This window comes from Parasteatoda tepidariorum, chromosome 7, assembly GCF_982258835.1.
Source record: "Parasteatoda tepidariorum strain Cologne lab strain chromosome 7, Ptep-v5.0, whole genome shotgun sequence".
Classification (NCBI taxonomy): Eukaryota; Metazoa; Arthropoda; class Arachnida; order Araneae; family Theridiidae; genus Parasteatoda; species Parasteatoda tepidariorum.
Window position 1 is genome coordinate 32,570,207 of NC_141761.1, and position 138,939 is coordinate 32,709,145.

Here is a 138,939-nt window from a genome sequence, read left to right on the forward strand (position 1 = left end):
GTTCACAAAATGCAAAAAAAAAAAAAATAAAAAAAAAATGGTTTTGCAGAGCTACAATTTTAATTCAAATACCTGCCAATCCCAATCTTTTTTAAAATGCACAAGAAATTACATAAGACAGAGAAAATGTTACACATTTTCAATTTTTATTCAAAGAATTAACAGTACAATTATTGAAATATAATCTTTCTCATGAAGTATTTTAACACAATTAGCTGAAATAAATCCGAAAAAGAAAAATTTGATTCCTTTGTTCTTTCAGATGCTAAATATCTTAGCACTAATTTTGGATTTACAACAATCATCAAGCTAAAGCACAGCCAAAAATCAAGCTGTCGTCTCAGCAAGGCAAGAGAGCTCATTCTCATTGTCTGAAAAAAAAAGTTTGTCCAGAGAACATTCCTGTGTTCGATTTCGTTACTTTAACCAGCAACAAAACATACTTAATACATGCCTAAGAAGGTACAAAACGGCGTAATCTTAATGACATATTTTGTTTATTTTACAGCGCCCTGATCACTATAGTTAAATTAACCAAATTATTGCCTATGATTATTTATTACTAATCATTATTATTGCTACACAATCATTGATTTTAGAAATGTTTAAATTATTTATTTTAATCTGTTTGTTAGGAATCACTTGTTAATACAAATCTTTTTTTTTAATCCAATATTAAATATTAGTTGAAAGCAATATTGCTTGGTTAATTCGAGCATAAAATGCAGATAATTAAAAATGTAATTTAATAATTTTATCAGGCGTGATTGTGAGACCAAGTCAAAATTCCGGAAAATTGAGTTTAAAAAAAAGACAGTTTGAATTGAAAAATTAGAAAAAAATTTAAACAAGGTTTCTTTTTCCCTTTTTCTCAATATTTCTTAGTTTACTTAAAATATATTTAAAATTTTACACATACCTATACTATTTACACATACCTATGATGACCTGGAGAAGTAATCAAAATTTACAAATATGTCTTTCTTGAGTTTATGATTATAACAACTGTTTACTGATAAAAAATGAATATTAATCATAAATATAAGGTTATAAAGTATATCTCTGTCTCTCCCTTACAAACAAATAAAATAAACTGTGTTTTTAAGTTCCACCTTTGAAAATTTGATTTCCGGACACTGCTAGCGGAAATACTGGAAATCCGGATTTTTTCCGGAGCACAATCAGCCCTGTTTTATGTTTTAGAATTTAATAATTTTAGTTTCTCTGAATAAAGGTTTTTTCTCCAGAATTTTTATATAAAAAAAAAAAAATAAATCATGTTCTGTTGGATAATCAGCGAATTTGTCTTTAATAGAAAATTTTGTTTATTATATCTGTTTTATGTCATACATTTATTATGAAATACCAGGTTCACGAAAAGACAATATTTATGAACTCATACTAAGGCAGTATATGGCTAAAAACAAAAACTTTTTGTTAATTTTCACTTATATGGTTGAAAACGAAATTTTAAAGATTGAGACTATTACAGCAGTAGAAATATTATATATATTAGTATAATTTTAAATAGTTAGATTTTAATGATTATAGCATAATTTATAACTTTTACTAGTTTCCTTCAAATGAAAAGCTCAATAAATCAGTAGCTGCGCTGTTAATCAAAAATAGTGATTTTTCTGCTTTATGAGAATACACATGTTATCTTTTCAATAGATTTAATTTATTTGTAGATAACTTTCACTTGAATTGACAAAAATGTAAAAAGGAAAGTTTAAAAATTTATTTAATACTAAAATATGAAGAAAAAAAATCTAAAAACGCTAATTGCATACCTAATTTAGCATTTAAATTAAATAAAAATTGGAAAAAGAAATAATTAAAATTTTCTCAACTTCAGTCTTCCAAGATATGAACTAAGTTAGAAAAAGGTTTTTTAAGTAATATGATACAAATTAACCATTATTATAACAAATAATAAAAAACCATATTGTGGTCTTATACATGTTTTATTAATGTTTAGTTTTTACAATTTAAACACTTTTCATTTTAATGAAGCTTTCAATGCAAAATATTGATAAAAAAATGGTACACATGTCCGTATCGTGGTTAATGAAGCCCAGCTTGCCACAGCAAAAAATATACACATGAAATTTTTTTCTCAATTAAGTAGTTCTATGCACTGCTTCTTATCAATCATCATCAGGGTCAACATTTCCTGCCTCTCTAGCTTTAGGTCCTCCAGCAGGTTTCGACATAATGATCTAGAATATTAAAAGGAAAAATAATCAGGGCAAAAATTAAAACAAAGTTAAAAAAAAAAATATTTTTAACTTTTCATTAAAAAGAACAGAAATTAATTTTATTTTGAATTTGATTTCTTACACCCTAATGTTAACACGGTCTTTCAAAAATGAAAATAATTCATATTTTTAAGATAGCCTTTTACTCTTTTGACACTTTTTTTTGTGCAACAAAAGCTATACTAGACCGAAGCAAAAAGTTGTAAGTATACTTAAGAGGAAACACATTAACCAAAGTCCCCTTTCATTGTATATTATAAAATATAATTTAGTCCCATTCTAATGCTTAATACATTGTAAGTACCTAAATTTGGCTAATTATATAAAAAGAAAAGCAATCATGGTTAAATTACTTCATAACACTCATGTTAAAACATAACCAAACACATTTATTTTTTACATTTTAAAGTGAGCCCGAATTTAAATTATTACAAATTTACAGTATTCCGAGCTTCGTAGTGGGCCAAGGAAAAACATCAAGGCAATATTGTTTTAAAAAATGAGAACATTTTTGGAACAGTATACACATATTAAGACTACTTACAAAAAGGGAAAACCGACAAATATATATACATATAAAAATAGCTTATTTGAGTATAAAAGCAAAATTTATTACAAAAGAATAAAATATACTTTTATTTTCTGAATTGCTTTGTTAGAACTAAAAGTTTTAACAATTTCTAAAAATATTTTAATAATGGTGTAATGAACTTTCTCATAATAGTTTTTGATCAACATCTAGAAAAATTTTACAGACTGTTGCATAGAAAAATAAACAGCATCAATTAATATTTCATTAAAATTTATAATTGATTTTAAGAGTTCCTTAAGTCGATAATTTTAAAGTAGGTTCTAACTCCTTTTAAAAAGAAAGTACAGAGAAAATGTGCTTAACATTTTGGTAAAAAGTAATTTAAGATGAGCTTTCAATTTTACATAATTAATGTAATGTCGATAGTAATCGAGCATTTTTAAAATAAAAGGGGAAAAAAAAAAATCAATAATTGACAAACAAAATTCGACTCTACAAGATTTGTCACATCACTAGCTAAACAATAAATAAGCATATGACACCTGCATTCATCACCATTAAAATTTGATGCTGAAAGTTTTTTCTTATTTAATTGTTTATTAAATTCAGTAAGTTTGATACAATGAATCCTGTTGGAACAAAACTAGCAAACAGCCCACAAAATTTGAGCTGTTTAGTTTTCTGACTTTCACAAGCATTATCAATAAATATAAGGAAAAAAATGTCAAATTGAAAATCAAAATCTTTCGATTCTTTAAGTCAATTACTATTTACTTTTGAATTTGCAGAAAATTGGACATTCTCAATCCTTAAAAAATTATGATCATTAAGACCAAAAGGTCAAAACTTCAAAACAGACAAAGTTAAAAATTGCAATGGTAACTTACAAGATCAACTTTCAAAATTGTTGTTGCAACGTTTGCAGCATTTTTTATAGCCCAATGTTTGGTAATGTAAAGATCTAAAATTCCAGCCTCCTCAACATTGACCACATGTTGTTCACCCTACAACAAAAAACACAATTTAATATAGAGTGACAAAATATCATACATACAACAGTTCAAATATATGCAAAATTTCTAGGTTGCATGCATCAAGGGTGATAGCGGCACAAAGTGAAAAACCCAGAAAATCTTACGTGCAATAGTTCAATATGAAGCTGTCAATCTATGAGCCTTACAAGTACAACTTTTTGAACAAAGATTTATGATTAAATCACCCACCAAAGTAGAATATTACAACTTAATAGCAAGCAATTTAAGAAATAACTAAATTAGCTTTTACATCGATCATGATATTGGATTTTAAAATCATGTGAATATGAGTAGTGATATTGGCTTTTAAAAACACGTATATGCAAATTGGACAGATTGGTTTTTAAAATACAAATTATTATGTACGAATTACAATGTGTAACTACTGTTATACGAAATATTACATTTAAATTAAAAAAATAGAAGTTTCATCTAAAATCATGTGAATATGAATTGCATTATTAAAGGATACTGTCACATTCAAAATAGCAAAAATCAGCCAAATCAAAACTGTGGAACAATTGGCGAATTTTTTTCATTTGGTGGAAGAATTGTGGGTATGTAAAAGTCTCGTTCATGAGATTCAGTAAAAGTTTCCAAACTTAAATCTCCGATTGAAGAGCTCCATGAAAATTACAGGTTTCTACTCCTCAAAAGTGTCCTGAAATATGCAGATTTCTACGAAATTTGCGGAAAAAATCACAAGCCTCGCTTCTAGTTTTTAGACCGAAAAGGAAAACCCAGAATACAATCTCCTCTGATGTTATGCAAAGTAACAAATAAGATTTTTATACTTTGAACTAAAATTTTAGATGCTAGCTACAATTAGGGCGCTGAGTGGAACATCGGAGGTTTGTAGGCATAATATTTATAAATAAAAAACACAAGGGAAACAAACCAATATATACACACTCTTAACTTTTTAAGAATATAAACAAAACTTGCAAATCAGTTCAGGCAAATTTAAAAGAAAATTTGATTTGAATTTTGAGAAGAAAAAACTTATAATGAAACATAATAGCTCGGTAACTAATTTTTCTTACAAAAACGAAGCAAAATTTGAAAAATACATACTTCAACATCAACACCAATACTTCTGTTTCCTTCCTGGTGAGCTGCATAAAGCTTGGAAATGACTTCGTTTGACTGTAAAAGAATAATAAAGTTAAACTTTTATGTATCAAATTACAAATATATATGAAGAAAGAAAGGATTCATACTTTTAATCCAGCATTATCAGCTAATGCTTTAGGCAAGGATTCCAGAGCTTCAGCAAATTTTTTGACAGAGTATTGTTCTAAACCAGGGAGAGTCTTAAGAAAAAAGATATAAATTTATTATAAAAAGAATATTAATATTTAATTTATAATTTTCTTTTATAAAAATGAAAAATGCTTTTTTACCTCGCCGTACTTGGTTATTTGTTTCGCCAGTTCAATTTCCGTAGCCCCAGCACCAGGAACTAATTTACCATCCTATAGAAAGAATGATACGAACTCAAAAACATTTTTGATGCAACAAGTTTAAAAGCAAAGTTTTAAAATTCAGTACCAAAAAATACAAATTTTTTTACACGATGTTTAAATAGTAGTAATAACAAAAGCTGTTTCAATTAAAAAATTATATAAAAATCTGTGTTTTTAATATATTATTTTTATCTCTAAATATAATTTAAAAATCTAACAAATTAGTGATAAACCTTCAAATTTTTCCCAAACATTTTTTTTAATAGGTAAATATTATTTTAAAAATGCTATCACTTTTTAAACTTTAGTTATTTTTTTATTTCTGTATTTGGCAGATTGAGTTTTAAGAAAACGAACAGAACTTGCTTTGTACTACATAATATAAACAAAAAATACCTATGTATTTGTGTACAGGCATGTAACTAACGTTCGGTCAAATATTCGGCAAAGCATTGTTTTAAAATTTTTTTCTTTCGACCAAGTTTCTTAGGGGGAAATTTTAATAGATTTAATACAAAAATAATCTAAAATCATATTTCTTACTGTGCATTATTAGAAATAGTTTTTACACATATTTGTTAAGTTCCAAAACTCGCTAATTTCTATTCTGAAAGTCACAGAAAAGCGAAATTTGAAGAATTGAAACTAAATTACCTAATACTGAACCATGAGTTTTGTAATGCAGATTTTTCTTTCCTTTAATTATAATCAGGCATGTCAGTTTCGTTTTTTCAACACTTTATGATTTAAAAATTGAGATTCAATCTAGTTTGTTTTTCTGTTTTAACTAAAGCGGAGCATGTTAAGGGAGCATTTCTAATTTACTTTAATCTCTTATCATAACCTTTTTTTTGTACAAAAAGACAGAAAACTTATTACATAGAATACTGCGACTCTCAACGTTAAAGTTATAATTCAGAACTAACATTTTTTTTCCTGTTTCTCTTTTGATTTCTAATGAATGCTATTCTTATATGGTCACTTTTTAAAAATACGGCAATGTAACAAAAAATTTTGTTTTGGTTCAAATCTAGCATTTTCTTTTTCAAAACATTTATGTTTTTATAATGACATGGCAATTAAGAGGGTTTCCTTTAGACTTTAATCCTCACTTTTTCTCTCTTGAAAATACAGGAATTGGAAAACTAAAATGCTTTGCTATTGTTTATAATTTTTTTTAATAGGCATTTTTAAGATAGTATTGCATTTTCAAAAGCATTTCTAATAGACATTATCTCTTTTAATGTTTAATGAAAATATTTTTTTTCTGGAAAATAATTTTAACATTCAAATTTTGTTTTAAGAATTAAAGTGGATATTTTTCTCCCTACTTCTTTCTTCTTTTTTTTTATTTTTACAACTGTAAATCAGTTGTTTGTATCTTAAATATCTCAAACAATTCTATTAAAGTTTTCTTCTCTTGAAAACACATAAATTTTTCGCTTCTTTTAAGAGCATGTTTTTTCTCCCCCAATTTCAGATGTAATTAAAAAAAAAATTGTATGCAAGTTGTGCAAAAGAATGAACAGCAATAATAATGTATATGTAATCAACATACAATGCAAACCAGATGCAGGACAATAAAATTAACAGACTTTAACAACTAACCTGTGATAGAGCTTTAAAATTATTGACACCATCGTCAATGGCACGACTCACTTCATCCATTAGACTTTCAGTAGATCCTCTAATGACAATTGTTGATATTCGGGATTGTTTATTATCTGCAATAAAAATTTTTTGTTTTGTTTAATATTTAAATTTTATTCCAATAATTGTTACAACATACAAATATAATACAACACTAGAGAAAAAAAATGAAGATTTGTTCAAGATTTATTAAGATAAATAAAAAATAAAGAAACATTGAAGTTACATAAAATTCTTTAGTACTTATGTTCTTTATTTTTTTCTTAAAAGGAGAGAGACAATTACAAGCAAATAGTAAACAAGATACAGTATTAAAAATCTTGAAGAACAATACCTTGCTTAAATATGACAACACTGGTGTCACCAATTTCAGCCACATACACTTGATTACAAAAACCTGTTTCTTCTTTTGTGGGAGTTACCTTTATAAAATAAAATATTCAGAAATGGAATATTCGTCAAAAAAAAAATAATATTTAAAATGCGATAAAAAATATTGAAATATAATAAACTTAATAATCAATAAAGAAATTATGTAAAATAATTATTGTTACCTACTGGTTTCAATTTCCACAAGTCAAAATAAATTGCAGACATAAATAATATAACTCAAGTAACAAAACTTAAGTTTGAGTGCCATCATAACTGTTCTAAAAACATATCTAAAAGCCTACCCAAAATAAAAATACATAAAGGGTATCTGTTACATTTTAGATTTTCAAATTCATAAGTTTTCATGATTTTCCATGACTAATTCCAAGAATTTTTCACAATTTAAAGAAGTTACTATTTTCTCCGACAAAAACGTAACAATAGATTTAAAAAAGTATTATAATAACATTCATTGATTGGTATCTGCTACATTTAAAATTTTCAAATTCATAAGTTTTCATGATTTTCCATGACTAATTCCAAGAATTTTTCACAATTTAAAGAAGTTACTATTTTCTCCGACAAAAATTTAACAATGGATTTAAAAAAGTATTATAATAACATTCATTGAAATGATAATTATAACCAAAACTGTTATACTCTGCATCTTCATATTTATAGATTTTAAATTTAAAAAACAGAGTAAAAAAAGAGTTGAAGCAATAAAATAGCTGAAATAAAAATACAAAAGCAAATATTTTTTTCTCTGCAGAATTACATTTTAAAGATACTTTTCTTGTTCATCAGAAAGGAAAGAAATACTCCCTATTTGGCTGTTCTCATTTCGAAATAAAAAAAAAATAAATAAAAATTCTTAAATCACAGAAGTTTAAATAATAATTCACTCTAGAAATGTTTCTTTCATTTTTTGAAAGAACACCATAATTTTTAAAGAACATAATAAAAATTTTTTATATTCTAATAAAATATGACTGCCAGTAGTGATTTTTTAAGGAATTCAGATATTTAGAACACTATGAAATTGAGGGGGGGGATTCAATTTTAAAAATTAGATTTTTTGGCGACCTAAATCCATGACTTTCCATGATTTCGTTTAAAAAAATAGTAAAAGTCATGACATTTCATGACAAATTTTGTTCAATACTGAAATTCATGACTTTCCAGGTGAACGGATACCAAGTACATACCATTTTAGGTAAGGCAATAGCTCCAACAGTTTTACACAAACGCCTAACATCGAATTTGGAAGGGAGACGAACTGCCATCACTTTGTATTTATTGAGATAGTGAAGAGCCATATCACCAAACTTTCCACCAGACACTACTACATTAATACCAGCATCAACAATTTCCTTTACTTGCTATAAAGATAAATGAAAAAGTAATTAATTATTATCGTGTTATTTACATTTGGGCGTACAAATACAGTAACTGTAATATGAATTACACAATTCGCATACTAAAATGAATTAATACAGATTATGAATTACGATAAAAAGTTTTTCTGTTAATAAATATAAAGAAATGATTTAGTTGAATAGTACAAGTGTTTGATAAAAGAATGGCAAAAAACAGACATATTTTTAATCTTATAGAACTGAGTAGTGTACCCTAAATATGATTTTTAAATACTTGAATAGAGACATGTTATAAGTTTTTTTTTGGCATGAAATAATTTTTTTTTTATCAAGCTACTAATTTGAATAAAAATCATTTTTTTTCTCTTAAAAAAAAAAATTGTCACATTACATGTATAATATTGTAGTAATGAATTTGGTAAAATTATGAGAAAATCATTGATGTGTCTAAATTTTGGTTAAAATTAATATATTTAATTTAGATTTAGTCTCAACATTTATTCGACAAAAATTTTAAATATTTTAACATTTAAGTTTTGCAGCAAAACAAAACGAATTAAGTTCTTATTTACGAATATAATAACACTCAATTTAAAATTGTTCAAAGATCTAAACATATTAGCAATATGAAGACAACAGTAAGTTCGATATTTGTTGTAACAAAATTTTTCTCAGATCTTCAGTAATAAAAATATATTAAGCACAAACCTGTTCTAATAATTGTTCTTCTCCTCTACTATAGTTCAATAGCTCGTTAGCTGATTTAATCAATACTGTGCCCTAATAAAAAAAATAATGAATAAATTATTTTGTAATATGAAGTTTTGCTTTTTTTTTTTTTATCTCGATATGAAAAATCATTGAACATTTTACAAAAAAAAAAAATCAATATATATTTGAGAAGAATACATACATACTAGATTATAAGCAGGAAAAATGAAGATAAAGAAATAGTATAATCCGGCGGATTTGAAAATATCGTTTTGTGCAAATTAAAAATAAGCATCTTTTAAAAATACTATGTACCATGCTTTAGCATCCTTTTCTAATTAGCGATCAGTCATATCGAGAAAACTTTTTTTTTACAGCAAAAATGCTAAGATTCTTTTTTATGAGATAACCGAAAGGCTGAAAAAAGACTAAGTCTGAATCGAGAGTAATTAGTGGACTGTCTCAAAATGAAGTCTTAATTGTTAATGATTACCAAGGGTTTTAACAAATTAAACAATCGTTAGAAGGATTGACTGCAGAAGTATCTCATATTTTACCACTTCATATTCACAGATATTGAAAACTTTTAGTGAAAACGAGGAATTAAACAAAAACTATGCGAAATTAAAAGCACTAAGGATAAACAAATGTTGTCTTTCCAACAGATGAAAGTGTGCATCCCAGCTTTTCCTCTGAAAAAATATACACAAGATCGTCCCAAAAATTACAACAGCATAAGAAAATGCCTGTAAAAGAATTCAAAATAACACACCTTGTTGAATCCTTTAAAAAATTTTAATAATCAAAAATGAATTCAGGCAAAAAAATAAGGTTACTTAGAACAGACAATAAACTTAAATATATTTTCTAGAACAGGGGCCGAAATAAAATACTCACAGCAGTAATTGACTTTTATATCAGATATATTTAGGAGTTCAGCTAGTGCAGGGTCAGATACTTTCATAGACAAAAAAAAAAAAGTCTTTTTTAGTAGCCTACGTGTGAGACACTGTAGTAGTTTACACAAACTTAGGGTGAAGTGCCGGTTACTAACTTATGATTAAAAAGGGCGTGAAAAAAAGGAGAAAACGATTCTAAAAAAAGATTGCCTCAATTAAAAAATTTTCAGCAATAATTCATTCTACTGTGGAAAATAAAGACATGTCTCTGTTTTTAACGCTAGCTCTTTATCTTCTGGAAAATGTTTTAGATTTATCTTTTGAAACTGCAAGTTTTGACATTGAGAAGACTAGTTTTCCTTAACTCATTTCTAGTGAAAGTAATTAACAAAAAAATCAGATACAGAAAATTCTGTGTTTACCAGGACAATTACAAAGCTTAAATTTTAATAACAACATTTGAGTTAAATTACTAGCAATTCCTACTTCTTGCTAGCAATTCGACAACAAAATTTTGGATGTATTCAGTTTAATAAACTTAGGATTTCTCCATTCAGAAAATTTTTATATTTCTCTGTTGCATTTCATTAGATTATCATGAAAAACTTAACGCTTTGAAGTTTCAATTAAATTAGAACTGTATACATTAGTATACAGTTTTAATTTCATTATAATAAGTTTTTTTTTTAAATTTATTTATTTTTACTTAGATTAATAGCCATACAGAAATTTAAAGTTTTTAATACATAATAACACAATAGATTTAAGATGATAAGTAAGCAATTTCTTAAGATTTTCAAAGCTATAATGTAGAAGATGGTTACCTTTGTTTCAGTCTGTGCGAAATCAAAAGGACAAGTGTAAACAGCTACTTTTGCATCAGTAATTTTCTGAATGTCACCTTCAACCAATCTTTTAAAAACCATGCCTTCAACAATGGTCGAAGAATCGATTCCACATCCCTTAAATAAGTAACTAAATGTAAGAAATTTATAACAAGCTATTTGGTTAGAGTCAATAATGTATTACACCATCACTCCAAAACATTAATATTATTAAGTTATTAAGGGGGGGTGGGAACTCGAAACAGTGTTTTCATCTCAGAAAAAAAATGGGTGAGAATTTCTCACCCTTTCTCAAAAACAGGGTGAGATTTCAAAAATTAAAAAAAAAAACACCAAGAGACTTGAAAAAAAATCATTTCTTTAATTATAATGCATTTTTAACATCTTCTAATTTTTAAAGCATTGAATATTTTTGCTGCATCAGCATATGGAAAATGTTCTACATCTACTTTTTCATCAGCTATTCTCATTAGGTTGCTCAAATGCGTATTTGTTTCGTTTTGATCGTTTCTACCCACATTTGTTTCATTTTCATTTGTCCGTTTCGGAGTAGAAGATATTTGCTTTACAAGGTATTTGTCCATCTTACATTAACGAGCAAAAAGTTTGAACATCTTACATGAAGAAACCTTACCTACGGTAAACATAAGGTTGCAGAGAAATGCGTTCTGAAAGAGGTTCCGTGGTTCCGAAGGATGGTGTTCTGTTGTTCTTAAAGGTTCTGAACAATACTGGTAAATAGGTAAGCTAGATAATGGGGCAGATGTTGAAAATAATAAAAGATCCAGGACAGGGTTCCCACTCTATGATGAGATTGAAATTCAAGGACTTTCCAGGACTTTTCAAGGACCTCAACAAAATTTTCAAGGACCTTAATCTAAGACCAATTTTAAAAATTATTCTCTTCTATTTTACTAGAAGCAACAATGCCTGTTGTGGCAATAATTAATTTCAAATATAATACCTAAATGCTTTGCCTATATAGAGAGAAGAGAGTATTTGTATTATGGACTAAAATTTATATTTTTTTAAAAACAATCCTACTGGTTTTACAGATTAATTCACAAAATCATTTTCAGCACAATCTATCACTAATGGTAATGAGGTGTTAATGGTGAAATCCTTTAATCCTGTGTATTTCCATGTGAAGGCTGCATGAAAGACAGAGCTAAATCTTAGGTATTCCATAACCCCCTCCTCTCCTCGATTAAACATCGTTTCTGAAATTATTCAACCATAATTTACACAACCTTCTCTAAATGTTATGCAGCAACAATTCTTTCTGAAAATAAAAATTAGAAGGAACATATCCCATTTTCACCATGTTTAAAAGCATTATTCGTTATGTGTAATCCACAACTGCCAATGAATATGACCAGGTGGGAATATTTCTCTTTTAATTCACACTGAAGCTTCTAATAGAATTTCCAATTGACATAGGGTCCATCCATGGATAATTGAAGTATTTTAGAGAGCTTTTAACCATCATCCATGCATTTGTAAAAAGAGGACAAAATATTTTCTGCAGTTCCATGATCCATAAATTGGGAGGTAAGATACTTAGTGCAAACTTTATTATCAATTCCTTACCATAATGTCCATCTGCTTAGATTACAGAGACTGATTTAACGTCTCATCAAAGAGTACAGTGTAGCAATCAACATTCTTCAGCTCATTTATAAGAATCCCTTTGAAGTATAGTGCCGATCCAAAGGAGCCCAAATAGGCTCACCTTGTGGCACTACAAAAAAATTGTCTCGCTATACAGCTATCAGCAAACATTTTGGAGAACAATTTACTAATCCCTCCACAGGAGTTACATGAATAATTACTAGTGATGCACTTCAGATTCCAGAGAATTTCAGCATCAAGCACATTCCTTTTGACTAGATAAGAAGACAACGTTACCTCGGGCACTAAAGTTTCTGTTTCACACGGGGCACACGATGTTGAAGGAGTATTTACACCAGATGAATTAGATGTTGATGTCTTTGTAAAAAGAGAACTCAGGGCATGAGACTGCTTTTTTGTTTTACCTTTCTTTCACGTGTGATTTCAGAGCAGATTCTTCCATTTTTGCGATATCGATCTCCTTCATGCATAATCGGCACTTGGCTCTGAACTTCTTTTCGGGCATCGATAAAATCCATTCTTTATAAGCTTGATTATCCATCCATTGGGGATTAAAATAGCACTTCCCAGGCATAACTAGTCTAAACTACATAACACAAATACGTAGCCGTGCCTTTGCGAATACGCTTTACAATAAAGTTTTGAAATGACGCAAACGTAAGGACAAGTGCGGATGGTAAAACGGCAAATTTATTGAAAACTACAAGGTACATATTGTTACAAAATTCGAGAGTATTCCAGTTTCGATAAGAAAAAAGAAGATCTAAGCATATGCGACAGAAGATGAAGTGGAGTCTCGCCCCGAACGCATTGATTGTCTGCTGTGGTCCGCGCGCTTGGCAGACACCAAGACGCTAGGCCCGGTTAGAAACGGTGGCGTTAAAAACCACGTGAGAGAGCTCGGGAACAAAACAGAAAGATCCGCGGGTGTTTTATAAAAAGGGCCGCTGGCAGTATTGGACAAATTCAAGGACCTATCAAGTTTTTCAAGGACCTAAGACGTTTTTCAAGCACTTTCAAGGACCTAAATTTAGCAAAAAAATTTCAAGGACTTTCAAGGACCGTGGGAACCCTGCAGGAAGAAAAGTGAAACGGACTTTGGTCTAAATGGCGCAAATGAGAATTTTTTTCCTTCAAAATGCGAGAAATTCGCGAATTTTGAAATTGGTTTATAGAATGCGCGAATTTCTCGCGGTAATCATTTTTTAATGCGAGAATATAAAAAAATATGCGAGATTCTCGCGCTGTAGTGAAAACACTGCTTGAAACCAGCTAGCCCTGAACTAATGATTTTATTTTTCGACCACTTTAGGTAACAACTGACATTTTTTATGAAATAATTTTAGATACTAAATTTCAACTAATTTGTTAACAATTAACACGTCTTCATTAACATGAGAGTGCATTATTTTTCTTTTAATCAGTGCAACTAGTCTGAAAAAAAAAAAATACTTATTATGATTTTAATTGAAAGTAAGCATGGATTTTATAGAACACTGAATTGAAAGTGGTTTCACAGTAGACAGAATTTATACTTCAAATGTGACATAGAATATTAAGATACTATGACTATAAGTCATAGCTTTATACTGAATTTTTATTCTAACAGAGCTGTTTGTGCTTTGAACTGGAAGATTTTAGATTTTGCTTCTTCTTGGAAGAAATAAAGAGCCTTGGCAACCAAGACTTAAGTTTAAACGTATAGTAGACTGTTTCTTTTATTTAAACTTAATCCTCATCAAGTCTTGGTAATCACAGCAATAACTGTCGATAAAAGGATATAAAAAATGCAGATTTATAATGGTATTAGCATATATTAAGTGTGTCAAAAAGTTTTTTTAATTCGAGGTTTGTGTGTCGAAAGTAATAACAAAATTTTCATTATTTTTTTCTACATGTAATAAAATTAAACAGTTTGTTCTATTATATGTAGGTCAAGTAAAAAAACTATGATTTACAGAATTTGTGTTTTAAATTGTATAGGTGCAACAAATACTTGTAGCAAAGTTCAACCTGGCGTCTCTTAAATACAATAATAAAATATTTATACAAGGAAAGTTGAAACAATTAATCAGTTTAATCTTACTTGTCCAGGGTTGGCAGGTTTTTGACATGTGACAGTTTAAACCATGGTTTAAACCGTCACGTCAAAAACCTCACTGTTAAAAATGTCGAAAATGTCAAAAACCTATATTCATATGTAAAATTTAATTAATACATAAAATTTATATATATTTTTATAAAGGATAGTGTTTCTAAATATGTTCTAGAAAAAATAAATTTAAAAATTTTGAAGAAACACTTATATTTTGAATAGTAACCAGAATCTTGTACTTTTGAAAGCTCACATCTTTTGTAATATTATGTTTTCATTTTCATGCGTTATTGAAAATCTGCAGTGATATTATTAAGAAATTTATTTAAAACCAAATTTAGTGTATAATATAGATTATACTAAAAATTAGACATTTTTAAAGATAAACATTAGCAGTTTTGTACATTAGACATTTTCTTTTAAAGAAAAATCTTTTTAATATTCTTTTAAATCTTCTTAATAATCTTTTTAACATAAGACAATACAAATTTAAGTGCTTTCTGTTAAATACACAGAGTAGTTAGTGTCGATTTACAGTATATTCAGCCTATTCATTTACTATGCTGAAAATCAAGTTTATCCAAATACTTGTGAATTTCATTTTGCTAAATACGATATAGTTTTGTTGAATATCTAAATATTCAACTGTTGAATAATTACTTCTTGCTTTCAAGATATGCATTATTTGTATTCTTAATACAAGTGGAGAAAAAAAAATTAAGAGATAAAAATTGTTTTAAAACGATAAGTGTAATAATTATAAATAAATATAATAAACAATATGAATTATATTTATCATTATTCATAAATATAACTACTTTTAAATTCAAATTAACATACTGGATAATAAAGATATTCGGTATAATATTAAAAAAAAAATTTTATGTACTTGTATCTTACATCAAGTTTGTATTTATACAACATAACTCGTAAGTTCCTTATAAATATTAGTTATATGTTCCTTATATGTCAAAAATGCATAGTAATAAACTTTTAATTTTCTTAAGTATCAAAAAGAAGAAGAAAATTTTTTTAAATATTAGTATTTAAACAATTTTTTTGCAAAATTTTTCTGCACATGCATTTGAATATAAATTTCTGAGATTTTAAATCTGTTATTTTACCTTAATTTTAATTAAAAAATATTTTAAAACCTGCTGATTACCTATAGTATAATTAAATTTCAATATAATGCATGGCAACTGTTGGTAGTTTTGAAGTTTATATATTTTCTTGGCAAACTTCAGTTTTTGACATTTTTGACGGGTTTTTGACGGTTTAAACCAGTATTATACCCTTGTCATGTCAAAAACCACTTTTTGACGTCAAAAACCCAACCCTGTACTTGTCATATTTTAAATTAAAAATAGATTATGATCTGTTATAAATAAAAGTACTTATCACTTACCAGAATCTTAGTAACTCTAACATTATCAACATTGAAATCAGATTTTGGCGGTTTGACCAAGACTAAAAATTATAAACAAGATAACAATTAAGTACATATCATCCTTGTATTTATCTAATATAATTAAATTACTATGAAATATTTTTAAATGATAAATAACTTACTGCAAGCTTTAGCGATGAGTCTAGCTAAGAAATCCTCATTGCCATAAGCTTTGCTCATTAATGATGCTCTTATACCTTTCACTGCATCATCTTCATTAGAACAATCTTTTACTTCTGTGCACATAAGATCTAAACAAAATGTCATAAGCAATTTTAAATAGGCAAGAAACAGCAAAACAAAGAATGCATTTAAAAAATGATTAAGAAAAGGTGCAACCTATCAAGGGTGGTTTTTGTTTAATTTCAGTATCATGGAATATGAAAAGAATCAAATTTAACATATTTTTTTTTCAGGTCTTAACAAGAGAATGGATGCATCTCTAAATAGATCATACAGAAGTATAAAAATTGAAAATTAGTTTTTATTTCCATTTCCTTAATTTTAGAATTCTTTACACTTTTGACGCTGAACGTTTATTATTAATTGTGCATATATTATAGAAGCATAACTGTCACACACTTTCATTGAATTATGGAAATCTTACCTCTTTTTAAAAAATTACAATAACAATCAATGTTAAGTTTATTTAAAAGAGAGAAAGCACAAAAATAAATTTGCATGAAATTAACATTAAAACATTAAAGTAAAAACATAAGATGGTGATAGATCGGAATTAAAATCACTGATACTTACTGGGCAATATCTCAAGAGTTTTATCTGCTGCTAGTTCATACCCTTTAATGATTTCAGAAGGAGCTAATCCCTATATATGGAAATAATCAAAATAATAATATTAGCAAAGGTGACCTAACGGTGCAGAAGATGGTATATAAAAGTATTTAAACCAGAGTAGAGGGAAAATTTCCCCAGAAATGTGGGTGTTGCGAAAAAAAAAAAACCCTACCTACTTCTCTTCAAAAGAAATTCACTTCGACATCTAATAAGAATTTAAATACACTTTATTATCAACAGGGTGCGTAGTCAAATCTTTGAATCAAAAATAAGCACTTTTTAAAAACTTTTCAAGCACTTTACAAAAAGTTTTAAGCACTCAAAAAATTCATATTCAATCAATGATATTATTGAAAAACAAAAACTTTTTATAAACAGTTTTAGCGTTAAAAAAAAAAAAAAAAAACGGGCGTAAATCGAAACAATCAGTACTTTCCCACATCACCGAGTGAATTCAACTTGACCCTGAACTCAGAACAAAAGTACCCTTACCCCCTACGTCAAAAAAAGTGTTAGAAGTAAAATAAAATAAACAAGAACAAAATTAAAATAAATTAATATAAGAGCATTTCATAAGGATCTGATATTCTTTATTCGAATTGGAGCACTCGGGTTTCGGTTTAAAGTGTGCGCGCATGCACAAGACATAATGTGGGTATGATATGAAGTCCGCATGAATGATTACGTAGCAAACTCCCCATTTTTCGTGAAATGCATGGGATCCACCAGACATCACTGAAGGGAGAAGAAAAAAAATTTCGGAAAAAAAAAGCACTTTTTAAAAACGCCAGCTGAAAAAAGCACCTTTAAAAGCTTTTAAAAACGAAATCCCCAAAAAAGCACCTTTAAGTACTTTTTACAAACGCTACGCACCCTGTAAAGTTTTTAAACTTTTTTTCTTCTTCATAAAATTGATATTGAAAACATTGTGTTTCTGATTAAAAGATAATTAAACATTTGTTTTCATTCCCTCTCAACAATTCAAGAACATAATATTTTCCTTAGACCAGTTCAGTCAGTTAAATTATAAATGCAATTAGCTGAAATAATGTTTTTTTTTTTCTAGATGCTTCCTCTCAGAAAAGGGCACTCACTTAATTTTTTTTTTTTTTTTTTTTTTTTTTTTTTTTTTTATCAAAATGAGTAAATTCATGTAATAACTGAATTTGATCCTCAAGAATTTTTAAGTTGTCTTATACTATTTAATGTGTATATTTCAAAAAAGTAATTTTCCCTCACCTAAATAGGAGAAAAATTTGTACAGTACAGAACCCGTTATCCGGAAATCAGAAAACCGGAAAACTAGAACGAAATTCAATAAATTTTCCCGCCATTTTTTTAAAAAATTTTTTTTTTTCCTCATAAGATTTTAGGATTTTTCTTTCTTTTTTGAAAAATGTTGACCTTACCATCATTTTGGAAATAATCGTTAGTGTATTACTTCAGTGATTTTTCTTCTTTTTAAGATTATTTCCAATTTTTTTAATTTTTTTTTTAGTTGGGTTTAACAATAAAAAAACGGCTTTTTGTAGCGATTCCGAAAACCGGAAAAACCAGTTATCCGGAATAGCGATGGTCCCGATCGTTCCGGATAATCGGTTCCCTACTGTAGTTCAAAAAAATTATTAAAGGCATTTATTTAAAAAATAATTTTAAAATTTAAAGTCACTTAGAAATGTATTGATATACCCATTGAAAAAAAGAGAAACTTAAACCTATTAACACAGATAATTTTTGCGTGTAATTATTATTTTAGGAGTTAATTTTTCTTAAAATTGGAATATAAATAAAAAGGCAGTGTTTTAAGGGCTGGAGGCTCTTTTTCTCAAAAAGGGTGCATTCATGGGGATCAAAGGAGAGGTAGAGCGGTGCGCCCTTCCAAAAACACTTAGGGAAGAAACAGGTATATATTTTAATAAATAGTTTTTTTTTAAAAGAGAAAACCAGTAATTTTTTTGGCCAAATTGCTACATAAAATTATAGATATTTGGTAAAGAGATATACATATTTGATATTCTCATTTATACAATCATTCAAACTTTTGATTTAACTGAGGATAAAACTTAAGGTCTCACAGGCGCAGAGCCTGACCAAGGCAGGGGCATAGAGGGCAGCTGCCCCGTGCCCCGTAACCGAATAGAGAGTTTTTATTACATTTCCTTCCTTAACAGGGTTGCAAAAAACCCACCTACCCAGAAAAACCCGGGCGGGTTTTACTGGGCAAAACCCACTCTGAAAAACCCAGTAAAACCCACCCCAGAGTGGGTTTTACTGGGTTTTTCTAAAGTTGATTACTTTTTTTATCCTCTGTTATATTAAAAAGATATTCTATTGAAATATATACGTAGTCTAGCCTAAAAAACTGAATCTATGGTGAAAATACTAATAACAATCTGGAAAAAAAAAATTTTTTTTGAAAAATTATTGGAGAAAAATGTATAGGTTTCACATAAAAAACAGAATAATTTGAGTATAAATCATACTACAATAAAAGCTTTTTCATAAGGTTATTAATTCAAAATAAACACAGACAGAGGAAATACATTATAAATCAATCAGTGTTAGAATTCTTCAATCTTAAATGTCTATGTATTTTAACTAATTTTAATGCCTTTTGTACACCCAGTCTATTTCTCAATTTTGACCAAACCAGTCCACAAGTAGAAAACACTCGTTCCAATGACGCAGAGCTAGCTGGACAATTGCTTAGAGCAACCATAAAGTTGCAAAAATCTGTCATATCTCTATCATTAGTACGCATTTCAACTAATTTCCACCACTGTGATGCACTGAATTTTTTTATTACATCAGCGTTAAACATGCTAGGAGGAAATATTTCCGGGTCTTTTAATTTGTAGCTCATGAGGGGAATCAACCATTTTGGGTGTTCTGTTTCTAACCACTCCTCAGCTTTCTGTAACATATCAGAGGTTAATCTTTTTCCTGTATATTTAGGATCCATAATGTTTGCTAAATAATGAATTGGGAGAAGAGCTTGGTTCAGCCTTTTATCAATTTGTTTTTTATAAGCGCAAAGATTTTCACTATTAAATACATCAAGCCAAAGCTCAACAGCAGTAGATATATTGGTTTTTTCTGCCTGCATCAGATTTAATACTTCGCTCAGTTCTGATAATTGTTTTTGCATGTGCAATGCTTCTTTATATATTGCAACATTGTCCAAAATCCGTATAATGTTTGTTGGAATTTCCACTACGGCTTCAGTAGATATTTCTACAAACTTATGGTAATTCTTAATATATGTATCAATACAATGAATTTGAGAATTCCAACGCGTAGCATTAGGCAACTGTGGCATTAGACCACCCTTCTCTTTTAACAAACCATGGGGCTGATGAGTATTTCGAAAGAATTTTTGAACCTCTGCCACATGTTTGATAACATCCTTGTTTGTGATCTCATCAGCGAGGAGATTAATGTAGTGTGCAGAGCACCCATATGTAACAATACCCTTGTGTTTTTCTTTTATAAGCTGCCTTAGTTTTACCATCTTATTTTCATTGTCTGTGCATATTGCAAAAACCTTTACATCCAAATTTTTTTCACAATGTTCTATATCTTTTTCTGCTAATTCTGCACAATATTCTGATGTTTTTTTGTTACTTTCACAATCAACTGCATTTAAAAGAAATGAAGAATTGCCTGTATGGACACATGTTGCAAGTACTGCATCCCTGTTTATATTTGACCATCCATCTAATAATAAAGTAACAGTAGCAACACTTTGCATTTCTTTCTTAATTTCAGCTTCAATATTCTCATGCACTTCATCCAACAGTTTTCCTCCTAAATCGGTACGAGTAGGGCCAGAGTAACCTGGTCTCATTGCTGTCACCATTTCTTTAAATTCAATAGTTGTGGCAGCATTGAAAGCAATGTTATTTGCATAAAAGAATTTTGCAATTTTCAGATCCAAATTATTCTTTTGACTATCTGTTGTACTTACAGTATAATCATTCATTATACGTTGTCTCTTAGCTCTACTAAATTCACGCCCTTCAGTTTCAGGAGGAGTCTGTATTGGTATTCCACTTGCAGACGACTCATCAGCTAACAAATTGTTTACAGTTTCCACATGTACATTCTTATGATTGTTCAAAGATCTTTTCAAACACTTACTTAAATGAGCTCTTATTCTTTCAATTTTTGCACTTATTTCTGTGTTGCAGTAATTACATGTGCATTTTCCTTTACTCTCAAAGTTTTTAGTAACCTCCAACCACTCTGGAGCAGTTTTTCTACCACCTCCATTAGACATTTTATGACAATCAACTAAAGCACAATCACACTACACTAAATTCAACACATGGACCAAATAAAATTTAACAAGTTTAGTAGAAAACTATCAAGTACAACTGACAGAATTTCATGTGAAATGGGCAATAACTGGTAACCCCCACTCCTACAGCTAGAAGATGATTCACAAAACTGGTTCCTTTTCAATGGTCAACAGATAAATTTTTACCACCCCTCTATTCTATTCTAAGTTTTCAGAAAGGAGGTTGTACCCCCCTTTCCCCCATTATGAAAGACAGATGTGTGTGAAGAATGACCTTGTGGGACTTGATTTTGTATGATTAGTCATTGCCTTTGACCAGCCTCCCTTTTATTGTGGAAAACATGTGTTTGGAGACTGGAGAGTCACCTTGCTGGCTATATTTGACTGTATGACCATTGATTAGTCAGTGCCTTTGATTTGCTTCCTATGCAAACAAAAAAAATTTCCTCTAATATTTTTTAAGATTAAAATATAAATAAAAAGTAATCCTGTGTTAAAATAAGTTTAAAATGTGTGATGTATGTCAATGAGTACATATAACATTTTGTATCACGATGTCAGAAGGAACTTTTTTCAGACTTTTGCATCAATTTGTTTGTATTAATTACACTTTAATTGCCTATATGTTAAATCAATTCATCAAAATAAACTTGATTATTAATATAAGCTTTTTTAAAATAAGGTACTTACCCCTGCCCTCTCTTTTGAAAGAAAAAAAACAATAAAACATGAAAAACCCCATAAAACCCAGAAAAACCCAATAAAACCCAGAAAAACCCAATAAAACCCAGAAAAACCCATCCGGGCTGGGTTTTTCTGGAAAAACCCGGGTTTTTTGCAACCCTGTTCCTTAATGAACTTTTTTTTAAAAAAAAAAAAAAAAAAATCAGTACAGTGTAAAATCCGTCAGTTTTATGTTAGCGTCTTCATTAATCTATCGTATGAAAATTATCTATACTTCATAAATCTATGGCTCTCTAGGGTGGAATTCAGCTTCAATTTCACAACTATGATGTACAAATTTGGCTAATCAAAAGCCTAAATTTTTACATTTCGCAAAATGCGATATGCTTACAAAAATACATGCTTCTGATAAGCTTAATTGAGGCATCGTAATTGCGACATTTTTGCTGAATTTCGCTCTAATGTCAGTAAGGATATGAATTTTTTACAGCCAGATGAGAAAGTTAACAATCAGAAAACTGCATTTGGCATGATGGACATAGAATTGCAAGAAAATCAATAAAAAGGTCAGAATGATATTTCGTCTGACAATTGGAGGGGGTGGACTTTAAAGCTATTTTAGGTTCTTGTCATTTTTAATGAGGTGAAAAATTTAAATATCTCAATAAAGTTACGTTCTTCTTTACTGAAATAGTGAAGAAGAGGGGGCCCCAATCAGGCTAAGTCGGTCCCTGCACAGGCTATAAGTACACTATCAATAGAGCTCCGACTACTATTTACATTGTGAGATTAAATTTGGATTAGCCAAGTCAAAACCCAGATTTTAGCATAAAATTATGCTGTAAATATGGTCGAAACTCACCATACGCAGAAGCTCTTCAGCATTTTTAAGTAGAGCCCCAGTCAAAATAATTACTAAACTTGTTCCGTCTCCAACTTCTCTTTCTTGCATGTCTGATGCATGGACTACCAACTTTGCAGCAGGATGCTGAATCTAGAATTTGATAAGAAACATTAAAACTAAGTAATAAAACTAATAATAATAAAAAATACAATGCTTAAAATAACTTTAGACTGCAAATATGTGTCCAAGAGTACTATGTAATGCTAAAAATTTTAGCACAATAGAGAAAAAAACAAATAATGGCCCAAGTTTAAAATTGCAGCTGCTAATTCCACAGCATTCATATTTAATACAACTGTTTATCCTATAGTTTTTTGCTGTTTTCTGCATTAAACCCACATTAATAGATGAAACTTCAATATTTTAGAAAAGAAAATTAAAATAAATACAGCAATATACTCTAAATGAGATTAATATTCATAGCAGCTAACATATGAAATTTTGGTACAATGTCTTTTGTTTTAAATGGTAGTAAAATAACAAATATGGTACAGAAGTAACAATTAAAACAATAGTACCAAGTTCCATATGCATGTTTTCATTTTCCAAAAGATGAAAATAAATGAAGAAATTAAGTCTGATATGTTAAAAAAAAGTATTAATAGAAAAATATTTCTTCTTGCCTCTTTTCCCATAGCTAAACATTTAGTTGCAGGGATGGAACACCCTATTTCAAAATTTCATTTACTATCATCAATGTAACTAGATCATTATTAATATAAACACAGCATCATCAATATTACGTATATAACCTCAACAATCACAACTTGTTCTATATGGGGTTTGTGGGACCTGTTTGCTCTTTGGATGAAAAATTTCCATCTGACATGTCTTTTGATCTTGATTACATGACCTAATATATTAATTACAAAACAATTTTAGCTGATTTTCTTTTAAAAACACAACACTATTTTCTGATCTGCAGTTTTATTTCCACATGGTTTTCCAAATTGTGATAGTCTCAAATTATTTATCATAGACAGCATATTACATGCTTACGTAGAAAGCATTACACATAGAAAACTATTAATAGCATCTATTAGTTATTAATAATGAAAACATTCTAAAAACTGTTCCAGGCTTGCTAACGCTTTTAAACATAAAAATATATGATATATTTTTACTGATGATTGATAATATTTTTTACTTTATATTGAGTTAGAGCTCCTACTTAATTTCAGAAGAATAATTGCCTGATTTCAGGAACATTTCAATGTAAATCCAGACCAAATTTTATCTTGACTCCGCAATTTTTCTTTGGAAAACTCGGATTTTTTAAAAAAATTTTTTTTAAAATCTGCAACATCAAATATTAGATTTTGTTAGGAAAAAAAAAATCATTGAATGAGGATGGAAATGGAATTTTTACAATTAATTGTTATAGATGAAAGAATTATTTGAATTTAATTAATTTAAATCTGATTACTGTTACTGACAATTCTAGGACTATAGGGGAATGATTAAGAATTTTCCAGCTTCTTGAAAATAAAAAATCCAACTTTCCTTGCTTTTTAGAGTCAAAATAAAATTCCCTGACCAATGGGAGTATATGTTTTTGCACTAGATTAGTAAATCTAGTGTGTTTTTGTATTCTCTATAATGAGTCATAAGAATTAAAAATTTTTTTTTTTTGTATTTATATTAATTTGCAACCTCTAATATTTTATAGCTTTTTTTAATGGTTTGAAAAATTATGTTATAATCTTTGGAAAAATTCTACTTTGCACAAAAAGGACTGGATATTCCCAGTCTAATTTATGATATATTTAAAAAAACTTAACACTGAACATGTATAATTTTTTTTTAAAAACCTACTAAAATTTTTATTTTACTTATGTTCACATTTTTAATTATTTAATTGTGTTTAACATTTTTAATTATTTTATCTGTTTCAATTTACATGAATAGCTGCAACAACATTTCTGTCTCTCAACTAATTTTAATTAACAAACTAATTAATATCAACTAATTTAATTAATTACAAATAAATGAAACGATAAATTTGACAAAAAGCAAGTTAAAAGTTGAATTATTAAGATTAATGGGGAAGGCCATAATTGTAAACATCTTTTGAAACCACACAGTGAAACAAAACTTAGAATCTATCTCTAATTTTTTTACATTTTACCTAGCTTTAAACTAAAAATCGATAATGGTATATCAATTCGACTATTTTCTATTTAAACTAGGCTTTTTATATATTTATTAAACAAAAGACATATGCCCATTCAGTTTCAATGGAAAACATGTTAAGAGTTTGATTTTATCCTACTGTTGGGGGAGGTTTTGTTGATAACATATGAGTAACCTTATTTATAACATTGTTTTTGTTAGTCTCACTTTACCATCAATAGTATGTACATATTAACTGAACTTATTATTCATTTAAAATATTAATTTTTTATTATCAAATTATCAAGTAAGATGAAAGGCATAAGGAAAAAAAAACATTCAATAAATATTTAAATAAAGATTTTTTGAATTTTAGGAAAAATGTTTTAAAATAGGCAAAAACTAGAATAATACTTGATTGAATCAAGGAATATAGCTAAAATCCAATAGAATTGACAGCTATGAATAGATAATAACAGAAAATATAGACTTAGAATTTAGATATTAGTGCTATTGTTAAATCTGAATATCATGCAAATAAAATGTAATTAAATTTACCCAAGAAATTTTTTTTTCAACAATAAAGAATACTAAATTTAAAGTGTATAAAATTTTGCAACCTACTTCTAATTCATTCATTATTACAGCAGCATCACTAGTAACAAACATTTTTTCAAGGTGATTTATGATGAGTTTATTCATACCTAAAATATTAAAAAAAAAGTTTTATACAATACTTTTGAACTGAGTAAAACTAATTTTATTTTGTAGTTCTGGCTAAATAAAATTTAAAAAAAAAATCAAAATTAATAACTAATTACTGTTCAATGTATTGAAAATAAATTCCTGGATTATGATGCCGTGAAAATTAATTTTCAAAAGTAAAATATATTTTTACTTTCTTATTATATTTAATATACAAATATTCAGTGTACACAAAAAAAAAGTTTGAAAAGATCCAACCTTTAGTACTGAATTTGTATTTCTAAAATCAGATTTCTTTTAAAAATAAATATAATGAAAAAATTGAGAAAATTTTAAATTTTATAAAAACCAACTAACAACTAAATATACAAAAAAAAAGAAAAAAAAATTAGTAATAAATAAATTCATGAACAGATTATGAATTAGATTATAGATAATTTACCATAGGGACCATAAGTTGTTTTTAAAGTATCTGCCAGCTGGACACAAGCTTCTATGTTACGACAAATTGCTTCTTCTACTCCTTGAAAATACTGGAAAAAAAAAAAAGAACAGGACAGGTAAGTTTCAACAAAATTAAATCTGGCACTATCAAATTAAAACTGACACTTGTAGTTCAAACCAACATTGTTCTAAAATGTAACTTTAAGGATCAAAATCCCACTATTCTAGATTACCTGTTTTACCTTACAGGAAAAAAGTGACAGTAAAAAAAATAAAGTCTATAAGAAACGCTATGTAATAATGCGGTGCTATAATTAGAACAGAAAAACAAAACAAAGTAAAAAATTCTCAATTCTAGAAAAAAAGAAATAATGATGAAATAAATTTGCTTGAATATAATTAAAGAAAATAAAATCTGCAGTACAAAACTAACGATTCAGTATAGGGTTATCCTGTTCCAATCTTTCCAAATTTAGTTTTCCCACAAGTCTATCACTACATACATTAACAAGTTTTAGAACTTAACAAATATGAGTACAAACTATTTCTAATGTGTTGTAAAAAATAAGATTTCAAATTATTCTTTGTTAAATCTATTCAAACCCCCCTCCAAAAAAACTGTCTAAAAATATCTTTCAAAAATTACTTTGCCGAATATTCGGCAAAAAGGTCGAATACTGAATAGTGGCTAGACATTTATTACATCTGTAATATGCAATATTGCTGTATTAGTTGATTGGTTAGCTCTATGAGCAACACACCTTTTCTAACAACACTGCTGTCAGACTGACTATCTTAGTTTGCTTCGCACTTAAGATTTTGCACTGCACACTTACCTTGTTAACACTTTTACCATGCCATGTGATGTAAAATATTTCTAAATGAATTTCCTTTTTTATATTTGATGGATAAAATAATTCAATTATATATTTAATTTTAAATTCTGGACTTGGCCCATCATTATACAAGATTTCTGCTAGTTCATCTTCTGAAGTAGAAAAGATCCTCAAACAGTCTTAAATAAGCGCAGACGCGATTTTTACCTTTTCTTTCGTATCAGAGCATATTATAAATGAGGAACAAGTATCGACTAAGGCAGTGGTCCCCAACCTTTTTGTATCTAAGAGCAAATACCAGAATATCGGTCGAATGGCGGGCACCATTTATTTTTTCAAGATAAATTTATTATTGGTAGACATAGGTAATAATACACACTACTAGGACTGGGCTATAAATCGATATATCGCGACATATCGATTTAACGCCTATATCGGCAAACCGATACAGCAACTTTCATTCCAAGCGATGCATCAGAAATCTGATTTAAGCCGTGGAGTGAAGAAGACGATATAACGATACACGCAAGGACTTTCTCTTACGTTCCGATGCCAACTTGCGCTGTGGAAGACGATATTGTTTCGTTATGTTGAGACGGCCTTGACTGATGAGCGGTAGAATCAGAATCACTTTTGAGACCTTATATCGTTATATCACATGTTCGTTTTCGCAACTTCGCGATTTGAAATCGTTTCTTGTAGATTATTTTCAATGGGATTAACTTCGTGATCGCCGTCGTAACCTTGTTCTGAACGCAATCTATTAGTGAAAAGAATTTATAAAGAAAAGTTTCTTCATTAATTAGGTAAGTTTTTTATTTATTTTCTGACAAAACTTTTTTTATATTTTTAAATGTCAAAATTATCGGAAATCTAATTTAAGGCACCCATAAGGAATTAAATTACAAAGTAAATAAATTTGTTAGGTCATTTTTTTACTTTCTTTTAATTTATTAAAAACCTTTCGGATAAAACTTCTAATAATTTAATGGGCTTCTATTACTGATTTTAAATTTATAAATCTTGAGTTGTTTTTATTTTTAGAAATAAAGTTAAAACAAAACTTATTTTTTGGGCATAAGTCAATAAACTTTATTTGCTCAAAAGAATTTGAAAAGTTTGCGAATTTTATTCATTTCTTTTTTTTTTTTTATCAATTACTACTTCGTTTTATTAGAGAGTAAAATCATTATTTTTTTTTAATTTTCGTTTTATATTATTAGTTAATTAGCTAAATATATTACCGAATATCACAATTCTTTTGTTTTTATTTTTAAGAATTTAATTAAGAAACTTTGCCTTACTTTGTTTTTCGTTCATAATTCGGTCATTATTTAATTTAATTTAATTATTTATATGAAATAATAATAAAAATAGTGTTTAAGAAGCATTTTTTTTAAAATTTATTTAGCTCTTTGTTTTAAGCATACAAATAATTTTTTAACGAACTTATTTTTTAAATTTTGTTCCTATGCTGTTAGGTAAATATATTGATAAATTTCACTTTTATTTATTTTTTTATTTTTAAACTAAGAAATCTTTTGTTATTTGCGTGATCATTTTTAGAAAATATAACAAAACTTGTGTTTACTTCTTCATTAAGAATTTGAACATTATGATCGAACTTAATAATTCTGTAATTATTTACGCATAATAGTACAAGCAAATATTGATTTGTTAAAAAAAGTTTCTTTTTTTTAAAAAAAAAAAATATTTTTAACACTTTGTTTTAAGTGTATAATGAATTTCTTAACAAACTTTTTTTTTAATTTTTTAAATTTTCTTTCTATAATTTCAGCTAGATATCTTTATAAAGTTCCCTTTTTATTTTTAAACTGAAATCTTTCAGAGAACGAAAATTTTAAGAAATTATTACAAATCTTATGTTTAGTTTTTAGTTTAAAATTCGAACATTTTTAATTTTAAACTTCGGCTTTTAGTCAATCTAACTTTTATTTTAATTAAAATATATTTTGAAATTTTAAAATCAGCTTTTGTTTAATAACAATATTTTTTTTCATTAAGGGTGTTTTAGGGGTTAACTTAAATTAAAACTGCTTATACCTTATAAACGATAAAGAAGTGCAAATATTTCATTCTGTATCTACACACATTTTTTCAATAAATATTTTAAGTAAGATTTGTACATCTTAGTCAATTTATTTAATATCTTTCTTTAGCAAAACATATACATTTTCAAATTTATAAATTGATTTAAATCAATATGCGTATGAAGTCTTGATAGAAATCTGACTTTCTGTGCCTTAAAGTAAATAAAATTCAAAAATACTATATCGCGATACATCGCTATATCGCGATGCAAAACTGACGATATATCATTTCTAATATCGCCCAGTCCTACACACTACACAGGGGTCTGTTCAGGCCGAATTTACTACCGTTTAGCGGTACCTTCACAAATTCAATTTTAGGTAAAACGGTAGTTTCACAAATTCAACTTTAAGAAAAACGGTATTTTCACAAAATACTTTTTCTTAAAATTTTATTTTTGTCTCAATTAAGAAACAATAAATCTATATTTTTACCATGTTTTAGTGTTGACTTTTTAATAAAATTTTTAATTTTTCACAAATTATGCCAAAATTTTCACAAAATAGGTACTTTTAAGAAAAACCCAGACAGACCCCTGCTACATATAGTGCACAAAAATTAATTTTCAAAAATTAATTTAGCATATGAATGCAATTAATATTTTTGTGTAAAATAAATGATTACTAAATTGCATTCAAAACATACGAAGTATAAAAATTATTTATAAAATACAGAGGCATGTGGTGTTTGGCACGGCATTTCGCTGACCAGTGCTACATAATTGGGAGAATATAATGCTCTTTTTAAGAATGGAATTTAGTCCTTCAAATATATTCCAGAATTTCTCATGTGATATAATAGTTTTCAGGATAATGTCATCCAAAATTTCTATATCCAATTCTTCTCGCTTTACTTGAAGAAATTCTGAAATGTATGCTGCTATTAGGGTTACGTTTATTTGGTTGATAAAAGGATTAACAAAAAAGTTATCAAAGGCTCGATGATATTAAATTGTTGAAAGCGCTTTTTAAATTGATCTCTAAGCAATTGGAGGTTGATGACAAATGTCAATTTCATTGTCACCTATCAATTTTTTCATGTTTGGAAAATGCACAAGAGACTTACTTCATTTTCAAATGTGATATCCACAAAACTACCTTAGCTCTGAACGAGTTAACAGCCTCTATCATTTTTGCTTTATGTTTGTCCTTTCCCTGCAGCTACAAGTTTAAATAATCTAGTTTTTCCCTTATGTCCGTTATGAAAGACAAATCTGCTAGCCAAAGAGGATCTCTTAGTTCTAAAAATGTTTGATTTTTGGTTGCAAGATAATTTTCTATTTCTCCAATTATATGTAGAAATCTATTCAAGTACTTTACCTTTACTGAGCCAGCATACTTCAGTATGTATTTGCATAGCATTTATTGGGAAAATGGAAAACTGAAATATTTTATCGTTGAGCAGCGGGCGCACCTAGATCGATCGACGGGTGCCATGGTGCCCGCGGGCATAGGGACCCCTGGTCTAAGGAAACAGCTGCTGTGAATAAAACAGAGGCTCAATACCATAATGGCGATTGAACTTAGTTTTGATACTCCCAAGAATATGCCATCGCAAAGTCAACTTGAATAACTCGGGTTTCACTATTAGATATGTTCTTTTGGAAACAATCAGCTTGGACTTAGGGGATACTTCCGTATCGTGATCTGTCGGGCCAGCTACAATCGCCAAGGTGCCAAATAGATTTTAAACTTGCAAATTAAAAAAAAAAAACAAAAAAAAACATGCAGATGTTTGCCCGGGGGTGGATACGAGTTATACATTTCAAGTTGGTCCCTTTCTGTGATGTTTTTTTTTTAAGTTTCTAACCCGCTTTGCTGACACAGATATTGGAGAAATTTCCTTTCTTGGTGAAATAGAGACTTTTAACCAATTTACGAAATGCTTTTCCTAATCATTGAGGTCTTGATTAAGTTTTACTTTGAAGTGTTTAAAATTCAATATGCTGTTATGCCTCTCTTTTGTTCTTTAATTTTGTGTTCACATTTTCGTACCCATATTAGTTACTTTTTTCTTTCTGCAAAAATTTAATTCTTTTACTTTCTTGCCTTTGAAATGCCAGACATGATGCTTTTTTCTCTCTATCTTTTTATTGTTTCAGCTCCAGGCAACAACATTTTTTTAATCTTATCCAGATTGGAATAATTTAGCAAAAGCATTTTAAATATTCCACTTAAACATAAATACATAACAAATAGAAGTTGGGGAAAACAACCAATTTCAAGAAGCTCTAAAATTATAGTCTTATTATGCCGCTAATTGCATTTTATGATGCTTATACTGGCCTGATTTTACAAAAAGCCTGAATCTTACAATTTGTTATTTGTGACTTTAGTATTGAAGTTGTGTGGCAGTTATGAAAAAATTACGGACATGATTTAAATTTTTCATTTAGGAAAAAGAAGTTAAGTGTGAAAGTACTTCTAACACATGTAACTTTCTGTTATGTGGTGTTACCTTCAATAAAATTAATTTTTAACAAACAATTATTGACAATTTTGATTCGAGAATTTATCCTCAAAATATCTTGCCTTTATAATTTATAAAACAAGAAAATTTAAAATTTTCTATCTCACTAAAGTTTCTACAAATAAAAAAGTAAAATTACATTACATATGTTACTGGAAAATTAGATTATCTTTATTAATCAACTTTAAATCACTCAAAAAATACATGTTAAATTTAAAAACAGATAAAAACAAAGAAAATAGTTATATATAATACTAAAAACTAATCTATTGCCCTTCAAATTTTTGAAACTCCCTGAGAATATTAATAACAATGAAGAGAAATAGTGTCAAAGTTTAGCGTGCTCCACCTTTTGTTAGATTTTAACCAAACATTTCTTATAACTTTAAAAACAATCTTAACTATTAGAAAATGTACATTTTCTAGATTTCAAAATTTTATATTAAATTTGAAGTTAATTTTGAATATTTAGTCACTCAGAACCACTTTCCGTGGAGTCGCCCTGTATAAAAACAAAGCATTAAACTAATCCCTAACATTTCATAGTTTAAGTATTCCTTTTTTTTTTCCACAGGCAGATTCGATATAAGTTTTTAGGGCATTGTCATTCAAACAATTAATTGTTAAGATGTATTTTTTGCTGATATATCCGTATCGTGATCTGTCAGGTCAACTACAATTGCCAAATGGTAGAGGTTTTCCAGGGAGCGGCTACGAGTATTACTTCTCGAGTTGGTCTTCCTTACCGGCCGCTACCCGTAACTTGTCAATTGATCTGCAGCGGATCACAATATGGAAATCTATGGATTTTAAATGTGGTACATCTGAAAAATCACTGCACTAAGATGCCTTAACTTTGATTACAATAATACAAAATATTGGGATGTGTTACATTAGTATAGTGAAATTTGCGCCGATTATGTTAACTTTGAATTTAAGAAAACATAAAATTTACAAGTTTTTGACATATAAAAGAGAAAAACGTAAATCAGGTCTACGTTATTTTAAATTAAGATCAATAAAATAAGGTATTAATTATCAGAAGGTATGAACCTTAGTTCCTTCTTGAAACATCTGAGAAATACCAGGAGCTCTAGGGACGTGTAAAGCCATCTTGAACAATATTTAGAAGTAAATACTACTATGTATATGATAAAGATTCAATTACAAATGAATTCTTGCTATTTATTTAAAATTTAGAGTAACTTAATCTTAATATTTAATGCCGCAATTGACATAACAAAACATGCGGAGAAAGTAGAAATTCAGTTGCAGTTAGAGTCACAGTGAGGAAATGTTGCCGAAACTAATGAAACTTGTAATCACAACTTCTGTAGAAAGTAGGAAATAAAAGAGAAAGTACAAATTTTCTAATCACAAAAAATTTGTGTTTGATTTAAAATATTTTCAACTGTTTTAATTTAAAAAATTGACTAGTGTTTTATTTATAAAAAGAAAATTGGCATCTCAGCCCTGAAGCAGAAATAGTGCTTGTTTGTTTCGATTTTAATTTTAAATTTCGAAAAGTTGAGGCGGGATACAATTCCGAAACTTTTGTAACATTATTATATTCTTTTCGTGTTTGATAATTTATGAAGTTGGAACGTAATGAAATACAGTGATTACAACCTCAGAGAGTTATTGGAATTAGCACTTCGTGTACCTGAAATAGGGGCTGTGAATTTCAATATTTTATATGTAATTTTGAAAACTATTATTCATGTCCAAAATATTTGCGAAATAAAACCAGATACCATTTTCACCGATTTGTTTTATGATGTTGACGATATTGATGAAAAAACTACGTCTGAAAGTGAAAAGGATTTCAAAAATGAGGAAAGTTAGTTTTAGCTTAACTTGTTAAGCTTTGCTAAGGAAAGATGTTGACTATATTTTTAATTTCTATAATATTAATTGTTATATGATAAAATATTTGACTTTATCAAAATGTATATCAACAGGTTCGGTTCAGAAGCTAGATGATCATCAAAGTCTTATTGACAAGATACAGGTTCTTGAAGAAGACTATAAAAAAGTGATTTTTATTATATTCAAATTAGGGATATTTCCGTATTCAGAACTGTGGCAGAATAATCTCCAAGTCTTGGCAAGCTAAAAAAACATCACAGAAAGGGACGAACTCGAAATGTATAACTCATTGCTACCCCCGGGCAAATATCTACATGTTTTTTTTTAAAAAAAATTGCAAGTTTAAATCTATTTGGCACCTTGGCGATTGTAGTTGGCGCAATAGATCACAATACGGAAATAAAATCGCCAAGGTGCCAAATAGATTTTATAAATAAAAATTAAAAAAAAACAAAAAAAAAACATTGAGATTTGCTATAGTTGGTTACAAAATATACTCTACGAGTTTGTCCTATCTCTGATTTTTTTTTCAGTTCCTTGTGCCCAGAAAGACTTGGTGACTAGTCTGTCACAGATCGCAATACGGAAATCTTTTCTTATTATTCATTTACCAGCTACTCGAGGGATATTTCCGTATCGTGATCTGTCGCGCCAACAACAATCACCAAGGTGCCGAATAGATTTTAAACTTGCAAGTTTTTAAAAAAAAATATATGTAGATATTTGCTTGGGGGTGCTTTCGAGTTGGTCCTTCTCTCTAGTGTTTTTTTTTAAGTTTCTTGTGAGCTGCTGCCTGGAAGTTACCTAGACTTGGTGATTATTCTGCCACAGATCACTATATGGAACTCTCCTTGTTACTCTAATCTTGAACCAGTATTCAGTTGTATTGTTATGCATCACTACATTATGTGAAGAGCTTAGTAGATGTTGGTTCCTAATGGCATCTTGGAAAAAGTTTAAAATCTCACAAAGGACCTGTGATGTTTTTTGCAGATTTTAAGTAATAAAAATATCAGATTTATTTGTTTACTGTTATAAGAACTGCAATAAAGTTCATAATAATGAGAAATAAAGGAGAGTAATCTTTCAGGGAATATTCCTCATAGGGATAAAGTTTCATAATATTCTGAGCAGATAAAATATTGTTGTTTTTAAGGAAAGACTATAGCAACAACCCAAGAGGGATAAGAGGGAGTAGCAATTGCAGATGTAAATCGTAAAATTATAAACAAATATCTGAACACATGCTGCAGATAATCTAATTTTTAAAAAAAATGTGCATTTCTTTTCTTTCATTGTAGTTTTTTTTTCTTACCATGCAATTAATTTAATTAATATTAATAGTAGTGTCTAAAATCTCTGAACTTGTTATTATAGAAAAAACTTCATAATTTGGAGAAAGAAGATAGAAAAGAGAATGAAACAATGTTCAAATCAGGTAAATTTCTAAGAAAATTATTATTTCTGTGTATTTATTTAAATACTTTTGTGTTTGACTATTTTATTCAGCTCTTGAGCATAAAATGTCTATATACTGAACTGATAAAGAGACTACCTACTATAATAGGGAAATAAATATTAAAATCCAAGAGAAAAATAGTATGATCTATTATTTGTAAACAATTAATAAATGTTATGGTTTTATTAACTTTTTATTGTTATATTTGTCAATCTTTTCGAAACTAGAGTTTTCTCTGTCAAACAACTTTGATTTTTCAAGAAAAATCAGAAGGTGAGGATATTTCAGAATTAGTACTTCTTTAGATCTACTAAAATGTTAAGGGTCACTACATAATTGTTGTAATAATAATGAATTTAAAAAAAAAAAATTATTTTTCAATTTTTAACTTTCAAGTTCTTTTTGGAAAATAAGGTGATTTTTTTAATAGTCATTGGTGCTTAAGCAGGGGTCTGTCTAGGTTTTTCTTAAAAGGTTCCTACTCTGAGAAAATTTAGAAATAATTTGTGAAAATTAAAAAGTCAACACAACATGTACACAATATCATTTTAATTACCAAGTACTCAGCAGATTAAGCATATTGAGATGACAGTTTACTGAGATAAAATAACAGATTTTTAATATTAACATGCTCAGGCAAGTTTTGAAGTTGTACTCTGTTAATACTGATTAGTTGTAAAAATGAAATATTTTTAAGTATAAATGAGGATGAAGATTTTTAGTAATCAAAAGAAGAAAAAGAAATGTATATTCAAACATAAATTTACAGCATGCAATCATTTACTACTGCTAACTCATAAAAAAAGACAATCGTACAACAAAGTTTTAAAAGGAGGAAAATTTTAAAATTTGCTTTAAAAAAAATTCTTTTGTGAAAGTACCATTTTTCTTAAAGTTGAACTTGTGAAAGTACCATTTGATCGAACGGTGAATTTGTGAAGGTGCCACTAAACAGTAGTAAATTTGCCCTGGACAGACTCCTGTTAAGTAACTATTTTAATGCAGTACTGATACAGAAATCCTTAAAAAAATCTGAAATCAAGCAATACTTTTTCCTCAAAATTCTGTTATGTGAATAAAAATTCATAAGCATTTTTCTGCTATGTTGTTGTGCATCACAGTAAAAATTTCGGAGGTTTATTATTAAATCTTAGATTGCTAGTGCTATTGGTCATTTTAAAATTTTGATCAATCAATGCAATAATAATTTCTCTTGCAAAACATGTTGTAAGATAACAAGCTTTTTAAATTACCATTTTTAATTAAATAAATATTTTTTTAAAGTCATAATCATAATGATTATAGGAAAAGTTCAACTTTAATTATTTTAAATTTCTTTGTGATTTTGTTGTTTTTTAAGACAACATATCTGACATTGCTTACCTAACATTGATATTTTTATTCAAATAGTGACAGACTTAAATGTTCAGTCTCTGATTTCTGATGTTCAATCTTTGAAGGTAATAATTGTTTCTAAGATAATAATGTTCTTACAAACATAAAAATAAGCTTTTATTGAGTAAGATGATACTTTAATATAAGACAGCAGAAGATAAATGTCTTTGTAGCATTTTGAATGTATAACATTCTTAAATTAGATGATTTTAAAGTTGAATTGGGCTATCTAATAATGAAATATACTTATGTTATTGAGAGGTTTTTAAATTCGTGAATAAATTATAAATTGAAAAAGTAGCTTACACACTTAAGGTATAGTTTATTGTTCAAAATAGAAAGTGCTTAAAATTGCAGTAAACCTTGTAAGGACAATTATAGACCCTACAGAACAACTTAAATTTTTAACACATCAAAAATAGATGCCCATTTTCCAGACTGGCCAGGCATAAATGAGAAGAAACAAAAAGAATTGATTGAGAAATCATTAAAAAATTAAATATACTATTTATTTTTTTAAAAATTTGATTTCTCCAGAACTATTCAACTGATTTCACTCAAATTTTGTATTTTCCCTTTTAAAATTGCATTTTTTAAAATAATGTAAAAATAGTATATCTTACAATTAAAATTTTTTTAGTCCAATAGTTAATAGAAAAAGAAAAATTTATAAATATTTACCGAAAGTTATATTTTGCATGGCATTATCTTTGGATAAACAAATTTTATATTTGCTTACAAAGATTTTTCAATTTGCTTAAAAAGTTCTTGAGGCATCGTAAAGTACGCAAAAAACAAAATTTTAACTGTGGGGACTAAACTTTGGATCACTCTCCTGACCAAACTATATCGACCATATTTCCCAAATTGCTGGTTACCCCTACATCTTAGGGGTGAGGGGACATTTTAGGGATCCATTGGAAAGGGGTATGTTTATTCATAGGAGGTACATTTTTGTGTCTGATTTCATAACTTAAAATATCGTCTGCGCCTATTAATTTGCATATTTGAGGTCAACCCCTTAAACCATTAAGATTGAGTACTACAATGTGAAAATTTGATCAAAAGTTATTTAGTGTGGTCACTGTAAATCTGAATTTAATTTGTATTACTCTACTCTTATGATAAGTTTTAAAACTTCATCACAACTGAGCGATCTCAAAGTTTTGAAGTATCAGGAATCATTCATTAATCTTTTTCTTTTAAAGAAATGTTAAAGGTAGTGAACCTACAGCATTTTTTTCCATTTTAAAAATTCCTGAATAAAATTTTAATTATTATATTCATTTTTTCAAAATTGTTTTTAGTGTTTCATTATGCAATTAAAAAAGAACTTAATTACAATTAAAAATTCATGGAATTAAAAAAATTGCTATTACAAGTTGTGTAATTTCCATTTGTGCTATTTTTTTTTTGCACATTTTGTGCACATTTTTTTTTGTTCATTTCTTTTTCTCTTTTTTTCAAATTATTTTTTGTGACTTTTTTTTCAAAAAGAATTTTTTTTTTTTTTCAGATCTCAAAAGAAAAATTGGGTAAGATTAAAATTCTGTAATAATCTGTGTATTCTGTTATTCCTTTTTTGCTTTTTATCACTTTTTGTCTTTTTATTTCTTTTTTTTTTATTTTTTTATTCATTTTTCATTAAAAAAAAGAAAATTAATATTTTTTTTCAGTTTTTTTTATTTTTATGAAATTTTTACATCATGCTTTGATTTATATTTTATTTATTTATTTATTTTTTTTAAATTTTACGTTTTATGTCTAAAAGAATGTTTAAATTTTTTTAAAATTAATTTTGAGAAATAATTCATTTAATTTTTATTAATATAAAGTTTATTATTTAAAAATGTAATTAAGTTTATTGAATGTGAACTCATTATCAATGTTATCTTTAATTACTTGAATTTCTTTGCAGCATCAAAATATACCGCATTAGAAAAAGATTTTGAAACTGTTTTGGTATTACTTTTGTTTGTTTATTGTTAAAAACTAAAAACTGACTATTATGAAAAACTAAATTTTGCTATTGAGAATAATGGCTTTAGTATTAAGGTAAAATTATATGTAAATTAAAAGTTACAATACTTAATTACTTATATTTCAGCATGATTATATTTCAATATAATCATGTTGATATGATTTATATTGAAATAACTGTAATTGAATAAAGTTCTTTCCATTGATAATAATTAAGGAGCAGCATAATCTGAATAGGAAATTATTATTTAAATTTTAATTAATGACTTTTTTTAGAAGAATTTTTGTTTACCTAAGACACTATTTTAAAATCTGCTTTTTTATCAAATGCTGAATACATTTAATTCAGTGAAGTATAATTAGTACCAAAAATAAGAAATTCATTGTTACTAAAACTCATTTCAGTTAAAATTTTCTTTCTTAACTCTTTCGCTACCGGAACGCCCGAGACGCCTCGTAAGCTAGACTACCGAAAACGCCCGAAGTGCCCGTAAAACGAGTTAGAGATTCTTCCCCCTTTTCCAGAAATAACACACAATGGGGGAGGTGTGGCAGTAATCGTCCTTGAAGGTAATTTACAAAAAGGGAAGAAAGCAGAGGGATTTTTCAAAAAAAGTTTGTTTTATATCATTCTACTTTTGTAAATTTGTTTTCTCTTGTTTTATATATACAGTGGAGCATCGTTTATACGACGATCACTTATACGACGTTTACATTTATACGACGTTTTAGTGTGGTCCCAAATCATTCCTATTCATTTTAATGTAAAAATATATCGTTTATACGACGCACAGAATCGGTTATACGTCGGTTTTTAGATTTTGTTCACGTTTATTTAATTTTTTATTTTTTCTTGTGTATTTTAAAAAAGGGCGCAATTTGCCAACATGAATGATACAGAAAAGGGTGCCAACAAGAATGCTCGGATAACGACCGTAATTTTTACTAGATGACTGAAAAAACTAGACAATGTTATGAAGAGGCAAAAACGAAAAATTTTGCTATTCTTCGACCATGTCCAGCGCACCCATCGATACTAATTATTTTAGAAAATGTAAAAGCTCTCTTTTTTCCTGCAAATTGTACAAGTGCGCTTCAGCCATTAGATTTGGCCGTGATTAGAAATCTAAAATTGCATCATAGAAGGCAGTAAGTTCAACTCGCTATTCAAAGCATTGTAGAGACTAATAGCAAGAAAATATAATTCGAGGTAACATACATTCAAATTGCTCACTGCAATCTTTCTTCCTTGGTTATTTGTTTGTTTTGCTTTGTCTAATTTGGAAATTTATGTAAATCAACACGTTAAACATTAAAATTAACTGAAAACAGAGTCAGTTTCAGTTTTAGAAGTAAAAATCGATTATACGACGTTATCGTTTATACGACGTTTTTGGGTGGTCCCTTCGGCGTCGTATAAACGATGCTCCACTGTATATGTATATATATATATATAAACCAAAATGTCTTTTCGCTGTAAAGGTCCTTCGACCGAAATAATTTTCAATTAAATTAATTTTCAATGATGAGACAGGATGAGTCTGATTTTAATGAATCAGGGGATGAAGATGAATTCGAAGATGTGACACCAACTGAAACTACTATTGCCCCTAACGACTGAACTTTTTCTGATAATACTTCTTGAGAAAAAGTTAAATGAAACGTTTTATTGATAAAAAAAAAAATTCATATTCTCATAAGCTTAAAATTTATAGTTAAGAAATATAGTATTTTTTAACTTTTTTGAAAGACAGAGAGAGAGAGAGGTAGAAACAAATATAAACTCAAAATTAATTAACCTAAATTATTAAGCTGGCTACTTCTTTTTATCTGAACTTTTTTGATTACTTACGTTGAAAAGAATAAACTGGAGTAATGGTGATAAAGTTTCTTTTTTAAACATTAAATTATTTAGTTATTGTGTCTTTAAAAATATATCAATTGTTCAAGATAATAAACAGCTCGAAATTTGCAGTGTTTTCAGAAAAAAGAAATGACAGTAATTTAAAAATATATTATTCTACAAGACTGAAAGATTACTAAATACAATGAATTATAAATCTATTTTTAAATATAAAATAAATAATTAAACATTATTTTATTAGAATTAGATCGTAGGCTTTGATGCCTTACAAAATAGTTTTTATATTTATAACAGTAGGATCCATGAGAAAAAACTGCTTTGATGGGTACCAAAACTATTATTTGAAATTTGAACTTTATTCTGCATTTGTAGTTCGACAGCTGTAAATCATTCACGTTGTCTTGCTGTTTTATGAATGCCTCGCTATTTTCACCTTTTCAATGCTTGTTATTGCGTAGGTATTGCACTTGAAGCTGCAACGACCCATTTTTTTTATTAATTGTTAACACCTGGTCTAAAAACACGAATTTTACTAGTGGAGAATGTGTTGGTGTCAAAACTCTTAAAATAGTTAAATCTTTATGAATTTATTTATTTTCAATTTTACGCCTTATCTTCATACAAAAGGGTTTCTTCACAGGAGGATTATCTGTAGTTAACTCTAATTTCTCATGAACGCATTTTTTCCTTCATAATGAATGTTCTATATTCAGCTGTCAGACCACCCAGATGTGTTACAATTTACTCATTCATTTCTGTAGAAGATAAGCGTTATCAGTATAGCTTCTAAAGGCTATTGTTAAATGAAAATTAACATGTCATATAGTAGATTTTCTCCATTTCTAACTGAAGTTGGGACTGATATCTTTGTCACCAAAATTATGGTGTGGTAGTGTAAGAAATTTCTTTGATATTCCCCTTTTCTTTCAAAGAAATTTCTTGTCACCACACCCATATATACTGCACCATATGTCTGTAAACAGATGCCGATTTCCAACTGTTCAGTAAAATGCAGAACAATTTAGTCCCATACTCAAAAAGAAATAATTACAAATGAAACGTGACAGAAAGATAAATCTTAGCCTAGAAGGCAGTGTTGAAATAGGAAGTAATTGTGTTCCCTAGCATACGTAAAGAACAGCTGTCTGGCTGATTAACGATGGGGTCGGAGGTTAAAAAATTATGCAATAAATATAGTAGTTAAATATAGATTATTAAATATAGTCATTAAAATTTTTAAAAATGAAATTAAGAAAAATTAATAGTTAGTAAATAAAAATTTAGACATGTCAGTAAACAAAAATTTAGGCTAAGCTTTGAAGATATTGTTATATAGTTGAACATTTATTTTGTTTGCTTTCAATCCACTTTTTCAATTTATGATAATTTTTCAATTATTAGATTCTTATTAAATTGCACATAAACTTATTTTTACTATCGAAATTATTTATAGAAATTCAAAGGCAGTTTTATTGTTTTTATTATGAATATAATTTTTTTAGATCAATTTACTTAATTACACATATTTATGCATTTTTATTTTTAACGACAATATTTTTTAAATTCTTGAGAAAAATTATCAAATACTCGTATGAAGAGGACACGCGGAAAAATTACAGCAATAATGGATGTTTCAAAAACGAAGAAATAGATGCTTCAGAATATTTTTATATAAATTATGGAAAGACATATACAAAATTTGGCATCTGTCTCGAGTCGTTTACTTTCAAATAATTAAAAATTAGTTAAACAATTTAGATTATTTACAAGAACCTTATAACAAATAATTTTATTAATTATTATACTTTTTAATTTTCAAACTTAAAAATTTTTTTCCGATGCACCGAACTGAAATTCACATAAAAATATAGTTTCTAAATAAGATAATTTATTTGAAAAAAATTTAACTTTTTGATTTTTTCAAATGATATAGAAATATTGAACTTAAAATATTATTGTTAAAATAGTTCTTCAGCATTTTTTTACTTTTTATGCCTTATATAATTTATATTTTTTATGCTTTATATTACTTTTATTACTTTATATAAGTTTACAAACTCTTTTATGGTGCAGCGCTTGAAGGAATATTATTTACAAATGAAAACTTCATTGAAATGAATTTAATGCTGGCTAAAGGCAAAAATATTTTTGATACCTTGAGGAGGAATTAATAGTTTCTGGGGATAATATTTTTAATGGTTTCAGAGCCTTGTTAAATAATAAGAAAAGTTTCTCTTATTTCATATTGTAAATTTAAATAAATAAGGACACACATTTAGGATGAATAATATTTTAGTACTATCACCAAATTGATTTCTCCTTAATGACAAATGTTAATTTTAAATGTTGGTATCTAAGAAATTGAAAATTTATTTTTCAATCATTTAAGTTATTGAATTATATTAGTTTTTGTTTTACAACGAAAAAAAAAGGATTTTATTTGTGCGAGAATATTATTACCAATTTAAATGCTTTATTTAGATTTTGTATAACTGGATTACATGGAATTACATACTTATGTTTCAATATAAAGAATAAAATAATAAAAAAACAAAACAAATGCAAGCATTTATTAACATTTTATAAATCTTGTTACGTTAGCGATATTCTTGCTTCAAATTATGTCTTTCTTCCCTTTGAACTCCTATTTTGGGGATATTTCCACAGGTGTAATAAAGAGATGATCAGTCACTCTGTCATTCCTGAATGAAACTGGGGGTAGGAAATTTTTGCTACTTGTTTTCCTACTTCGGGCGTTTGCGGTATTCTGGGCATGTTGTGGTTTGGAGGGCTCGGTATTTAAAGAGTTAATCAATAGTTACATGAAGATGCCCCATGTTGATTAATGCATTCAAAAATATAACATTAACTTATCATCTTTTAATAGACTGCTTAATTTATTCTGATAATAGATTTGTTGATACTCAAAAGATGTTTTTTTTTTTTTTTTTTTTTTTTTTTTTTGAAAAAAGTCCCTGAGGATTTAAAGGGGGAAGAAAACAAGGATTTTTCTTAGTAAAGTTTAAATAATAGAAATAGATTGAAGAACTAAACTAGTGTGAAGCACAAAGAATATTTCATGAAATGCCATACATAGAAGAATATTGCTATACCGTTTGGAGAAAAGGGGCCTCTTCTCATAAATGCAAAAAATTTCTCATTGTATTGGAAATGCAATGGGAAAAAAAGGAAAGTAAAAGATTAAAAGAAAAAGATAAAGTAAGAAAATGGCAACAATAAATCTAAAATAATTATAAACTAAAAAAATGAGAGCACAAAACACAAATAAAATCACTTAGCCGATTACTGCGGAGTGTCATATTTATAAGTCAGTTTTTTAAAAGTATATATTATCGTAAGATTCTCACCCACCATAATATATTAATGATTTAGTTATCATCATCAGTAACACTACAGCCCAGAGTGGAGTAAGGCTTTCCTTTGAAAAGATTTCCAACCAAACCTCTGGGTAACAATGATCATACAGTACTTAACTTTAAGGATTCCAAAATCTCTCTATTCTGAGCCTTTTTACAGGGTTTAAATCATTCGTGTTGAAAACATGAGCAGCCCTATTTGATTTTATTGATCTTGATTAATTTTATAATATCTGAATATAATGATCAAAGTAATGTCAGCAGATCTAGAATTATAGGTAGATGGAACTTTTTAAAGTTATCTGGTCGCTAAAAGTGAATAATCAATGCTTAGTTTAATGCCATATATTATACAACTTTTCCTGTAAAACCACTTTTCTTTTCAATGTAAAAGACCTGGGTAAAACTAGTTAAAATGGGTTTTTCCAAGTAGTTGTTAAAAATTAAGGATCTGTTTCTTTTAAACAACTTTTTCTTTGACGTTATCAATTACTTTAAAGGATTTAAATGTAACTATACGTTGTGCAAATAAATAATATTTTCTTTCATTGGTTAATTAATTTCCACATATTAATTTAAATCAAAATTTAATTTCATTCTTTAAAAATACTGCCTTTAATAATTATACTGCCTTTAAAAATGAAATATAATTTCATTTTTAAAGGCAGTATAAGTATTGGTTTTCTCTTATTTAAAAAAATATAAAATAACCTAATGTTTTTTTTCTGTATCTAATGATTAAAATATTTTTCAGGACGGCTATAGTCAATATGGTAAGCTGAATTGAAAATACTTAATATTATAATTTACTGTTTTGTAATGTTTATAGATATGAACAGTAAATATTATTTACTAACTTATAACTGATTTTCCCTCAGACACTCACAAAGTAAATATCCCTGAAATACAGTTAACATTCTTTTTACCTAATTAATGATTATTTTTATTTCCTTATTGAAAAAATTATTTTAAGTTTAATTACTGTTATTTAACTAGTAATTTATTTTTTATATTAGTCTTCTAAGTATTCCTTTTTTTTTGTGAACTTTCATATGAATATCATTTCCTACATTATCAAACTGGATTAAGGAAAAAATAATGAAGTCTCCTATAGCATATTCTTACAAATATTCTTTTAACATATTACTTATTCTAAATATGTGTCTGTGGAAAAATGTAAATTAATATGCCTTAGAGGAAAAACAGGAATATATCGTCTGAACTGAAATAATATAAGCTACAATTCTGACATTGTGTATCAAATTACAAAAAAAAAAAAATTTCTTTTGGTTAAATTTCAGAGAGGAGAAATGGCTTTTAAAATCTGACAGTTTTTAATTTTTAGTATTATTTATTAGAAGTTGTTAAATAGGTATATAATATGTTTTTCTTGAAATGCTACATAATAATGTAGTTTCACAGTATTACTACAGAGTAATGAAACACAGCTTTCAGCTTCAATAATAATGAAATTTAAAATGTAATCCAAAAGGATGATAAGTATTACATATTACAAAAAGCACCTTTAAATAAGGAATAGAGAAATATTTTACTAGTAATTTATACCTAGAAAAACAAAGATACCCCACCAGAAGTCTTGCAGTCCTCCTTTGATGTCATAGCAGAACACAACTATTTTTTATTTTGATGTTCAAAACAAAAAATGGAAAACAAAAATATCTTTACTCCACAAGAAGCGATTACTTTCTAAACACTTTTATCATTACACTAAGTAATAACAACATGCTTGTTCTTCCAGTTGACAAACAAGTTTCACAAACAAGTAAATTAATCAGACATAACTATGAAAAAAGATGTTAATACTACTGGTAACTCAGCCTACATTAAAATAAGGCAAACAATATTGAAATGGGAAAGTTTTGTAACCTTCTATGCATTACTCTGTTATTGGAGTTCCACTTAAAACTGAGTTTGAAACTTATCCTATTTAATCATTTTTAAAAATTCCAGTAAAATTTTAAAAATTTGTAAAAGAAAATTAATATAAATATGAAACTTTAAAATAGTGAATGAACAGCATTGGCAATTACTTTGATACCAAACAAAATGTTTCGAAATCATAAGATCTGTTTCTTACAATTTGTTGTTCTCAAATATAATCACACAAAGGGAGATTATATTTAAAATATTGAGCAATATTTAATTGTACTTACCTAATATGCATTATCATTTATGAAACATCTAAAGAATTTTTGCATTAGTTTATGAAAAATTTGCATTATTCACTCAACTTTTTCACATGTAATTATATAATTGATATATTTTTAAATAATCATTGCTATTGATATATTTTTAAATGTATAATATACTTTATACAAAGTGTTTGCAGCATATTGCACTGTAGTTTGACTTAATTTAGAAAGTTAGAAATACAATTCTAGCAGAAAATGAAGAATATTTTAAGATATGTGTGATAACACACATATCTTAAAATATTCTCCGTTTTCTACTAGAATTGTATTTCTAACTTTCTAAATTAAAATAAGACAAATTTCGTTTTAGCTGCTTTTTTATTTTGATTTATTATTTTAAATGTTATTTATTTATTTTGCCTTTTTCTAAATTTGTGTAAATCAGTTTCATTCTGATTATTAAATATTCCGAAAATTAAATATTACATGCTGCCAATTTAGCTGGATAATTGTTGCAAGGTTAAAATAATGTTTTTAGACTAAGTGCTAATTCAGAGGGCAAATTTTTAACAGAGCTAAAGAAATTACTGAAATTTTTAATGATATTTACCCCTTCTAAACTATGCTTGTATAAATTTAATAATCTAAAGACAGAGAGCAAAAAGGGAAACTAATAGGAAGAAAAATTTGAAGTTTTGCACTACACTAAGTGCAAAAATCATAAAATTTAAATGAATTATTCTTTATTTGTCTTGAGCCTTGCAATGCTTGTTTTAACTTCAAAATATCAATTATATAGCATAATGTGTTGGTGCATTTTTCTAATTCCTATGATATTGGATATGTTTAAAAACTTTATAAACAAGTGTCTACAATGTTCTGTTTGCTTATTTTCTTTTCTTTCCTTTTAAATCCTAGGTTTGAAACTGGAAGATTTAGATAAAAATGTGGACAAATTGGTGAGCATATTTTTATTTTTCATATAATCTTAATTAGGGTCTATGTCATGTATTTTTATTTTTTATGTCTTTTCTCTTCTATAAAAAAGTAAAACTGCTTGAATTTATATGCTTTTTTAATTTTTTAGCTGAATTTTGAAGAAGATTTTGGAAAACTGAAAACATGCATTCAGAGATTGGAGGTAAATTTGAGGTGTATATTTTAAATATTCAGCATTGCCTGCAATTTTGTTACAAAACTGAATTATAATAAGCCCAGGATATGCTGGGTTTTTCTTTAAGATTGGAAAAAAATTCTTTTTATGTTTTTTGAATGATAAATTTTATTATTTTTATGTTTCCTTGTTAATTATATATTACTCTTATATCCTTTTAGGATTATGTGTTCACTGGAAGTTCAGATAAATCCTATAGTGAGTGTATTTTCCGTAGGTTTTTTCAAAAATATTTATGAAAAAAAGCTATATTTTTTGAGTTTTTTATTATCTATTTTCAGTTTTTTTATTCATCTTTATATTTTAAGTGCAGCTCGTTTTTTTATTGTGAAAATTTCGGGCCCATTGTAATATTTCAAATTTGCAATATCTATCTGAAATAAATTTCATACTTTTGGATGAGATGTTAATTTCATTTCAATTCCTGTTTTTTTTATGAGTTTTTAACTACATTTTTCTATATTTACCTACATTTTTTACCTATTATGTAAAGTCCTTTTTTTCAATTAATTGAAAAATATTAGAATCAGTTTTAATATTTAGTTGTTAGTGTTTTATAATTTTTGCATTTCGATTTTCTGTCATTCATTTAAAAAAAATCTCTTTAAGATTCTGTATATGGGGATTATTTTGCGTATTAGGCTATAGTTTGCATTATATTTTTACTTTCTAATTAGTCTCCGTAACCACAAACATGAGCTAGTTTTGTAGTTAATTGAGCAATAACCATAAATATGATCGATATATCAGCAAGCAAGTTCTGATCATGAATAAAAAGCAGTAATCACCACCTTGAAATCAGAGGTCGGCCCCTGAATTCTCTGTCAAATCTGCTGCAATTTTTGGCTAGCTGATTTCCGTGGTTAGTTCGAGTTGTCAGCTTTGTTTGATTTTTATTTCTAATAAATGAAACATAACTGATCATTGTGATGCATTATATTTGGACATAGTTGGATTTATAAATATATCTCAGTTAAAATAAATAAGGCTAAATACTTCTTATTTATATTCAAAATTTATATGATTGGTGTATTCTTTATTTATCATCTTATTAGAAAATTCACCTATCATTCATCAAGAAAAAATAAAATGAAAAATATATTTTCATGTGATAAAATAAAAGGAGGTATTTTTCTCTCCCCCTCTCTTTCTCTTGTTTTTTTATGAGAAAAAAAATTATTTCATGATATAAATTTTTTTTCTACCAAATGCTGTATGCACAGAAAATATGCATAAAGAAATGAATTTCTTTTTTGATAAAATTGAAGGAAGAAAAGTTTCCGTTAGGGATAAATAAGAACATATATATATATATCTTTCATTAAATTGAAATTAAGCTAAGCTTTATTTTTATTATTAATTCAGCATTATTTATTTACTTTCCCAAATACAATTTTATGAAGAAAAAAAATATTTAAAAATTTTTAATGTATTTTAAAAAGCTGTAGGGAATGTTTTTGTAAATGGTGTTGACGCATGACAAAGCTACTTTAAAGCAAGTTGTTTGGTGGATGAAGTGCTCAGAAAGTGATTATTTCAGTAGCCCTTTGTTTGTTTTATGCGTGCACATTTATTACTTGCAGCAAAAAATCAGTTATAGATAAAACTAGCTCAATTCAGAGTTACACTTAAAAGGGCTATTAATTTATATTATGATTATTTTATTAACATTTACAACTAGTGATTTAATGTTAAAAATCAATGTGCATATGAGGTGGTGTTTTATACTTTCCTAATCTTTTTGACAATGAACTGATACTTATATAACTTAATAAGAAAAATTTTTTAATTTAAATTTTTTGTAGTCTATTTGTAAAGATGTTTAAATATTTTTTTTTCTCCTTAGAAAATCTAATATATTCTGACAAAGTTCATTAAAACGCAATTAATTAATTATCTCTCTTCATATTAGCGGATACTCCTCCGAAAAGGTTTTCCATACCTTCCACTGTTCCATTTCCAACTAAGATACCATCTGAGTACTATTTTGGTGCAAGAAAAAAGAAAGATGAGGTAGTAGAAGAAGTTTCTTTGCAACAAGTTCCTTCAGCTGAGGTAAGTTTGAAAAAGGTGGAGATTGAAGAAATGCCTTCAAGTCAGAAACCTAAAATGGCTGCACTTGTTCAAAAAGAGTCTGAAGAAATAAAACAACTGAGGAGCCCTAAAGAAAAATTCAGAGAATTGGCAAAAATGGGTTGGTTTTCCTTTTTTTCTTATTAAAATGAGTATTATAAAAAGTGATCAAGTAAGAGCTATGTATTTTTAATTTGAAATTAAAACAAAACAGCATATGATATCAATGGGACTTTTTTTTAAAAGTTTTATATGTTGACTTATGGCATTTTTGTTCAAAAATCATTTCTTGCAAGTGTTCACCTCTAAAGGTTTTTAAAAATTTTATTCTTAACTTTCAATTTTTGGTCACTCAGAGGTGATTGTGCTCCGGAATAAATACGGATTTACGGATTTTTCCCTAACTGGGTCCGGAAGTTTTAAGAAATCATCGGTCACATTTATGTATAAAAATTCTTGAATATTTTATTTAAAAATATTAGAACTAGGCCATGGCACAGAATAGATCAAGATGGCAAAAACTTATTGGGACGGTCTTGGCCTGTTATAAGCTGTAGTGCCCAAGAAGAAGAATTAGAATTTATACTTGGCATCTTTCATTTATAAATATTTTTTCTGGTAGAATAATAAATGTGATGAGAGATAAAAATAAACTTATACATAATCATTCATTTAAATTATGCTGTATATAATTTATTTAGAATTCAATGTTTTGAAAATTTCAATGATTTAAATTTATAAAGACATTATGCGTCTTTAATGATTTTACTCAAGAAATTTTCCGGATTTTTGAGTTGGACTCACAATCACCCCTGGTCACTTTTCCACATAAATCCATACTTATTTCACAAATTTCAAGATTCTGATGTTAATGAATATTTGTGGTTTATTTCACATAACTCCAGTGAAAAATGTTCAATTAAGTTATACTTTATGATTATGGTGGTCAGTTCCCATTAGAATTTCTAGAAATTACAAAAGTCGTTTCTCTCAATAAATTAATTGTGTCATAAGACGTTGCTGAAACTAGATATCATTCATATCTAGATCATGACAAAAAGTGCCATTTGACTGAAATTTTTCAATTAAATCATGAGTATTAATTCTGTATGTTGACTATAAATTTCATATAGAACATGAAATGTGTCATCAAAGAATTCATTACCTTTTTGTGGTGATTTGCCAAACAAAACCAGAATTTTTTTTTTTTTTATTTCTTTAGATTTAAACTTCTCCCCTATTTTATCATAAAATTATTATTTTTTATTTATCAAAAACATTTTTGTTTATTATTTAAATAAAAAATGCGCAATAATTATTAAATATTTTATTTATTTAAGTATTCAGTCCTTAAATATGCTGTCATTTTACTTCTGTAATTTGTAATTATTAAGAACTATTGAAAAATTCAATTATTCAAGTTATTAAATTTTCAAAAGTTTAAATTTCCACATGCACTTGTAGTTTAATAATTGTTTTACATTTTGTGCAAATTATAGATGACTGTAATTGTTAATTTTTTTATGAAATTAAATTGGTTTATCAATTTTTCTTCTTTAATCTCAGTTAAATTCGCCAGTGGTAAAGGATACCCTTCTGTCCATGACAAACATGGTGAGTACTGTGTTCATTTCATTTTTTTTAATAAATATTTTAATTTTTGCTAAGCAAATAGACGGGGCTGTTTCTACAATAAATCTTATTGCATTCAAAGAGATACTTTCAGTACTTGATAAATGTTAAAGATGTAAGAGTTTTTTTTTAAAAATCTGTGATCCAAACTGAGTGTCAATTATGATATGATTTCTGCTTCAATTACTCCAAATCACTTCCCTCCAACCTGCTCTAAATCACTGAATATCCAATCACATCAATCCTTATAACTAATAAATATGAATAAGATAAAAAGATATTAATTAAAACATAGGAAGGTATTAATTTTACCTAACAATTGAGCTCGAATTGTCAAAATGGAATGCTACTAACAGCAAAAAAAAACAAAAAAAAATTCTGTATATTTTCATTTCAATTCATTTCATTTCATTTATATTCTAAACAATGTGTAAAAATTGTATAAGTTGGATTTTCTCAATTTCAGAAATATCTTGAGAATCCTCTAGTATCATGTCTAATTTTCTCTTTCACCCATAAATATAAAACAACTGATAGGGGCCGTTCAAATATTACATAAACTTTTTTTTGCAATTTCTGACTCCACCTGTCTCTTCAACAAAAATAAGCAGCAAATCACTAATCACAATGCTTACACGAGAGAGGTGGTCTACCCCTTCCGATTTTTTGGTTGAACTTTAACTAATTTTAGGATTAAATTCAAACAAAAGATGTCACTTAACATGAAACAAAATTTATGTTTTTATTCATTTTGTAATATTTTGAGTATAATATTTGTCAGGAAACTTTTGTGCTCGTAACTCTAGACCTCTAAAACCCTGTAAAGAAATATTTTTTCCCATTTTTTTCTCCAAGTTCTACTTTAATTCCACATTTGAAATTGTTTATACCCCTCTTTCTTCATTTTCAGCAGAAATAAGTAAATTGCAAGGGGTCTGTCCAGGCCAAATATACTACCGTTTAGCGGTACCTTCACAAATTCAACTTTAGGTTCACAAAATACTTTTTCTCAAAATTTTATGTTTGCATCCCGTAGGAAACGATAAATCCCTATTTTTACCATATTTTTGTGTTGATTTTTTAATATAATTTTTAATTTTCACAAATTATGTCTAAATATTTTCTCTCAGAAAAAACTAGACAGACCCCTGATCACAAACCCCTCCCCTGTTAGGTGCTTACATGATACTTGAACAGAGCCTCTAACATTCTTTAATTTTTAATTAATGTTATGCTAAATAAACCTCATAACATTTCTGATAAGTATAGGATAAAAAAAGTTTTTCTTTTTACTTCTAAACACAAAATTGATACTTATGCATAGCTGATTAGGATAGCTATTTATCACTAAACAATTTTAGAATAATATGGAAAGTTTACCTGATGGAAAAATTAGTTTTCTGAATTTTTTTCACTCTTCATTAGAAAAAGCGAAGGAATTTAAAGTACAAGACTTTGAATTGGAAGGTACAGCTGAAATCATCCCAGTGGAGGAAATTTTACCTTCAACTGGAGTAAAGAAGCTATCTTTAAGGCAAATAAAACAATTTCCCAAAGCTGCTCATGCAATGACCAACTTAAAAAAAATACAATCTGCAAAGTATTTAGATACTGATTTTTTTATTGAAGATAGCAAGGATGCTGAAGCTGAAAATGAACCAGAACTGGAGGTATAACTGTGAATTTTTGGTTTCAATTCATTAAAATAAATCTAAATTATTATATTTTAGTACAGTCAATGCTCTATATCATGACTCCTGTGTTTGAAAGAAAAACACATTATAATGAAAGGTCTCTTTAGCATGAAAGCATAGAACTTAAGCAAATATATATACATGAAGAGCTTAATGGAAAAACCGACTAAAGGCCTGATTTCTTAAGATAAGTCTGGGCCTCAGCGGAAAGTTGTCGTACCGCCGACGCCAATAAAATACTGTTTTGTTAGCTCAGCGTGAGCAGTCGGTCCAATGCGGAAATTATCTCACACTATGCGTGCGTTAATAACAAGCAAATATTTATTTTGAATTTGTATTGATTTTGTTATTGTCAACCAGTACTATAGGGAACAAGTAATGACTTTGTCTAAGAAAAATTATAGCTTAGCTAAATGAAGAAGAAAAGGAAGACGAAGCTATGTTTAATGTTAAAATCAAAATCTTAGCTGATTTCAATTCTCAGTTGGATGTTGTCCGCAATTGCCTCTGTCGTTAACGTTACATTGTAATCCAACTGCAGTTGATTTGGACGTCAGTCGCCGTTCAAGCCGAGCGCTCCATGACGTATGCTGTCTAACTCACAAATTGACCAATCAGGGGTTAGCGCTAGCTTCAAGCTGACGTCTTGTAACGCGAACCTGTCCTAAGAAACCAGCCCTTAAGTGACACTTTAGTGAATTTGAGTAAATGAGCGTTTAAGTTTATACTTTATTTTTTATTTGTTTTTTCGCTCATTCTTTGTTTTTTGTATATTTGTGAAAACAGAACTAAAACAATTTTTGGGGATCTATTAATTTGATTCTAACTGTTTTATAAATATATATATATATATATATATATATATATATATATATATATATATATATATATATATATATATATATATATATATATATATATATATATATATATATAGTTTTAAAAAAATTAATTTTAATTCTGAAACCTGTTTTTAGCCTTCAAAAACTGCAGAAATTGAAGCATCCATTGAATTGCCTAAAGTAAAAGAAAAAAAGTACAAGAAAGAAATACCAACAAAAGTAAAAGAAATTCAGGAATATGAAACGATTCTGTTATTTGAAATTTTAGAAGAAAACTCCAAAAAGCTTAAAGAGGAGTTAGTTTTGTACATAAAAAAACAAGTGAATCCTCTTCTTAATGAATTTTACATAGTAAGATTATAAATGTTTTTAAAAATTCTATTTATATATTTCTGACAGTATATAAAAACATTATTTTCAATGTAGAAATTTTATAGATTATTGATTCTTATAAATTTAAATTGCCTCATTTATTGTTTATTTTAAAATGTTTCACTTTTAATGAGCAAAAATTTTGATACATTTTATTCATTTCTTTTTTCTGTGCAATTCTTCTTCTTTACTACTTCCCCTATTCTATGAAATGTGTAGAATGTAATGACAACATATTGTGTTTTTCGAACACTACTTGAACTTCAATTAATTATTTTTTTAAAAAGCCTACAGTTAGGAAAATTTAGTTAAATATTTATAAAACAAATTGAAAAATTTTTAATAAGAGGAATGTATAAAATTTCTTTGAATTCAGATACTGTTAATCCTCTGAGCATTTGTACTGGCTTTTTTAGGGACAGGCTTTCCGGTTTTAAGAACCCCATTTGGCCATTCTATTCAATGGAGCATAATGCATAGCGTTTTTAAAGGGTGCTTATTTTTGATTTTCATAATTTAAAAGCCCTTAAAGGTGCTTTTTTTTATTGGTCGAATTTGCTTAATTTTCCCTTTTCAAAATTTAGATTCTTTTCTTTACCATTTCAATTTTCACCACGTATTATACATTGTGTGCTTTTCACATTGTTCTATTTAACCTTTTTGCAATTCATTCAACCGCAATCTATTTTGCATACCTTCAGACCATAGCGCATGAGAGCACAGATCATTTTACATATTTTATGAAATACTTGCGAGTGCGCTTGTGCGTCCACTGAGGCAGGTTCGGTGAGATTTTTGCACTCTTATGTGCGACTCTACTGCTCTTTGCAAGATATTTTCAATTTCAGGTTTTATTTTCCACTCTGTTATATCGAACCGAAAAATCTCTCGTTCATTTTATAATGGCTAATATATTTACGAAAAGAGTTCTTTGTCAGAAACTAGTTATTTTATCATGATCATGTAAATTCTTTGAAGATTATTTTGCAATTTGTTAATGTATATAGTGCTTAAAAATATTTTTTAAATGCCTAAAAAATACTTAAGAGGTGCTTATTTTTTGTTGTAAGATTTGGCTATGCACCCTGGGAAACCTGGTACGTAGTTAAAATATCAATACAATTTTACTCAGTTGTTTAATATTTACAGGGGTCATTTTCCCTTTTGCTAACAAATGTTTTACAAAACTGAGAAAAGCTTTGTATATCTTATATTACAAAATTTTTTAAAAGGGCCATTAAATTAAAAATAGCTTTTTTTCGATGTAATTGCATGAAATTTTTGCATAAACTTATTACCTGTATAGATACACTTCAGAGAAATGATAGGGAATACAATATGTACACACTTCAGAGAAATGATAGGGAATACAATATGTACACACTTACAAATATGTATATTCACACACAAATACATATTCACACAAAATTGCATATTCTTTGCTCAGAATAGCTGTCTGATCAGTTAAGTATTAATCCTAGATATATTTATGATGTTTTATAATAATCGTCGTTAATCTACATTTATGAAATCCACGTCGAAAAAGAAGTAAAAATGAATAAAAATTTTGGATTGCAAATAGATGTTTAAGAGAGGAACAAAAATGAAAATGTCATATGAACTGGAGAATCATTAAAAAGGAAAACAATCTTAAAAATATCATAACTTAGAAAAGGTTTTAATTTGACGAATTAAAGCGAAAACTTACTGCTGGAGAATAGTGATCCCTGGAAACACATTCAAATTTTTCTGCTACTTACCCTGTTTTTAATGTTTTCAGTTCTGCCTTCCTCAATTGTGGTTTATTAGATTTTAATCATGCTTTTATTTTTCACAGACTTATTTGAGGTCTATATTGTGTATACTTTTTTGATATGAATTCTAAAAATGTATATTTAGAGCAGTGATTACAAAAATTTTTTGTTTCTTTTTATTATTTTAATTGTGAAATTAACTTGTTTGAAATGCTTTTACTTCAGTTTCAATACCTCTGCAATTTTTTTTTTTTTGCATCAAAAACTGTTTGTTGGTTGGAAAAATTTGCATACCACAGCATGCATTGATATATATAGGGCTTTTTTTCCAGGTTGAAAGTGAAGTGAAAAGTTTAAAATTAAAAATTGGAAATCTAAAGCTTCAAATTGACGAAATTTCAAGTCAGCTTATAATGAAGGACTCTGATCTTCAAGACAAAAATAAAAAGCTTAATGTGAGTTTTTGACACATATTTATTTTTTGAATATTGAGCTAAAGAAAAAAAAACATTTTTGTTAAAATTTCCTTTGTTTATAATACAGTTGATCTTTTATGGTATGACCATAACTATAGTATTTTCATAACTATAAGTTCATAACTGTAACTTCTTAATTATAGTATTTTTATAATAATGGCTTATTTATAACATAGTCCTATAGACGATTACATTGATGCAAAGTTATATTATTGTTCTAATTGTTTTTTAGGTTCTTGAAAACATTGTTGAAGATCATGATCGTTTCATAAAAGATGCTCTAGAAAAACTAGAGAGGGTAAAAATTAATGAGTATTTTTATTTTATTCTATGTTCAGCCGTAGATGAATAATTTAACAATAACTTGTTGGAAGAAATCTTTTCTTAATTGTTATTTGTTGCTTTGTAACACATGCGCTCTGAAGCTGTTGCTAACGGGAATATTTTGTCTGCTTGTGAGTTGGATGAGCGATTTCGTATAGCGTGTTTACCTTAGAATTCAATCTTTGAATTCTTCAGGGTTTTATTTTATTTTTATGACTTTAGCTTTTATGCAAGCTTTAGGGCGCATAGTTTCTTTTCCCAGCTATTTTGGGAGTTCCAGTATGTGCTAGGTCTGTTTTTATTTTAAAGTTTTTAATAAATAGTTTATTTTGGCAATTTAGTTTTATTTAATTATTCCACGACTCATGTTAGTTTAATTCATGTTAGTTTCCCCCACATACTGTTTTGTAAAATACTATAGGCTATAACATTTTCCTGTTTTGATTTCATAACTTATGGCGAGAATACTGGCTTAAAAGAAAATGGACTTAAACATAATCTTTAAAGATTATTTTAGCTGTTTCTTTATTCAAGTCTGCAGAAATAGATGACTCCTATAAAAAGAAATTTTAGTTTTGAAATATTTTGCTCATTTATTTAAAATAATTGGTATTTTTTGCTGCTTTTAAATCTGTTATAAAGAAAAGAAAGGGAAAAGAAAAAGAAATGCAGAATGAACATTAAATATTATTAGATGTTTAAACCCTTATAATTAAAATTTGATGGGCAACCTAATTTGATTGGTAAATTTATCTGACCATATGCAGGGCTGATTGTGCTCCGGAAAAATCTGGATTTCCGGATTTTTCGCCAACAGTGATCCGGAAGTTCCGGAGATCAAAGATCCAGACGTTTAAAAAAATCATTGATCACAGAAGTTTCCTTTCCGGAAATCAAATTTTCAAAGGTGGAACTTAAAAACACAGTTTATTTTATTTGTTTGTAAGGCAGAGCCAGAGAGATACTTTATAAGCTTATATTCATGATTAATATTCATTTTTTATCAGTAAATAGTTGTTATAATCATAAACTCAAGAAAGAAAGACATATTTGTAAATTTTGATTACTTCTCCAGGTCATCATAGGTATGTGTAAAATTTTAAATATATTTTTAGTAAACTAAGAAATATTGAGAAAAAGAAGAAGAAAAAAACATTGTTTAAATTTTTTCTAATTTTTCAATTTAAACTGTTTTTTATTTTTTAACTTAAGAAATTTTCCGGAATTTTGATGGGCTCACAATCACCCCTGCATATATGTTCTTTTCTTTAATATCCCTTCTATCAATTAATACAATTGTTTACTCTGTCTGATTAACATTAACACTTTGGCTGGAATATATCCACAATTAAGAAGGGTTTTTATTTATTTATATTTGGAAAAGAAGTGATCAGGATTTGCCTGAATTTTATTAAAATTACCAACTAAATACATCCTTTGCACCAATACATGCTATAACAGTACCCACTTTAAAATTAGAGTGCAAATTTCAAATAGATTACAGTGAAGTAGCTTTATTAAGTACTCTTATTATATCATAATTAACTTATGCATGTGAAACTCGGACCATGTCTTCTGTGTAGATAAATTTGAAATAAGAGAAGAAAAATTTATGGAAGTAATAAAAAAAAATTTATGGCTTAAATGTTAAAAAAATAATGAAGACCCTGGTGACAAAATTTGCAGAGTCACTCTGAAGCATAATCTTCATCAATTTAAAATTATTTGCATCCATAACTCAGTCAGATAAAGACTATTATTGTTTAAATTGGGTAAGTATTATTCTTACGCGTATATAACGAAATTTGCATGTTAGATTAAATTTATTCAGCAAAAATTATTGTTAAAAATGAAATTATTCAAATTATTTACAAGACTACTTTTAAAAAAGGAGTAAATCCTTATACATACTATAAACCCAGTGAGAGTTTTCGGAAGCTATTAAAAATACTTTTTTTTAATGAAATGAAATATACAGTGTTCACAAAAAAAGAAATGTCGACGAAATTTGCTATTTAAAATAATAAACTACATAACACATTGTACTGAATTGAAGGCTTATAGAAAGTTTTATTTTTATATTCTTGTGCAGCCCATTCCATATTTTTACAATTTCATGGTGTTTGTAATTTTTGTTGCTGATTTTTTAACAGATATAATTGAAATGAAAAAAAAAATTGACGAATATTCTTTTTATTTTTTTCTGTTTTTTGTTTTCTTTTCTTAATTTTATTATTTAAATTCTTTGAGAAAATTTCTGTAATGAAAAAAATTTTTTTATTTATTAAATTTAAACGAAGTTAAAATATTGAAATGGTTTTAAATGTATGCTATCATTCTTTAACCATTTGCTGGTAAATTTTTCTCATACTGCTGTTTGTTTGCTAAAGTTTCATGGTTTATTAGGTAAAACATTGTTCTGAGTATTTTGAAGTTTTCCTTGAGTTTTTAAGTATGAATTGTTTACTTTTTATCCATTTCAAAAATAAAAAAAATTCTTTATAATATAGCTAGTCAATATTTTTTAGAAAGCTGAATCAGATGATGTGAAAGGAAAAGCTGAGAAGAAGGATGTTGTTGCTGTTGAAAGAACATTGTCAAGTTTATGTGATGTTTCCACTTCAAACATAACAGCTTTGGTAATAATGTTAAAATGATCCATGTTCTGCAGTTGTGAACTATAAAATTAATTAACTTTTATGACACTTCAGAAAATTGTTTACAACTGCCATGACATATTATTAGATGTTATATAAGTGTTCAATTCTCAACCTAACTCAATGAGATTATGCCAATTTTCTCCCTGATGGATTATAATATGACTGACCATTTCTCTATTTAATGTCTCAATTATTTTATCAGATACAATTAAGTTACAAAGAGACCTAAGTGTGTCAACTTTGCGTAATTTACAATAATACTCGAAATGTGAAATTAACCACGTAGCAAATTAAATAGTTGTTTAACATTCTCAGTTGTTTAAACATTCTTGGGGAGTTGGATGGAAATCTCCCAATATTAAAGCTTTTAATTTTGATAGTTATTTAGATCATCTTCTTCAGTATTTAACAAGACACCATTTACTTTTTCACCTAAAATTTCGCCTTTTAGTTCCTCATTTATGTTTTTCATAACAAAGGCTTGCTCAAAAAACCAAAAAAATGAAGAAAAAAAAAGGGATTGAAAATTTTTGGTTTAGATAGAACTAGAAGTTTCATACTATGTTTTGGAAGGGAAATGGAGGAAGTTTTAATACTATTTTTATATTTTATACTGTTTCATGGAAGATTTAATACCATAGATTACATTTTTGATGTTTGTTTCTAATGCGTCATTTATTTTTTTGGGAGAGATAAGTTCAATCACTTTGTTTTTCTCTTCCAGTAAAAGCTTTTTTAAGTCTTTCTACTTTTAGTTTTTTTACTGGAATAAAATATCGTTTTTTTTTTAAAGTAAATATTATAGTTTATCTATTATTAGTTTACTTAGTTTTTGATACACCATTGGTTTAAATATTTCCATATATTAATATAATTTTAAAATGTATTTGTTAATGTTGCTTCAGAAGAGAGTTAAAAATTCTTTTCTTCATAAATATTGAGCGTTATGGATTTATAGGAAAACATGATCAAAGAGTGTGTCACCATGCTACGTCGAGAGTTACAGGATAGACTACTAATAGCTGATATTGATGTATATAGTGAACCTCTGGAAAATAAAATTAAGAAATTAGAAAGGAAGTTTCTGGACAAACCTTCCATCCAACATTTCCATAACATCAAGTGAGAAAATTCTTGTAACTAAAAAAATTATATATATTTATTAATATTACTTATGGTTAATTATGTTTAACAATATTTAAAATGTTCTAACTATTGTGCTTGATTTCATAACTAAAAATATCATTTGCACTAATTAATTAGCATATTTGAGGTTACCGCCTGGAACCTTTAAGATTGAGTCCCATAACATGCTGATCCATTCAGTAGATTAAAAGTTATTCAGAGGGTCATCCGTTTTTTTTTTTTTTTTTTGAACTGCACACTGTACACCCAATGTCAACAGCATTGCAGGAATGCATCATAACTGCTATGATAATCATTTATAGAAATATGTTATTGAAGAGAAAGGGAAGAATTTTGTGTACCATAGGGATGTTTGTAGTTGACCAAAGGTGCTCAAATGTATCTGACACTTGGTAAAAGTATGTGTCTTTCCATGTATGATCTTTCTTTTTTTCACCCCATATTTGTAAATAAACACCCCTCTGAATCGAGATAAATCATTTTGAGCTTGTATTTTAAAACTTATCACAGTAAATTTTTAAAGTCAAAGATTGTTATAAAAGTTTATATTTTCCAGACCTATTGAAATCAAACAGTATGTGCATAGTGGGGAGCAGAAGAACTTAGCTCAAATAAAGTAAGCTATTTTAATAGTTTTATTATTATTATTCATTTATTATTATTATTTCTTTATTATTATTCATTAAGTTTTTGATATGACATAAAGATTTAGCTCTCATTGTTGTAATTTGTTTAAAGTTCAAATTGCTCACAGATATTAAAATTAGAAATGAATTATTTAAATTATTATTGAAAAAGATTTTAGATTTAATATGTTACTTTTTATTTGTAATATTGCCTACAATCTTTACAAAAAATCACACTTAATATTCACGCAAAAAATTTAAATTTTGAAATCAAAGACTTGTAAAATAATAAAACATAATAGTATTATTGCACATTACTATTGCTTTTCTGATCTTAATCAGATGTGCTTATAAAAAAAATCTAAAGGGACACCTAATTAACTTAATTTTTTTTCTTCTTTTTTTTCCTGGAAAGACAATTGCATACTTCTTCAGAGGGTTTCAAATCTTTTACATCTGCCTATGATGAAATGAAAGTTCCTATATCTATTCAAACTGGAGTAAAGAAAAAGTAAGATTCAATTTTGTCTTTGATAATAATTTAGAAGTTGTAATTTGAAGTAGTTTGATTAATTTTATAACTGATTTTTTACTTGAGCAAATTAGTACAAAGGATTATTCTTTGTCAAGCTCCATTGAATAAAATATGGGAAATCAAGTTTTTATGCGGAAAGGAAAACAGCAATCTATACCTCAATCTGACAATTAAAGTGTTCAATTAGTTGTTTATTTAGTTATGTACTTTTTTTATTTCAACAGATTCTAATTTTTATTATAAAATGATGGAAATTTTTTAAAAACTTTTGTCGTATAGAATTCTTTCAACTTCCTTTTAAAGATTCCTGTCTTTTAGTCCATTTTTTTTTTCATTTATAAATAACCTCCAAATTTTTTTTCAACAATTTAAAAACAATGTTCACTTTTTGAAGATGGGCAATATTTCTTTATTTACAACAAGCACAAAAATTGCAATATTTCTCTAAAAATATACAAAATATCTAACTCTTTTCCATCTGAAAGAACCAACTCATTTCTTTTTGAAATATTTTTTTATTTAGTTACAATTTATTTTTGGAGTGTTATTCAGCTCATATTATAAATAGTATTCTTGTATTACATAAATTTTGTTTGAAAATTTCAGTTTGTCACGGACAATACGCAATGATGCTGAATAACAAAAAGTTTTCGGTTAAATTTGGTTCTCAGATCAAAAAGTATACAGAAAGTTTTAGTTTGATTCACTCCTGTTGAGAAAAATTTTACTTACAAAATATTTAAATTTCTCATTTTGCATTCCATTAAGATTCTAGAAAGTTCTTAAGAAAATATATATTTGTTACATGGGAAAAATAGATCCATAAATATGAAAATGCAGCTGCACAGAATTTTTTCATAATTATCATCCTTTATATTTTTAGAATCATTGATATTATTATATACAAAAAAGTATAAAAATTAAGAGTCACAATTTAATAGAGAGATTTCGCAAAGTGTTGCGATTACCTTTATCTCTACTGTTAATACTATTTGTACTGCAAAGCTTATATGCGAATTTTTTTCTACAAAGCAAAATACTGCTAAGCCAGTAGAAAATAAATTTAGAGTTACACTTAACATAACACTCATCATCGTCAAGATTTTTCTTATGCCTGTCTGGCACTTAAGACTTTAAGTCTCGTCCTCTATCGCTTGCGGTTCAAAGCAGCCTCTCTAGCCAAGTTCCAGCTAGACCATCCAAGTGCATCTCTTTCATCCACTATCATTCTTTTGCCTTGTTAGTTTCTGTCAACCTGCTTCCTTCGTAGCTACTGCGTCCAGACTAGGAGGAAATTCAGTGGCAAGCTTTCGAAGAATATGTCCCATCCACGTCCATTTTCAATATGTGATTTCCTCAGTAATAAATCTCGTTTTGACCTCTCGTTATATTTGCTAATTTGATAAGGGCCAAAAAATTTTGTAAATCCTGTGTAGAGCTTTAGTTAGAAAGGAGTTCAAGGAGTTTTCTTGAGATTTTGTAAATTTCCAAGTTTCATGCCCATAAAGTAGGACGACTTTGACTGTTGAATTGAAGATGAGTAGTTTCAATTTGATTGTTGATTCTGAAGTGTCTTTTAGCACACTTTGCAGTTGTTCATAAAATTCTTTTAGAGCATTGTCAGCATCAGTAGTTGGAGCATACGTCTGGGTGATAGTTATGTGTTGAGAAAAGGAGCTTGCTTTTATGATGAGGGTTGTTGATTGTCTTCCAGACAATGTGACTTTTTCCAGCATTCTCGTTAAAAATGAATGCAGCTCTTTTTTTATGTCTCGCATCATTACCCGAATACAGGATGGAGGTTTCACCGATGTTGTAAAGTGTCTGAACCCGTCCAGCGGGACTCTGTAATGCTGAGTATGTCGATGTTGTAGTTAATCATTTAATTAGCTTTGTTTTTCCTTCTTGATACATCGTTTGGACATTCCATGTACCAGTGAGCATAACACTAACTGTATGCTAAATCTCTCTAATATTTAAGCGAGCAATAAAAAAACGTTATCAAAGTATGTTGAATCACTAGTGATGAAGGAAAGTTTAAAAATATCAAAACCAGCTTGATTGTCAAATAAAACTTAGAGGTGTTTCTAACAATCGCTTATCATCTCCTTTCCTTATTCTGGCAATCTGTTTTTTTCTGTACCATATTTCTTGAAGATGATTCATTTGATAGCGTTTTTGCTTACCCCTCGCTTATATCTCAACTTGAACCCACAAGCTGTGTACTTTTTTCTTTCAGTTTTGAAAAATATTTTTAAAATGTGTATTATGAGAAGCCAATACAGATCACCCCGCATGGTATTAATCTGTTGTTTTGCAGAATGGAAAATGCTGAAATACGAGGGTTTCCTCACATAGTCGATGGAAGTTACACCAAAATTGATTTTCGTCAGAGAAAGTTCAAATAATATGCATGCAACTAAAAAAGGTTATTTTTGCGTTTGGAAAAATCTGAAAAATTATGTATTTAAATATTTATTTTATGTCTTATTTGAAAATAAAATATTCATATCTTGGCTTTCGTATCCGTTATTGCAGTGTTTGTAGTTGTCCTTATTTTTCTGATGAAAAATATCTTGTCCTTATATGTCCTGACTTTTAGCTTTTTGTTCTGATATTTATGAATTTTGTATTTGTTCAGAATATCCCATTTTCGATCAAACTTCTTTTTTGTTTTATTTGTTAGTTCAAAGTTAGGGACCATTCACTAATTTCATCTTACAAGTATAAACGTAATTCAAACGTATAGTCTTACTTACAGAATTCATTGTTTCAAATTTATTGGGAGTTTAATTTGAACAGACATTTAATTTAAAAAAAAAACTCAGTTAACAAATTTACATTATTAATTTTTTATGTAATTTTTTTAGAGATTTCTAAATAAATTACATAATTTAGTTAGAATGTTACAACAATTATACAGTTATTGAACAGAAAATTGAATTACAGTTATTGAATTACAGTTTTGAATGAATTTTAATATTTAAAAGAATTTAATTTTATACAAATATAATGCTAAATTAGCTATTGAAAAAAAAAAGAACTAATGAAGAGAATTATAATTACTTAAAATAACTTAATTTCAGGCAAATATGTTACTAAGTTTACTGATAAAAAGAATTTGTTTGAAACTTTTATGTTTAGATTAAAATTATCATAATTGCCGTCAACATGTGTAAGTACTTGGGCATGCTGCCCTTCATTCAAGAAAGGGTTGTGCACCCCTATATAAATTACAATGAAAATATTTTTATAATATATTTTTAATTCACTTTACAAATAATAATCTTTCATTAAACATAGAATATAATTATTATTAAGATGAATTTCATTTCAATATCGTAAGTTGATAAGTGTAGCCAATGTTTGTTTCAATTGAATACTTTACTAAATTCCCCCTTTGCACCGCAATTACTAATTCCTTATTAATTAAAATAATTTAAATATATAAATTAATATACATTAAAATAAAATGAATGATTATAAATACCCAAATGTATCTTCATAGAGTTTTTATACCAGATTATAATTTTAAAAAATTTGAATTTTGACTGAGATTCTGACTTTTTCTTGGCAATGTTACACCCAACCGCGATACATAGGAAAGTTTTGTTATTTTCCCTTTTTTCAATGACTGTGTGTATAATCTTCAAAGAGTGTCAGAACGTTAAGTGTGCAATGTCAACTAGGAAGAAGATACTGACATTTCTTCTTGTGACTTTATCAGTTTTGATGGGAAAAAAGTAAGATGGGAATGAAATAAAAATTTATGAAAGATCCCTTCAAGCTGGAGATTTTGGGCTCGAAAAAAAAAAACTTTCTATCTTAGAACCAAAGAATTGGTGTTCAGTTTTCCTGAAAAAATGGATTAAACCATCATTTCTTTGACCGACATTGTTCTTAATACTGTATTTCCAAAGAAACGGCGCATTATTTTTTAGAAGCAGATGTATCAAGACTTCGTTTTCCAACTACATAATCGTGTATTACCTGCCTTCGAAAAGTTCTCGTTTCATTATTTTTACTAATAATTGGGTACTTGCAACTCAAGAAGTGAAGTGAAGTGATTATGCCTATAATGATGTGATTTAAATCAAATTTTATTGGATACTTGTAAGCGACATCGACGCCCGGTGGCTGAGCGGTAGCGCTTCGCGCTGTCGTGCCACTGGTCCCTGGTTCGATCCTCGAGCCGGGCAAAGTTGACTCAGCCTTTCATCCCTTCAGTGGGTCGATAAATGAGTACCAAGCATGCTTGGGGACTAAACACTGGGGGTTTGGCTGACCACCTGACCGGAACAACTGCATCCCAGAGCCCAAGGTTAAGAAAACTGAGATGGGCCCAGTAGGCCTTGGCCCTCTATGGGCTGTCGCGCCGCTGAGTTTAGTTTAGTTTAGTAAGCGACATCAGGCGTGTGCAGAGCCGGATTGGCTTTTAAATCGACAAATATCGCGATTTACCCAAGATTACGTCACTTGAAATTATCCAATGGGATACCTGCAATTGACGCAGTGTGGGTACCTCGATTCTGATAGTTTATGTTAGCAACTGTTCTTTCAATTCTATTTCGAGTGTGCCAAGTATCAATTCTCTTCAGTGATACATTCTATATTCACAAATATTTCAATTCTCTCTATGTATATTTCTTACTTAATATGCAGACAGGCGCGAAGTCTTGTGGAACTAAACATGCATCGAAGTTGCCAGGTACACAAAACAAATATATATCACAATTACAATAAAATACATAAACAAATAATTAAGTAAAAGACGTAGACGTATATTTTAAAGTATAGAGTATTTGTATTAAAGTATATTTTAATAAACTCTGTGTACGATGCTGCTTTGTATATAATTAATTTCGCGTTAATTAACATTCTAATTTATGTGGGAAAACTTAGAGCTCTTCTTATTTTACCAGAGTCGCCTTATAAAGAGGCCCTGCTTCAACACGCGATCAGCTGACGCTGTAGTCGTAGGTCACATGTCTGTGTAACTGTGATCATCTTTTTCTCGAGTTGCTAATACCCTACAATTAACGATCAAGTATAATTATAATTGATACAAATAATAAATAGTAATAATTAATTTTTTCAACTGCTCTCAACCTTATTTTTGTTAATTCTAATATTTCTAATATAATGTAATATTTTGTTACAAAGTGACTTTAGAGGTTTTCAATTATAAAAAAAAAATCTGGTAGACAATATAACCGTGGTTGTATGGGGTGATTTTGCAATTCAGTTTTTTGAATATTTAACTAAAAGAAAGCGATAGAAATTTATTTAAACACCATAAATGAACCATGCAAGCCCTCCCCCAAGTCTAGATATTATTTTCTTTTCTTGTCTAGAAGTTTAAAACTTGCAAAAAAATCTTAACTGACGGTTAGTGACTAACCTGCTCTAATTAATTAAAATATTTCAGATTGCATGCTTGTGTGCAAAAAATCGAATCTTAAAATCAATAAATTTTGTTTCCTTTATTTTTGTCAATAATCTGGATTAAGCGAGTTAAATGCATTTTCGATTCTTGGTGGCTGGTTTCAGATCTGCTAGCTGCTTCTGAAACAGTTTAAGAGCCTTAATATTTATTCAGCAAATTGAAATTTTGTTGTAGATCTTTAAAAAAAAAAAGCAATTGGCTTCCGTATTGAATTAATAAGCTATGTTTGTGCTACTTTAACTTAGTAGATATCAGTTACTAGTTCAGTCTACCTTCTTTCTGTACAATTTAATACCAACGAAGGTAAGTATTTTAAAATTCTATATGCTGCAGCTAAAATATATATATTTGTCGTTTAGAGTAGCTCATTTCATCATTACTTTCATAAAATTTTGGTGAATTCCAATTTTTTCTTTCTTTTAAAGCAAAAAATCAACTTAAAATTACATTAAATAATTGTGGACATAGATGTTATACTCAAAACTCAGCTTTATAAGTGGATCTTGTTTTGCTTGATAAATCTTTTTAGCAAAAACGGTTGTATAAGTAAATAAACACATTTCTATAATTTATAGAGCCGTTATAATTATTTGAAAGGCCAAATGGCATCTTTCTGCATTAGATAATTCCTTTTAAACAGATGAGTACTAACGTGCCAGATCGCAAATTTTTGTCAAATAATGTAGTTGGCGAAGGCAAACGATCGTTTCTGTAATATCAGTGCTAATCATCTTCGATAATATCAGTGGTAGTAGTCGTAGAATCGTGTAATTTTTGTTAATCTGTTTCTTTTAACTACATTATTTGTGAACTTGCGCGATGTTCTAATGATTTAGTAGAATGTCCGTTGAATTCACCAAACGAAAAGGGTTAAAAAAGTAGTGCTAATATTTCGCACATACGCATTGTACTAAAAATTAAATATATAAAAAGCCTTATGTATTCCAATAGCAATGCATAAAATTTTACTAGCTAGTATCAAAATCTGACAATCATGTTGATGTCATTCAGATATATTAAACTGTTTTTAATAGTTTTTATTTTAGCTTATTTTGATAAATATTTACTTTTTCATTTAAAAGAAATATTAATTTGTTCAGTATCATGTTCTCCTATTTAGTACGAAGTTTTTTTTATTTATTTATTTTTAAATTTAAGCCTTAAGTTAAAACAAATTATTATTAAAAAAAATATTAATTTGTTCAGCATCATGTTCTCCTATTTATTTTCAAATTTAAGTCTTAAGTTAATATTTCTTTTAAATAAAAAAGTAAATATTTATCAAAATAAGCTAAAATAAAAACTCTTACAGACAGTTTAATATAACTGAATGACATCAAGAAAGAAACATGATTGTCAGATTTTGATACTCGTTGGTAAAATTTTGTATAAATGTAAAACTATTAAGAAAAAGTTAGAAATTTCTTACAAATATGATTTAAATGTGCATATAAGCGTTTTTAATTTAACTCTTTTTTTTTCTCATGTTCTTTCTGATATTTAAAATTCGTAATAAATAGACATAATGTTAATTAGCCTCTCAAATTGAAATATTAGAGATTATAATGGTGTTGCAATGGAATAATTAATATAGTATCGATGAGGATAGTGTCGGTAGTTGTTCGACATTTAAACAGAAAAACTCTTACAGAACTTCTCCTCTTTTTATAGAATTTACTTAACTCCTGTGTCCTGAGTAAGTGTAAAGTATATAGCAAGGGTTTAATGTAAGAACAATCAATCTATTTTGCTAATAAAGTTTATAAAATTACTTTTATGATTATGAAGTGGTATTAGCTATATGTAATTTGTAAAATACCCTTTGTTTAATTATTTAAAGTTAAACTATTCTTAACCGATTCGCAACTTTTTTCTACATGTGCATTAACAATCTAATATATATAATTCTCTTACGTGGCTCCCAAATTTTGGCTGTATTTCTTTACCACCGGGGCAACGTTTGCTTTGTTTTCTTTACGTTACTATTTCTCTTACACGGCGAATCGACCAATGATTGCCGCTAAAAATGTCACATGCCAAATTTAGCTGAGGTGGCTCAACATATAGCGCTTTTAAAAACGGAAACTGAAATAACCAGAGAGCATCAGCTGCGGCAATCTCATATTATTAAGCTAGGCAGAAGTGAGTAGTCTTTGTCGATAGATCTCTATTTTAGTATTTTGTCGAAAGCGCTTTTTTTCACGAATTTATTTGACGATTTTTGATTTATATCACGAATTATACTATAGCACATTTCTAATAGGTTTAACGAATTACCTCTCATTTATTTGAATTCAAATTTATTTTAATGACTTAGTATTTACTAAAAAGATGTAATTTTTTTTTTAAAAAAAAGTTTTTATATGGATTTGAATGATTGTTTTGAATTCTTAGAATTTTGTGCATTTGCAATGTACCCAAGTTAGTAGCGAGCTTGGTTTGCGAAGCAAACCATATAAGATTGCGTAGCAATTTTCGGGGGTTGGCGAGCGTTACCGAGCAGGGAGCGCAGCCAACTAGTTCATGTATAAAATATAATTTGTTTTCCTCGAAATTGCTTTCGTTAAAAATGGTTTATACGTACATTACAAACAATTCAAGATCAAATAACTTTGTTTAAATTTCAATCTATATAAAATATTCTGTATCATATATTTCGATCGTTAAATTAGAACGTTTTTATTTAAAGGTTTTAATTATCAAACTATGGAAGAACGCAGCTCTAGATTTCGCTTTGATTACATTCCTAATTTGTATCAAGAAGGGTAAGAAAACTTAAAAGTTACAATTGCAGCTCATTTAATTTGAAATAATATTGGAACGCAATATGTCTTTTTGTGCTAAGCAGCACCATCAAGCTCATTTCCTGAAAATCTCTAAAAATATATTTTATTTCTAGAGGTTTGAGGAACCGGCTATAATTTACGAACGGAAAAGAGTGCACTATCATACCAAAAAAATATAGCGACAAGTTTGTATGAATAACTTTGGTTATCATTAGCAATAACTGCACAACATTTATTAAACCTAGCTTAAATATTAATAGATTACATACATATAGTACATTTTAATGAAAAGTTAATTTTTTTCCTTTAAGTTTTCTTACTGTAACTGCAAAAATATTCTATGAAATTAAACGAAATTTTTAGAGCTATTTTAAATTAATAGCAGAAATATTTTAAAATTTGAAGAAAAAATAATTATTAAAAACCGTGCAAGATATTCGGTATCTTAAAAAAAAATCTGATTTGAATATTGTGAAAACTTAAAAAGCTTCTAGCAATTTTCTAAGTAATTTTTGTAAATTTCGAAGGAAAACTATGAATGGTAGCGGATTTTTCGCGAGAAGCAGTGAGAGCTGTATTAAGATCACCGGATTCTGAATGCTGATCGTGAGAGCTGTAAGAAGATCACGGCTGTGTGCGTGGTCGCTCCTGTGTTACTATTTGTAGTCGAGTGTGGACTGGCTTCGTTGTGTGTGATCGAGACTGTGAAGCAACAGTACGAGGAGGACTGTGTCTTAGTCGCAAATAGCAAATCAACTTTTCAATGTGGAACATTCATTGAGGTAGGCGTGTTCTAGTCGAAAGTGAGCGTTACTGTTGAGGTCATATCACATTCGAAGGTCATCAATGTGGGGAAAGTGATATCGACTATGTCAACCTCCATTTATCGAAGGGTATCACAAGGATTCGAGTTAACATGTCATATATGCTAGTGAATTTGAATTTAATAATTATAATTAATCGCTACTTTTCTAAACGAAAAATATAAAGTTTTTTTTTCATTATAAACTAATTTGTAGAATTTTTTATGTTATGATTTTGTTTTTAAAAGTTAGCAATTTTTGCGCGCCATATAAATAAAGTAAGATGTTAACAAAATCAAACCGGGTCTATGAAATACAGGGTTATTCATAATTCCCTCCAAGGTTTCGAAGCGTTATAGTAAAAAAGCGAAGACGAATATGGCAAAAAAGAACAAATGAAATTATTCCGAAAATATTCAAGTTTTAATTTAAGCAGTTGCCGGTAGATGGCAGTAACATGTACCACTGAAGCCAGTTGTAGTAAAGAAAAATGGCGTTTACAGGCGGAGGGAATTATGAATAACCCTGTACATACTTAAAAGCAAACAAATATGGAAAGCCTACGTATGATCAGAGCTATTTCATTCTATTGCTACTGCAACTAAACCACATTGAACGGGTTTGCACTATATTTATGGACTAAGTAAAAATATTAGAGGATGCGATCTATTTCGTAGAGTTTAATCTTGCATTTCAATATTATATATTAAAGTAAAACTATAGTTTGATTTACAGTTCCTTTTTAGTTTTTGTATAGCAATTAGAGTTAAGTGATATGCCGTCCTTTTCTGTTTTTGCATATTGATATTTATCTTTATTGCCAATAGTCCCCTGAAGATGTCCGCAAGCAATGGTTATAATTCTGGAAACTTGAATGGTCGTTTGACTACGCACAATCTGATATTGCCCAGACCCAATGAAATCCGAACTATTGGAGTGAAGGCAGACAAAGAGATGGGAGAACATATGCCATGGATGGCTCGACAGTGCCACTTGCAGGGAAGGGTGGACCATATTTTATGGCAGACAATGAAAGATAGAGGATCATCCTGCAATCACGGACATTTAGTTATACCGGATTACATCGTTCCCGGATACACAGGTAGATACATTGCTTGAATTGAAAGAGGAAAAAAGAAATAATTTCAGAGGATTTTCTAAACCTTAAACTGGAGCAATCTCTCTAAAAGATTTCCTATTTTGATTTAGAAATACAAACGAAGGGGAAAGAAACGTTTATTTTCTGTAATATTCTATCATTTTAAGAATTGCGCATTAATTTATTTTTTGCCACTTCTATAGATACATTTTCATCACCATGTAATTGTTTTTATGTGCCCATATTATTCTAGCCTCTACCTCGTTCTTGCATTGTACCTCATCTTTAACCTACTCGACATAGGATCGATCGGTCTCCACTCGAATATTCAATTTAGAATGGTAGACATTGTGTGTCACTTATGAAGTGGGAGTGTGCTGATGTTTCTTTGAAACTAGTACAAGAGGGCGACGTTTTAACGGTTGTCTCGAGGACATAGAAGAGAACTGGTATGATATTGGATTGGCATACAAAACCTGACATAGTGTTAATGTAATAAAAAATGTTCAATCTTAAATGAATATAATACCATAGAAAATAAACTAATGTTTATTAAAATAAATTAGGGTTAACTTTTTTAGTTTGCCTTCAGGTTAATCATTGTCGAAATTAGTTGAATTGTACTGTACTGTACTTTTTATTTACGTCACGCTAGAGCTGCATAATGGGCTATTGGCGACGGTCCGGGAAACATCCCTGAGGATGATCCGGAGACAACATACATGCGTTACATTCCGTTTTACGAGGAGGACACACCCACACACGTTCCATCCATCCGCAGATCGTAATTTTGACCTGAACCAGAGCACGATCATTTTCCGTTCCAGTACCCCTTGAGGTATTGATGTGTCATGGGAACTTGGAGGGCATTGTGACCCCAACAGATATAGAATGCACTAGTACCATTTTGTACATGGGAAGTGTTCGTTCGTCGGGGATGGAACTCACGACCTCTTGCACTTAGCCTAATGCCCAACCAACCAGGCTACCCGGCCTCAAGATTAGTTGAACTACTACAATGGCTACATATTTTCTAGGGGACTCCACCCCTGCCTGTTGTGCTCACCAACCCGCAACCATGCAACTGTTTACAAGTTTTATGCAAATGTATTTGGTAGAAGTTGAGGAAATCTCTAAAAATAGATTGATTTCTTCTACCATGTCGGGGCTGTTGAATAGAAAGAAATTAATGATATTTGTTTATTGAGAAAAGGATCAAATAAAATAATAACTTCGTTTTTAAATTAAAAGAGATATGGTAGATAATTTTTGCATGGCAGCATCGTATATGCGGTCATATCGATGTTCAATTTCGTATTCTTGTAATTTTAAATCCGATCCTTAAGACAAAAACTGCTGGATAATATTGAGAGAAACTTTACTAAAAAACTCGATTTCGTAGAGGGTTTTGTAAAAAAATTTTTCGGTGAATTTAATTTACAGGGAGATTGAAATCGTGTAAATTTTCAACGGTTAGCACGATGGTAAAAAAAACTCTAACCCTTGGTCTGCCTACAACAGGGTATTGAATTTGAACCAGATTTGAAGGGTACGAGATTTGAACGTGGGGCACCTTATTGGTTGGTGAGCGCTATATTCCCATAGCTCTCCTAGGATTTGTTTCACAGTGCGATACTAGTCCTGAACTTTATCATTTTAGTAGAAACTATAAGTTGATGGTGAACTTATCCCCCTTTGTAACTAACCCGCTGTCCCATAAATATTTATTTAGAAATAATAATTTTTCGCTGCATTGTTATCTCTCTCATTGAAATTTACAGCTATCATAAACATTTTAATGATCTATGAATGCTTTTTGCACTCAACACGATTGCTGTTCACAAAAAAACCACTTAACTTTTTTTGTTTTAGGATGCTTGCATCGAAATCCCATGTATACCGGCTCAATTTTCAAGCGTTGTTGTCCCAATGCCAGTTATGATTACGATATTATCCAGAACACAAAGCCATATGAATCTCAGAACGTTTCCTGCAAACAAATTACACCTATCGTGCCTAGCCTTCGTTTGTGCATGGGACGGAAGGAATGGACCTGATGTAGTGACAAAAAATGGAAGAGAGATGATAATTTGCTTCAATGAACACTTCTTTGAACTATTTGTTTTGCTTAATCGATTTCACTTTTTTTTCTTTTTTGAATTAAAAATTAAAAAAAAGGGTTTGGTTATTCGTTGTTGTTGTTGACGTATGCCTGTTTAGGCAGAGAGGGTGCGATTGTTCTTGTTTTCCAGTGGCGCCATCTATGGCCAAGAATTCGACTTCTACCACACCATACGTCACACCCATTTATAGGGCGGACCCATTCATACATCCATTCATTCATCCACAGATCGTAATTTTGACCTGAATCAGAGAACGATCGATCTCCAATCCAGTAACCCCCGAGGTATTGATTTGTTATGGGAAAATGGAGGACTTTTGCGACTCGACAGATTATAACGTGCATCAGTCACTTTACTACACGGGGAGTCTTCGGCATGCGGGATTCGAACCCACGAACTCTCTGACATCGACCAAGCGCCCTACCGACCAGGCTATCCAGGCCCTTGGTTATTGGTTCTTACCCAATATAAACAGTTTAAAATTCAAATTATTTATATCATTGTTTCTCCGGTCCAGGGATGAATATTATGGAAAGTAATAAAAGTTTTATTTATGTAGAATTAAGCTTAGGATCAAAATATTTTTCACTGTAGATGCGAATAATCAGAAACAAACTGATCAAAAAATTATTTAAGTGTCGCAATTTTGCAATTGTTAAAATTATCCTTGAATCCAAATCCCTAACCTTACCAGTCCGTTATAAAATATTGAAGGTCATTCGAGTAAATAGGATTGAGAAGCACTGGTTTATATCACAGCATATCTTCAGAAGGGAATGTTTTATTCTAGCCGGAATAAAGCAACTTAAAAAAAGGAAAAAAATTCATGTAAAAAAGTTGAATGACGAACTGCTGTTTCAGTGCTATTAACTAGAAACATCAGTGCGGATAATGAAGAACTGTACCTCTTCGTATACTTCGTCACTTTTTATCATACAGAATTAATAGTGTTATATCCTCTTCATTGTGTCTTGACTTTGATCAATCGATGTGACTTTAGGCCGAACGCTACCAGCGACTCCAAGCTTGCAGTTACACCCGGCTTCTGACCAAGCATTTTTGATATAATAACATAACAAATATTTTATCAAAGTATAACAAATATCATTTACGTCGCACTAGAGCTGTACAATGGGCTATTCGTGACGGTCTGGGAAACATCCCTAAGGATGATCCAAAGACATGCCATCACAATTTTGATCCTTTGCAGAGGGGATGGCACCTTCGCTTCGGTAGCCCGACGACCTGCGCGCGAAGTCTGGCCTTTTGCGGTAGAACAGTTTAACGAGGACCAACATTGCATGGTTCCTACGCAGACTAATCTGAGTGGTCACCCACCCGCACACTGACAGCAGCCAGTGATACTTGACTTCGGTGATCTGCTGGGAACCGTGTCTTAGCGATCAGTCCACGGCGGCGGACAATTGTGAAGCAACAGTTTATTGGTAATATTTATTTATTCTGTATAATTAATATCTGATATATCTTTTGCCGATTTCAATACCAGTTACACTCGTTTTAGTAGAGGGTTTACCAGACATTTACGGTTTTCAGTAAGATTTTCTTCCAGCCTATAACATACTTGAACCTACAAATCTTTTTTTTCGTTCTGCAATCTATTTCTATGAATCTTTGGTAGCAGATAGTTCAGGCTGTCTATGGGGTTTTATTCGTTGTAGTAACCAAAAAGTTTAAAGCGCCTTTGTTTTCAGAGTTCATAGATTCGGCCTGGTTAAATTCGAAATAGCACACTTAACTCTTATTCTTATTCTTATTAAAACTTAAAAAAAAAAAAAATGCCACACGTAAAGGGCAAGTAAAAACTATATGGACCAAATTGCATTTGATTTTATAATTTAGACTTCTAGTGTGTGTAGGATTACTAGTTGTATGTATATTTAACTATTACATTATTTAATATATTATTATAATTTATCAAAAACTTATGATATCCATCAAAAAACTTTTGAAAAGTAGAAAAAACGCCAACTTCTAAGACTATTGTACAAAAAAGAAATACAAGTTGCTCAGCAATAAAGAAAAATCAGGTAAATTTCTTTCATAATAATAAACAAAAATCAAGACGAAGGACTAAAAAAGAAAGGATATTTAGGAATGCCGATTTCGGATATGAATTTTAGGTCATCATATCCCTCAAATAATTAATTTTTCGTATCAGTTGCTTAATATATTCTACCTTCATTTTATTTTTAAATTGAAGTTCTACTTCTATAATGATTCCGCATTTTGAGGTTACTAGTCTCAATTCCTCATAACAAAGCTTTCAAATCTCTCACAAAAGAAATCTTAAATAAATATTATCCAAATAAAAACCTTGCCAATAAAAACAAACCTGAAAATTGAAAGAACTTTAACAAAGATGGAATAACAAACATCCAAGTGTTGGCGGTGCTAATAATGTTTGAGGTCTTTCATTAATCTGAATTTACAACTTAATTAAAACGTTAAAAATTCTATTTGAAAGTGCTTTTATGCTGGTTAAAGCAAAAAGCAGCAGATAGTTAATTTTTATGAAGAAAGCATGTACTACTAAAGGACTTTAAATTGAATAAACTTCTTGACTAAACTCTAATCAAGCAAATTTAAGCTCAATTATAAATCGTAAAAACAGAAATAAATTAATTTAAACTACTATCACCAAACACTAACGCCCATTTATAAGAGTTGAACTTAAATTTAAAACAAAAATCAAGGTAGCACATACTTTTAAGCAGCTGATCGCAAAATTAATTATTTGAAGGATTTGTTGGCCTGAAATTTAATTGCGAGGTTCACATTTCTAGTTATCATTGCTTTTTTAGTCTTTCATCTTGACTTATGTTAAATAGAAATTCTCCCGAATTCTTTTTCATTACAAAGCAACTTGTATTTCTTTTTTTACGTAATAGCCTTAGAGGTTAGGTGCTTTTACTATTTACTTTTCAAAAGTTTTATGAGAGATTTATTATTCCTTGATATCATTTTTTATCTCAGTTCATGATACAAATATATGTATATATTTTAATGGCGGGCACTTGGAACTTTTGTCCATTGGCCTCAGAAAGTGCCAGAACTGCTTACTCTCTTCTCGTTACCCAGTGGGCACCTGTGGCGAAGCACGGCGGTGGAGCAGCGTCGCCCACCTCACACAACCACAAACCCGTTTATAGGGCGGTTCACATTCACACACAAAGGAGAAAGGACATCTATGCTCTGAGCGGGATTCGAACCCGCAACCAACGGCTCCGCAGTCAGACGCGCTAACCACTAAGCACTCGGTCTTAAACGTTTTAGTCGAAACTCATGTGAAAATTAAAAAGTTGAATTGCTTTTGGTATCAATGCGCAAATGGATGACATCAGCTTTCAGAAATTCTACAAACATTACAGTGTTTAATCGTGACCTACGGTTTAATACACTCACTAACACGATAACTTCTTCAATTTCTCATCCGATGCACTTCAAAATTTCACTACATGAATACAGCTATTATGTAGTTTCCATTGATTGTTGTTAAATGCTTTTAATAAATTAACTGAGAAAAATACTAATTTTTTTAAGCACCGTTTATGAGTGTTTTTTTCTTAAATTATTATGGGGGTGTTCTAAAAAGTGAAATAAAAAAGAAGAATTGCAAGAAGAATTGTTATGAAAACATTGGATTTACTTTCATAATTTTTTTAAATAAAAAAAAAGCAAAAAGATTTCAAACCTAAAATTTAAACAAAACGCAGAAATATGTGTCGATTATTCCCCCCCCCTCTATGCCTAATTCCCCCCCCCTAATATTTTAATTTTATGTATAACATACGAAACATAGTTTCCAATCCCATCTATTGTTTTTTATGAATCTCACTAAATAGTGTTAGACTCTATAATAGGGAATTTTTATCAGATAGCGAACATTTTCTTTTCCTCATTCCATTTAAATGCGGAGGAGGAACAACTTAGTGACACTTTGTAGACATAATTGTCATCGTGTGACAATAGCCGTATTAGGGCCAAGGCGGATGATTGCTCGCACGTGCTCAAGCTCAAGTAAGGATGTCCAAAAGAGACTTTCATTTCCGTCTTACAATAAATTCTATTATTTGAATTTCTAATCTTTCAAGCAATGATGAATTTGCTGTTATTAGTGGTTTCAGCGAAGCAATTTCATTTCGTAATTATTTCCGTTGAGTAGTTTTCATAACAAAATTACTGGTTTTTTGTGACATAAATTAAACAAGGCTTGATTATCCAGTTCGTTTAGAATTCGAATTCATATTTATTTCATTTAAGCTGTTTCTAAAATATATTTTTTTCACTGTGAAACTTTTTATTGGAGGGTATAAGAAAGTAAAATTGATGTGATTAGCTACTTGGAAATGGCGTACTGTTCGCAAAATAGAAAAACGAGATTGCCTAAACTTTTAAATTAATGATTCGATTTTCATGTTCGAGAGGGACTTAGCTAAGCGTTTAGTTCCCTTTTATTCCAACGCTATTTGAGCTTCCCAGCGTATGTACGAAAATTTCGCGACAAATCGCTATCGTTACAGTTCAGATAAGTTAAATCTAATGGTTTTCGTGGTTTTCTTCTCCTTGCAACGCAAATGCGGGTTAGTTCCATCAAAAAGTCCTCTACGAAGGCAAATTTCTCCCAATACTTGATCCAGGAGTTCCCTTGTCTTCTGGATTGGGTTCAAAATTACAAGGCTACGGAATTGAGCATTAGTAGTTGTTAAACGCAAAAATTGGGTCTGCCATTCAACGACGCTTATAAATATATATATATATATATATATATATATATATATATATATATATATATATATTATATATATATATATATATATATATATATATATATATATATATATATATATATATATATATATATATATATATATATATATATATATATATATATATATATATACATATATATATATATATATATATACATATTATTTCATAACTAAAAAATATAACTGAATTAAACATTCAGCTTGATTTACTAGTAACACTTCGGGTAGTTTCTTTGTAAAAAGGTACCAGCAGCTACCCACTCTTCCCTCCTTCACCAAAAAGTATTTTTAAAAGGTGATTTTCAACATTGGAGTGAATAACGCTCAGAAAAATGCTGTGAAAGGCAGCTGAAGCCTCACCGACAAATAAATAAAAATTTAAAACTATAAGTGGTCGATTAAACCTTAAAATAAAAGGGAGGGGTTGTGAGAGCCGCAACCTGGAAAATATGGTCCCAATAGCTTAGGGCAGAGAGTGATCGATAGGTTCCCTAATGTTAATTTCACTTTTTGTATTTTCCCTATGTCCTTAGAACTATATTTTAGGTAATTAAATAATTTTTGCACATATTTATAAGACTCGTTTATTCAAAGAAAAATAATACTACATTAAAATTATATTTTTACAATTGTTCATTTTTTTTCAATTTTAAAATTCGTAAAAAATATTTTAGTTGTTAAGCATAAAAATTTTAACACAATTTTTAAATCAAGTAATTTTGAATGACAAATTTAAAATTCGAGCGGAATTGATTAAATTTTTCCAGATTGCGGCTATTCTTACCCCGGATTTTGAGGGCTAAAAAATCAAAATACGCCAAAGGAAAAAAAGATGCATGTTTACTAAGAGAAAGTAAATTTTTACGTCTGATTTCGTAACTTAAAATATCGTCTGCACTAATTATTTAGCTTCTTTAAGGTTAATCTATTGCATCACTAAGATGACGTATTAGTTTCTGAAAATCCAATTATTAGTTTGAAAGTTATTAAGGTATTTTCGATTTTATTTTATGCACTGTACTGTAAGTTATATCCGGGGGTTTATTTATACATCTCAATCAGATATTATTTGTCGTTAGTTTCCAAACAGTAACAAATTGGAAAAAAAAAAGAAAGAAGGAAAGAAAGGAAATAATATTTATCGTTTGACTTTTTTTTTTACAAGAACACATTCTACCTAATGGTTGATGTAATTACTCTCATTATTATAGCATATAGCAAAATATAATTATGGCGATAATTACGTATATAGGGAACATAATGTAATTACACTTCATATATAAATATTGTAATTACACTCTTGTATGAATTGAACTTGAAAAGATAATTAGCATGACGTTTATTATTTTTCACTTCATTTGTTGAGAATGGAAATAGGATTTTACTTAAGTTCTTATAATTATTATAATTAAATATTCGACTTCTGCCTCGTGCAAATCATTGTAAATTTCGATTTCTTTTTTTTTTTTAAATTTTGGGAAGAGGCATTATAAATTACTTAATTTCGGCTTTATTATGTAAATACTGCATCATTATTTAAACTCAATGAATACCCTCGGTCAAAAATTTTGCCGTTTTAAGTTTCGAAATTCTCCAGATTTTAAATCGCGAAAGTCGAATTTCTTTATTTGACTGCTTTATTTTTATTAATTTTTTTAAAAAGATCTTTGCTTTTGTACCTTAAACTTTCGCACCGTTTGTTAACTTACAGAGGAGGAGACTTTTTTTTCCATTACTTCTTCTTTCTTTCTTTTTTTTTTCAATTAGTTAGTTACACTCATTTTGGAATGTTTAAATTAAAGCTAATTTAACCGTAAAAAATAATAATAAATTGGGACTATAAATGTTGTTTATACTTTAACATTTAGGACATAATAATGTGCTATGGAACGTCAGCACGCTAAAAACAGATTAAGAGTAAAAAAATTTAATATCGTATTTAACAACAGCGTTTTCATTAGAGTTTAGATGCTTTATAAATTATACATTAAACTAAATAACGTTGTTTTATAAATGCTAAAGAACGACGCATTTCATTTATAGAACAATAAAAAAAAGAAAACAATACTTCGCCAATGCAGAATGATTCATTGTAAAATTATAAAAATGGTGGCCTTTTAACAAGGAAAATAAAGCATTTTATCGACATATGTAAGCTATAGTTTAAAGGTCGATTGTTTTTCCTCCTACGCTTTATTACCGCGCTCTATAGGTGATAGGGGATGAAAGTTATCAAAGAAAACAATGGAAGGCGGAAAGTGTCGCGTGTTCTTTTATTTTTCCGCGAAGGAATGACGAAGGCGGGGTGCAATGCCTCACATTTTTAACACCATTTACTTTGTTTTGATGTCCAGACAGCTATGTGAAGGGTGGTCGAGTATTTTTTGCATCCAGACGTCTTAAAATAGATTGAACAGCGGGATCAAACACTGTATGGCAATTTTGGTTACTAGGAATGTTCGCTTTTTGGAAAATATCAAGCTTGGTGTTAATGGATTTTTTCGTTCATTGGTGTAGATTTTATTTAAAAGTACCGCTTTAATGGAAATATGCTTTTGAAAGGAGAGGGAGAAATTGTAATTTGTTTTCCCCGCCTATACTCAAAATACACAGAAAAAGTAATATCAAAGATTCAAATTTTTTTGGTTCATATGCTTTTTATCATCACATTTTTTGTTTCGTGTAAGTTTGGCGTTTAAATACTAAAATTTTGTGCCTTTGTGCACATTGAAACAGTAAGAGTAATATTTTATAATATTTATAAATTTTTAGGGGTTAATGTTTCTTTCCTTCTTTTTCTATTCATAATATCTGATTAAATTGTTTCCGAAAACTTTAAATAATTTAAAAGATACTAACAAGAAGTGACAAAAAAAAAACAATAGAATATAGCTTAGCCGATTAAAAAAAAATAAATGTTTTAACTTTTATAAAAAAACAACACTAAATCTTTAACGATATAGAGGAAAGGGAGAAAATACAGGGTAGCTAAGATTCGAAGGCCGTTGGAGCAAAACTGTCCAACTAAGAAACTGTCAGATTTAACCAAGATTTGTTGTTGTTGTTGACGTATGACTGTTTAGGCAGAGGTGTGCGATTGTTCTTGTTTTCCAGTGGCGCCATCTATGGCCAAGAATTCGACTTCTGCCACACCATACGGCGCACCCGTTCATAGGGCGGAACCATTCATTTATCCACAGATCGTAATTTTGACCTGAATCAGAGAACGATCGATCTCGAATCCAGTACCCCCAGAGGTTTTGATTTGTTATGGGAACATGGAGGACTTTTGCGACTCGACAGATTTAAAGTGCATCAGTCACTTTACTACTCTTCGACCGACGGGAACCCACGAACTCTCGGACATGGGCTGAGCGCCCTTACCGACCAGGATATCCCAGCCATCAACCAAGATTTAGCTTCGTACAATATATCATTTCGGAAAAGTCATTGATGTACTACTTTTTAATCAATGATTTTTTTTTTCTACAAATAGTCTTATCACCCGGTTTTACCTCACTAGTAGGGTTAAAACCTGGTACACATAACTCGACAGGAAATTCATAAATACTGAAATTTCGGTGAAAGCGTAGTATGCATTTCGATTTTATATGACAGTTTAAGAAAATTAGGTATTTAATTTACATGTTATGTAGTCAAGGCCGTACTCGAGGGAAGGAGGGGGACAATTGTCCTGGAGCCCGGCACTGCTGAGGGCTCGTCCGAAATTCCTTACAAAACATACAGTGCTTTTTAATTAGTTTTTTTTTTAAAGAAAATTGTAGGGAAAATCTTTTAGTTAAACCATATTAATCTGTTAAGTTAAATCATATTATAGCTCATTTGAACTTGATTATGATTATACGGCACTACGGTTTAGGTTAAACGGACACATAGCTTAATTTTACACCTTCTTAATGCTGGAACAATTTTGACCGCATTATGGTTCAAGGTACCGATATGATGGTTCAATGTTGGACCAATTTTTCCGAAACTGTTTCAAAATGTTTTTATTGGTAGATACGCCAAAGAGTCGCAAATTCAAAGTGAAAAAAAAAATCGAATTTAAAAAAAAAAATCGAATCTTGTTTTCCTTTACATTCGTGATGAAAATATATTTTTAGTAGTCATAATTATATTTAAAGAGTTCATGTAATTAATTAAAAATATTTGTAATTTTATGATTGAACCCGCACCGCAAGGATCATAATATCGACAGTTGACTTATAAACCTTATCATTTTTGCTCACTTAACACTGCAATTTCATCTACAATTTTGTTATTTTTAATTTCCCATTTAAATTTCGGTTAATATTATTTACTCATTAATTTTTTTCCTTTTTTTTGCAAAAGAAGTTATTTTGAAATGAGGCGAAAAATTAACTGAGCTGCTGTAGCCAGTAATGTTTTACAGTTTTATATTCATTATTTTAACTCGATGCCCTGACTGAACAAAAATTTACACAAATCGTATAGTTAAAGGAAATAAAACTCTTATTCATTGTTCAATGATTCTTAAGGCGGGGATAGCCTGGTCGGTAGGGCGCTGGGCTCATTTCCGAGAGTTCGTGGGTTCGAACCCCGCCGGCCGAAGACTCCCCGTGTAGTAAAGTGACTGATGCACGTTAAATCTGTCGAGTCGCAAAAGTCCTCCATGTTCCCATAACAAATCAAAACCTCTGGGGGTACTGGATTGGAGATCGATCGTTCTCTGATTCAGGTCAAAATTACATTCTGTGGATGTATGAATGGGTCCGCCCTATAAACGTGTGTGACGTATGGTGTGGCAGAAGTCGAATTCTTGGCCATAGATGGCGCCACTGGAAAACAAGAACAATCGCACCCCCTCTGCCTAAACAGGCATGCGCCAACAACAACAACAATGATTCTTAAGCGGGTTCTATGTTTAAACACCGAGATTTAAATATGTTATTCATAAAATGTTCCTTCATATGTCAATATCTTAGGATTATTTTGAAATAAAAAGAAAAAAACCGCTTTCAGTTTTAGCATTTAATTTGCTCCCACAAAATCAGTTCAAAGCAGTTTCGAATCAAAGCGCCGATCCACAGAATCGATTTTCGAAATGTGAGTTGAGAAGTATTTCAAAATTTGGGAACCCTACTTTTCATAATAGAATCAACGTTGAAATTCGTAAAATAAATAAAATAGTTTCACTTTCTCCTATTCTTGGATGTTGCATAATGATCAAATAATATCGTACTTTATGTTTGTGAAAGACATTTATTTTCAACAACATAAAGTAATAATTTTCATCACAATAATTTGGATCATGTCTTTCGTGCTGATCATTTTACATAAGAAGTGCATCTTTAACAAAATTTGGATCCATGTTTCTTGCCATCATTTGTGCTTTCTTAGAGCAGTATTTGCGAGCATTTCTTTGAATACAGTGATTCATGTCTGCGAAGAGTGCATTCAACCTGCAGCATTTCAAATTTAGATATTATAAAACTTGCATTTTCTTATAATCGTGATATCAATATAACATTCTTAACATTTTCATTTGGTTGAATATCATATAATCTAAAATAATAAATTATTTTGAAACTGAAAAAAAAATATATTGAAAATTGTCTAAATTTCGATTGGCGATAAATTTGCCCGTACTAATTTTAAAAAAAATTGTTGCACTTTGTATTGGCTCCAGATGAAATACAGGCAAACTAAAGAAAGTCGCAGAAATTTTGACTGTCGATAAATATTAATTTCGAATTATGGTAAATTCTATTTGACGATGATCTGACCATAAGTAGGGGAGAGTAGGTCAATTGTAACATTTTTTACTAACTATTTTTAACTAACAAAAAATCCAATATATTATTAGTATTAATTGACAGACGAGTAAAGTAGACTATCCTCTACTGGAAAAAAAACCTTATTTTAAATGCTATTATATTAGTTATTGTTATTAACAATTTTTGACAGTCGTGCACTTGTTACAATTGTCCTCACTTACGGGGTCAATTGTAACAGTTCGTAAATTCAACTAAAACATAGTTAATTATACATATTATCATAGTTGTGATATATTTTTTATTGATCAAAATAGTAGTGATATTTTAGGAGTGAAAATAATAATGAGCAGAGACCTAAAGGGTTAAACTTTTCACTTTAAGGGGTTACAAATTTTAATTTATGCTGTGAAAGGTGACAAATAAAATAATGCACATTCAACATAATATAAATGATATTGGAAACTATTGGTGGTTCTTAAAGAGTTAAGTAATGGTTTGTAAACATAAGATTATTTATTTTCAGCTGCTACAATCGTCCCTTTACTTATTGTTACAATCGTCCAAGACGCCATTTCAGCTTCATTTGTTAAAAACAATGCTAGTTAATTAACAAAACTAATTTTTTTTATTGAAATGTAAATTAAGGTGTCCACTTACATATTTGGCTAATAATTTTTATTTGTTTAAACAAAATTACTTTGTTACAATATAATATTCAAATGCCAAAAAAGTACTTACGTAGCGTGAAAATATCTTTTGTGATGTAACTCTTTCAAAAGTACTTAAAAATGGTTGCCAGCAGGGGTGTACGTGTAGATTTATTAAATACACCTAGTGCGCCACCTAGGAACCAAATCTAGTACCCGACACTCGAAATTTTTGCTCTGTTACGATCGTACCCTGTTACAATTGACTCCACTCTCCCCTATTGTCTGTAGCAGACAGAAAACCATCAAAATTTATTGTGTCATCAGACACAGAACTTCAGTTCAAAATTGATAACTTAAACTGGTAGGAAAAAAGGTTCAGACGACTATTCCCGATTTGCAATGTGACGATAAATTTTTCTTGCCACTATTTAGATGATAAATTTAGTTTGCTACTTATGGTGGTGAAAATTTGGGTTGGGATTACGCACAGAATTACAGTTTGAGCTATTTAACTAGTCGGAAAGTGGGCAGATTTGATAGACGATAAATTCTATTTTGCGATTATATTGATATAAATTCTTTTCTATGACGTCGGAAAACCGTTTACACACGAAATGTAGTGCAAGAGACGATAATACGACGTTAAATTTTGTTTTTAGTGATCAGAAAACAATTGAAACATATGATGTCACTCAGCCCAGACAAATAAAAGTTAAGTGCACTAAGCTTAAGTGCTCTTGCTAAGCTTAAAATGGCGACGGTTGGGATTTCGATTTACTATAAATTCACTTTGCCTATTGCTTCGTAATGAATTAAGCCGCGATGGCGCAGTGAGTGAAACACTATAGGCTTTCCAATGAGGCAACCTACGTTTGAATCGCGAATACGGGTCAGTTTCATTAAAAAGTTCTCTCCTAAGGCTATTTTGTTCTAATGCTTGATCCCTTGGCTTTTAGGTAGTGTTCAAAGATACAAAACTACAGACCACTGATAGTCCCAAACCCAAAAAGGGTCAGCTACTCATCACCGGTTAAAATAAAAAATAAAAGGAACGCTGCTTGTAGCTGTCAGGAAATGATGAGAATTACCTTACTATGTTCTCAAGAAATGGCGAATTTTGAAAAAATAAAATTAGCATTAAGAGGTCCAAACTTTATATTGCTCTCCTGATCAAACAATGAGGACCCATATTTCCACGATTGCTGCTAATCCCTATATTTTTGGAATCAAAAATCCTAAACCATGATTAAAAAAAAAGGTATGTTTATTCCGAGGTATTATGATTTTGTGTCTAACTATGCAACTTATCTTATGCACTAATTGATTAGCATATTTAAAGTTATCCTGATTTTAAACCCCAAAGCTTGCATATTAGTTCGCGATAATTCGATTATTAGATCACAAGTTATTTTGATATTCTGTTTTTCTTATTTTTTATTATGGCGCTCTGTTCATTTTGATCATTTACGAATAACCGGAGGTTAGAATATTTAGGATCAAAGTACTTACACATTATTTACGTGTAATAAATCCATGGATCCGCCAAGCATATTCGATAAATCCATTGCTGGATCGTCCATAACGAACTCATTACAACCTTGTATAACTCTAGGATCAGAGAAGCATTTTTTTAAAGCGTCATCCATCTGAGACGAAACTGAAAACATCAATATTTTTATTTACTTCAATATCGTTCTTGTTATAAATACAGTCAAACCCCGCTATAGTGAATACGGTTTATAGTGAACTCTCAGATATAGTAAACGAAATTTTCGGTCCCGTGCTTTGCTATACACGTATAATGTTATTTTCAGTGGAAATAGCGAACCAAAAAAGTGAGGAAGTTGGATATAATGAACTTTTTTCTGCCTTCGACTGATTACTCCCCCATTTTTTTGGTAATAATTTTGAAATTTCTCCTTCAAAATAAATACATATACCGATTTTTAAAACCATCTGTAAAGGGGCATGTAGCGATAAGCATTTTTCTTGTTTGCTTCTTTTATCTCACTCTCCCATCGCTAAACAAACCAAGCAGATGTTCCCAACCCAGGCAGATGATGCACCTGTAAGGGGTCAGTGGGATCAATATGGATTTTCTATCAGAGGGAATGAGCAATTATTCATTATTGGTCAAAGGGTTGGACACTAATATGTGTTGATAAGGCCCTCATTTCAATTCCTTTTTGCTCTCAGTTCTGTTAAAAAAATCCTGCAAACAAGTGTCTCAAATTTAACTATGGCGAACAGTAAACGTAAAACGTTCTCCATTGATGATAAAATGGGCATAATCAGAAAAATTGAAAATGGATGCAATCAAGCTAATATTTGCAGGGAATATAAACTATCCAAATCTGCAATTTGTAACGCATGGAAATATAGGCAATTAATAATTTCTGCTCATGAAAAAAATTTAGATGGCAGATAAAAGTTGAGAAAAAGCAGATCACAAGGATGCTGAAGAAGCATTACTGAAGTAGTTCACCAATCGAAGACGCCGCAATCTTCCAGTTTCTGGACAAATGTCGATGAATTTGTTAAGCGATTTTATGAGACTACTTTCTGTGCTCGAATGGCAAGTAAGAAAGGTTTAAAAAGCGAAATAGCGCAAATTCAGAAAAAATTATCTGAGAGTCGGGAAGTGTTTCCATATCTGATGTTAAAGATTGCTCATCAGCTAAAGATTACTAACTTTTATTTGTACGCAGGACGAAGAATAATGAAAAATAACAAATTTTTTGCTACTATATAATATTTTTCAGTCATTTATATGAATATAATGTAATAAAAGGAAGGAGTTTGGGAACCATTTGTTAAATTGCCTGCGTAACGGATATAGTGAACTCCAGGTTATAGTGAACCGAAATTTCGGTCCCTTGAAGGTTCACTATAGCGGGGTTTGACTACGTAAACTCTAAAATGTGAAAACTGTTAATATGCACATTTAGCAAACTTTAACAAGTGCTTATTAAAGTGCAAATTATCTAGGCAATTTGAGAAATAAACAATTTTTATGGCTCTTTCTCGGATCAACCTATTTAATCTGAACATCAGCTAGATAACCTGTAGAGTAACCGATTTCTACATTTTAGCGATAACATATAAAAAATGATCTTGAACAACATAAGCGCAACAAAACCGTTAAATTTAATATACAAAATTAAATCAAAATAATATCTGGTTAAAATTTTCTTTAACTGTTTTTACGGTGCTCAACACATGATGTATAATTAATTATGTAATGATAATGAACGGAATCTTTGTTAGACTTTCTTTTCTACTTATTGTAAGTAAATAGTCTCTTGTAACGAAAAATTTGGATAGACTAAAGACAGTGTATTTTTAATCCTCCAACCGAGATAATTCGTTCTAATGGAATTAGTCAGGTTTCTCCTTTAAAACAACTTGTAACTTGTCTTGCATTAGCTGAAATGCCAGAGCATGGGGATCTGTAGCCGATACTCGCTCTTAACTTCTTATTTTTATTTTCGTGGAGGCATATGAAACTATATCGTGTTTAAAATTATCTTTGGATAAACTACCCTAGCTACGAAATAACTTGAGATTCATTGGACCAACATTCATCAATCTTTTCGATATTGACCTTATTAGAATTCGATATTGGCCTTATTGGAATTCGATATTGGCCTCATGTAGATTCACCCGATATTTTGCAGCCAATTCGGCCCTATATAGAATTGTCAGATTAACCAGATATTTTACATCCATTATTCAGCCAATATAAGCCACCCTATATAGGCAGATATTGACCCTATATAGAACCAATATTAAAAAATCTAGAGATCCCAAAATTGGTTCCTTGGTGCATGATCTAATAGGACTCCATATTGAGCCAATTTTGAGTCCAACTGGGGCCAACGTAACATTGTTGCTAGGTTAGTTTCACTTTTTTTTATGTAATTTAGTTTAATAGAAATGCGTGAAAAGTAAAATTAACATAAGGGAACCAAACTTCCGACATGGCAGGCTGCTTTTCACTGTTTTTTTCTTTTTCTTTCTTCATTCTTTTCTGTGTTACACAAAAGAGTAAGCTTAGTATTTTCTGTATTTTTAGCGATACATATTCTGTGTTAGGACTAATGGGGACATTTAGTCCATATCGCCTCGTTTCTCCTGTCTTTGGTCAAGCACTCTCTTGCACTTTTCTTTTTTCACCACCCCCTTTTTTTTAAAAAAAAATAATAAATAAAAGGAAGTATTTTACGTTCCCATTTCTTCAAAATATTTTAATTGATAAAACTATATTTGGTGTAGAAATTTATTTGCATTTTGTCCACATTGCTTTTTTTTCTGTCTTTAATGTTGTTTCATTGTTTTATGCAAAAAAAAGCGTAATATAAATCTTTTTTTCTTCATTTTAGTTGATAAAATTACGTACAGTGAGGAGGGCAGATATGAGAATATTTTTTTCTATAATACTTAAAAAAAAAAAAAACTACTGCCGTTTAGTTTATCTTTCGGATTAAAAATCTAATTAAAACCAATGAGGGGAGAATTATATTGTTTTTAACAATTTCAATTGTTGCATTTTTCAAAAATCATTTTTCTTTTTATGTTATTTTTGCCGCCTACTCCCCATTGCTTCCAGCGTTTAGATTACGCAATATTTTGGTTGAGAAGACTGTTTCTTTGAAGGCCTTGCCGTCGCACGGAAAAACACATTTTAGCGAACATAAGCTTGATATATTTATAACTGTTGTGAATTTGTAACAGTTTATTATGACTGTTAGGTTAAAAGTTTGTCTTTACTGACTGTTACTTTTAGCTAGAGCCTTCTATACTTATTACGAAAACAGCACAGTTTTCCTGATCTAATTTTTTAATATTTGAAAAGATACTTCAGTAATCAATGCTTCAACGGAGCAATGTCTAGATTCCTATAAATTTACAAAAAAAGAAAATTTGTAAATGATTTCAATGATTTCTATTTAGGTGGCAAAAATCTCGACAATTTAGCGATATTTAAAAAGTTAGATACTTTTTTTGAAAAATTTTTAAGCTTTTCTTTCTATTTTAAAACGTAGATTATTTTTCATGGCAAGATGAGTGATACGGTTTAAAATTATATCGTTGTTCCCAGTTTAATGCATTTTAACTGTGGCTTTTTTTTCCATTTTCCTTGGCGAAATAGACCTTTGAAAAATGCCTTTAAACGAAGCTGTAATCGTTCAAACTTGAAGGAATTTTCCCGAGACCGTTTTCTAATGTCAAGTAAAGAAAGAATTCCATTTATGGCTACATTTAAACTGTCTCGAATAGCTTACATTTAAACAGAGTTTTTAGAATTTATCAAGCAGCATACTTACCAAGTCCTATTATTCCTAAAACACATAACGAAACAGATAAGATTCTAGATCCCATAGCTGATATCGGCTGTCAATGAGAAAGTGAACAACAAGCATTTCGATACAAGTACGCATAGAACAGCAAACACATTTCTATTATCGCTATATTTACACGCTGGAGTTTACGATATGTTGTACTGTTATTTCATAGATACAAATGAAATAAAATTGTAATTTACTACAAGATGCAATCGACGAATCGAAAGGTAAAGAAACAACGTTGTATAAGCATTTTATTGAGAAATATACTTAAAGTAGAATGGAAAAAAAATATTTTTCGCGAAAAAGACAATTAAAAAAAGTATGAACCAGTTACGATCTATTTTTTTTCCAAGCGATATATATATATATATATATATATATATATATATATATATATATATATATATATATATATTTGAAGAAAATATAAATCAAAATAAATTAATTACCTGACAATAATTCGATAAATAATACTAAAGCAGGGATAATCCGTACAGCAGCATAACAGGCAATCTCAAATAATCCAAACACTACATAAAAGAAAGAGCAAAATAAAAGAATAAAAAATGGAAATGGATGCACTGGCCAATATGTCATCGTCATACCATGCCGTCAGTGTGAAAGCAGTTTCTGCGGTTAAAGGTAACGCTCCTTTGATGACTGTTATGTTGATGTGCTTTTATTTCCATTTTTGTCCTTCTTTCTCTTTCATTTGTGCATTGATTAGTTGCTGCATTGATTATTCACGATTTCCTGTTATGCTGCTTTTTGGAATATTCCTACCTTAATGTTATTTATCGGATTCATGTCAGGTAATTAATTTATTTTGAAGTCATCATTACTTTAAATATAGAAAATCATGTAAACGTCTACATCTGTAGACATGATCTACATGCGCGACACCGTGTCCGTTTTCTGATTAGATAGAGCACTCAAGCTAAAACTGGAATTCCGTGGTGATAAATGAAAATTTTTAGGGTAAAAGTCGATACGATATTTATTAATTTTATGTGGGTTACAACTAAAGATATCCATATTTGCTATATTTATTAACAGACATATTATGTGGTTGTTCTGTCTTCAACGATATTCATTGGATGCTGCTATACTTTCAACAGTTTTCATCAAAATATTGATATGATTAGCTGTGACTCAAGGGATGAGCGTACGCCTCCCAATTGGACAAAACGGGTTATCCCAGCGTTGTCTGTCTGATACGAATTCTGCTTCGGGGTCGCATCGATCACAATGCTTACGTTAAATATTCTCAGTGGTTTAAGGGCTCGAATCCCCTTGTTGTCGGGCTAATCATGGGAGATTTACATATTTTTCCTCACCATGTAACGCAAATACGGGTTAGTTTTGTCAAAAAGTCCACCACGTAGACTAGTTTATCCCGATGCTTGATCCAGAGTTCCCTCGTCTTCTGTGTTGGGTTTAAAATTACAAAGCGACGGAGTTTAACATCTGTAGTCGTAAACTCAGAATTGGGTCGACTGTTCAACACCGTTTATAAATACTGTTATCCGTAGTTAAACTCAAAATAGTATCAAGTGTATTTGTACAAAAATTAATCTTTTCTGGAATTAACAGAAACCTTACTCATTATGAACAAATGTTGAAAGAGAGAATTATCGAATAAAGCAAAATGAGTGTCAAGGTTTCATGCTGCGAGACAACGGCACAGAGGTCGAACGTTTTGTAAGAATATTAACTTATGAATTTAACGCTTTGTAAACAGAAAACTGCAGGTGATATATGTAATGAAGAATTACAGGAAATGCTTATCAAATCGTTAACATAACATTTATTTAGCTGTATCAAACATTTTAAAAAGATAACTGTTAGAATGATTGTTCTATTATTGTTTATCTATTTTGTTTTTATTAAAAAAAAGTCATTTAAAATTAAATTAACTTGCAGCGTTTACATTGCCATGATACGTTATTTATATGGTTAGTGCTTCATGTAAGGAAAAAATGTACAAACTTTTGATACTTACACTTTATTGTTTCTTTTACGATAATATTTGAAAGAGCGATAATTTTATGATACGATAATTTTTGAAAGAGATTTAGAATTTTTTTTTCATGCATGTCAATACAGAGTTGGAAAAAAAAACGTTAAATAACAAGTTAAATCCCAAATGAAAAGTTATTAAACCATTAAAAAGTATTTCACGGAAATATTTTTAACTATTGATTAATATTTTGATAAAGAATGCTAAAAAGAAATTCACTTTTTTTCTAAATATGTGAATATGACAAAAAAAGAACATGCTTATTTATTACTTAATTACTCTGCTTAAAAAAATATAATTGCATTTAATATCTAAATGTTTTTTTAATAGTGCATGAATGTAAAAGTTAGTTTACCTCTTTGATTGTTAGTATAGACATAAAAATGTCGCCGCAATTCAACATTTTTTACATTAATGTCATTGTTTAGAAATATATAATTAACAGTATTAATATAAATTAATTGTTATAAATAAACATTTCTTGTTTTTTGTATTTAATAAATTAATAATGTATTATATTCAAATTTTAATATACATGAGCGTGAGATATTCTAAGTAAAATATTTTTTCAATTAAAAAATATTTAAAATTCATAGAATAATGAAAAGAATTGAAAAAGACAAATGGACTGTATAAATATAAATACATAAAATTGTAAAGGTATGTTTTCGTACTAACGGTTTGAAAAAAAAAAGAATAAATAATGTTTTGTCATTTGTTTTAACATGATGGAGCTTTAAACTTAACAATATTCTTATTGATGTATCGCAGCATTAAATTAATAAGAAAAAAATAATTTAAAAACATTTTAAACAATTTAGTATTCTTCTTGGACTTTTCTTATTGTAATTTAAAAATCACAATAGTTAATATTACAGCACATATGCAGTACAAATTTATTTTCACTGGTAACATTGAATTCTAAAAAAGCACCTTATTCACATTTATAATTTTGATAGTAGCAAACATTGTATTAATAAAAATAAGCTTTGAAGAACTTGAGTCTTTAAATAATTACAATATTTAATTTAAAAAAATTACAGATCATGGGTAGCGTCTATTTTATTTTAAACATTTTTAAAATTTATAATTATAATATAAAATTATAATATTTATAAAAGTTATAATTATAATAATTAAAATTATAATATAAAATTTTAAAATTTCCTTATTTTATTTTAAACGTGGAAAAAAAACTTGCCCGAAAGAAAAAAGCTTCTTTTAACCCAAATGAGAGAAGCTATTTTTCAAAAAAAAAATATCAAGCATCTAAACAGTATTTTTTACAGTTTATAACTGCAATTTAGTTTAAATAATCGTATATATATATTTTAATTATTTAACGTCTCGTTTTTAAAAGAATAAAACTAAAATACAGAAAAATTCTGAATTTTTTTATGAATTTCTTAAAAAATTAAAATAACTAGTTTTTCAATATTTTTTGTTAAAGAGTATAATAAAACATAATTTTATAATTATATAAAGTATTAAAATAACATAATCAAATTTTATTAATTCCCCTAAATAAAAAAATCACGTACTAAACATAGACTATTAAAAATACGCATTTAATTCTCAATTATAAATAGTATACTGATTTTTATAATCAAATAATGTTAAGTATGAATACTCAAACCGACTCTTAAATAATATGATATATAGATTTCAAAATTCTCCATAAAATTAGAAATAAATAATTTGCAAAAAAAAAAAAAAAAGTGAATGGGAAAAATTTTAAGCTTTCTTTTACTATATTAATTTTAACTCGTTTAAAATTGAGTTATTCGTATAATACTTATAATTACACAATTGGTCATTTTTAGTTTCTTCCATAAGTTTAATTTTTTCTAATTTTTTTCTATTTCTTTCACTGTCCCGGAAGAAATAAGTTTCTTCCGGGATCGCGGATTCCGGACGAAATGTCAACCTTGTTTAATATAGACATTTTTTAAACCATTTCTACGACAAATTTATTTCACGTCCATTTCTACGTCATTTCTACGATTATTTTCCAAACCATTTCTGATTAAACAATTTCCACTTAAACAATTAAAAATTGCAAATTTATGTTTATTTGAAATAATACAGATTCCCATTGGCAATTAAACTCAAAATTATAAATCTTTCTCTGTTTTTGAAGTTATACTTCTTATGCGACTTCCAACAAGGTTGCGTTAAACGTTTAACGCTACATTTTTATTGGCCGGGAAATCACGTGGTAGGATCCAGTTTTCCCTCATTCATTTCCATATTGTTTTGGTTCTCACTAGCATAAAAATAATAAAAGTCATAAAAGTATCGTTTTTCTATAAATATTTTTTTATTTTGTTTTGATACACATATAATTTAATAGGGTAGTATTTTTTATTTTCAAATTTAGTGGATAACAATTGTAAAAAATGAGTGAAAACAATCCCACGGACAATGCGACGGATTTAAGGTTAAGTCAAGGTACGTCTCTTGTGAATATCAATTGATTGTTTCTCTTCTGAAATTACATTATGACGCATTCACATACATTATTAATACAAATACATTTTCCAGGGCGAGACGATGAGGCAACCACAAGCACTTGTTCAAAAGGTCCTAGAGGGAAAAATGCACAATATTACCGTGATTACAGAGCACGGAAGCGAGCGGAGCAGGAAAAAGAGTCGCTGAATAGAACTAGTGATCCTTCTACGACTGCTGATTCTTCTACAATTAACGTCGTAGGTTGCGAAGTTTAACTTCTTCCGCGCGGAGGGACTCCACGCACTATTTTTTATTTTGTTACAGTCAAACGGAAAGAATTTATACATAAATAATAGAAAATTTAATTAGATAAAATATTTAAGAAAGAAAACCAGGGGTAAAATTTTTTTCCCTTCTAAATTACATTACACAATTCCTTCTAAATTACATTTACAAACTAAATTACACAGAGTTTAAACAAGCCAACTCTGTGTCAACACGTATAAAAAAAAAAAAAACATTTGTACAAGTTTAACTTTATTAAAAAATCAATATTTAAATTTCCGAGGCTTCGTAACTTTACAGGGGATTGTGAACCCTTTGGCAACGCCTGTGCTGTCGAGAGCTGTTTGTTATGTTACCAAAATTTCATATTGACTTCTTGTTAACTTTCAAGTTAACTTGTTAACTTTCAAGTTAACTTGTTAACTTTTCTTGTTAACTTTTCTTGTTAACTTGTTTCTTGTTAACTTTTTTCCATCATTTCGATTTTGACATTGTAATCTTATAGTGAACTGTAATTTTTAAAAAAATTATTTTACACTACAACACACTGAAAAATAAAACAAGACAATCATCCTTTACTATCAGATTAAATCATTAAAAAAAACGAGTCACATTTTCTTGCTGAAATTAATTTCCAAAAAACTTGAAATTACATACAAGCGTGTTAAATAGAATATCATCACGTATTTCGCACATCATTCACAACTACAATATGTGAATGAAACATCTATTAAATAAATAGTAAGAAAAAACTTAAAGATGTGTACTACTTCCATAAAGAAAAAGTGGTGACGCCCAAACGGAGAGTTTGGCATCCCTTTCTTCTCGCCAAGGTCGGTCTTGAGGATCGGTCCGCGGCTGACCCCGCGACTCCGTGACCACTCCTGCGTGTCCGATGGCTATCCACGCCACTTGATAATATCGACACTGCCACAAAAATTGTGAAATCTCCGGTGTTTTTGAGACGGACTCAAGGGCTCGTTTTCTCTTCATGCAGTTTTTCCTCATTTGTGTTTCTTAAGGTGAGGGGAGCGAATGGAATGGACAACATGAAGGTGAGTTTTAAATTATGAACATAAATTCAGGAATGTTACGAAAAATTATTAATTTTTTCAAAAAATATTTTTAAGGTATTCTTTTTTCTTCAAATTTAAACATTAGAAAAATTAAAGTAAAATTAGTTGATTTTGTAAATTTTTTTTCTTCTTCGTAGAATGGAAGTTAGAAAAGGGAAATCAAATCATAATTTTTAACGCTATTTTTAAATGTTTTTCTCCCTTTAAATTCAAACGTAAGAAAAAAAATAAAATAATTTATTTCAAATAGCTTTTTAAGTTTAATTTTAATTTTTTTTTTATTTTCCCCTTCAAATTTAAACGGAAGACGATGTTAATTAAATAATAAAAATTTTTAAAAATATTTGTAAGGTTTGTTTTTTACTTTTAAAATTAAACTTAAAGAAATAGAAATTGAAGTATTTACGTTTTCAACAGATATTGTCAATTTTCTTAACCTCTTTCAAACTTAAACATACGAATATAGAATATAAAACGTAAGAATATCAAATCACTAAAATTTGTCCCAGTTAAGAAAAATTAAATTATAAATGCTTTGAGCACTCTCCATAAAAAAAATATATTTTATATAAAATTTTATTAAATAAAGCCTCTAAATATTTATTTTTCGAAGCATTTTTATTTAATGATTTTATTGTAAGAAAAGAAAAGTAAAGAATATGTTTAAAAAAAAATTTTATTCGCACATAATTTTCAAATTACAGATTAAAGAAATCTAGATATATTGTTTCAGATGATTAATTTTTGACTAAAAAATCTAATCTAATTGTTTAAAACGCAGATTTACGAAATTTAATCTTAAATATTTATTAGTAATTGTTTTCACATTTATTTTCTTTTTACGTACTACAATTACGTATTACAATTTTACATATTACATATTAATTGAGATAGTATGATTTAATAATTCTCAATAGTAGTTTTTAATTGATAGTATGATTTAATGATTCTCACTTGTATTTTTTAATTTTTCACTTATAAATGTAGAAGTCTAGTTTTAATATGATAGCTTTAGCAATTAAAAGATGTATTTTATTAAAAATTATATCAATGATATTTAAAAAATATCAATAAATTATCTTTACAGTTTTATTGCCTTTTTTTAAAAATTTAAGCAAACAAAAACGAAGATTATTTTTTATTTATTTCGGGAAATAATTTCACTCAATTGTTTTACATGCATTTATAATTTTCAATTTGCATTTTAAAACTTCTCTAGTAGTATTATAACAAAAAAAAGTACTTTTTAACGAAGTTAGGTAATAATATTTGTTGAAAGATTAATTTTGATATTTATTTGAAGTATTTCAAAATATTTTATAATCTACATATTTATCATTTCTCTAACATGATGACAAAGAAAGTCCTCAGTTCTTCGCATTGACATCAAAGAATTGAAATATCAAGAGTTCGAGCTGTCATAAGCATAAAAACTTAAATGTGTTTGCAAATGTCAGAATGAAAATTCTTTTCTCGCAAGGGCAACGAAGAACTGAAACAAACTGAGCTATTATAATTGGGTAGATTTGATAGGTTTAAAAGCGAATAGTTCACATCAACAAAGTGTTTTATATTATGTTTTAACTATACTTAAACAGTTTAAATAATAATAATTTAATTCATTGTTATTATTCCTTAATAAATGAATATTAGTAGCGCTGTTACGTTTCTTATGTTAAGTAAACAAAAAAAAAAAGTTCTCGAAGGGCAGAAAAAAACGTTGATGACAGGACGCAAAAGATGTAACATTGAAAGAATGCTTAAGAGACGCGTCGTCATACATGTTGTTTTTTAAAAGCATGATTATTGTTTTGTTTCTGCAAATTTTCTATTAGATGTCCTTTATTTTAATTGAAAATTTCTTATTTTAAAAACTTATTATTGACTAAAAATTTTGATTTTTTAAAGAGGAACTATTTTTAAAAACTTTAATAGTTGATTTAAAATTTTAAGATATTAAGTTGCAATACATTTCAAATGGGTTTAATTTACCACAGAGAGCGAAGCAAGCATAGTTTGCAAATCAGACAATATAAAATTGCATATCAATCTTTGGAGGTTGGGGAGCATTGCAAAGAAGGGGGCCCACTAGATTAAAATATTTTTTCACGGAAAACAAAATACACGCTTAAAATTTTAGCACAAATGCCTCATGAAGTTATGAATGAATTCCATTATTTTTTCTTGAGCATAAAGCTAACTAAATATTTCGGAATGTGGATTTTTTAAAATAATTTTTTTTTCAAAGATAAACCGCAGAATATTTAAAAAAAGAATTACTAGAAAAGAATTGAATTACGCGATCAAATTAATAGAAAGCAGTCCACGAGACCTTGATTAAATCTTTCAAATTATACGAAGCAAAATCCTAATCACAATTATGTGGGCATTTTCCAAAACGTTATGCAACATTAACATACTTTGTGAATCATGTTCTAACTTCAGATTGATGAGTAACAGCTTCTACAATACGAAAAGGCGGAAGATACGGAATACTGACCACATTGCCATCATCATGCTGCTGGTCACGAAATTGTGAAACCTTGGCCATCATGATACTTTTAGCTAATAAATAACTGATGAGCAGTGGGGGCTCAGGGAATAGAACGCTCTCCTTCCAATGAGGTGATACGAGGTTCGAATCCCAGCGATGGCTGGTCTATACGAATTCCGAACCCGGCTAGTACCGACCACAGTGTTGACGTAAAATATGCTCAGGGATAGATGGATCATGGGTTAGAGTCCCCTTGCCGTAAGTCTAACCGTGGGAGGTTTTTGTGGTTTTCTTAACGCAAATGCGAGTTAGTTCCATTAAAAGTCCTCCATGAAGGCAAATTCCGTGCAATACTTGATCCAGGAGTTACCTTGTCTTCTGCATTGGGTTCCAAATTACAAGACGACGGAGTCGAAAACTCAAAATTAGGTTGGTTGTTTAACGACGTTTAATAAATAAACTAATTAACTGATGGTACTAGGTAAAAGAAGTGTTCATATTTACAGGATATATATGTTAAAATTATTTAAAAAGCTTTCTAAATCTTAATAATAACGGCTCAGTAAAGTTTTAGAACACACACACAATATCGACCCAAAACACTTAAAATGTATAGTTATTTTAAAATTAAAAATATTATAAGTGTCTTATTTTGTTAAAAAAAATTATGGATTATATTTTTACTTTCGAAGGAAACGAACCGAAACATTTATTTTTTGCTGCAATTTATTGTTCACGAACAGTAAGCTACGTAAAATGGGAAAACTAATTTTGGAATATTCAATGGAAATATAGAACAATTAATAGAACAATCCCATGCTTTCTTTTCGCTATCCACATAAAATTAATATTCCTTTTAAGTACATTAGTTCGCACTTGAAGAAACAAATATATTTAAAATAATTTAATAGGATTGTACTATTTTTTGCCGGATTTTTAATACATTCATACCTGCCAACTTTTAATAACTTCCGTTATGATTTTCCCCAGTGGTATTAAAATGGAATAAAAATTTCTATTTTAAGCAAAAAAATACGTTGTATTTGAAAAAGCTTAAGCTGCCTACCATGATGGTAACACATATTAATATATATGCTTAATTTTCTTAAGAATAGTGGTGATGAAAATCATTTAAAAATTTAGTTTATAAAAGAAAAAATAGTATATATTTACTACCACTTTAAATATATAAATAAAATTTTACGCCAAATGCGTAAAAGTTGGCAGGTATGTACATTACCTAAGTAGGGTAAACTAATAATCTGAACATTTGAAAATAGCCGAAGTCATTTTGCAATGTTCCAGGATAGTTGGAAGATTTTCCTGTAATTTACAATCAGCTTGACACTTTTTAGGCTTATTGCAGTGATCCTAAAAACGTTTATGCTTAGTTGGGAAATATATTATTCATTGCTCAATTAACTTGATTTATTTCAGGCAATTGGCAATTACCCCGGAGTAGTTGTAGGCTTATTGTATATTGAAGGTTTATTAAAATAATCTGAATTCTATCCAAGTAATTCAGTGCATTTTTCTTAAAAAGCCTATAGGCTGATTGTAAAAAGTCTAAAAATTTGAAAATACCGAAGATTTTCCCCTGTCGCATTGCAAACATTCTGTGACATTCACAACGGATCGTTTTTTTTTAACTAGCTTATAACATCTATAACTTTTACTGGAACAATCAGTTTCGACCTGCACTTCCGAAACTCGTAATTTATCAAAATGAAAGTTTTTATTAGAAATTAAAGAGCTTTATCCATTTGCGAATAAACTTCATTAGACGGCAAAATTTTTCACTGCTATTCAAAAATTGATATTAGTTGTTTCTTAAAATGTTATTCTTTAAGGTTTCGACTTCTATTTAGTCTCGATGTAATAATATACACATCCCTTCTAATTTTTTTTTTTTTTTTAATATTTTTTTCTTTCCAATCATTAATTTGCAACACTTAAAGTAAAAACATTACAAATTATGTAAAATGAAATTGATATATAAAACGATTAATTACTTTAAACTTCAATGCATTTTACAAAATAAATTTTATTTTATGTTTTAAAATGAAACTATATATATTTCATTAAGTAGTTTCTATTAGATACTAGATAAAGATATAACTCATGATGCTAAATATATTTCATCAAATACATAGATATAATTAAATAATAATAAAATAAATATTAGATATAACTGATAATGCTAGATAAATTTCATCAAATACATAAATATAAATCGTCAATGACAAAACGAAGATAAAACTCGCAATGCTAGATATATTTCATCAAATACGTAGGTATATATCATCAATAATAAAACAAGTATTAGATATAGCTCACAATGCTATATATGTTTTATTAAACACTAGGTGTCAATACCCATGACTGTGACGCAATAATTTTTGATTTTTGACGATAAGCAGATATATAAATATATATAAATCAAAAATAAAAGTTATCCAAGTAAAAAAATCTAAAAATTTAAACCTAATTATTACTTTTGTTACCATTACATAATGAGTAATATCGTAATATTACCCTGTACTATTATAAAGGAGCACCACTTTAGTTATTAAGCTTCTAACTTTGAATAATATTATTGCTATTGTTGCTTTATATTTTAATTAGACTTGTAGCGTATCTACCACTACAGAAATGTAATTCCAATTCACTAGTATATAAGACATGTTAACTCGATTCTATGGTGGGGTACCTTTTCATAGATGAAGGTTGACATGGTCGATAACAACTTTCCTCTCCACATTGGTGACCCGGACGTGATACGAACATGCCTACCTTGGCAGAAACTCCCACTTAGATATGAACACTCCTAACTTGACAGTAATACCCACTTCAATCTGAATACGCCTACTTCGAAGGATGGTCCACATTAAAACAGTTGACATGCTACTTGTGACTGCGACAATATCCACCTCCTCGCTCTGTTGCTACTCAGTCTCGTCTCGATCACGCACAACGTCGGCTTGCATACACTCGACTGATAACGGCAACAAAGGAGCGACAACAACCGTGATCTTAACACAGCTCTCACGATCAGCAAAACTACGGTGATCTTAATACAACTCTCCCGGCTACTCACAAAACAGCAATGAATCAACTAGTGGTATCCGTGCATCGAATTCTGTCACAGATATAATTCTGGTGGAGGAGTACTGAAGGGTATCTACCACTACAAAAATATAATTCCAATTCACTAGTATATAAGACATGTTAACTCGATTCTATGGTGGCGTGCCTTTTCATAGATCAGGTTGACATTGTCGATAACAACTCACTCCCCACAGACTAAAAAAAGTAGCTGAAATCACAACATAATTCAGATGTGATAGTTTAAAAATTATAGAAGATAACTTCTACTCATTTTTATTAAATATCTCTCGACTCAAATTAGAACTCAATAAAAAGTACCGTTAATTAAGAGGTAGATAAGTAATTTAGTGTTAAATACAGTTTTATTTTATTACTCATGACAGCCAAAGTTTTCCGGGTTTTCTTCGTTGCTTAAAGGTGTCATCCTATGGTTTTTCTGACCAATTAGAATGCACCAAAAACAACAACACCGCAACAAGGCACTGTTTCAAACGAGTATCATTTTATGTTACATAAAAAATTAAAAATTCTCTTTTTTGTACTTCTCCGATTATCAATAAAAACTATAATTAATTAAATAAAATAATAGCGATAAAATATAACAATAAATACTGAGGAAATGCTCTAGAATTATTCACGAAAAGATCTTAACTTTGTTTCATATTCTAAGGCTGTAAAAGTAATCATACGCAGATAGTCGTCTCTAATCTTAAGTCTTAATAATCGTGATTGAATTGTCTTAGAAATAATGTCGTCAGATTTCGATATAGTGTCACATGAATTCCAAATTATTATTAACATTGTGTGTATTATGAAATGGGTTAGAATATTCAAATTTGAATCATAAATTAGATCAAATTAATCATTTTCGCAATCATTTAATGCTAGTCGTGTCTTTTTTCTTGCAAGCGTTTGAATTTATGAAAAGATGTAGACATTGTTCGTAAAGAAATAAATTACGGATTGGTAATATGTTGAGTAAATGTGGTAGTAGTTTGGATTAATTCGTTCATATTTTTGATAAGAATTTAATAAATTTCTCCTGAATATTACGCAGTTTATTGATGTTAGTTATAAAATCTTTACCTCAAATTGATAAATCATAAAAAATATAAGGATGTAGCCGTGCATAACATAAAGTTAAAGAAAAGTTCACTATTTACTTTAAATTTAAAAAAATAGAATCTGCTCGAGATAAATCTTAATTTTCCTATTTTGTAATTTATATGCGTTTTGCATTTTAAGATTGAATCAATATGTACTACACCCAAATATTTTATTGCGTCTAATTTCTTACATTTACAGCTTAATTCCTTTACGCAAGTCTGCTATTGTATATTTACTACAGTTGCTATAGACATCTTTTTTGAAAGTCAATATTCCAGGAATTACTCGAACAGTTTCATTCAATCTTTTATTTATTTTACCACATAAAATTACATTCTTTAAAATGTCGTAAAAATTTGCATACTTTACAATTTTAGATATTTCGAACTATTATTAAATAAATTTAATGATAAATAATTATTAAACATAATATTTTGAAAGGAATTATTGCTGAACAAACGAATTTTATAATTGTGTGCAAATTTTTTTAATTCGCTTAAAAAGTTTTCGAAACAAGCAAGAAATAAAATTAATATTAAGGGGGTCCAAATTAACGCTATGCTCACCAAACTATCGGTACTATATTTTCGAGATTGTTGTCTCCCCCATATTTTGAGGGTCACGAATCCATTTTCTTTTGTTTCTTTTTTTTTTTTTTCCGCGCTGTACTTCTGAACAGGAATCGCTAATGAAATTTCTATAAAATATTATACTCTCCAATGAAAGTGCGTGTAAGACTTTTGTGTCACAATCTTTAATCGTTCAAGTTTACGATATTTTTGTAGGAAATTTTTCCTTCTTTAAACGTTTACACACGCACATTTTAAACATAGTATTTGAGAAACTTCACTTGCTCGTTATTTTACTGCGCGTGTTTATTTACCACTTATTTCTACTACAACTGTAGAAATACAATTTACGCGTTCTTAATCATAAATCACTAATCACTGATTCAGCCGTATTTCTTTTAATGTAATTTTTGGTCGTCCGCAACAGCAGTTCTGCTACATATTTTTCGAAAACTGTTTACATATTTACTATTTTTATGTTCGAAATTTTTTTAAATCCTTTTTAGATGATTGAATGAACTATTAAGAAAAATTCAAACGCAAATTCGGTTTAAAACAACGCAGATCAGCTGCTTCTTAAATATTTAAGGCAAAAGAAACCACAGAGATTTTTTTTCGCTACAAATGCATATTAATGTGCAACATTTTCTTCCCAACACAAATTTACTTAATTTTAGAATAGTACATATTTTTATATTTTGCTCCTAATGTCAGATATGTTGACATAAAGTTGCTCATCATGGAACTCATATTTTACAAAACAATTATAAAATAGTTTTGAAGCTCAATTTTCTCATATAACATTTTTTATATAACACAAAATCATAATGGTCTAACATAATTTTCCATTGTTGTCGGCGCGATTTTATTGGCCGGAAAATCACGTGGCAGGATCCAGTTTCCCCTCATTCATTCCCATATTGTTTAGATTATCATCAGCATTAAATTAAAGTTATAAAGGTATTGTCTTTCTATAAGTATTTGTGCATCTCTAATTTAAAGCTATTTTCCTTTACTGCTATTATTACGCTTTGAATTCCAAAGTTTAAAACTAAGAGAATAAATAATTTTAATTTATTATTATTATTATAATGTAATTATGCCCCACATTTTAAGATAAAATTGTTTAGAAAGGTGGTCTTATATTATTAACCATTTTACAATAATTATTTTTGTGCAAATAACATTAATATACTGTTATAAATTACAGTTAAAGAGATCTGTTAAATGATTTAGAACTTAATGATCAGCTCCATGCACAATGAGATGCAAGCAAAAATTGTATTTAATATATCCGCCCCTTTGGTATGTGTTACTGTATTTCATATAATAGAATGTCTTAATGTAAGCCAATGTTTATCAAAATGAGCTAATTTAATTTGTGACAAAGCATTTTGAAATGAATTTTAATTCCAAACTCAACATTTGTTATATTGTTTTATTTATCTACCCACATAAATCTATTATCATCGTCGGTTCTTTTTTATCGGGCACAAAAAATGCTGTGATAGTATCCTTAATTAACAATGAACATCCAGATTTCTTCAATTATCATTAAAAAAATAAATTTCGAAGGTATTTTTTGCTTGTAAAATATTTCTGTATCCTATATTTAACGGTTTTTATCTGGTGTTTTCTTCTTATAAAGTAATCCTATAAAATATCGTCATGGCGCAATATATTTTGATTAACATAATTTGCATTGCATATAACTTAATAACCGCTTTACAATTTCAACACAGTAACTAAGTAACATTTACTTTATAAGCTTTTTGCAAAATTTAGTCTTGTAAACGTACGCAACATAAATAATTAATAGTATTGTAATAGAAGTTAACTTTTATCACTACTATTGCTAACTAATCTAATCTCTTTTTATAGTAACCAAAAATCTATGGAAATTTGCAAAACAAAATGGGTGATTAAGTTGTAATCTAAACGGAGGAAAATAATTAGGTTGAAATTTTATCCCAATGGCATCAGAAACATAATTTGCGCCATCAAAGTATGTGCTAATACAGTAAACAATTTTGTGACTTTTTTATTTTACTAATTTCAAATTTTAATGTTAATACCCATAAATTGTTGAAAAAATAAAAACTGCATAGTAGTCATTAGCAAGCGGAGGCGAAATTCCCCATGTCATTTAAAATTTTACTAATTAAATATCATTTAATTAAAGAGTGAATAAACAGCTATTTTTAAATTATGTAATGAATGAATTACTTAATAAATTTATGACATACTTTTGATCTAACAGTTGAAGGATTAGTTTTGTGTTTGAAATGTTGTCATATGAAGAATATAGTTGAACATGATAGATTCATTAAAGGTCAGCAAACAATATAGCTTTATACGTATATCAGGTTTTTCAACTGACAAACGTAAATATTAATTTTGGATTCATAAAAATCACTATCATAATTAACTAATCCTGCATTTGAAGCAAATTTTACAGACTGAATAATTTTTTTTTGTTTTGAAAAAGTTTTTCTTCTCTGTTAGTATTCCCTTTGTCTAACGGCAATTTATCATCCAAACGACGTCATAAGAAAGATGCGTGGAGGTTAAGGTTGAAACGAATAAACTTTATGAACTTCAATAACGTGTTTAACTTTTATAGTGTAACAATTTTAAACCCTAACATAACAAATGTACCATAGATTGCACGGTTTTTTCTTGATTATTCTTTTTCCTTTTTCACTCAAATTTTGTTTTGCTTAAAAAAATTCCTTTAAAGTCTATGCGTAGGATTCATACAGACTCGTCAAAGAAAATTAAATGAGTTTGTAAATTTTTAGATTGTAAATGTTCTTAAATTAATAAAATATACAGCTGTGCACCCCAATTGCAACGCGTTCTGAAGATAATTATAATTATTGCAAAGATGATTAGAAAGTTAAAGGGTTATTACAATAAAATTGATAATAATACAATAAAATTGATTTAATGTTTGAGTAATTTAATGTCTAAAATTAGCACTTTTACACATGATATGTTTGCGAAACTTATTTTCACATTTAAGAAAGGTGAAAACTAAGTTTTATCTTAAAGTATATTTATTAAAGTATATAAATCATTAATCATGACAAACCTAAATCTTGCTCATTTTCAGAAATCACATATATAAAAAAAAATTAATTAAATCCATTGAAAGGTATACTAAAATCACGCTTTTAACTCTTAAAAATTACAAAAATTAAAAAAAAAATATTACGAAATTACTGTTGAAGCATCGAAATTTTTTTTATTTTATTATATGCTTGAAAGGCTTGGAATTTTAAAAGGATAATCGCAATTTCAACTTTTCAAGGAGAGTGTTATTAATGAAAAACACTCCCGACTTCCTTTTTGCAATTAGAAGTTTTTGTGAATTGAACTGTTATCTACTGGAAATTTCATCAATTTAAACAGAACCTGAAGTTGTCAGAATACACTACTAATAAAAAAATTATACAAATCAAACGCAAGCGCTTCAGAAATATTTTTCCTTTCAAACTCACTTAAAAATTATCAACTTTAATGCTGTTTTTATTTACTTATTTTTTTTTCAGGAACTATTAAAATTATTTTACATTTTCTTCTGAAATTACAACTTCCTTAGAATATCTAAATGCAGTTTTTTTAAAATCTTGCTAAAAGGGTATGGCTGAATATCACTTAAATATTTCTTCAAACAAAAATGAATTTTTAGAGAATAAAAAATCAAATAAGATTATCTTTTTTAACCTTCAAAAGATTGCATATAAAATTGCCAAATACATTTAATTTTCAGACAAAGAAATGTAATATATTCCATGTAATGCTGAAGAAGAAGGCACATATGAAGGTAAAATCTGCAAGAGCTTTATAATGCAGGACAATAATGTTAATTAGCCATTTCCTATTTAATTGAAAATCATTTCAGAATAAAACTAACAACAATGATGTTCTGTAGTTACATCATAACCTCGATCATTTCAAGTTCAGCATATGTTCGTGACAAATTGTTATGATGCTTCCTAATGAAAACTCCATTAACTTCTACAAACGCAACTAATTAAGAGATGAATAGGCTTTTAAAAAGCTTATTTTCCTTAACTACCCATCCGAATGTGCTTGTAAAGAGGGTGTGGAATTATTACGCCAGAGGTTTCTTTTTTATATTCTTCCTTTTCATAAACAAAACTTTCACTTTCGACAAGTCTCAAGCTACTCCTTTTTACTCAAAACCACCAAATCAAGGTTGGAATACAAAGAATCTACAAACAATCGGCTCCTTTGTAAAAACCCTGGCCTTGGTTGGTACTGTAAATAAAAAATTTCCGAAATAGGTGTGGAAAATCGAGAAAGTGAAGTTCTAACCTTGGCGATGAGCGGGGTGTTCTTAAGACAAATAAATGTTCTCAACTTAATCGAATTCTGGAAGTTATAGAAATACATAATATCCGAAGGACTAACTTATGTGGAATCCATCTTGCGCAATGTTTTGTTCCGTAATTTATAAGCTGAAGACATTCTGTCATTTGAACTCTGCCCTCGAACATGTGTCTGTTACAATTAGATGGTTAGTTTACGAGTAGACACTGAGTAGGAACCTTGAATTTATAAACGCATGAATTTTAATTTATGAATAATAAAGCATCAAAACTGTAATATTGCAACCTAAGATAAGTGATCTTTTCATCGTATAGGAAAAGGTGTAGTGTTGACCCAGCAAGAATAATAAATGTTGCATTCGTAATTTACGCAAAACAAGTGAGGAAATTTAACACTATGAATGGTATTCATAAATCAATTCATTTTTTTTTTAAATCTTTATAGTTTAATTGAATTCTGAAAATTACAACATTTTAAACAACTTTTCTCTTATTTATTGGAAATAGAAAATTTCCGCACTATGTATGAAATTTAACACTATAAATGGTATTCATAAATCAATTCATTTTTTTTTAAAATCTTTATAGTTCAATTGAATTTTGAAAATTATAGCATTTTAAACAACTTTTCTGTTATTTAATGAAAATAGAAAATTTCTGCACTGTGTATAAAATTTAACACTGTGAATGGTATTCATAAATCATTTCATTTGGTTTTTTTTTTTAAATCTTTAAAGTTTAATTGAATTTTGAAAATTATAACATTTTAAACAACTTTTCTCTGATTTAATGAAAATAGAAAATTTCAGCACTATGTATGAAATTTAACACTGTGAATGGTATTCATAAATCAATTCATTTGGGTTTTTTTTAAAAAATCTTTATAGTTTAATTGAAGCTTGAAAATTATAACATTTTAAACAACTTTCCTTTGATTTAATGAAAATAGAAAATTTCCGCACTATGTATGAAATTTAACACTGTGAATGGTATTCATAAATCATTTAATTTGGGTTTTTTTTTTAAAAATCTTTATAGTTTAATTGAATTTTGAAAATTATAACATTTTAAACAACTTTTCTCTGATTTAATGAAAATAGAAAATTTCCGCACTATGTGAAGAGAAAAAAAAATCTTCTGTTATAATTCTGGTTCCACTGTATCAAATTAAAGAACTGTCTCCTTTTCTTTGCAAAGTAGTAGGGGAGAGTGGGGTCAATTGTAACATTTTTTACTTAACTATTTTTAACTAACAAAAAATCCAATATATTATTAATATTAATTGACAGACGAGTAAAGTAGACTATCCTCTACTAGAAAAAAAATAAATACCTGATTTTAAATATTATTATATTAGTTATTAACAATTTTTAACAGTCGTGCCGTTGTTACAATTGTCCCCACTTACGGGGTCAATTGTAACAGTTCATAAATTCAACTAAAACATAGTTAATTATACATATTATCATAGTTGTGATAAATTTTTTTATTGATCAAAATAGTAGTGATATTTTAGGAGTAAAAATAATAATGAACAGAAACCTAAAGGGTTAAACTTTTAACTTTAAGGGGTTAAAAATTTTAATTTATGCTGTGAAAGGTAACAAATAAAATAATGCACATGCAACATAATATAAATGATATAGGAAACTATTGGTGGTTCTTAAAGAGTTAAGTAATGGTTTGTAAACATAAGATTATTTATTTTCAGCTGTTACAATCGTCCCTTTACTTATTGTTACAATTGTCCCCAAGACGCCATTTCAGCTTCATTTGTTAAAAACAATGCTAGTTAATTAGCAAAACTAATCTTTTTTTTTATTGAAATGTTAATTAAAGTGTCCACTTACATATTCGGTTTCTAATTTTTATTTGTTTAAACAAAATTACTTTGTTACAATATAATATTCTAATACCAAAAAAAGTACTTGCGTGGCGTGAAAATATCTTTTGTGATGTAACTCTTTCAAAAGTTCATAAAAATGGTTGCCAGCAGGGGTGCACATGTAGATTTATAAAATACACCTTGTGCGCCACCTAGGAACCAAATCTAGAACCCGACACTCGAAATTTTTGCTCTGTTACAATCGTACCCTGTTACAATTGACCCCACTCTCCCCTACTCAAAATGGGAGGAGAGGGGCAATTGTCTCGGGGCGCAAAATGTCTTACAATAAATAGTGTTTATTAATTAGTTACTTTATTATTGCAGAGAAAAAACTAAAATTTTGTATAAAAGATTTTTAAAAGTCTTATAAAATATGAAAACTTGAATTTTTGTGTTTTGTGGAAGGAGCCCGTAACAAATTTTTTCCGTGGACCCGTTTTGCAAAAAATAAAAGATTTGTGCTATGTTTGCACTGAAGTGCTACTCAAACACATTTCAGTTTAAAATCAATACTGCATGATGAAAAAAAAAAAAGTACTAATTTTTATCAAGGCTAAAACAATAGTTTTAAAAAAATATTTTTAATAACAATTTTAGGCCTCAGCTTTATATAATTAAACATTAATAATAAATTTCAGATTTTTGCGGAATGTTATTCGAAATGTAAGTTATTCCTCAACTTCTTCTCTCATTGGAAGAGGGGGAGTTCATAAATTTGGGTGTCCCACTAACAATGCGTCCGGGGCCCGTTATCCCCTTTTGCCACCCACAAGCTAAGCTACTGGTTGAGTATGATTTTACCATTCAGTTATTCCATGGATATGATTGGGCTTATTATAGGTATAGAGTTGAGTAACCCTCCCTTCATAACGCATTGTATAGTTAAAATTAGTCTACGACTTCTCACAATTGTTTTGCAATCATTTTCTGTTTTCTCACGATAGACAGATCTAAATGAAAATTCGTTCAATTGAAAGATCCCAAATGTTTTATTATGTCAACAATACACAGATATATAGTTACCAATTCTATTGAGTCAAAATTTAAATCTGGTTGCTTTTTAAAGTTAAAATGGCAGCTTCACCCAATTTCTCTTAATATTTGTTTAAATTCTCATTTAATCTTTTAGTTATTGTAAAAACTTGCTAATTTATCTTTGCTAACAACGATCATTTAGCAATAATATGAAAAGTAAATCTGTTGCATTTATTTACAATTTTATTTTATAATGATTAATAATAAACATATTTATTTTGTAATGATGATTCATTTTCATAGTTAAGGGGCAAAGTTTTGAGGGAAATTTATAACAATTAAGTACAATTTATTAAAAAGTAAAGATTAATCATTTATTATTTAATAATTACGTAAAATTTATTACATTTTGCCTAATAAACTAGAATTATACCATTTCGTTTTAACGCCAAAAAGTGCAACTTTTAGTTTTAAGTCACCAATTGTGAACAATCATAAGAAATGAAAAACGTAATAATAGCCGAGAATAATATTAAGAAGGGATGATAAATAAGTATCACTAGAACATTCCATATATAAGAGATAAATAATAATCACTAGGCAAAACTCGTATATATATACTATCTTTTTTTGCTGATAAAAGCTTAAGACACCAGGTTAAGTTCTTTTTCGTTTATTAACAATAATGTCATTTTTTCCCCCTTGTTCATTGATTATGTATCAACAACAACCAAAAATTACAAGACAAGGTATTGACAACTACTTTTTATGACAAGTATAAGTATTATATTTATTAACAATTTATTTCACAAATCTGTCAAAAATCTTTCGAAATAAGAGTTTTCAGTTTCGAGAAAAGAAGTTTTTTGCAGAAATTGTTTGCATGAAAGTTATAAAATATAAATTCTATAAAAAGAATAATACTTTAATTTGGGGAGCTGATATATAACGAGATGTGGTGAAAAAAAAATTTCTGTGCATGCATTTCGTTTTGTCACAAAGTTAGAACAAAAACAATAAAAATTTTTAAATGTGCCACTCATTATTTACTTTTAAGAAATGTCCTTGAGATTAAGTAGGTAAGCTTTCAGATTTTAAAAAGGAAAAGTGACAGATGCGTGCAAAGAATACCCAAAATAAACTGCAAATTTGAGTAAACATAAGGCTTAAATAGGCCTTAATGGAGAAAAACACTGTGACAAGTTCATAAGGTTGATTTTTTTTTGAAGAAAAAAGATAATTCGACAGTAAATTGTGTAATATTCTGGAGAATTTTTTCTAAAAGGATTTGGTTGTATTTATGCGAGGGACTGTAAACAGTGCATCTATGGATTTAGATCATAGCTTTGCAAACTTCAATTATGAACTAACTAACTTCAATATTTAATAATTTCATTTAAAATATCAGTATAAACTCAATAGCTTAAATAGCCCTATTTTTCATCTTGGATTTTGAGTTTCTATATAGCCTATATTCTGTATAGCCGATATAAGACGAGAAACATTTTCTTTCGCGCTTCTCTTCCAAGCTTCAAAGATTTACTATTTTTCCACATAGCGAATATAAAACATGGAACATTCTTTTCCATTTTAACAAAATGTTAATTTCAACCCGGGGAGCCATGAAAACGGGAACTTTAACCCTTTAACGATCTGTTAATTTTCAAGAAAACGGTCATAAAAGTGCCTATTTTGCCAAATACACGTATTTGATTAGTGCTGACATCTAGTTTTAAATAAACTAACTATCTACAATAACCTTAAAAATAACTGCCATCTGGTGTGTAAAATGGTAAATAAAATGTTTTCCGGGCAAAAGAAATAAACTAGTTTTATTCTTATTGGCGCATTACTATTGAACACTCCAGCCCGGAAATTTCACGGGAGCGAGAAATAGAGGGCGAAACCTTACTCCGTCATTTTCACGGGAGCGAGAAAGAAGGGGTTAAAGTGAGATACGGGAGCAAAGTATCTTGAACAAAAGTACCTGCATTTATACTGTATTTACCAAACATTTCCGAGTGTTTCTAAGACAAAATAGAACAGTAATTCATGATTACATTTTGTAACTCTATGACGCAGATAGGACACCGTTGTCCATTTTATATATTTTGTTTTCTGATGCTCTATTACAATCAAAAATATATCTTGTTCTTTTTTAATTACAAAAAACAATTAAATAATTACTAAAAAAATCTGTTACATTATCGGAATTATGTATGTAATGAAACATAAAATCCAAAAAAGACATAATCCACATTTTTTTCATTCTTATTCAAAAATGAAAAACTGTTCCTCTTAGATTTAAATAACTGCAACTTCGAAGAATAATTGTTTGGAAGAGAGCCGTGTTTGGAACATTTTACCCTTAACAGAGAAAAAGACAGCGATGTTTCATGTTGTATTTCATAACCATAAATTATTAAAATGTTAAATATAAAATTTTTCTCATATTTACGTAAATTAATACAAAATAATGAAAAAAATTTGAACAAAATGTTTGATAAAAATTCTGCGTCAAAGGAATATAATCAACTAATCATTATCTACGATTACGCGAATCCTTTGAAGGGATTTATTTATAGACTATGTCAATCTTCATCAATCAAAAGGAATCTCCAGATAGAACATGTCTTATATACTAGTGAATTGGTATTTGTAGTGGTAGTTACGCCACACCTTCAATACTTGTAATTCAATTACATTTTGTCTAACTCTGACATCGATCAATCTATTTGTTTCCTATAGGTTTTATGCAGCTGTCTATGGGTGATGTGTTGTATTCTTCCCTGTTTATGCGGTGATCATCCGGATGGTGAAAGTGAAGTGCATCGTTCTCAAGATGTAAGAAGTCTTATTGAAATTATTTTATTATTGAATGAACACAGTGGCGTGCAGAGATGTGTGGAGAACAATCCACATTTCAATTTTATTATTTTATATAAATGCAAGCAGAGATTCTTGACTTTTCTCTTCAGTATTTGAATGCCGTAAAACATAAAATTTAATTTATTTGAATGTATCGTAATACATTTTCTTTAAACCAAATATATTTACCAGTAAAATTTAATTTCAGATGAAAAAATAACAGCAATAGATTTAGTTTAGTTTTAGTGTATAACTAAACTAGAAATATTTCATAAAAACGCAATAAATAAATAAATAAATAAAAAATATTTTGGATATGCATCCAAACACAATGTTGCTTTTTCTTAAAACTTTCACACAGTAATACAATTTATCTATTGTTAAGGTTAAGGATATTATCAAGTAAACATCTTATTTAAATTTATACTCTTATATTTGCTTGTAAACCTCTAGAAAGTATTTTTTAATAAATTATTTTTGTTGTTAGCATCATGGATGTCCAAAATTGGTCCTCATGATTTTGAAAAAAATATTTAACATAATTTATATTTAATAGAGCAATAATTTGTGTTAATTCCTGTTATTAGATAGAATTATAAATTCGCTTTAAATAGTAATCGAATTTACACTTAATTGTTGTCAGAGTTTAGATGTGTCTTTTGAAAACTGAAAATTAATAATCATTGCCAAAGTTTTTAGACCGCAGGTTTCAGCAATTTAAATTTTTTTTTTTTTTTTAAATGTAAAGTGGTATATACAGCAGGTAAAGTGGCTATAGTTCCAACCATGATGATTCGGTGCAAACATTGCCTTTCTATTTCTATTTGGGTGCAAAGCATTTTTATCTCTCCTACCTGTGCATACATTTTTATGACCGGCATTGTCGGTTAACAAATATATCATTTTTGTTCACAAAAATTTGCCTGTAACGGGCATGAACTATTTTGGAGATTAAGAATAATCGTTTAGTTTAAAATAAAAAAAGAATTTTATAGTTAAATTTATAGAATTTTTTTTGCTTTAATATAAAAAACAAAATTTTTTTTAACAATAAATTTATTATTGGTTGCTCTTTGAGACTCTCAAATACATTTCCATAGTCTTCATGAACAGAAAGATTGTTGTTTGTCTGACAAATTTTTTATTTTAAGACAGTCTATTTTTTCCTGTCGGTTTCTCAAGTAAAGGCGTCCTATTTCTGTCTAAAAAGAGCGCATTGAAGCAATTCTTTTTCTCAATTCTAATTTTTCTCTTTATCTTTCGTAGGCTCTTGGCAACTATCGTTTCAGTTACAGCGTAGCCAACAATGAAGGAGAGCACTTCCGTGAGGAAGGTACAGATGCCCTGGGCAGAGTCGTCGGCTCGTACGGGCTGAAGCATGTAGACGGAACTCATCGAGTAGTTGACTACATCGCAGATAAAGGAGGTTTCAGAGCAGCCATTCGAACCAACGAGCCAGGCGTTATTAGCTCTGAATCAGCAGATGCTACCATTTTAAAAGCGGATCCCAACGCTCCTTTAACCGTAGCTGCCACTTCTGACGATCAGTCTAGGCAAGTATTTGGCAGGAGGATAGATGCCGGAGTTTCAAAAGTGTCATATGTAGATGAAGATAATGAAGCGAAACGTGAGAATGATGAATCTGTAAGAGAGTCTAGGCAAAGGAATTTCGATGACTATAGACCTCTTAGTCCTGTTGCCTATTACCCAACCGATAGAATAAGAAGTCCTGCAAGTCCCTCTGATAATAAGCCAGTTGATCCTGTAAGGTCTCCTAGAGTTTTGACACAAAACTCTGAAGCCGATTCCAAGCCTGTGGATGTATACTTTCCTCCAATAGATCCACACACGGCCATTCGAAGACCTCCTTATTATTTACCAAGAGACAGATCAACAGAAGGCAACTTCTATCCTACTTCAACATCTCGCAAACCATATATACCACCTTACGGTGGATTCGATGATGATGATCTACCACCTCCACCAACAGACAGACGGCCGGGAGTGGCAATACATAGAGATTTAGGCCCAATTCTTCCCATATCAACACCTTCTCCCATATCTTCTCAGGGTGCCAGAAGATTTCCTCCTTCTCTACATCCAGAAAATAGAAATTTTGATTTGCCTCGCTTCCCTCCTAGTTCTAATTATCCTAGCCCTCCTAATAGTGCTCTGCCAAACTTTCCAACTGATCATCGCAATATTCCCCCAGAAACTCTGTACAATCCACCATCTTATGATGGCAGAATCGGAAATCCAAACTTTGTCTTGCGAGCCGTTCCTATTCCAAATGGTATCCAAGCAGTTAAAGTTGACCCAAGCACTGGCAGAGTCTACGAGAGGCTGGTATACCCCCTGTTCATAAGGCACGATGGTCAACCCGATTATGACAGAAATATTCTTCTTCACAATGATGATGTTAGCGATGAGGGGTCAATTAGATACGGTGATCCAGGATATTTGGACATGCCTTACCGCAGACCACCGTATAGAGGTGCACGAAATCAGCCGACAGATAACGAAGATGGGAATCGATATGGGAATAGACAGTACAATAGAAGTTATAATATTGATGAGCACAGTCTTAGCGAGCCATCAGCTGCTGATGTCGATTGGGTTAAAAAGCAATTAGCTTTGGTCGAAGGATTTAACGGTGATCAGTTTTTCAATAAACTATTGTCACAAAGATTTTCTGATCACGATTCCAACTTTCCAGGAAATGATCATTTTGATGATGAAGATAGACAGCAGTATGACAGGAGAATTCCAGGATCACGAATCAGGGCCACGTCCGACCTAATAAGGGGTTCTAGTGAAGAAGAATTAGCTCGTGAGACAAGGAGTAAAGATGATTTAGCTTCAGAAAGTTCCAAAACAATTTTTTCGAAAGTATTGCCAGAAGATGGTTCGCAAATACTAGAAGATGTCAAAAAAAGTATTAATTAAAAAAATTTGACTAAAGCTGGTTAATCACTGCCTGTTTAGCTTAGAACGTTTGTGTGATTGGACTGGTTAATTTTATTTGCTGAAGACACTGTAGTTGAAATACTGTAATCAATTCAAGCATTAGTGTTTTGAACATATTAGATGTTCAAAAGAAGACGGACTTTTTTAATACTGATTAAATGAATATAATAACATGACACTAATAAGGATTAAATGAAGTACTCAGTCAACAAAAACTTTATACTTTTCCTTCTTTTTGATATAAGTCTGATGAGATTATGTATTTAAAATGTAAAAATGAAGACTATTTAGCTTATGTATATTTTGTTAAAAGTTGTAAAGCGTTTTAAATCTGGTCTAATGTGTGATGGATTTGTTTCAATGTATTTATCTAAGTCGTAATAAAAATAATTGCGTGTCTAACAGCTAAAGAAGCATTAAAATTTTACAGAACGTATTTTAATTTGTTATGGAAACAGTGAAGCTTTATTTTTATTCAAATCATTTTAGCCTGTATGCCTGACTAATAAAAAGACTCCAGATTTTTTTAAATATGATAAAAAATCCAATTTATTTCATTTAAATCAGTTTTCAAAAAGAAACTTTAAACTAGATTTGAACTCATATGACTCATTTTCGTGGGACTATATTATAGACAATATGTACAGAAATACCACCAAAATCATTGTTGAGATGAAATCTGCTATTCAGGAAGTCATCGATGTTCGGATACTTCAGCGGGTCATGCAGAATTTTGCTATTAGTTTGTGCAACATCATAGCAGGCATATCATAACCTAAATATCTGTGGTGACGTTTAACATGTTGAATAAAGTTCGTGCACTCAGTAGTTTTTAAATAATTTACGTTTCATTACATATCGTTCAATAATTGTCACCCTATTCATTTTTTTTTAAATGCAGTGAAGTTAAGATGATTACCTTCAGTTTTAACGAGATATCTACAAAACCTAGGGCGATAGATACCTATTATTTAAATGAAATATTGGATGGCATCCAATATTTCATTAAAATGCATTGGTCAACACGCATTTTTGTGGAGACCTGATTTTAACCATATACTAAGTGTAAAATTTCTTTCTTTCATTTTTTTTTAACGTGATATCGGGAAAGTTTCTAATAAATTTTTACAGTATTATATAATGTACAGTGCGCAAAAATAAAATGAACCGACCACCCTCAATAACTATTGATCTACTGATAGGATCTTCACGTTCTAGGACTCAATTTTAATGGTTCCAAGGAGTAACCACAAATATGCTAATTAGCATGTCAGAAAACGGTCACAAAAACGTTCTTTCTCTAAATAAACATCCTTTTTTTTTAATATTAATGACGGATTAGGATTTTTGATTCCAAAAACATATGGGGTAGCAGCAATCTCGAAAATATCATCCCTATAATTTTGGTTAGGAAAGCGATATTAAGTTTGGACCCCTTATTGTTAATTTCACTTTTTTGCGAATTTCGCCATATCCTGACAACATATAAAGGGAATTGAAAAAAAAAAATTGCTCAGTTATTCCAGGCTAAAATTTTGAATTGCAAGGTATAGAATTTTTTACATTATTAAAAAAGGTAATTTAAAACGACAAAATACAAAATCGGTCAAATAGTTCCTGAGAAATCGAATTTTAAATGTATGACCATTCAAAATTCGATTTCTCAGGAACTATTTGACCGATATTGCTCAATTTTTGTATTTTGACATGCATGGCATTCTTTAAAATGATGTAAAAAATTGTAGACCTTACAATTCAAAATTGTTTCGATTATTAATAAATAAAATAATAAAGAATAACAAATATTTGTTAAAAGTTATTTTCTGCACGCAATTTTCTCTGAATATACAAATTTTGCAAGAAATTTTTTTTATTCGCTTAAAATTTCCCAGAGATATGGCGAAATACGCAAAAAATAAAATTAACATAAGGGGTCCAAATTTTATATCCCTTTCCTGAGCAAACTGTGGAGACCATATTTCCTATACAGCAGCTACTCCCTATATTTTGGCGGTCAGAAACCCGAATCCCTTGAAAAAAAGATATGGGTATTTAGAGAAAGTACGTTTTTGTGTCTGATTTCGTAACTTAAAATACCGTCTGTACTAAGTAACTAGCATACTTGTGGTCACCCTCATTAAGATTGAGTCCTAAAACGTTTGTATTTTTTTGTAAAATTTTATAATTTGAACAGCTATTGCAAGAAATGAAAATATTGATGTAAAATTCTGAAAAAAAATTCACAAGTAATATTTTATTCAATACACAATTTCTGAGTGGTAATTTTTTTTCTTCTATATGACAAGCTTTGAAAAGTTGACTAAAATTTGCTGCTTTTTGAAAAATTTCAAAATTTAGAGTTTTTTACGGTGAATGAAAAGATGGTACAAAAAAAGTTTGTGAAAATTAACGAGTCCATAAACAATTTTTGTTGTTGTTCATTTACGTCGCACTAGAGCTGCACAATGGGTTATTGGCGACGGTCTGGGAAACATCCCTGAAGATGATCCGAAGACATACCATCACAATTTAGATCCTCTGCAGAGGGGATGGCATCCCCGCTTCGAAAAAGTTTTGGGAGGTAGTGCTTTTCAATTATGAAAGTTAAGCCAAATTTGCGATGAACTTTTCTTAACCGTCTTAAACAAAAGTAAACATTTAAAAAAACAACTTATATACATAGAGTAGAACCTCGGCCGATCGTTTCTCAAAGGACCATTGAATAAGGATGCAAGACATGGAAAAACGATGGGCCAGCTTCAAATATCAAATAATGACTAGCCCTTTGGCAGAATTCTTTCAAGCTATCTACAACAAAACTCTCTAGCACTAATATCTTTCTGCAAGATACTTTTAATAATAACAAACAAATATGTTATTAATTTAAAATAACAAAAGCGCTGTGTTAAAAAAAACTGTATATATATATATATATATATATATATTATTTGAATATGCAATAATTTTTTATTCTAACATTATGGGTAACATTCTCACATTTTGTAGGGGGACGCATAATTATTACTAACCCATAATTATTACTTAAACTTGTTAATTATTTCCTTCTTCGCATGTTGTAAATAATCATCACAATAAAAAAAATAATTAGAAATCATGAAATCCATAGTAGTAACTACCCCCCAAAAAATGATCGACAACGAAATGATGCGAAAAGGGGTTACTCAAATGCGTGTCTCGTTTTGAGATTAGGTTGTTGTAATAAATAATATCATGTAAAAAATATAGAATTTAAAAACTATGTAGAAATCAATAGCAATAACAGCCAAAAAATCGATAAAATCATTGCCTTAAAAAGTAAATACTGAAATACACGACTCAATTTTTCCATATAGTTTGAAATATATCGGGATCTTTAAAAACCATGTAAAAATCAATATCAATAACTGCCAAAAATACAATCGAAGCATTATATCGATTTACGATACTATCGGCGTAAATTGAGTGCGCCAAAAAGTAATTATCTAACTGCATGATTCAAATATTACATGTAAATTTCTGTAGAAAAGAGAAGTAAAAAATTTAAACATGAAAAAGAGAAATCTCTCTGCAAGAACTCTAAAACGTTCTGCGACAATGTCGCCATGATTCTGCCACGGGGATGACTAGAAAATGTACAAAAATTTATACATTTGCGATGAGTATAAAAAATTTTAATTAAAAAGATTAAGCACTCCCTGGAAAAATATTTACTCTATAAAAGGATAAATAAATATATTTATTTAAAGCAGGGTTGGCAAGATTTTGCCGCAGGTGGAAAAAACCATGGCAAATACCGGTAAAAACCGTTCTTGCAAAAACAGGTTTTTGCCAAGCAAATTGGCAAAAACCTATATTTTCCAAGATGAGAGGAAAAAACACATTTTTGGTACAAAATTATTCCTAAAATTGAAATATATACTATAATTATAAATAATTACAAAAAAATTAACAAAATTATTATTCCATAATTAAATCATAATGTAATAATATATCATTTTTAGTAGTTTAAAACATTATTGATTGGAAAATTTGCAATTATTCTCTTTTTTCCAGTGAAATGAACTTATTTTAAATTAATATAACTATAATTTAAAGCATAAAATATCTATCAAGATTTGTAGTTAATAATTGTACAAATAATAATTTTTTTATAATATAATAATAATAATATTATACAAATAATAATATTTATTTATTAATAAAAAAACATTTATTTAAGGATTCTAAAATGAAAAGAGGTCAAAAACTTTCAATGTTTTTTAAAAATTATTGGCTTTATATTAATTATTAATATGTTAAAAATAATTTTTTCATGCAATGTATCAAAATTATTATTTTTTATGATTGATTTAAATTTGTTTCAAGTATTTTGTAATAATATTTAATCAGCAATTTAGATAATTTGGTTTTTGCCGGTTTTTACCAGTTTTTGCTGGTTTTTACCAGGTTTTTGTTTGCCGGCAAAAACTCCAACCCTGATTTAAAATATTTGGAAATTATGGTTCTCCTTCTGCTCAGTGCAAACAATAAATATTAGATATTTGCTATAGATAACTATTTTTCTGAAAGTTTGTTTGAATAATATAAAAAGTTCCTCTAATTGATTGCGTAAACCTTGGTCCTCATCGTTCAGCTTCTACAACCATTTATTGAACCACCACCACCACAAGTTACAACACTTTTTAAAATGATGTAAGAACATCAAACTTCTTATTCGAGGAATTTTTTCTAAACTCTAACAAATCCACATTAATCGAATCAAGAGTTATTTTTCTTTGCAAAATAAATAAACTTCAATGTTTTTTTCAAATATCAGTAAAGTTTTTGAACAATGGATGTGGGAATCTGCTAGCTTCAAAAACAATCTGAACATTATAAAAATAACATTAGTGACAGGATCTTTAAAACAATACAATACATATGGGAAAATGAAAGATGCGGAAACGATGAATCTAGGTTCGACTGTATATACAGGGGGGTCCCAAATTCATGGTACAAACTTTAAGGGTAGGTACAGGACATTGTAACAATCCTTTATTGTATAGGCGCAAGTGATGCGCAAACACAAAAAATAAGAGATGGAAGGAAAGACAATGTGTTAATTGAAAGCGTCATTGACAAGTGTAATGTTTACAATAACTATTCAAAATTGCATCTACCAGTAGCGATACATGCTTAACAGCGTAGGTGGAGTGATTGGAGTATACATTCTAAGATGCTAGGCATTTCATGCATACGGGCAGCACCTTAGGATATTTAAACAACAAGATCCACAGAGTGGCATAAACAACATTCTTCAGATGTCCCCTTTAGAAGACATCGAGGCTCGATAAATCGGGAGATCAGGGTAGACAAGGGACAGGTCCATGTCATATCCATTATGCCCCAAACTGCTGAAGTGGGCTAGCGCCCCATTATGCTTATGTATCTTGTGCAGGAAACTAAACAAGATACATTTGTGGCACAGCTCTGTGGTTACCATTTGCACAGGCATCTAATTGCATCTCTGCTTTTTCGGCATACGTAAAGTCTGCCATCGTAGACGCAGCACAATTGGGAATGGCATTTTCCTTTACTGAGATGCATCAATTTGAATGGCGGCTAAACATCTACTCAGCAGACACTCAGCATACTCTTGGTGTTTTTGAAAGGAAAATCCTTAGAAATATTTTTGGCCCAGTACAGGAAAGAGGCTGTTGACGAATCAGATACAACTTTGAATTATATAGACTCTATGGACAGCCACAGATAGTGCAGGTCATCCGAAGCAAAAGATTAAGATGGCTTGGTCATATCTGGAGAGGTCCAGAAAACAATGCAGTACGAATCGCCACCTTTAAAAATCCTTCTGGATCTAGGGCCAGGGGAAGACCTCCAACTAGGTGGCTGGATGACACTACTAAAGATCTCAAAGTAATAAAGATTAACAACTGGAAAAAAGTCGCCATGGATAGGAGACGTTGGTGGCTACACGTGGTTGAGGCAGCCAAGGCCTATAAGGGGCTGAAGAAGAAACATCTACTGCCCTCCGCTGGCAATGCAACCAATAGATAACTCCATTTCTCTTATTATTTCCTCTGTTAGCGCCTCTCCGTGCCACGTGAGCCCTTACATCCCACTACAATAAATGGTTGCTACAATGTCCCGTATTTACCCTTAAAGTTTAGTTCGTACCATGAATTCAGGAACACCCTGTATATTTATTAACATAATTAGCAACATAAATATTAATAGTTATCCATAAAAGTAAGAACTTTTTTTTTAATTCTTCTGTCTACAGATTTCAAAGCTTCTCTTCATGGGCAATAAATATTTCACTGAACATTATTATAAAATAGCTTGATAAATTAAAATATAAATAAATTCCGGAGTGATTATGGCTTAATAAAAAATTACCAGAATTTTAGCAGGAAAAAAGTATTCGTAGAGAGTTATTCTGAGTTTATAAAATTATAATCATCATTTTCATAAATTAAAACAGATTGGTTTTTTTCTTTTCAAACTTATTTCATAAAATTTTAATTCTTATTATATGCTTGATTTTGAAATTACGTGAATGCAAATTGGCATGTTTGAAGTCTAAATGCGAATTCAAATCTATTTTTTCTATAAAATCCACGAATTACGATATTGAATTTTAAAGAGGCTTGAGTACTAATCATAATATAGGATTTTTGAACTGTGTATTATTATTGTGTGTATTTATACCGTGTAATTATGAATTACACTGTTTCGTTTTTTCATCGAGTGAATATGAATTGTGATACATAATTTTTAATTAGGTGATAATGCGAATTGCAATTTTTAAATTACAGTATTACGAAAATTGATATTAAAATTGAGTGGATTAGAATCACAATATTGCATTTCAGGAACTGTGATATTAAATTTTGAAATTGTGATGTGTAATTAGTCAGCCGTGAGAATATGAATTGCAACATTTGATTTTTAAATCACTTGAAAAGGGAAGTTCAATTTTCAAATCAAGATAGATACTCCTGTTAATTTTAAAAAAGTATCTGCAAAATTTAAGTTGTTGGATCAGCGTACTATGTGCATCAATATTATCTAACTCTTATCTTATGCAATGGTTGTTATAATGGAAGAATCACTATAATGGAGTAGTCATACTAAAGAGAGTATAGTCTGTATTTTCTATTATATTAAATAATAGAACCTTAAAATTAACATATTTCAGTCATTTTATTTATAAATTGTTCAAATATTTTTTAAACTAGATATGTGTCATTTCTTGTGCATAATTGTCTTTTAAATAAGTCATATAATTTTATGAAATTCTAAATAAACAGACAGGTTTTATAATTTTAAGTGATACAATAATATATATATTGCAACTAAAAGTTCAAAAACTTATGTAAATTTTAATAAAAAGATGTTTAGTTGTTCTTATAAAGAACTCTACTCAGCATAATAGTAAGGTTAATGCCTTTAATGTATTTTTGAACAGCAGAGAAGAAGTCTAATACAAATATAGTTACATCTTTTAAACAGATAGAAATATCAATGCTTCTGTAGCATTGTAAAAATAAGACAAAAGTATCTTATTAGGTAAAAAATTAATAACTTTCTGAACATGTAAAAATATAATTCATTTATTACAACAGGCTAAAAAATTCCTTTTTCAAAAACAGGAATAACTTACTACAGAATTGGTAAAAACTTTTTCAATTGACACTGATGGCAGAAATTGTTTTGAAACATTTTAATTGAGATGGATTATTATCAGCAGGACGAGGAATAGCTGTCCAAACAAGATTTCCAGAAAACAATCTCATAACTTTTGCATAATTTGTAGCATTAGTAATGAATCTATGACAGATTTAGTAAAAAAAAAAACTTTTCAATTAACTCATGGCAGAAATTGTTTTTAAATACTTCAATCGAGATGGATTATCATCAGCAGGACGGTCAATAGCCGTCCAAACAGGATTTCCACAAAACAATCTCATTACTTTGGCATAATTTGTAGCATCAGTAGTAAATCTGTGATAGATACCTGCAGGCAAAACTAAGAGATCACCTTTTTCGGCCTTGATACGGATCCATTTATCATTTTTATCTCTCACATCAAAATAGCCACTGCCAGCCAAAAACAATCTAATTTCTTCGTCTTCATGCAAATGCTCGGTGTAAAACTTTTTAATTGTAGCATCATAATTTGGCAGGGTACCACGAGAAACTTCGACTTGGTCGTCCCAATCGTAACCCCGATCTTTACGAACCTTTTTGAATTCCTCATCGCATTGAAGACTATCAACATCAACTTTCCAGTGTTCAACACCGCATAAAGAATAAAGTCTCTCAATCTCAATAAACTGAGGAGGATTTAAGTGGTGTTCACTTTGAGGGTCTGTTTTTGCATCGTCTATGTACCAAGCTTGTGGCATTTTTGAACGACAGATGTAAGTTTTGGTTTTGTTAAGATTCAAAATCAAGAGAAATTTTAACCGTTTCGACAGAAACCTACAAACGTAGAGGATGAGGCACAATTTTATCTGTTATCATAATTTATTGATAAAAATCAGGCTGCAAGAACGTGATATACATTTCAAAAATTACGTAATCATAACAAAATTGTTTACTTGGTAAGATTCTGTTTGCTTGTTTCTGTGTATCTCGAAGCGAAATGTACAATGCTAACCCACAAAAATATGTCATACAGTTTTATTTATCGAGAAAAAGTTTAGAATTATTCAAAACTTTTGATGAATTTCTTTAAATAAATTCATTTCCTTCTTATTTATACCTTCCATTTTAATAGATTTTATTTTAAAAATTAATTTAATTACTTAAAAATTAACTGTACTTGTACTCTTTCTTTCAAAATGTAAACAAACAAGACTGGTTTGTGCGTGCAAATTTTTTTCGCTATATGGACAAATTTGTAAAACAATTGCTCTAAAAATATTGTTTGATTTTTATTAAATTTGGTGAACGATGGAATGTCAAAATAATTCAAATCTTGACTGTAATGTTAATGGAAATTTCCCTAACGAAAAGAATTTATCGAAACGTCAGCTTAAAAAACTTGAAAAACGTAAAAAGTGGTTAGAAAATAAACCTTTGCGTAAAGCCAAAGAAAAACTTAAACGTAAGCTAAAAATACAGAAAGCTAGAGAACATGGAAAAAACTTTGGCCCAAGTCGGAAAGTTTTAAAATCCAATAAAATGTCTGATTCTACCTGCGAACTAAAAGTATGTTTTGATTTATCTTTAGCTGATGCTATGACCGAAGAAGAATTCTCTAAAACGTTTAAACAGCTACATAGATGTTACTCTATCAATAGAAGAGCATCAGCTCCCTTACAAATTTACATTACTGGTTACACAAACTCAACAAAAGAATGGATTGAAAAAAAATTTAACTGTTTCAATTGGGATGTGAACTTTGACCCAAAACAGCATCATGAGGTATTCGAAAAAGAAAGCATAGTTTATTTAACTAGTGACTCTCCTAATGTTATTGATAAACTAGATCATGATAAATGTTACATTATAGGAGCTCTCGTAGATCATAATCGTTTAAAAAATATATGCTATGAAAAAGCTGTGAAAGATGGTGTTGGCCACGCTCAACTACCTTTGGATTTGTATTTTAAATTTAAAACTAGAAAAGTGCTTACTATTGATCAAGTGTATAGCTTATTATTAAGACTCACGGAAGGTAAGACTTGGACAGAAGCAGGACTTGAAATATTTCCTAAACGTAAAGGAGTAGAAGCTATAAATGCTTCCGAAGAAAGTTCATCTCAAACAACGCTGAAAGAAAGTGATGATCCTGATGGTATAGAAGTGAAAAAGGTTGTTGCAAATTTAGTTGAAACTACAAATGAATTGAAAGAAATTTCTTCTATGACAATTATAGAAAATGAAGATCCTGATAATGCAAAAGTAAAAAAAGTTACTGAGAATTCAGTTTGAATAAATTTTTGGTTTGATTATAATTTCTATTATTATTTCTTGTTCCATAATTTTCATGCTTATATTTGGACGAGTTTCGTGATAAGAAGCCAACAGATGGGGACCAATTTGAAATGCAAATAATTGCTTGATTACATATACATTTTGAACAATCCAGCTCATAGTTAACATGCAATGCCTTAATTCTTTATTTAAAAATAATTCTGTCGTCTATATTTCAATTCTGATAAAAATAAATTAGAGAATATTAGATCTTAAAAAATAATAAGGATTAATTTGTGATTGGAATTCAAATCAGTAGCTTAAAAAACATTCTTATTGGATTATTTTTCTTCGCCATGCTGCTTAATTGATCATGTTCTAATTTTCCTAGTGCCTATTTAATGTGAATTTTAATTTTGTTGAAAAAATACTCTTAGTAGAGCCTAAAAAGATTATTTTGCATTATAAATAAAAGTTTGTTGACAGAATTTTTTATTAATGGCATTCTTTATTTTATTTATAAGGGTATATCTAAGAATAAAACTTTCTAAGATTAAAACTGATGAAACTTTAATTTAAACTCTTTTAAGTACAACAACAGCTTTAAACCGCTGACATGATTCATGATATAGGCTCCTTGTTACAAATCTTTCCTAATGTCTAATTTGATTGTTGTATTTGACTGATATTTAAAAAACAGGGTTGGGTTTTTACCAGGACACGGTATAATTAATTTATATCATGGTGTAATAAAATTATATTATGGTAAATTTATTATCATGGTATAATAAAATTTTCTGTTTAGCTTTCGTATCGTGACTGAAAAATTATTCACTCGTGTTGTCCATCTCTTGAACGAATCGTACAATGTACTGGAAGATCATCAGTTCACAAGTTTTTTTTTACTTACTTACTTCATACTTTTTTCATTATTTTTCAAGTTATTATTTTTTTATTATTATTGTGATTGCTTTAATTGTAATCAAGGTTCTACTATATTTACTTTTTTAACATGCTGTCTTTCATATGAAATTTTCTTTTATTATTATTTGATTACTATACTCTGACAACAGATTATAACCCAATATAAATTTTGCATAAGCTAAAAAGATATCAAGGAGAGGGTGAGTGTTTTTTTTAAAATGTTTATTTACTCTATAACACATTTAGTAGGACTTTGGTACTTTTCTATTATCTGTTTATTTTATCATTTACCCACTATAATGAATATTTTTAAGTTGATTGAATGAAAATGAAATAGTAATGAATTATTATTATGAATAGTATTGTTATTTTTTATTGAATTATGTAAGTTTTGATCATTGTTTGACGTTCTATTTTCCGAACATGGTGAGGTTCTAGGATATTGTACTGTATTATAGAGATACTGTTGTTATATACTATAAATAACCACTTTTTGTTCACTTGCCGCGTGACAAGTGAACAAAAAAGGTGGCAACTTAAATTAAATAAGCAATCTCTTCCCATGTTTTTTTTTTTTTTTTTGAAAATTGTTTGATGATGAAAATGCATCAATACTACAAATTGCAGAAGGACTTTGGAAGACAGAATTTTCATTAAAATGTCCACAGTCTCCATTTAATTTGCGATGGAAAGATTCATGTGGAAGGAGAGTTCTTTAACAATTGACATTTTTAAAAGTTATAATGCATACATTAAATGTATTTTGTTTCCCTAAATATATTTCAAGTTGCAATATTTATCTAAATTCTATCATACATTTATGTTATTTTTATTGCAGAATTATCTTTTTATAGCCATAGATTTTTTGTATAATTTAATGCAAAAATAAATGTATAATTTAATACAAGCAAAAAAAAAAGAAAAAAAAATTGCATGGACAGATTATCAAAGGAAAATGACATATCAATATTGGTCATCGACTATTTAAGTTGGGGGAAAAAGTGACTTCTAAGTTATCAGAGTCTACCGGTCACTGGATGCTAACTGAAAATTTAAATTTTCAGGTCTACTGTATTGCAAATAATAAAACAATATTGATTTTTTTTTAAACATACAAATAATAATTTACCTGTTATTCGGCCAAATCACTATTCGTTATATCCCTATCTATATTTTTTTAATGTACTCATATTACTTTTAAATTCATTTCCATAAATAGTACATAGATTTTTGTTCTGTGTACATTTCTAGATACATGATAATTTAGTAGGCCTGTGATATTTTATTTTAAAAAAAAAAAAAGATTAGCTGTCGCGATCACAATGTTGCTTTTTCTTGGGAGTAAGGACGCCAAAGGGAGAAGACGTGTTACTTCCACACTCCTCGTTTATGTATAGTTTCAGGATATCTATAAATACCCATATTATCAAGGTGTGTCGGTGAACCAGATCTTTAGATTTCGATTAATTCTCCCTTGCTACAACGCCTCTGGAATTCAACTTGCATCCAAAATAGTACTAAATTATCATCACCATAACAACTCCACCAAACTTATCTATCTCAAGAAAACAAGAGTGAGACAAGCAAATAAATAATTCAGTATCTGGCTAATTACCGTAAGTTTCAACTCTTTAAGACAAAATAAACCAAGGGAATCGATGGATATCTACCCGCGAGTGAACGGAAGTAAGTCATCCAGTTTCCATCTGGTCGGGGTCCATCTCTTTGGGGAGCAGAAGAGGTCAATAACTTCCCACCCATCAAATGATGTTGGGGGTTTCATTCAAGATATTTGTGGTTTTCCTCACTCATAGATGTATGCAAACAAAACTGATCCTATTTTTCTTTTTCAAGTGCTTCTTATTCAAGAACAATCACAGTTTTCCCTTCTTAGCTGAGTTTTGGAATTCCATTTAATTTTATTTTTTGTTTTAGTCTACTGATCTGCAAATCAGTATTTATTTTATTTTGGTTAGTTCAATGTTATTAGCACCTAATTATTCTACTTATTTCACCAATGCATCAGGTATATTAAATTTATCCGTTTGTTCGATCTAGTTGCTTACTCATATTCAAGACTCGAATTATCTGGGTATTGTCCGGTAAGGGTCAATTAACGTATGTTTTTTATATTAAAAATTTAACTTTATTTTCTTTTAAAAACCTAATTTTACTTATTTTATTATTATTTGCTTTCATTACTTGTTTTATTCGTTTTTTTTTTTTTTATCCCTTCAAGATATCTGTGTTTATCGTCAGTTACGGCTGTATATTATTATTATTTTATAGTATTATTTTGATTAGTTTGTATTAGAACTTAATTAATCTAATTTTTCACCAATGCATGAGGTATGTTAAATTTATAATTTTTTTTTATCTAATTGCTTACTCATATTCAAGACCTGTATTATCTGTGTCGGTAAGGAGTAATTAACGAATGCTTTTATAGTAACAGTTTCATATTATTTTTGTTTATAAGCATAATTTTACTTATTTTATTATTATTTGCTTTCTTTACTTATTTTATTCGTTAATTTTTTCAAGATATCTGTGTTTATCGTCAGTTATGGCTGTATATAAGTAAAACTGAACTTATATTTCTTTTTAATGATTCTTATCAAAAAACAATTGTATTTTCCCAACCTTTGCTAAATATTGGTGTTCCGTTTAATTTAATTTTAATTAACTTTTTTGTAATAGTCTACTAATTTAAAAATCAAGTGTTTATTTTGATTAATTTGATGTATTCTAACTTATAACGTAATCAATCTAATTATTTCGGCAATGCATGAAGATTGCTAAATTTATTCGTTTGCCTGATTTAATTGCTAACTTATATTCAAGACCTGATTAATCCAGGTACTGTCTCCATTTTCATTTTTTATATTCTTCATTTTGTTTTTCTTTTTTTTAAAATTTTTGTAGCTCTTTTGTTTCTTGTGCACTTTTTGATGGTTTGAATTTTAATTTAATATTCACTTTCAATTAATTTTCTTTTCTTTCTTTTGTTGTTGATTGATTTTAATTCTGGTCAGCTTAATTGTTGATTGCAATTAATTCAATTCCTAATTTAATTCTTGTCTCAACACCAATTTTGCTGTTGTTTGTATTTCATAGCCCACTTAATTAATTATCAGCAATGTTCCACTTATAATGTTAATTTTACTTTATGTGTATTACGCCATGCCTCGAGAAATTTGTAAGGGAATTAAAAATATTTGTATACAATTAAAAATTCGTTTAGCCAAAGATATTTCCATGTAAAAGATAACTTTTAATGAGTATTAATTTATCATTTATTTTTATCCATTTACTATTTAAGAATAGTCGGCAAAAATTTTAATTGTAAGGTATTCAAATTTTTACATCATTTTAAAGGATTAAAAAAATTGAGCAAAATCGATTGAATCCTGAAAAATCGAATTTTAAGAATACGACTTTTTCAAAATTTGATTTCTCCAAAAGTATTCGACTGATTTCTCTTTTTTGTATATTGCCATTTAAAATGACATTCTTTAAAATGACGTAAAAAAATGTATACTTTACAATTCCAAATTTTTCGACTATTATAAATAAAATAATAAATATATGTTAAAATTTATATTTTGCTTGGAATAATCTTCGGATGAATGAATTTTATAATCATGTGTAAAAATTTTTTCAATTCGCTTAAAAAGTATTCGAGATATGGTGAGATACGCAAAAAGTGAAATTAATATTAAGGGGTTCAAGCTTAGGATTGTCCTCCTGACCGAACTATTGGGACCATATTTCCCAGATTGCGGCTACCACTTATATTTTAGGATCAGAAATTCGAATCCGTCGAGAAAAAGGTATGTTTATTCAGAGAAAATATGTTTTTGTGTCTGATTTCGTATACATACGTAACATATCGTATACTTAACATATCGCGAGCACTAATTAATTGTCCCGCAGTGGACTGATCGTTAAGACACGGTTCCCAGCAGATCACCGAAGTCAAGCTTCACTGGCTGCGGTCAGTGTGCGGGTGGGTGACCACTTGGATCAGTCTGCGTAGGGACCGAGGGTGTACGGTATTGGTTCTCGTTAAACTGTGCGACCGTAAAGTGCTTGACATCGCGCGCAGGTCGTCGGGCTACCGAAGCGGGGGTGCCATCCCCTCCGCAGAGGATCAAAATTGTGATGGCATGTCTTCGGATCATCCTCCGGGATGTTTCTCAGACCGTCGCCAATAGCCCATTGTGCAGCTCTAGTGCGACGTAAATTAACAACAACAGCACTAATTAATTAGCATATTAGAGGTCACCCCCTCAATTCTTTAAGATTGAGTCCTAGAACGTGCGAAAATCCTATCATTAGATCAAAAGTTATTCAGGGTGGTCCGTTTTTTATTATGTTCACTGTACAAAACAAACAGCATTTCTGTTCTTCCCCCCTCAAGAAAACAATCGTAAATAAACAGTAAAAGCAACATTTACAATATTAAAATATCACAATTAAATTAAAAATCTCCGAAATACGATTGATCTCTTACCTAGGCAATTTAGAACATGCTTCCAAATGAACCATCCGGTACCGGTACACTGATGGTTTTAATTATGTCGTGTTACTATAATTTGTAGAACTCTTGTAGATTTTTTTTTCTTCTTCTTTTCAGCAGCATTTGGAACTTCTAATTTCTACCTCTTACTTTTCGGCAATTAGCAAATTCTTCTTTGTCTTCGATTTATCAATGTGAGTAGTGGAAAAAATTTATGCAATTATGTTGGCGTTTTTTTTCCTGCCATTGCAGTTAAAATGATTGTTAAAATTATTTGATTGATTAAATGATAAACTGTTCTTATCAGTAGTACGTATATTACTAAAATTATTTAAGCGTTAGATTAATGTGGCAACTTTCTGCAGTTCTCTTTAACGAATAAGTAAAATTTTTCCATTAACATTTTGGTTTTTTGTACTTATTTCGGTTCAGCCATATTACTTACATTAATTAAGCTTTATTGGCGTCAATAATATTATAACGATTTTTTGTGGTTCCTCTAAACAGATAAGTACCTTTACTGAATTAATTTTCCTTTCTAGTGCATAGTTTTTTTGTTTTTTTTTAAATCAATATGTAACTTCTGCCAAAATGAATTAAGCATCATTGACGTGAATAATAGTATGACGATCTTTTACCTTGAGTCTAAACGAATTAGTGCTATTTTTCCATTTATTTTGCCTTTCAATACATGTGTATTTTTTTTCATATTAATTACCATCAATTTTAAATTATTTAGTTTTTTAAAACACGAATCAAAATAAACATGTGGTTTTAGATAACTTTAGGAGAACTAATTTGGTAATGTAATCCGTTCTTGCTGCCACGTTTACAATGATAATTTTATTTTATTTTATAACCGACGTTGAACAGCTGACCCAATTCTGAGTACACGACTATCAATGTTCAACTTTGTAGTCTTGTAACTTTGAACCCAATCCAAAAGTTAAGGAAGTTCCTAGATAAAGCAGTGGGGCAAACAAGCCTTCATGGCAGACTTTTAGACGGAACTTACCCACATTTGCTTTATATGGAGGGAAAGACCATGAAAACTTTCCACTAGCCCGACAGCAAGGAGATTCTAACTACTGATCCTTCTACCACTAAGGATATTATGTGTCACTGTGGCTGGTGCGAGCTGGGAGTCGAATTTGTATTGTCCAGCTTTCTCCGAGATACGAACCTGGACACCTCATCAACAAGCGAACATCGAATATATTTGACAGTGCGAATTAAAAAATTACAGTGCGTTCAATAAACACTTTTTGATGTTATCTTTAAAATATTTGAAAAAATAGGGTTGTCTATAATTTAATTTAGAGCTGGGGTAGCCCGTTTGGTAGGGCGTTGGGCCACATGTCCAAGAGGTTGTTGGTTCAATCCCCGCTGGCCGAAGACTTCTCCAGTAGTAAAAGGTGACTGATGTACGTTAAACCTGTCGAGTCACAAAGCCCTCCATGTTCCCAACAAATCATACCTTTGGCTGTACTTATCCAGGAGTTTCTTTGTCTTCTGGATTGGTTCAAAATTGCAAGGCTCCGGAGTTGAACATTAGTAGTCGTAAACCCGAAATTGGGTCGGCTGTTCAACGACGGTTATAAAATAAAATATAATTTAATTAAAAATAATGGCTAACTCTCAACCGATGATAAATTTCCATTTTTCAAGCGGCCCTTCCAAACGATCTAAGTGAAAATTTCGAACGGTTTTTAATGTCGAAGCCGTTGTCCGTATTTCCGGACGATAAAACAAACGGTTCTGGAGTTACAAAAGATACACACTCACTAACTCTTCATTTTAATATTATAAAAAAAAAATTATAATTCGTATCAAAAATGAATTTGAAAAGAAAAACATACACATTAGAAGTCACAAATTAATATTCGAGAAAGAAACAAAGGCACTGGAAATTCAATGAATCACTACTCAGAGAGGTAGAAAAAAAATCAACAAAACCAATTTGAATTGCCTGATAAAACTTAAGCACTTTCTAATAGTCGCAATATTCAGTTTTTTCCTTGAATATCAAACAAATTTCGATGTTTCAGTCCCATTTTACTTAGTACTGTTTTATTAGATTGCGGTTTCATTTCTTTTTCGTTTAAATGGAAATTTGCGATCACTAATGCGTACACTTTTTGACTTCAGTTTTGACGAAGATTTTAATGATTTGTTGGGCAATCATTATGGAACACTCAGTATATTATTTTAAATGGTAACAATTAGGGATAAAGTACGTTTGTTAATGTGCATAAGGCTCGTCTTAAGCACTGCTTAATAATGTATAAGTTTATTATTTTTTATTTTATTGTGGCACATTTTTGTATCACATCTATGTCTTTTTTTCTCTTTTACAAATTCTTTATTACATGACCTAAATGGTAGTACACGTTAAAATTCAATCAAAGTTTACTTCAATAAAACTTAATAATAACACAAACAAATCAGTGGTTAAAAACCAATAGTTGATTCTTATAGAGTTTTGTATGCTTATTTTTGGGGAAAAGAATAAAAAAAATTCTGTTATTTACCATTTTTCCCACAAGTTTAAAATTTTCATTTTTCACTCATTGCACATATTCACACACCCAAGCACGAACACACACACACACACACACACACACAAAATTTATGCATTTAGTGATATAAGGGGCACTGTTGGCTAAAATCTGAGTTCTTAAAGCTAGTCTGCGAAGTTTATAAATACAAACTTTTAAATAATAATCTGTGCATAAATTTTTTATTTATCAAATTTTTTTTAATTATAAATTTCAGTTTAAGATCACTCTTATGCTAGGAGAGATTCTTAAGTATTCCTATCTAGACAGATGAGGTATTGTTTCGATTTTACCTCCCTGCTCTGAATGGAATAATAAGAACAGCTCCGATTCGATAGGGCTAAAGGTTTAGTAGTTAGTAATGTTTTATGCATGAAAAGAACAATTTTGCACTTTTTATATTAACTTAGGCACTTTTACGCGCCCTTGATTGCCCTCTTGACGTGTGAGTTATTGTTTATTATCAACTTTTTTATGCGTAGAACATAACAATAAAAATTAAGTCGAATGAATTAACATTTTAAAGAATAGGTGGGTTTTATTTACGAAATCACTTCTCTATATTGCAATGTCAGACTTATAAATAGGTATGAGTACAAAATTGAATTTTTAATTCTCTTTTAACCTTTAAACTATTAATCACATATCCTCCTATTAAGCATACTAAACTGCATGGGAAGCAGCACCCTTACATGCCTATATAAAGCAAGCCGGACGCGTGAATGGATACAAATGCAAAACTGTTCTTTTTTCTAAAAAAAAAAACATTAATAACTTCTAAAATATTAGTTCCATCGACTTAAATTTTGTTCCTTTTTGCCTAAAAATGTACATTCGAAACAATACCTCACTTGTCGAGGTATAGTTTTTTTCCGCCTAAAATATGTAATCTAGTCATTTTTCTTCATACCCTGTTCGTGAAAAAAACTTAAGGTAGCTGAAAAAAAAGGGGGGACATCATATTTGAAATCAACTCAACACACAATATGAAAATCAGTCATTACATTGCAAACAGTTTTCATTACTCAATTTTTTCAGGTATGTGTAATTAAACGCAACGAAAGGTTGTTTATAAAACATTTTAAAATGTGACGCGTGTTTTAATTTTTTTGGAAATAAATCTCGACCAATATTACTGATAAGACACTAAATCAAGCATAATCAACTGATTAAAGAGATAAATATGATAAACTCCTAAGATTTTAACTGATAATTAGCCATAATCATTGTCATGACTTGATAATTGCTGATATAGTTATTAAATACATAATCAACATATTATTGTAACGCATTATTAACCACATATTTAATTTTCATTTGGTTAAACATTATTCTCCAAACAAAATGTTCAATCTCTTTACCTTTTTGTTTCCATTATGCTTAATATGCAATGCGTATGGGTACAGCTTAAAACCCGGATCTGAAAACGATTTAGAAGCAGTGTGCAAGTCCGGAACACACCCGGAAGCTTCAGAAAGGACCATATGTGCTTATTGGATTGGTGATGCTAATGGCTCTAACGAAGCAAGACTAGTGCATAATAAAGGTATCAATATTTCCTTGCATGGAGTTTTTTTTGCAGCGCTTAAGCCTAAAATACCTAATTTGCCTTACGAAACTTTTGTCGGTGCGCTTCAGCAAGACTTGAACTTGACTCACTTCATTGATGTGGCTAGTTCAACCAATTATACCTGTTGCTGTTCGCAGTATCATGAGTATACGAAGCATGGCTCTAAGAGTGGATACACCTATTCAGAGTGGTTAAGTGGAGTTAAAGCGTGCCTTCTGAACATAAATTCGATGAACAAGGATGAATTTGAAAATGAGTGCTCTCCTGATTTTTGTCATTTCAATGGAACTGTAAATTTTGTAGAAGAGTGTTTCATCGGAGATAAGGGAGCTTATCAAGGATGCAAGAAGGGTCATCCGTTTATTTTTCCAGATGTGTGAAATAATGCGAGTTAATTTAGAAACAGTTATTTCCATAATTGACTGAGAATATATACAAAAGATATACTTTTCCATTTGATGACTGAAAGCGTACTTTATTTGAAAGAACGTTTAGTTCTTGATAGATGTTCTTTTTCATTAGTACTTGATCACGATTAGTATGTATGTTACAGGTGTAGTAGAATATTCGGCATTGTTATAGAATGTCCGAAATCGACAGGCAGAGTAGGAAGTGATTAAATATTTCAGGAATTACACGCATGCAGTGCCAAATGAGAAACTAGTAAAGTTTGAAGTGACTTATTAGTTCATATTTTATTTTTTGTTTTGCTTTCTTTAAATAAAAAAAACTTGTAAATTTACTAATTGCTATTTATTACTGTTAATAATAATCGGTTTAACCTTGATAATAACTCGGCAAGGATGTTATGGCTATTGTCCGGTATTCTCTATTCTCTCTTTTTCAGTAAAGAGCCATTGTTGATGTTGTTTTTTTAAGTTTAAGGACCATTGTTCCGTTTTCCTTACATTTGTATATTTATTAATGATAACCAAATAATCCGGTTAAAGAAAAATTAGTATTTTTATTAAACCATTTGTTAATTGAATAAAGAAAATGCTTTTTTTTTGCTTCCTAACTCAGTAATATTTTTTTAAAAAAAGAAAGCGAAGAAAAAGTATGATGCACTTTTTCATTCATGTTTTATACTTTAGAGGCATTTGCTACACATATAATGCTTAGGTGAAGTATATAATAATTATCCTATTTCTTACTTTGCCTAAAAACGTTAGGAACTGCATATGACGCCAGAATTTTTACATATGTAACACATGCTAAATATAACATGCAGTTCCTTTTTCAATAATGTTTTATTCAATTATATATTTGAAATTTTAATTTGTTGATTTTAGTTTATGAATTTAATTTAATGTGAAGTGTTATTACTTATTATGAAATATTAAAATTCTTATTACCTTGATCGCCAATAGCCCATCGTGCAGCTACGGTGCGACGTAAATTAACAACATCTTATTACCTTGCAAAATTCCTCGTCTCTCACCGCAGCACCCCCAAGATGTCGAGGTACACACTTTGGATCCCCTGATACTAATGTAATTAATTTTTCTAAAATGTATTTCTTAATTATAATTATTTAGTAAATTTTTAATTAATTATTTATTTAATTTTATTTTTAATTAATTATTTATTTAATTTTATTTTTAATTAATTATTTATTTAATTTTATTTTTAATTAATTATTTATTTAATTTTACTTTAAACTAATTATTTATTTAATTTATTTTTAATTAATTATTTATTTAATTTTACTTTTAATTAATTATTTATTTAATTTATTTTTAATTAATTGTTTAATTGATGATTTAACTAATCATTTTATTATTTAATTAATCATTTTATTATGTAATTAATTATTTGAAGCTGCATTTGTAATATCAATAATGAAAGCCATGAAAAATTAGAATCAGCAAATAAATGAAGTTCTGTATATAACATGATACAAATGAAATAGAAATTGAAAAATTCATAATTTTATTGATAATATTTTATCGATTTTGTTTCTAAATGTTAATGTTATAAACTCTACTAAAAAACAGATGGATTGGGGTGATCGAGAAATATCCCGAGTTAAATATCAAAAAAATTGTCTTACTAAATCAAGTATTTTAGATAATCGATGAAATAAATATAAAAAATGAGGTACTTTGGTCCACTATTCAGTTTTCATTTTTTACTTCATTAAAAAATTTATCAACAAAGTTAGGTTTTTATCTTTAAGACAAATTGCATACTTTTTACTATTCATGACTTTTTAAATATTTTTCTGTTTTATTTTATTCTATTTTATTTTGTAACCGGTGTTGGACAGCTGACCCAATTCTGAGTCCGAACGTTCTATCCCCTGATCTACCGTGGCTCAATATTGTTCTGCTGGAAAAATTCCTTATATTATTTTTTTTCTTCAAAAAATAAACTCTTAAATAGTGGACCTACTATTCTGAGATTGGGGTACCTTGGCCCACCTCACGGGGCACTTTGTATCACGTAATAAAAATACAAATACCTTCCTGAACAATATTGAAGGACAAATGCTATCTGAATCATCATTTTTCTTTAGCATTTAAAAATAAAAATGTATTTTTGAAGAATAATAAAATGAGTTTTCAATCGTAAAAAATAAATGGATAAATAAATAAAATGGTATATTATTTATATAATGTTGTAATAAAACTTGTAATTACTTGTAGTATAATAAAAAGAAAATGGGAAAGCAGTTTGAGGAATGAAATGAAATGATAGAATGTTTTCGTCTTTCGCTTATGACTCTTACTTTTGGCTTTTTCGGATAATCCGGGACTGGTTAATTGAGAGTCTACTGTAAATATCTATTGCATTAATGTATTAGAATGTAGTTAGTTTTATGTTCTTACTTATCAACTTTATGAGAACAGCATTCAGATAAAAAAGTAAATATAATAATAAGAAAATATAATATAAATTTATTTTATAGGTTAATTTGTCCTAATCGGCTAATCTTATTTAGGATAATTACCAATCACAACATATATAATAGTATTCTATAGAATGCAACAAAGTGCCACTCAAAAAGGTAAGTTCTTAAGCAATTCCCGTCAAAATTCAGTTCAGTTTTTAACTGCCTTCTGACAACTTTTAAATAATTCTAAGGAATAAAACATCAGTTATTTAATACTAAAAGCATTTAAATTATTAAAAAAAGTCAGATCGAAACTGCTTAGAATTTTTAACGTTGTATTTTTACATTTAAAGTGCTGCAATCTTAAACAAAGCTGTTGGGTTGGAAATATTTGTTCGATTCTTAATCCGGTTAGTTAAAAGTTAAGTAAGAAATTTGACCTTTGATCTTAAAATAAGTTAGACAAATGTTTGTAATTATGCGAATAAAAATATTTCTAGATTAAATATTAAGGCAATTATTTACATTCTAACTTAGTGT

General features: G+C 29.1%; 6 protein-coding genes across 7 annotated transcripts; 3 read left to right on the forward strand and 3 right to left on the reverse strand.

The window, feature by feature from the left end:
• Positions 1-1,948: 1,948 nt before the first annotated feature.
• On the reverse strand, positions 1,949-33,250 carry CCT8 (chaperonin containing TCP1 subunit 8). The gene is made up of 17 exons (XM_087167631.1): positions 32,741-33,250; positions 26,269-26,359; positions 25,746-25,825; positions 22,968-23,099; positions 17,083-17,152; positions 16,449-16,577; positions 16,285-16,346; positions 11,129-11,266; positions 9,403-9,474; positions 8,524-8,697; positions 7,278-7,365; positions 6,902-7,017; positions 5,231-5,302; positions 5,048-5,140; positions 4,902-4,973; positions 3,681-3,797; positions 1,949-2,222 (listed from the first exon to the last, which is right to left on the reverse strand). The coding sequence occupies exons 1-17, from the start codon at positions 32,798-32,800 to the stop codon at positions 2,151-2,153; spliced, it is 1,638 nt and encodes a 545-aa protein (XP_087023757.1). The 5' UTR covers positions 32,801-33,250; the 3' UTR covers positions 1,949-2,150.
• Positions 33,156-73,327, forward strand: LOC107448472 (uncharacterized). Of its 2 annotated transcripts, XM_087167629.1 has the most exons (20): positions 33,156-33,527; positions 33,649-33,722; positions 34,934-34,994; positions 36,426-36,475; positions 37,927-37,945; positions 46,703-46,743; positions 46,872-46,925; positions 47,120-47,156; positions 48,871-49,152; positions 50,598-50,645; positions 52,089-52,333; positions 53,335-53,550; positions 55,658-55,780; positions 56,034-56,099; positions 58,654-58,764; positions 59,744-59,907; positions 60,488-60,547; positions 60,973-61,068; positions 70,955-71,229; positions 73,099-73,327. In XM_087167629.1, exons 1-20 carry the CDS (start codon positions 33,296-33,298, stop codon positions 73,281-73,283), a joined length of 2,439 nt encoding a protein of 812 aa, XP_087023755.1. In that variant the 5' UTR covers positions 33,156-33,295; the 3' UTR covers positions 73,284-73,327. The 2 variants fall into 2 exon arrangements, with proteins under 2 accessions (XP_087023755.1, XP_087023756.1); XM_087167630.1 differs by lacking the exons at positions 36,426-36,475; positions 37,927-37,945; positions 70,955-71,229; positions 73,099-73,327 and adding an exon at positions 63,413-63,610 and having other exon boundaries at positions 34,934-35,024.
• A 10,036-nt stretch (positions 73,328-83,363) lies between these two features.
• On the reverse strand, positions 83,364-90,119 carry LOC107448474 (uncharacterized). Its single transcript, XM_016063672.4, has 3 exons — positions 89,876-90,119; positions 86,058-86,205; positions 83,364-83,583 (listed from the first exon to the last, which is right to left on the reverse strand). The coding sequence occupies exons 1-3, from the start codon at positions 89,928-89,930 to the stop codon at positions 83,454-83,456; spliced, it is 333 nt and encodes a 110-aa protein (XP_015919158.1). The 5' UTR covers positions 89,931-90,119; the 3' UTR covers positions 83,364-83,453.
• A 5,007-nt stretch (positions 90,120-95,126) lies between these two features.
• Positions 95,127-116,472, forward strand: LOC107448476 (uncharacterized). Its single transcript, XM_016063674.4, has 3 exons — positions 95,127-95,710; positions 112,979-113,074; positions 114,365-116,472. Exons 1-3 carry the CDS (start codon positions 95,696-95,698, stop codon positions 116,042-116,044), a joined length of 1,791 nt encoding a protein of 596 aa, XP_015919160.2. The 5' UTR covers positions 95,127-95,695; the 3' UTR covers positions 116,045-116,472.
• A 7,022-nt stretch (positions 116,473-123,494) lies between these two features.
• LOC107451773 (acireductone dioxygenase) lies at positions 123,495-124,710 on the reverse strand. The gene has a single exon (XM_043039361.3). The coding sequence runs from the start codon at positions 124,471-124,473 to the stop codon at positions 123,931-123,933; it is 543 nt and encodes a 180-aa protein (XP_042895295.2). The 5' UTR covers positions 124,474-124,710; the 3' UTR covers positions 123,495-123,930.
• A 179-nt stretch (positions 124,711-124,889) lies between these two features.
• On the forward strand, positions 124,890-126,472 carry LOC107451774 (uncharacterized). The gene has a single exon (XM_016067985.5). The coding sequence runs from the start codon at positions 125,024-125,026 to the stop codon at positions 126,005-126,007; it is 984 nt and encodes a 327-aa protein (XP_015923471.3). The 5' UTR covers positions 124,890-125,023; the 3' UTR covers positions 126,008-126,472.
• The last annotated feature ends 12,467 nt before the right edge of the window (positions 126,473-138,939 follow it).

Bases quoted from the DNA above. Each gene is read 5' to 3' on its own strand.
- LOC107448472 (XM_087167629.1), top strand. From the start codon at position 33,296: ATGAAATACAGTGATTACAACCTCAGAGAGTTATTGGAATTAGCACTT. The intron at 55,781-56,033 runs GTGAGTTTTTGA...ATTGTTTTTTAG, and splicing joins ACAAAAATAAAAAGCTTAAT to GTTCTTGAAAACATTGTTGA. The intron at 56,100-58,653 runs GTAAAAATTAAT...AATATTTTTTAG, and splicing joins CTCTAGAAAAACTAGAGAGG to AAAGCTGAATCAGATGATGT.
- LOC107448474 (XM_016063672.4), bottom strand. From the start codon at position 89,930: ATGGGATCTAGAATCTTATCTGTTTCGTTATGTGTTTTAGGAATAATA. The intron at 86,206-89,875 runs GTAAGTATGCTG...TGATGTTTTCAG, and splicing joins TTTAGGAATAATAGGACTTG to TTTCGTCTCAGATGGATGAC. The intron at 83,584-86,057 runs GTAAGTACTTTG...GAAATGCTGCAG, and splicing joins TTATTACACGTAAATAATGT to GTTGAATGCACTCTTCGCAG.
- LOC107451774 (XM_016067985.5), top strand. From the start codon at position 125,024: ATGGAATGTCAAAATAATTCAAATCTTGACTGTAATGTTAATGGAAAT.
- LOC107448476 (XM_016063674.4), top strand. The intron at 113,075-114,364 runs GTAAGAAGTCTT...TATCTTTCGTAG, and splicing joins AAGTGCATCGTTCTCAAGAT to GCTCTTGGCAACTATCGTTT.
- LOC107451773 (XM_043039361.3), bottom strand. From the start codon at position 124,473: ATGCCACAAGCTTGGTACATAGACGATGCAAAAACAGACCCTCAAAGT.
- CCT8 (XM_087167631.1), bottom strand. From the start codon at position 32,800: ATGGCTTTACACGTCCCTAGAGCTCCTGGTATTTCTCAGATGTTTCAA. The intron at 17,153-22,967 runs GTGAGTTTCGAC...TTCCATATATAG, and splicing joins CTGAAGAGCTTCTGCGTATG to GGATTAGCTCCTTCTGAAAT. The intron at 11,267-16,284 runs GTAAGTGATAAG...TACTTATTTAAG, and splicing joins TTAGAGTTACTAAGATTCTG to GGATGTGGAATCGATTCTTC.